The following is a 142,548-nucleotide window of genomic DNA, read 5'->3' on the forward strand; positions in this document are numbered from 1 at the left end:
ATTGTGAGAAATCTGGAGAAACAACTCTTTTCCTTACAGATTATGATAAGGCAAACGTTATTGTTCCCAAAACCATCCAATGGAGTGATATCACCCTTCCAGAGAAATGGTCTTTGGAAAAGGCTACTCCGGCCCAACCTGTTGAAACTCCTGAGTTTCGTGAAATTGTCCAACACCAATCTGGCCAAGTAGATCTCATCTTTGATAGAAGAAATTCTTTCTCCATCCCTAGATCTATTAGGACATCCTCTGATTTCCAATCTGCCATGTCCAGAAGATCTTTTTCTATGACTAGAAGGAACCAGCCTGAGTCTAGTGCTCGACCTTCCCTCTCTCATGACGGATCTACTATCCATCTGGCTGGATATGTCAATTCCACTCCGGTCAAGACTACCTATGACAAGGGTGAAGAAGATCGTCAATCTACTTTGTCTCCAACTTATTCTTCTCTAGAAACTCCTGGAGAAGCATCTGATTTCATTGGAGCAATCACTACTGAATTTGTCGTTGACAAAGAAAGTATCAAAGCAGATTTCTACTCTGACCGTTGGACTCAGCAAAGAAAATGGTTCTTTGCAAAGTATCAGGGTGAAAAGAGAAAAAAGATCCAAGAAAAATTCTATGGGTTCCTTGAGAAAACCCAGCAAAACGTCTTCTTTTTTGAATGGTTTCAAGATTATGCCAACAAGAATAGAAAATCTTACCCCTTCCATGTTGACATGATTAAGTGGCAGCATAAGGATGGAAAAGAAACCCTTTCTAATCTACCTCCTAAAACTCCTTTCCTTCTTAAAGGAGCTCAATCTACACCTGTCTTGGCTTCTCCCTTCAAGACTAGGGAAGAAGAAGGTGAGGTCACCAGTAAGGACATCAAAGACCTCATGGAACAGGCCAATTATACCAATAAGTATCTTCAAACTCTTGGAGAATCTCGGACTCATGATGATTCTGCTAGAAAAGGAAAAGGAAAGGTCAAGACTGAACCCTCTTCCTCAGATCTTGATATCCCTAAAGGATGTCAACTGGAGAAACCTTTATTCAAACCTTTCCAAATAAGTAACCGATCTAGGCACTCAGCTCAATCTCTTCGTGCCAAGAATGAATCTAATAATGAGCTTCTCCAGAAAGTTGTGGAGCAACTGAAAATCCTTGAGCAACTGAAGCTTCTCAATCAAGTGATCCCTGAAACTCCGACTCAGGAAACTCCAACTCCGGAAGCAGTTTCTAATCCTACAGTCTCTGCTCCTGCTCCTCCAAAAACTCGGACTTCTACTCGTAATGCCTCTTCTTCTTTAAACAATATTGAAGATGGTAAGGTTGAGTCTGATTCTGATATCCAATCTGTCAAGAGTATTCCTATCAACACTGTTAATCACAATTCTAGGAATCAGTGGAGAAAAGAGACCAAACTCTATTATCCTAGAGCTACTGCTCCTGATCTTCTTTTAGAAGAATCCTCAAACTTCAAAAGCTTCAGCGCCAACAGTGTCTATGAATGGAATATTGATGGTGAAAATGAGTATGGTATCACCAAAATCCTCCAAAATATGACTAGGTAGCCACAGCCTATGTTACTGCCAATAGTTGTCCTGAATCTCTTATTGTCGAAGTCTTGGTTGCTGGTTTCTGTGGCCAGCTCAAAGGTTGGTGGGATAATTATCTCACTGAAGACGAGAAGAATCAGATCTTGACGGCTATCAAGACTGATGAAGAAGATAATCCTATCATCGAAGATGGAAAATTCATTCCTGATGCTGTCAACTCCTTAATCTTTACCATAGCCCAACACTTTGTTGGAGATCCTTCCCTCATCAAGGATAGATCTGGTGATCTTTTGTCCAATCTTAAGTGTAAATCTTTGGGTGATTTTAGATGGTATAAGGATACCTTCTTGACCAGAGTCTACACCCGTGAAGACAGCCAACAAGCCTTCTGGAAAGAGAAATTCCTGGCAGGTCTTCCTAAATCGTTTGGCGACAAAGTTCGGGAAAAACTTAGAAGCCAAAATCCGGGGGGAGAAATCCCGTATCATACCCTTAGTTATGGACAGCTCATAGCTATCATTCAAAGAGTTGCTCTCAAAATCTGTCAGGATGACAAAATCCAACAGCAACTCACTAAGGAGAAGTCTCAGAATCGCAGGGATTTGGGTACTTTCTGCGAACAATTTGGTATTCAAGGTTGTCCCAAGAAACCTAAACCCAGAAAGCAAGATCCTCCTCCCAAACAACAATGGAGAAAGAGATCTAGCAGGAATGATCATAGGAAACCCAAGCCTAGATCAAAACCCCAATCTTCGCAAATTCCAAAGAACCCTCCTGAGACTAGGCCCTCTCAAGGAAAAGATGTTACCTGCTACAACTGCGGCAATCCAGGCCATATTAGCAGGTATTGCAGACTCAAAAGGAGAATCTCTGAGCTTCATCTTGAACCTGAGATCGAAGACAAGATCAACAATCTTCTCATTCAAACTTCTGATGAAGAAGAATCTAATCCTTCGGATTATGAGGTCTCTGAAGACCTAAATCAAATTCAGAATGATGATTCTCAATCATCATCCTCCGTCAATACCTTGTCTATCAACACTTTGACCAATGAACAAGATCTACTCTTCAGGGCCATTAATTCTATCCCTGATCCTGAGGAAAAGAAAATCTATTTGGAACGCCTCAGATCTACTCTTGAAGATAGGCCTCCCAAAAGTCCTATAACCACTAATAAATTCAATCTTAGAGATACTTTCAAGCGTCTTGAGAAATCTACGGTCAAGCCCGTCACTATTCAAGACCTCCAATCTGAAGTCAATTCCCTTAAGACTGAGGTTAAAAGCCTCAAACAAATCCAAAGCAGTCAGCAGCTTATTTTAGAGAAACTGACTAGAAATTATGAGGAAGATGATTCTTCTGTACCTGATTCCAATCCAGCTCCTAACGACAACTACGAGGACTTTCTGGAAAATATTAACCAGGTCACCATTCAGAAATTCTTCATCCATGTCAAAATCCTCATAGGTGATTTTATTCTCGAAATCCCTGCCCTCTTTGACACAGGGGCAGATTCCAGTTGTATTTCGGAAGGACTCATTCCCACCAGATATTTTGAGAAAACAACTGAGAAGCTCAGCGCTGCCGAAGGATCTAGACTAAAAATCAAGTATAAAATCCCCTCAGCTATCATAAAAAATGGTAGTCTTGAAATCGAAACTCCATTTCTGTTAGTCAGAAATTTGAGTCAAAAAATCATTATAGGGACCCCTTTCATTAAGAAGCTCTTCCCCTATAATACTGACGTAAATGGCATTACTGTCCAGCACCTTGGACAGCCAATTTTATTCAAATTCTCTGAACCCCCCATTGAAAAGACTTTGAATGTCATATCCTACAAGGAGAAGCAGATTAACTTCCTCAAGGAAGAAATCTCTTACAAAACCATTGAGGTTCAATTGCAACAACCTTCTGTCAAATCTAGGATTGAGAATATTTTGGAAGATATTCAATCCAGCATCTGTTCTGATCTACCCAACGCCTTTTGGGAAAGGAAGAGCCATATGGTGGAACTTCCTTATGAAAAAGATTTTTCAGACAAACAGATTCCAACCAAGGCTAGGCCTATTCAAATGAATGAAGAACTTCTTCATTTCTGCCAAAAGGAAATTAATGATCTTCTTGAAAAGAAACTTATTCGCAGGAGTAAGAGCCCTTGGTCCTGTGCAGCCTTCTATGTCAACAAGCAAGCTGAGATAGAACGGGGAACCCCTAGGTTGGTCATCAACTACAAACCTCTCAATCAAGCCCTTTGTTGGATTAGATATCCTATCCCCAACAAGAAAGATCTCTTAGCCAGACTGCATGATGCTAAGATCTTTTCAAAATTCGACATGAAATCTGGATTCTAGCAAATCCAATTGCAAGAGAAGGATAGGTATAAAACTGCTTTTACTGTTCCTTTTGGGCAGTATGAGTGGAACGTTATGCCTTTTGGGCTAAAGAACGCCCCATCTGAATTCCAAAGGATTATGAACGAAATCTTCAATCCTTATTCTAAGTTCACTATTGTCTACATTGACGATGTTTTAATCTTTTCCCAAACTTTAGATCAACATTTCAAACATCTCAATACGTTCATCTCTGTAATCAAAAGGAATGGCTTGGCTGTATCCAAGACAAAGGTCAGTTTGTTCCAAACCAAAATCAGATTCCTTGGTCACAATATCCACCAAGGAACCATCATTCCTATCAATAGAGCCATCGAGTTCACTGATAAATTCCCTGATCAAATCATTGACAAAACCCAACTACAAAGATTCCTGGGTTGTCTCAATTATGTTGCGGACTTCTGTCCTCAACTCAGTACCATAATCAAACCCCTTCATGATAGACTCAAGAAGGATCCTCCACCTTGGTCCGATATTCATACCAATGTGGTCAAACAAATCAAACTTCGTGTCAAGAATCTCCCTTGTCTTTACCTCCCTAACCCTCAAGCTTTCAAAATTATTGAAACTGATGCCTCTGATATTGGCTTTGGTGGTATTTTGAAACAAAAGGTTTTTGACAAGGAACAAATTATTGCTTTTACTTCAAAACATTGGAATCCTGCTCAGCAGAATTATTCTACTGTCAAGAAAGAAGTTTTAGCAATCGTTTTATCTATTTCAAAATTTCAATCTGATTTGATTAATCAAAAATTCTTGGTCCGTGTGGACTGCAAATCTGCGAAAGAAATCTTACAAAAAGATGTCAAAAACTTAGCTTCAAAACATATCTTTGCCAGATGGCAAGCTATATTAAGTGTTTTTGACTTTGATATTGAATATATAAAAGGATCTACCAATTCTCTCCCTGATTTTCTTACTCGTGAGTATTTGCAGGGAAGGTCTTAAGATGTCCTCCAGAGGAGGATCCTCCTCACGAGGAAAAGGAAGAGGCAGAGAAAAAGGCAAAGGTATTATAATCTCTGACTATATATATATATATATATATATATATATATATATATATATATATATATATATATATATATATATATCACTTATACTTGCTCGAAGTGTTCTTAATTCACATTTTTAGAATAACAATATATCATCCCTATTTTTTTTCTCTCAGCTCTGTGAGCTAGATCCTACACTATCCAAATTAATACTAACACTTTACTTCATCCGAAAAGTCTAACCATTTTGTATGCAATTTTGTTTTAGTATTATTTTACGATTCTTTTGCCAGAATTCTCGTGGCCTATTGGGGGAGTACCACGTGCCCAACTCCCCACTCAATTGACACAACACACACTACAACCCATGACTATTCAACACCTAGACCAAGGACAACAACTCACCCTCTCGTAAACATCTAGCTAACAATTTCTTCACCGTGAAGCTTCATTTAATTATTATATTTTGAAGCCTACAAAAAGGCGAACCTTGAAATGAGGATTCAGAAGTGTATTTTTGCTATCTTGATGTTGTCCTTTTTCCGTTGGGGTTAAATCTTGATCATTAGTAGATCAAATAGAAAACACACTTTAGAAAAAAACAACTCAGGTTACATTAGCTTCATCCAAGTGCGATGAGCGAATTTGTGCTTAATTCGAGTAGCAGAAATTGGTAAGGGAAACTCACCTAGTTACCTAGCTATATGCTAAACGCCGACTTACCGATGATGTTGATTGAATGTTGATTGATTACTAATATAATATGTTTTCTGAACATGATAATTGTGATGCTGATATGACTTAAATATTGAGATAAAATACATATATTTACTGTGACCGTTGAGCATATGTTTTGAATGGTTAATATGGACTATGATCAGAGCGATGTGATAAGCATTGAGTAGAATTAGACAGAGGGTCTGAAGTACTGCTGCTGCTACGGATTGAGACCTTGGTTACCTTGGGGTGATAGGAATCTTTTGGAAATGGTAGCCTTTTGGAAAATAATATAAGATTTAAAGCTTCAAACAAGACTTCATAATGTATCTAGATCAAAGCGAAAACACTTTCATAATCTAAAGAGAACCTTTTTTATGAAAAGATTTAGGATGCACGATATGTTTTTTGGAAATGGGAGCGGTCGGCGATCCAAGAACTGTTAAGCATGTGATTTATGAAATACAGACATTTGGTAGGATGGACCGTCGTGACAGGCGGGTAAGGAAAGTACAAATGACACTTGTTGCTCATGAGAGTAACTGAATCATGTTACCTTCAGGTGTGGTTAGAGACTGAGACTGTTAGTTAGAGACGTATCGTGGGAGGACGATTCATTGTATGACTAATCATAATGCATCCATGAATTCATAGTTGAAGAAGTGCTGAATGTACTTCTAGGCATAACAAGAAGAAATGGTTAAACCGGGAGGGTTAGGACCATCTTGACTATGGCCGAGGAGAGTAAGCGACACCCGAGCATAAATGGTTAAACATAAGACCTGTGTTAGGATCGCTCGAGCTGCCCAGCCTAAGTGGCAAAACAACATGCGACAGAGTGTTGGCCAACCCAGGTTGTGGAGTTGAGTACAGCAGTGCGTTGACACTGGGTCAACCCCAATCGAGGAGTCGCATTTTGTCTCGTCAATCCCGAGTGGATTTGGCGTTTTCCGGATGTGTCGCATGTATTGCACAAGCACACCATGCATTGACTTGCACATCTCTGTGATGATAAATGTGATTAATAACGTGACCTTCTATAAGACATGATATGATATACACTGCCATAAATTATTATTCACACGTTGTATATATATTGTTTTTGTTGTCATGTATTATATGTAAACCCTAGGAAGTTTAGGAAGTTGATCCTTTCATGCCTTGTTTGTTTTGTTTGTGTTTGGACAACCGACAAATCGCCAGTGAACAATGGATCTGTGGGCAAGGATACGCCAGGCGAGACGAATCCATTGTAAGCTAGTGGGCCGTGATGTGAAAGCCTCTTGGGCAGTCAACCACGCCGCCCGGAGAGCTACCTCTACTGGTAGAGTGGTTTAGGACGTGTTTGATGAGCATGGACTCATTGTTAGGGGCGCTATTGTCATACTTCACTTAGTTTCGACCTACCTCCGAGAGGACCTGGTTTGAGACGACCACCTCCACCGATGTCATCAAGTTCTTCTGAGAGTGATCCGCCTGAGGAGACGTCTACTTTTCCTGAGGCGCACCCGGCAACGTTGCACATGACTGTACATGACCCCACCTCTATCCCTTCCACTTCCCGAGGACCCGTGCTGAAGGAGGAGCCTTCTTCACCTTACTACACCCTTTCTTCACCACTTAGCTACCAGGTTGCCCGTTTGGTATGCATTGAGGAGACTAAAGTGGCGGTGCTAGTAGTAGACCTCGAGTCAGGTACCACCCTCGTGGAGGATAGGGTACAGATGAGGGAGGTGACCGATGTGGATGCTGAGTTTATCGTGTTGGATGACTCCGACGACGAGTCTGTCTACTAGAGCGACTTGGAGGTGTTTGACTAGAGCGGTTCTCTACTTGTATATATGGGTGTGTAGTGCCTACTTCGTGGTAAGGCGATAGTTTTTTACCAGAAGGGGTGTAGTAAGGTGAAGAAGGCTCCTCCTTCAGCACGAGTCCTCGGGAAGTAGAAGGGATAGAGGTGAGGTCATGTGTAGTCATGTGCACTGCTGCTGGGTGCGCCTCAGGAAAAGTAGACGTCTCCTCAGACAGATCACTCTCAAAAGAACTTGATGACATCGGTGGAGGTGGTCGTCTCAAACCAAGTCCTCTCGGCGGTAGGTCGAAACTAAGCGAAGTACGACAATAGCGCCCCTAACAACGAGTCCATGCTCATCAAACATGTCTTGGACCACTCTACCAGTACAAGTAGCTCTCTGGGTGGCGTGGTCGATTTGACTGATAAAGAAGAGAGAAATAGATAGAAATTAAGGTGGAAAAGGGGTGGAGATGTGTGTATATATCATAACTCGAAAAAACCCTCTCAATGTGAGAGGTAAAAAACACGGGCGCTCACGAGCAAAGTTCCACTATATGAAATGGAGAGTACAACAAATCCTCTTAAAAAAAGAGGACAAAGAGCAATATTTTGCACTAAACTACTCTCTCAAATGGAACAAAAATTCTCACCAAAATTACTAATGACAATTGACAACTGGTGTTATTGTGAGTAATGTATGAGAATGAAACTTTGTGTGTGTTGCATTAAAGCAATATTCATTGCTGCCTTATATAGGCAAGAATTACTCAATACTTCAGAATGAAGGAAAGTAACTTATTGTGCACAAGCAGGACGTGTTGTGAACAAGCAGGAGGTGTCGAGCTTGTAAGCAATCTTGCCTTTCCTAAGTCCCAAAGCCGGTGGTGTGCATGCAATAAGTTGGAGGTGTCTTGCTTGGAAACAATCACCTATTGCTTAGTCACTAAATGGTGGTCACCCAAGAACAACAAACTGGAGGTGGAGCTTGGAGACAATCATGCAAGAAGCATGAGGTGCAACATGCAAGAAGAAGGAGGTGTCATGCTAAGAAGTGTGGGAGAATTTAAAACCACAAATCTAACACCTAGCTTTGATCATCACCAGGAGTGTGGCATCAGCCAACTTGCAATTTGTCACGCATTTCAATAATCATATACACGTTGTGATACACAGCATGATTACACAAATTATAGATATAATTATTTTAAGGGCATGTGGTGGTTAGGATAAGATATGATATGTGAACAGGATATCAACAGGATAGGATAAGAGCAGGATAGACTCTTATCATATCCTGTATTTGAGGTGCACATGATAAGGACATGATATGATAAAGAAAAATGTATCAGATTTATATTTGAATAAAAAATACATTTAAAATTGATCATTCAATTAAATTTAATTTCTTTACATTTTCATGAATGAGTCTATATTTTAAAATAAATAAAATTAATTTAAATTTTATTAATTAGCCTATTTTATTGTTTTGAAGATGCCCTATATTTTAAATAAAATTATACAGTTAACCGATTGGTTTTCACTTAGTTGTGACACTTGATAATTAACAATAAAAGTTAACTAAATTAAGAATATTATTATTTCAAAAATACTTTATATTTGAATTATAAATTATTATATAAGTAGATAAGTAGTTTTAAATAATAGGAGATGAAAATAAAAAATTAATCTATTACTATTAAAAAATAAATATTTGTAATCAATGTTTTTCACTTAATTGTGACACGTGATAAACAATAAAAATTAACTAAATTAAAAATATTATTATTTAAAATACTTTATATTTAAATTATTATATAAGTAGATAAATAATTTTTAAATAATAGGATATGAAAATATTAAATTAGTCTATTATTATTATTAATAAATCAATATTTGTAAGTGAGTAGTCTATTTTACTATTTATGAATAATAATTTTATTTATTTTTTATTTTAGTTAAATTAATATTTTTATATTTATTAATTAATATTATTATAAATTATAAATTATATAATATTAAAATAAATTAATTTGGAGTTAGGATACTGAAAGAAAATATATAACTGGTATCCTATCCTGCTCTATCATAGCTCCCTTCTCATGATAACTTTTACACATGATTGACAGGATATGATAGGAGACAGGATAGTGTTATCATATCCTGCTGCGCAATAAACAACAGATAACAACATGATATGATTATTATCCTGTCCTATCCTATCCTGTCCTGGTCACCAAAACGGACCCTAAAAATGTAATAAATATCTAATATAACATGCAATATAGACATGAAATATAGTAGTTCCAAAATATGCACTTAAAGGGTGATAGTGTTGCGTTGGCAATAACAAAAAGTGGCTGGTGCATGTTCCCCATCTGTCAAAAGTGGCTCTTATATAGACATAAAATCTAATTCCAAGAATCTGAAACATTTATTAGCTCTTACAACCATGCCTTGTTAAGAGTTGGGCGAGTTTGGGGCAGGTTTGATATGAAACCCAACCTCTTCCCTGTGGAGTTTAGGAAAACCCGTGCAGAACTCATGTCCTCTTAAATTATTAAATTAATTATTTAATCTTTTTTTTGGGTAAATCATATTCAATTGTATATATTCAAAAAAATCATATAAAGAAGAAGTTTTAATTTAACAAATTTATAATATTAGACATCAAGAATTTTAAAAATATAAGAAATTTAAGAATAATTGAACAATATTTTTAAAATATTAATCATATTTTAAATAAATTATGTTAATTATTTTTACTCCTTCCATTCCTAATTATAAGAACCCTTCGAGAAATTTTGTGTCTCTTTATATAACGTCTCGTAGTATATTTAAATGAAAATCATTACTATTTTCCATATATAGCTTTGCATTTTTAAACTTTTATTATTGTGATTACTACTACTAGCTTGTAGTTAATTCTCTTCAACACGACTCAATAATTAAATAAAAGTAAATGTGAAAGATTAAATCAAATTTTTAAAAATTAATAAATTAACTAATCTCATTACATGTTTTTTAATATGTGTAAGTCTCAAGGAACTAGGAGCAGAGGGAGAATGTAGTAATTATATTGGACAAGTCCAAAATCGTCCATGTTCCCGCTTTCTACTCATTTTGACCGACTCCCGGGAGGTGTTTGTAAGAGAGGTATCTCAAAACATTTTCGAGAATGTGAGATTGAGACCGTTACATTTCCATGTTTGATACAAATTTTAAATTTCTTATTCCTATGTATGAAAGATTCCTAGGCATGTCAGCTACACATAATTTAATAAATTTATATTCTCATGAGAATTGAAGTTATTTTCAACTAACCTTCATTCCTCTAGATATTTTCTATTTTTATATTTTTTTATTAAACATTTTCAATAAGTTTCTGGGAATAATTTTCAATTTGTTTCCGATATAAAAAAAAAACCAAACATATTTTTCATTTTACCCGGAATAACTTTATTAGTAATGAGATTTAAAAAAAAAAACATTTATGAGACTATTTTTATAAACTTGTAAACATTGGGGTAATCCACTACAAGTTATATTTAATTTTCTTAATTTAAATTTAAAATTGAGTTTAATTTTAATATACTGACAGACAATGCAAAGATTTTACAATATCAACCAATCAGATTTTAATAATGTGTCATATTAATTTTAATTAAATTAAATAAAAAACATTTTCCCAAATATGATTAGTTTACAGTGTAATACAGTGCACTTTTTTCTCTTGATTGTAACAAACTTCTGCTTTTGCTGATAAATATACCAAACATTTCCTCTGATATGTCATCATTAAAATGTACATAAGATTCACATATTTTCTGCTATGGCTTTTTTACATTAAAGAAGTGAAAGTTGTTTGCAATTAATCCAAAACAGAATCCGCTTTTATTTTCCTATGTAACTAAAAACAAAAAATCCAAAACAGAATGGGATGCACAGTTAATCCTTCTCTATTTTTAATGAAAATTCTAGATTTAGATGTAGCCAAAATAATACATTTCATTGTTAACCATTTATGTTTAAGGAAAACAGTAAACAATTTCAATTTTCAAGTCAAATAGAGAAAGAGAAAGGTTTGGTAACAAATATCTCAATAGAGACAAAAGAAGTTTCATTTCCCTGTCAAAGCTGGGGAAGACTGGTAGAATATGAAACAACATGAACGGTGGTTCAGTTCTAACTCAAATTTCATAAACTTGCCAAATTCAAGAGGACCAGAGCAGTTACCACTTCTCATACCATATATAAATATAAATTAATATATAAAACAAAATACCCATTTTTCCACTCTTTTGTCCAAACTGGTTCATAAATGCAGCAAAGAGGGAATTGAAAAGGAAGGATTAACCATTAAGCAAAAGAGATTGAAGAGAGGATATATATAGTGTGTGATATATCCTCTCTTGAGAACAGAGAAGATTATATTTTGATTTGTTGAGAAGAAAAAAAAGGTGAAGATGGTGGTGGGTGTGGTGAATGGAAGAATGATGGAAGATATAGCAATAATTGGAGGGTTGATAGGGGTACAGGTTTTGTATGCAGGGAGTGCTATGCTTCTAGGTTATCTCATGTCTTTAGGCATCAAGTCTCTCACCATTGTCATTTTCACTTCCTTTGCTACATTCCTTCTTCTTCTTCCCTTTGCATTTTATTATGAAAGGTACTTTTTTTTTGTGCTACCTATTTTCTGTTCTGGGAATTTTGTTAAGATGAATTTCATGATGGTGTGGTTCTTTAATTTGCAGGAGCAAGTGGCCTAAGCAATTCAGCCTCAAGTTGCTTATACAGTTTATTGTCATTGCGCTTGCAAGGTGAGGAAACCTTTTTTTATGACCATGTTCTTAATCCTTTTATTTCAAATCGTTTGCAAGATCATGAAATTAGATAAATTCAATTCCGTTGTTTCAAATCCCTAATTTGTGTTTAATGCTTTCAATTACCAAAATTTGTTCTTTTTGGGTGCAAGTAGTTTATGTATTTGTAGAATATTGAGTTGAGTTCATCCCAGGAAATCATGCATGCAATCACCAGGGGGATAAGAGACTAATTTTAGGGAATTGTTGTTGAAGATGGATCATTTATTATGGATTTTAGGGAATGTTTGATCCCTATGATCTCTCTGAAGGTGAAGCGCCAAAATTACCCTTAATTACTCCTTATTAATACCGTCCTTTGTGCTAATCCCCTTATTAAAAGGAACGCTTATCTTATCATTTCTTTTTTCCGCTGCAATGGCTTTCCTTTTGGTGGGTACTACTATTGTAGGCATTTTAAGAGCAAAAAGACACATTGTTAGGAATTATTATTCGAACCACGTTTTAGCTCCCTGTCCCAACCTACATGCTTCTGGAAACTAATTTCTGGAAGTTTCTAGAAGTCAGGAAGCATGTGGCCGGGGCAGGGAGAGTTTCATGTGGTTCCAATAGTAATTTTCCACCTTTTTTATATAGAAACTATGTGGATCGTGGACTCATTTATGTTCTTAACAAAATGACAGAATCCAAACCCAATAAGTCAAACTGCTTACTGTCTTCAGGGAAGAAGTAGAAAAAGGTTCAAGAGAAAAGGATATATTTGGATTTGGAGTAACTTCATCCTAGTGGGCTTTAACATATATTTTTTAATTCTTCTGCTTTTCTTTTCTATTGCTTAGTTCAAATGCAGGTTATGGTTTCAGTCAAGTGAAATCTTGTGCAGTCAATAATTTATCCATAATCAATGTTTGTGGAGAAGAAACTAAAAAAGTTAAATTACACAACAATTCAACCTATAACTTTAATAGTCCTCACTATTAGTTATTCTGATACTTGCAAATATTTTTTGTTTCATGGTATGCAGTGTTGTGTTCCAGTCTTTATTCCTCAAAGGAATCAATCTAACCTCTCCAGCAATGGGAACTGCCATGCCAAACCTTGCCCCCGGCCTCATCTTCATCATCGCGTGGATTTTTAGGTAATATTATATATCTATGGCTTGAAAGTTTCAACATTTCTCTTCACACCAGGGCATAAAGGGTTTATTGCATAGGAAGATGAGCCTGTTATATATAATGAGACACTACTAGCATGTTTGGATGTAATTCTCTTTTACCAGAATCAATTCTTTCTTATCAATTGAAGAAGAGTTTCCAAACATGCACTACGTGACAATAGTGTATCTAAATTTAATTTAATTGTATGAAAATAGGTGCAAGGTTTTATATGTATGAAGTACTGTTATGCATAGCATTTTCCATGGTAATGAAAACTTTTATGCTAGGCAGGATGGAAAAAGTGGACTTAAGGTGCACATATAGCAGAGTGAAAATCATTGGCACATTGCTTTGTGTGGTGGGGGCTGTTGCAATGAGCATGATGCAGAGCCTCTCCACTTCTGTACCCATTAAAGAGGGAACAGTTACAGTTCAATTGGCATCTCCACCACCAGTTCTAACGTTTGACAGAGACAAGATTTTCGGTTGCATCTATCTCTTGGTTGCGATCATCATATTGTCAAGCAGCATTGTTCTGCAGGTAAAGTGGTAAACTACTTATATAATAGGAAAGAAGACACATATGTTATGTTAATTTTCATTGCTCAACAAGAATTGTGATTCTTTCAGGCTTTTACTCTTGGAGATTTTCCTGCTCCAATGTCCTTGTGTGTTATAACATCCTTTTTAGCGGGGTCACTGGCAGCAGTTGCTCAGCTCGTTGAAGATCATCAATTCAGTACTGGTTGGCCAATAGTGAGTGTTGGTGACATGGTTGGCTATGGTTTTCTGGTAATTTCAACTAGTATCCTTTTACCTATTGATTGTGTTTATTTGTTTTGACTGTCATATGATATGTACACTTCTAAGGAGCTACAATTTGTGTTTAATAGTATGTTTGGATCAATTCCTCTTTATTCCAGAATCAATTCTTAAAACCATGAGCTACTCACTCACACAAGTTTCTCCTCAGAATTAATTTTGGCTTTAGAATCAATTGTTCCAAACATGCACTAAACCTTATGTATGCAAATCTTTTATATTCTCATTGCATGGGACACACATTCAAAATTAGCAAATAAACTACCAGCATGTTTGGATCAGTCTCTCTTTCTTCAGAATCAATTATGACACCCAGAAGCTAGAGACAAAATCAATTCTATGAAGAAGCTTCCTTGAGTAGCATTGGAGTGCTAAAATTGATTTTGAGGAAAGACAAGCTGATCAAAACATGCAGGACTTCTCCTCATAATTATTTTAAAGTTAATAATCAATTCTAGAAGGATTTCCAAACATGCATTACATATTGTGGCTTATGAACAAACGTGATTTTGGTTCTAAACGCGGGGGACTGGGGGAGGCAGAGGTGCATCCAAATATGCACTATGTGCTAATTGTCATATAATGTGCACACTTTGGGACTTGGTTTAACATGTGCATTGTGTAATTTGGGTTTAAACCTTGTGTATGCAAATATTTTATATTCTCATTGGCACGTGTTGTTGGGAAATAAATGCACATATTCTGACAGTCAGGTGCAGTGTCTGGAATATGCTTAAGCTTCAATGGTTGGGCACTTGAGAAGAGAGGGCCAGTCTTGGTCTCCATGTTCAGCCCCATTGGCACAGTTTGCTCTGTTGTTTTCTCTGCTTTTACTATAGGAGACACCATTAACATTGGAAGGTAAGATTCTTAGCTATTGGTTTTTGAGTAAATAGTCATTTGGCCCTGATGGATTCGGTCAACTTAGTCCCAAAAAGATAAAAATAGCAAAATAGTCCACAAAAGATGAAATAACGATTAACTTAATTCTTAAAAAGTGAAAAATGATGATCAGTTTTAGTTTCTGAAAGACTAGATTGAAATTTAGTTTCATCAAGCAGTAACTATTTTGCCTATTTCCTTAGTAGGGGGATGAAAGTGACCGACCCTATATTTTATCAAGGACTATCCACTCATTCATTTTTCAAATCATATTCTAAAATGAAGTTTTTTTTACAACAAATAAAGCATCTAATTTGTTACCACAATACTACATTGCAGCTTTGCTGGTATGGTCCTCATGTTCACTGGGCTCTACTTTGTGCTTTGGGCCAAAGGGAAAGAAGGCTACTCAGACAGTGAGTTTGATGCAGAGAAACCTCTCTTAAGTTGATGTGTATTCTAATGTCCAAACTAGGAGTGTGTAATTAATATTAGCCATGAAGTAGATAGAATAGGAGAAGTTTATTACTTTAATACTTTAATTAATTAGGTTTCGGAACAAGGTACTTTGGTGTAAATATATAGTTTATGTGTTGTATTATATGTATGACTAGCCACTTATAGTTGCGTTTGATGCACATTCAGGTACTGCCATAACAAGAATTAAGCGTTGAGAAATCCAATCACAAACAAGACAATTATTCAATAGAATCACCAATTATATGAGGGAAAAATAGAATTGGAGCTACATTGTAACTAATCCTCCTGAAAGGTTATATAAATACATTATAATTATAATAATAAAATCAAAGAAAGAGATTAACTATTAAACTTCTACTAATCATACAATATATTTTTATAGTGGCAACTAGTCTTTTTGTTCATGCTTTTTAAGATTATATATATCTATACTAGATTTTACGTGAAGAATAAATAAATATATCTAGAAGATCAATCTGGAGACTTGAATAAATGCTCTCTTAGATTCTTTAGTTCACTGGTTTGAAATCTATGTTATTCTTCTATGCGTTTATAAGAGCTAAAACACACTGTTTTTGTCATTTAGTGTTCAGGATGAATCAAAGCAGGGTTGAGTTGTGTTTTTTGTCACTAAGTGTTAGAGCTGTTCAACAACCTGAATGAGATCCAAGCTGAAGAATGATGAACTCAAGTCACCCAGTGATAATTTAAATGCTGATTTTAACATGTGAACAAGAAGAAAAGAACAAGTTGTTTGTGGACAACCTGAGCGTTCCACACTCCGACGAGTATTGGTTCAAGTAAGAACAAGTAACAAATTGAGTAAAAAGTGAGAACAATGGAGATAAATTGCATAAAAACAAGTAAAAGAGTCTGTTTACTTGATACTATTAATAGCCATTGTCATATGCTCTAGACTTGAGCGTTTTCGAGTGTTTAAGTAAGTAGATGTCCAACATTAATTTTAAATTGAAAATTACTATATAGTGCTTAAAGAAAATAACTGCAACTAGATTCTATAGACGAAATTACAACTTAAAAGAAACTTTCTAATCTAATGTCAGGCCATACTTAACAATAGCACTGGAAAGTGGTAACTGCTCTTGGAACTGCCTTTGAACGTGGGCTGATGCCTTTTCAATCAGGTGCTTTGAAACTCTTCCAACATACCTTGATTTCGGATTAACTTGGAGCTTAACTTGGTCTTGAGGACTTTTATTTATTTGAACTGGTTCTATAGGCTTCCCTTTGATTTCATCAAAAAACTTATATCTTGAGTTAGTCTTCGAACTAGTCATGAAGGTTTGCATTTGAGCTCGTCATAGCCAGTGACATTTTGAGAGATATTTAGAGCTTGTGTTTCGAGTTAACTATGCAAGTTTATACCTGAGAGGAGCATGATCATGAATTTTTTTTTTAACCACATTAGATGAGGAGAGTGAAATGAAACCACATCTTTCACCAAAAACTCTAAGACAGTGAGTGTATGGATCATTTCACTTATAAACTATTCATTAATCTCCTCTTTTTTAATGCGGGACTTATTTATTTGTTTTTTTCTTATTAATCACACTTGAAGAATCCCAACATTGAGCTAATCTGGATGGTCAATATTTCAAGATGATCATAAGAATTCTCATTTGAATTGACACATTTGCAAGATTTTCTCCTATTTTGACCATTCATATCAAGTTTTTCACAATACTTAGCTTATTTTGAAACTTTAGTATTTAACATGTAGTCTATGTGAGACTCTTAGAGCTAACAAACACTACTCTCCTAAGTCCTAAAATGATTATGAAGTTTTTCAAAGGGGTAGTTTAGCTAGCAACGCAGGCTGAGTTTGTAAGAATAACTCTTGGGTTCAATAATTGCACAATACATTTAAAGGGAAAAGTCTTAACTAAATAGTCAGTATATGAAGAGTGACCCGTTACCCGGTGGTTTAAAAAAAGGACCGTGTGAGAAAGAATTGGCAAAAATTTTAAGTGTTGAATCAATATTATTTCAAAGCTCATAACAAAAGTCTCTTCAAAGTCTAATTGTCTCAATTATCAAAAGGAAGAAATGTCAATGGGTAATTATGACCCTATCCAATTTTTTTGCATTGAGGTATAGGGTATTACCCATTTACCCCCACTCCCCTCGGCCCACCCCTAAAAAAAGATAAAAGATGGCAGAAGTTCAGCCACTCTTCATGAATTGTTTTGTGTTGAATGCTGCCTAACTTTGTAATTAACGCCACCTCCTTGTCATTTACAAACTCACCTGTCACCAACAATTTGTTCACCAGTCTTAGAAAAACTAGCAATTCTGGTACAAGTTGCATTTTATCTGCTGTGCTGAATGCATTTGACCAAAATCTCATACCTCACTTTGTAGTTTGTAGTTAATTAATTTATTTTATATATTTCTATGCAACATCAAATTCTCTCTTACCCACCAACTTTCCATATCGTTTTCTATCTGTTTACATAACTTTTCAGAAGAAAAAGGATTACATAAAATAGGCTTAATTGCAACTTTGGTCCTTGACGTTTACCAATTTCACGATTTTAGTCTCCCACCTAATTTAATTACACATATGGTCCCTGACTTTGCTGGTTGTCTGTAACGTTGGTCCTGCCGTTTATTTGTTAACGGAGGAGGCTTACGTGGATGTCCAATTGGAGAGAGAAAGAAGGATTGAAGAGAGAGGGAAGCATGTGAGTTGCACGTGAGACCTGCAACGGTCATCTTCTACCCTCTTCCTCCTTAAAAAACAGAGCACCATGAGGAAGATGTTTCGAAGCTTCAGATTGAGCATAAAGGGAAGAGATAAAGAACGAACGAGTCCCTGGAGGCGAGGAAGAAGGTTGAATCAGTTGCTGGTCTCTTTCTCTCTCAAATTCGACTTCCACATCAGCTAAGTGACCATCCACATAAACCTTCTTCATTAACAAATAAACGGTAGGACCAACGTTGTAGACGACCAGCAAAGTCAGGGACCATCCGCATAATTAAATTAGGTGGGGGACTAAAATCATGAAATTAGTAAACGTCAGGGACCAAAGTTGCAATTAAGCCTATAAAATAAACACAATGATGGATCATTACATGCTTTGCTTCTTTCTATTTGGAGACAACTGTTCTTCTAAGTTCTAACCAGTAAATGTATGGTGAGCAATTTATTTTTCTAAAGAATTTTATTGTTGTTTACTTTTTGGGTTGTGTTTCCAAGCTAGTACGGTGCTAGGTGCTTATTTAGGTTGGTTACAGTTTCCAGCAGACAAGGGGAGCAAAAGGGAACGATCGACCCGTCTTGCATTGTAGGCCATTCTACAACCTTGACACATGTCTCTCAAGATTGGTCAATTGCACCAAAAGGGTGGTCCCTCATGATTATTCAGATGCAATGGCAAAAAGCAACCCCTCATCATGTCTTTCATAATATACTTGACTTGGAAGCCAAAAACAAGCATCTGATTATGGTGGTTAACATTTAAAGGTTAGTTGGGTCTTTTTCTGGACCAGACCAAGTTTCAGTTGCAGATATTTTCATTTTTCTAAACATGTCTTACCCGTGTAAACGGACGTTAGGATTCACTTTGAAACAAAATGTAAATGAAATTCTTCCTGATTTAGAGCAGAGAGATTCTCTATTCAATCGTGGTGGTGCACAATGATATAAAGGCCTAAAAGCACGGTGATTAATGAGATGAGAATCCACGGCAGGTGAGGTACGTGCAAAAGACACTCCAACCCTCAAATAAATCATAAATAAGAGAGAATTTTCTACAAGTCTTGCAGAGCAATATGAGAGCAATTACGATTAAAATGTCTAGCTTACAATGTTATCAAACTGTGTATATAAAGGACAGAGTGAAAAGTAATAGGAGTATTTACTCTTACCGGGTTGTTGTGTAGCTAACATTTGATGTATCAACCTTGCTTAGGCAATTTTTACCATAAATTCTATCAACATAGTGTTATATAAGCAAGTTGGTTTAGAAAGTGGGAGTTTTATTTTGCTCGTCTTGGCCAACCAGCTTAACGATCATTCTGTCGTGTAGTAATTTGGGCCAACATGACAGTGGGCTATATGGTCATTTTGGTTGACCACAAGAGAACTCTTTACATCAACTTTTCCTTAAAATAAAATTTGACATCCATAAACTACTCAAAGATGCTTCTTCTCATAATTGATTTTGGCTTTACAATCAATAATATAAATTAAAATGAAAGTTCGTTCACATTGCACTCAACCGATATCAACACGCATAGCCTCATAGCCGCATAACCATATAATGCCGTGCATTCATTTCGTCCCTCAAGTGTAGTCAAAGTTCTCAAGAATGTGCAAAATGGAAGAGCTGAAGTGCGAGAAAAGCTTAGTCAGGCCACCTCCTTTTAATTTTCAGTCACAGGCTCACAGCTACTACTCTGCCCTCAGAAGCCAGTAATAGTACTCTGCTTGCCAAAAGCAAAATCAACAATGGAGAAAAGAACAAAAGTTTTACTACTTTATGTTTGTTGTTGGGACAGCAATTACTATTTGTTATTCAATCTGGTTGCAGGAGTAATTTACCTAATTATTTATTTTCTGTCACAAGGCATGAATGATTTGGAGTACCATTTTGAAATTTGAACCTCTTTGTGGTTAACTCATATGGTAAAACTGGGATGCTATTTATCACTCTCACAGAATCTATAATGTGGTAAACCAACCACTCAGGAATGGATGTAGAATTTAATTGATGTGGTAACCTATATATAGTTTTTTCTTTGTGAAATTTTGTGCAAAAAGTTTTATATACACAACTAAATATGTGGTTATCATTTTACCACATCCATGCACACTTGAATTGCTTTATACATTAGTTACATTCTTGCTCTATCTTATATTGCAGTACTTTCCTTCATTCAGGAAGAGATTTTGTCAAGTTGAAGCTAATATTGAAGATTTTGTAAGAAAGAGTGATCCATTTATTTGAATTAGCCTTTAGGTTTGCTTAGTTAATGATCATTGCTTTAGTTAAAAGTTATGATCCTTATGTTAAGTACATTAACTTTTTGCTTTTGGCGTATGCAGGGATCCAATTATATCTTCTCCCGTATCGTTACATGCTTTGTTGAACTCAGAGAAAACATTTGACAAGTAAAACAAGTCATAGTGCATGTAAAGAGGCATGTCATAGCCATATATTTTAAGAATTGTCCTGCCCCATGGAGATGAGAATATGTTCCTAGAACTTTTTTCTTGATCTCTAAAAATGTGACTATTCTAGATTTAGACACGCCAAAGAATTTTTGTTGTTTAGAACTTTTCCATGGAGACAAAAATTTGTCTTCAAACCTTAGAAAACAGTTTAGTTTACTGTTAGAAAGTATATTAAAAAAAATTACATCCTAAAAAGTATCAAATATAAGGTTGAATAGCACTTTTAATTTGATCCTTATATCAGGCTCTTTGAGGAACCACATATATTTAGTTTTTACGATGGCATTGTTCTTTCAAAATTTGAACTACTTGATACTCTTGATTTTCTGTAGTGGTGCGTGGTTTTGATGAATCTTTTGACACGGTGGTGTGATGTAGTCACAACTAGAGACGGATTGAGCGCCTGATCACCTAGGGCAAATGCCCAAGCTCTAGCCAAAAAAAATTTTTTTTCTTTGGACCACATCATCTTTTGGGCCCAAAAAAAAATAAAAAAGGGCAAAATTTAAAGGTTGGGGTAAAATTGAGGGACTATTTTATAACAACAAATTTCCTACTCAAATTTTGCCCAGGTTTCACAAAATTTCTGGGTCCGCCTCTGGTCACAACAACAATGAGAGGTTCTTGTAAAGGCACTCCGACACTCAAATTAGTATGAGAGCGTTGAAGAGAAGCTTAATGTCGTAGAAGAGCAATGAAATAGCAAAATGAGTAATGTTTGTGTAAATGAACAACAAACATGTATTTAAAAGCATGGTGAGAGTAATACTTGAAGTGTTGAGCCTTAGTGAAAATGTTACATTTGACTTCCAAGACGATGACTGCTTGTAGGAAACCTTGTGATTAACTTATTAACTTGCCAGCTTGAATATGTCTGGCGGCTTGTTGGATGAGATAAACTCGCTTTTGGTCATCTCGATTGGCCAACATGGAGTCCACTCAACTGTGGATCCTTCGGATCGGACGCCTTGGACGGTATTGGGCTCAATATTCTTTTGACCCGAATGAAATATGAGTCCTCCAGTTTGACATGTAATGTCGAGTTTAACAAGTTTATGCTTTCCGAAATTTTCAAGATGCAATCAATATATGAACATTCCAAGATGAGAATCTTATTTAAAGTACTTAACAAACATGTACTATGGGTCAGTTGTTGGTTGAGATAAAATTCATTACTCTCTCCGTTCCTTTTTATAAGAACTAAACCAACATTGCACCCTCTTTAAGAAATATAGTTAAAGTAGTTGGTAACATTATATCAACTTTCCAAAATTACCCAAACCAACTTTCTTAATATTTATTCTTTATTTATGAGTTGCATAGTGGAAAGATAGAGAAAATTCAAGTAAATGAGGGTACGTTGCTATCAAAAAATAATTAATGCACTATAAAGTTTAAGTTGGTTCTTATAAAAAGGACCAAGCTTCACCCCTCATTTGGTTCTTATAAAAATGAACAGGGGGAGTAATTTTACTTGTTACTACTCGGTTCTTTTAAGCGTTTTGGAACTTGAAACATCACGATTAATGAACAATCATATGTTGTTATTATAATTTAATCAATCATAAAAGCATGTAATACAGTCGTGACTTTTCAACCTATACTCACTGAACTTACACCATCTACTTTGTCTGAGATGAAAGATTGCATTTCTTATATAAATCGTTTTCATACCTTCGTCTCTTCATTCCTTCGCTGAGATGAAAGACTATGTTCCTTAAGTGGATCGCTAATTATATGTCTTTCTTTCCAAGATGAAAGTCTATGTTCTAATGAATTGTTTATATATCTTTTTTGTTTAGATGAAAGACTGTTTCTTTAAAGGATCGCTTATATGTCTTTCTTACCGAAATGAAAAATTGTGTTTCTTAAATTAATTGCTTATATGTCTATCTCTCTTCGGGAAGTCGCCTGGACAAGGTTAAAACTGATCCTTGAAGTCGATTCTTTACAAGTCATCATGGGCAAAAGCTCAAATCGAGTCCTTTGAGATTTGAAACGAGATCACTTATCATATTGTCTTTGGAAAGTCATTACGAGGAGGCTAAAGTAAAGTAATCTTGATTGATCCCAATTCTTTGCTAATTACCCCGAACAAGGCTTAATATTAGTCCTTCTAATCTTTATTAGAACTTGAAAGATTCTCAAAATATAAAGTGCATAGAAATTTGAATGCTAGAAAGTAAAATTGACATATCAATGACTATAATTCCTAAGAGAAGCACTAACTACTACTTCCTCGCTCAGCTATTCTTCCTTTCTCTTTGAATTCGCTCGGCCGTGCATTTTTCCTTGTCACATCTTGTTCAACCACCAGACTAATATACATTATAGCACATTTGCTTCCCTATGATAGTATTTGGTCATATAAGAGAGAGTATTCTTTATAGAGATTAATTTCTATGCACCGACGGTGTAAAAAGTTTTACATCATCATTCAATCACAACCTTCTATTTTCTATTTTAGATATTATTAAATTCAAAATTAATTGTGAGAAAACAAAATGGAGGGATGTGATTGAATGATGGTGTAAAACTTATTTACACCGTCGGTGCATAGAAATTAATCTCTTCTTTATAATATTTAAAGTGAAAAACCATTGAAAGTTTTGAATTATAGAAACTCATAGAAAATTATATTGTTAATGATAGTATATCTCATGTTTTTAAGACAATGAACCTCTATATGTATTACAAAACCCATAAGTACATTCCCTCATTTGATCAATATAGGATCCTAGGCCTCATACCATATATATCTACTTATCTAGTGTTAGATCTAATATTCATGCATATATATTTTCAATGCGTAACAAACAAATTAAGTTTTTAGCATTAAGTACAGCTATACTCCTAGCATTAAATCAAACATTCAAGCACATGGTGTTTAATGTGCACCAAACATTTTGTTTATGTGATTGGACGGTTGATTTTTTTGCTTAATTCTCAAATTAGTCTCTCTTTTTGTCTTGCCGTTTGATCTAAGTTCCTCCCCAGAAAAACTTGTGCAAAAGGTCTTCATCAATGCAAAACGTATGAGTCAATCCTCGTCGGAGGGCGAGCTTTCTGAGTGGCAAATGAATGCTAATTTGACTTATCCACACCATTTTTAATTAATTTTAAATGATACATTAATTATTAATTTAATTAAATTAAATTTATTAATTAAAAAATCCTTAATTTCTAAAATATTAATCCTAAATAAACACTAAAAAAAATTTACATGAGGATCATCAACCAACAATCTCTAAATTCCTAGCAACCTTCCTGAATCTCACCCCAAACCCAACTTCTTCACGTCTCCAAACCCAGCTCCAGATTCAGGAACAAACCCATAAACCCATCCGTAGCTAGTGAGCCAAAAGCAAGAACTTCAAATCATAATTTCTCTTGATGAAAAGAATCTGAATACCAAAAGAACACATTAAAAGAACTGAAATCAAAACCATAATTCATTCCAAAGCCAAATTTCATTTCAAAACCATATATGAATACAAAAAAAACTTTACAGAACTCAATTAACCAACAAATAAAAAAAGATGAAATGGAAATACAATCACATCTAGGAGGAGGAGGACATCCCTTCTAAAAAAATTCAATATTTTCTTGGATATTGTGCAATAAACACCTTCGATTGTGCCATGTTGTGTTGCCTTTATTCTTCTTCCTCACCCTCTTCTCCTTCTCCTTCTCCCATGAACTCAAATCCACACCCAGAACGACCTCTTGAAGCCATGTCAGCAACAAACAAGCCACAACAACCACCCGAGCCCAAACTGAAGCAAGACCCAGTCGTAATCGAACCCAAAACAGGCCAGATCAAGCCGAATCGGTTGTAGGTGGTGGTGGAGTTGAGGTTGTAAGACCAAGATTTGGTTCTGTGTATATCTCTAGGTTTTTATGATAACAAGTATATATTTTGAGTATGAATAACTTTGGTACTCTAACGCTTGTATTTTATGTACTTGAAAAACAGGTTCTGATTCTGATTGAATTTGGTATTCATCAGAAGTCAAAGACCAAAGTGTTGACCAACAAATCGCTTCTGCACTTACTACGTTCTGATGAACGGTAGTTTACTGCTTCAGATGTTTTGAAGATAAAAGCTCTGATGTGGATTCTGAAGAATCAAGTGCTGAAGACCAGAAGTTCTGAAGTGAACGGTCAAAGACTCTAAAGACTTGAAGATTCTGAGGACCCAAAGAAAACTGGCTCTGAAGACCAAGTGCTTCTATTCTGAAGACTAGAAGTTCTGAAAGGAACGGTCCAGAAGCTGAAGACTTGAAGTTCTGAAGATCCAAGCATCCTCGTGACTCTGACTAGAAGCTTCACAAGTTCACATTTAAAGTGCACCTCTAAAGATCATAAGCCAACAGTAAAGGACAAAGGGTCACTATCAATTAGTACAATCGCAGTGTACTATCCTGACTAGTCTACCTACGAGGATCAGCCATTGTACGTTCTGGAAATTCTAGAAGTACCCTCCAACGGATAGAATTTCACAACGAAAATATCACTTTGTGCTTGGAGTATTTAAAGGCTGAAGAAAGGAAGAAAAAGCCAAGACACTGAATTGCAATACAACTCTCATTCAAGCGATAAACCTTAGCAATCTTTTTCTTCATTGTTCTTACTTTGTTTACACTCTTGATTGTATTTATTTAAGTGACCGGTTAAGTCAGTAGCCTTGAGAAGACTAAGAATTGTGTGTCTTAGTGTTTGCTAGTTCTTAGGATTATTAGTCACTGAGCAAGGTGTGCTAGTGCAGTTGTAACATTCTTTGATTAGTGGATTACCTTCATTCGATGAAGGAAGAAATCACCTTAACGAAGAAATCACATTATTTGTTCAAGTGAACCAGAATAAAATCCTTGTGTGTTTCTCTCTTTACTCTTTACTCTTTTCTCTTCTACCTTTGAAATCGAGATACTTTAGTGAACTTAAAAAGAAACCATTTTTACTGCAAAACCCTATTCAAACCCCCTTTTCTAGTGTTTTTCGTACCTTCAGGGGTTCCGGTTGCAAGTTTTCATGGGGTTTTGGTTGGAGGTAGGAGTGGGGGTTGCAGGTGGTGGTGGGGTTTTCATGGGTCCTTTGATGATGATGAAGAAGAAGAGTAAGAAAATGAAGGAGGAGATGAATTTCTGAATTCTACAAGAATTGAGAAATTAGGTTTTGAGAAGATGAAAGGAGGAGAAGTGGAGAACGACCGGAGGAGGAGATGAATTTTCATGTTTTCCATCGACCCTAATTATTTGGGAAATTAGGTTAAATAATTAATTCTGGGTTTTTAATTTATTAATTTTCCTAATGTGTAATTTTTTTTATTTCACGTAGGACTCATTAATACAGTTATCATGCCATTTCATCACTCGCCAGAGCTCCGGGCTCCGGTGAGGACTGGCTCCATACGTTTTGTATTGATGAGAACCTTTTGCACAAATTTTTCCGAAGAAAGACTTAGATCAGACGGCGAGACAAAGACAAAGACATTATAAGAACCAAATGAGAGGTGCACCTTGATCCTTTTTATAAGAATTAAATTGGAATTTGTGGTGCATTAATTATTTTTGTACAAGAATGCCTTTATTTAATTGAATTTTCTATCTCTTTCCACTTCTCATAGCATTAATGAAGCATAGAAAGTAAGAATAATGAGTGAAGGACAACTTTGTTAAATTGATATAAATTGAGAACAAATTGAATGCAATCACCTAAATTAATTAAATTTCTTAAAGTGTGTGAAGTGATTGCTTGATTCTTAAGAGCATCTCCAATGAGAGTGTCTCACACTAAAGAGACTCTCCCACTAGTGTCTCACACCATTGGAGAGAAACTGTTCTTCCACCATGTCTAATTTGAGTATGGTAGTGTAGACACTTCTCTCTCATGTGTCTCTCATAAATATGTTCATATAAAATATTTTATATTTGCTTATCATTTAATCACTCAAAGTATGTAGTTGATTGTGGGGTCTAACTTTTAAGAGTTTTTGGGTTGGAGTAAAAAATTAGTAAGTGGTTTAGATGATGTGATACTATGAAAAATTTTAAAGAATGAAGTGTAAACACTCTAGTGAATGTGATGGATAAAGATGCTCTTAAGAAACGGATGTTTTTATATTAAGAAATTGATGGAGTAATAATTAAGAATTCCTGCCGTAATTGACATAATCCTATATATTCATTGTTATTGTATTTTTTTCTATGAACATTGTTAATGTATTTAAGGGTAAGAGAGTTTTAAACTGAGTTCAGGTCTCAAAAAAACAAAAGACTTGGAAAAACAGAGCATGATAAACCGTTAATGTATCAGAATTCAGTTTAAATGGAGCACAATTTTTTTCTTGATAGATACTCTCCATTAAACTCTTAATTTTGAAATATGTAGGTGACAAAACTAAAATGTTAATCAATGAAACATTTAATGTGATAACTTTTTAAAGACTAGCTAGCTTCATATCTATCTTCTATATATATAAGTAAAGCACACTTGAACCATTACATTAAATACATTAGTAAAGATTGCATGTATTATAATGCATTAAGTAATAACAAATTATCTTTGTAATAAATATATTAAATAATAAGATTAAAAACTGAAAAAATAATTGTATTGTTCAACTACCTACATTAAATATTCACAAAAATATCTATATTAAATAATAATAGTTATAGTTTTAAAAAATAACTTGAGTTGACAAATATTAAGAATTAAAATTAATTAATTATAAATAATATTTATAATTAATTAATTTAGATAAAATAGATTTAAAATTAAGAAATATTTGTTATTAAATAATTATTGATAGTTAAAATTATCATAGAGTAATTTTTCTATTTAACTATGATGATAAATAAATAAATTAAATATATTAAAAACTAAGTTAATTAAATTAGGAGATATATATTAAATTAATATGCTATGCATGTCATGTTAGTTATAAAAAATAAAAGAATAATTTAATTAAATTTATTTGTCAAAATATTTTAATTTTAAAATTTTTGGTGTTATAATTTTGATTTAAAATATGTTTTCTAATAATATTTAATATGAGTTTATAACCTCCTATGAGGTTTATCATTGTTGCACTCATATACAATAGACAAAATGTAGTATGCAATGAAGTATTTAATATAGTTCCTAAATGAAATCATATTTGATATATCTACAATATTTCTTCATTGATAAAAAATAACAATCATTCTTAACTAACTTTCACTTTTGCATATTATTATGCTACACGGGTTTAAGAATCTTTTTTAACTAAGTCCTTATAATTTATTTGTGATAACCACATGTATCCTCTACTGAGAGAATCATGTTCAACTCAAGTGTAGTGAAAGTAAAAGGTCTATCATAAAGTGCATTCCTTAAGAACGGAATCTCAGGGATCCAAAGAGTTAATTTTAACCATTGTGATAGACATTCATTAGGTTGAACGATTTGTGTTTTCAAATTGTCTTATGAGGTTTTATAATTTTTTACTTTCTATAAAACTATAAAAATTTATCGAATAAGATAAATTATTATCTTAATTCATAATTAAGTTAAAAATTATATGCTCTTACAAACTGCTTATTAACTAATTAAATACTCATTATGCAATAAAGAGTATAAATTTTATATGGGTCACTAAGAATATGTTTCGACATTAAACTTTCATTAGCACACTTTCCATAAAGTTTCAACTGAAAACACTAATTTCATGGTCAAAACATGAAAGTAAGAGATAAATACCACTAAAAGTCTTTTTACTTTTATAGATGATTTTACACAAACACTGTATTCAGCTCTAATTATATATTTTCATCCATTTACTTAATATTGAGAGTGCATTACTATTTAAACATATAATCACCAAATAAATTGAAAATAATTTTTATTAAAGAAACATAAAATATAAAATATGTGCTTTAATATACTAAAAAATTAGGTCAAGAGGGGTAGCTCAGTTGGCAACGCAGACTGAGTGTGTGTGAAGAGCTCTCGGATTCGATCCCCACACAATACACTCTGCACGAGGGATGATGAGTCTTAATTGTGACTAAATCTCGAATCTGTCGGTATATCCAAAGGGTGACCGGTACCAAATGTTTATACAAAAAATAACTAAAAAATTAGTGTACAATAATTTTTTATTGAGCTTCATTAATGTAATTACATTACATATATGTTTATCATATTCTTAATTATCTACTATACAATAATTTTTCATATTACATAAATTATTTTTACAAATAATAGACACATAACTTAAAAATAAACCCGTGCAACGCACGGGTTTAATTTCTAGTTACGGAAATATTTTAGAAGTTTAACTTTGTAAGAGTCTTTTAGGTAGAGTTTTTGTGTGTGAAAAGATAAATGATTTTGATATGAGACAAATTTCGTTTCTGCCACATGTTTTGCACTTTTGCTTAGTGAAATTTAAAACAACTAAACATGTGTTGCCCAACCTTTTCATGGTAAAACTAGAGTTAGCATTCATTGGATTCGTCTCGTGCCATATATCATGGCTCTTGTGAAAATTACACATTTTTTAGAGCTTCAGAATGTAGCATTTAAATGAACTTAACAAAATTAAACGGATAATGTAGAGATAGATTATAACGTGTCCTATATTGAATAGTTGAAAATATTGTAGATTAAGAGTGTGGCACCTTTGGTTATGGAATCTCACCAATATTGAAGAGCAACCGTGAAGAGAGCAAAGGAGAATCAGAGAATGTGTGAGAGTAACTACCCTCTTTTTTTGATAAGTATATAAAATATGAAAAAATGTGTAATAGGGCATGCTAGAATGTGAAAAAATTATCATTTCTTAGAGTATTTTATCATATTTTGATCTTATTTAGATTGTCACTTTAATTTGTTACCTTATTTAATTAGTATTAGGAGTCTACCCTACTATAAATACGGGTAAGTATTTTATATTTTAATAAGTCAATCATTCATAATGTAAACTCTAGCGCACATATGTTTTCTCTTCTTTTCAATCTTCTTTCTCTTTTTCTTCACATTGCTTCTCTCTACAGGTATCATTTTTACAACTGATTAGATGAGGGTAGAGTTCTCTCAATGAACTAAAAGTGAATGACACAACCAATCATAAGTCATTTATAAGAAAGACCTAATTGCAATATTCATCAAATGATTAAGCACTATAATTTATATATTAATTTTCCTTAATTAATATATTAATATTTCAAAAATCATACATTCTAATTAATTGATTAATATTAATATAAATAAAATATCTAACACAAAAATCTATTGTTCAACTTAGATGCTACCAAATGATTATTGTGCTAGTTTCATAGAGTGGGTGCTAGCTAGGCCTTATCAAATATAAAGAGTCTTTGAAAGTTTACTAAATCTAAGAAATCTCTAAAAGTGATCACTCCTCCATCCTGATAATTCATTTCCTGTTTAGCTCCTAAACACCTTATCAAAATCAAATCAACAGTACATTTGTTTTGCTCCGCGGTGATCCAGATATGGCAAGGTTATGGCATAAAGCGTTGGTGCTTTTGATGTGATCTTGTTAGGAATGGTGGAAAGAAATTGTATGTTTACTACAAAGAAAAATGTAATACCAAATAGCTAGGTACTCTATTTGTTGATTTTGACAATGTGGAGATTTTGGAAAACATGAAAATCACCACCAAGAGATTGCTACTCAAGCAATCTAGTTTGTTGAGGAGTATCATTAGTGCCGTGAAATTGCTGCTTTTTTAGCGGCGGTGGTTAGATTTAATTCTAATGAGTGGTGCTATTTGTTATAGTCTCCTCATCGATGGAATGCAAGAAATAATTTTAAACCAATCAAAACAAGAGAAAATGGGATAGTATATATCAAGAGTTTGAGAGTTTTGCATTTTATTTCGTAATTATCAACAATATCCAATTTTGATTCTTTCAAATTTTATAAAATTTCAAGTTGTTATATAATCAAAGTTTTTTTTTGTTTTTGAAATTATATAATCAAAGTTAAGATCAAAATTAATTGATATAAAATTGTTCCAACTTAAAAAAGAAACTTTAAGTTTGAGTCCATGCAAATGCAGTTGCATACTCGCTTTGATTGGGTTTTTTGAAAAACCGAACCCGAGCTCAAAGAAGCGAAGACAACGTGAGGATGAGACGGGTCTGAGATTGTTAATACCCACCCCAAACCTGTCCCGACATACTAATTACATAGTTCAAATTATAATAGTAGCCACATGATAATATTTAAGTTATTTTACGAAAAGTGTAATTTAATTCTTAAACTTCTTTCATTTTTAAGATTCTTGACAACTATTTTCATAAATTATTTGAATTATGAACTATTTAAATATATATAACTTAATAAGATCAAATTATAATATCTAAAACTAAGGAGGACTCGAGTTCCTCGTGGATAATCCATGGATTTCCCTTAATCCAATGGGGATGAGTTTGTGTTTTGTATTTTCATACCCGACATTTTCAAACTTGAACCCAAAGTGCTCTAAATGAGGTTGGAAAGAGCTAAACCCGACCTGAACCACCTCGTTGCTATCCATATGGCTATAGAGGTTCTATCAAACTTAGAAGAATTGTCACATTAAAGTATACTTAGTGATTAAAAAAATTATTGGGATAGTAATCCTTCTAAAAAGCCTATCAGAAAAAAAAAATCCTTCTAAAAAATGAAAAGTCACTTCAGATGAAAGTTATAATATCTTGACATTTTTATCTTTTTTTAATCAACCTTGATTTATTCATAGCATAATGTTTTGTTCACACTTTAGTTTGAGTGGAAAAGAGGTGGAGGGAGTAGAGAAATAAGAAGAGAGAGATAAAGTATGAGATGTGATATATGATATGATAGGAAATAAGGAGATAGGTAGAAATGAAATTAAAGTGGAAATGAACTCGAAAAAGTTTAAAGTATGAATAAATTTAGTAATAATTCATTCACACTTCTATTTCTCTTCCATCTCATTTCCACTTTATCTTCTTCTTATCTCTCCCTGCAATTTCTGTCACATCACTTATCATATCATTCATTTCTCTCTTCCTTCTTCATATATCACAAAGGTGAAATTATAAAAGAGGTGTGAAAGAAACATTATTGGTGAAGTATTGAGAAATTCGCAAGTCTCACCAACTTCTTTCTAAGAAATGTTTAGTACTTTTATAGTGCATACACCCTCACAAAATAACTATTTATAGATTTTAATGAAATATTCTTTACTTTTTCTAAACAAATTTTAAATAAGAGAACAATCACCCATGTGTCATAATTTCAATTAAAATAAAATGAGTAGTACCTATTACTAACATTATTGGTGAAGTATTGAGAAATTCGCAAGTCTCAGCAACTTCTTTTTAGAAAATGTTTAGTACTTTTATAGTGCATACACCCTCACAAAATAACTATTTATAGATTTTAATGAAATATTCTTTCCTTTTTCTAAATAAATTTTAAATAAGAGAATAATCACCCCATGTGTCGTAATTTCAATTAAAATAAAATGAGTAGTACCTATTACTATTAGGGTGCCACCTAATATGCACCACTATACCAATTATCCATTTTACCCCTGTTAAAAAAAATTATTTTATAAAAAGAAAAAAATATTGGTATTACCGGGTGGATTTTGATGGGATTAATTTTTTGAACAGGGATAAAATGGACAATTAACATAATGGTGCAAGGTTACACCACTAAAAAGTAGTGCATATTAGGTGTACCCTACTATTAGTAGAAGACTTAAGACTTTTCTGCATACATAGATATTTATAAAATGAGCACCTATTATATACAATTTGCAATCAGAACTTAATAGGGTTCCAATCACTCACAATTAGTGAGTTGCACATCACATACCAAATAATTACCTATAATTATCACTGCTTCTATTCAAACTAATATATTTCAGGGACCCATATTTTGCTTCTTAGGTGATTATACTCCATCAAGCAACATGCATATACTGAATTTGCCAGTAGGTGACAGGAATCACAAGAATTAAAAGACTACTTAGACCTTCGAAGAGAGAGATATTTATGCCGATTTCAAACAAGTAGAAACTCATTCCCAAAAAATATTTTTCTAATGCTACTATGGAGGCCCCAGAAAGCAATAAATAGATAAAGGTTATTATTCCATTTGGGCAGCAAGTTTTGCATGTTACTTGTAGCTCTTTTTCTGTTCACGATCACACTTTCTTAGTTTTTGCCGCGGAACAATTAATGACACTGTTACAATGTGTTTTGACATTTTAGTAGCTATGCACCACCACCACACGAATTCTGATTTGTTGCACTTAAAGAGATCCTACATTCACTAAGGTCAAATATTTGTAATTGTCTTGTCTTAACTAAATGACTCAAATTTAAAGAGGCTACTTGGCCCTTAAAATTATCTTGTTGAATTAAGATCAAACGGCATTTCCTTTGGTACAAGCAAAAAAAATTGTGGGTTAATTACAGGAGTGACATGTACCAGTAGGATAATTACACATAGATTTATTGCTAAATTAAACTGTGGACTTTTTAAAACTCCGAATCAACCCAATAAATTTATTGTAATTATAAACCAACCCCAAAACTTACTTTTGTTAGGAATTTAGTCCTTCTATCAGGTGAAAAAATATAAACATGTTAATTTTTTCAGACATTCTTTCACATCTGTTCATTACGACGATATCAGCTTCTTTGGGGCGACTTCTCCGCCGTCACCATCGAGTGCATTGGCGGTGGTGGTGTTGTTGATGAGATGGGAAGAGAAATTCTGAGCCACTTCCTCTCTCCACACTTGTGCCAAAAATCTGGGCTGTGACCGGATCTGGTATCATATCTGGGTTGGGAGAGGGTGAGGGACGAGATCGAGGGGAAACCGAAGGAGGACTGGTATCTCACAATGGTAACAACGGTGGACCCAGAAACCTCTCTCTCTCGATCTCGCCTCTTCTTTGGTTCAGAGGAGAGAATCGGGGTGGTGGCTGATGATACTCGCCAAAATTGTTTTGATTTGTTTCTCTGAATATGTTAGGAATAAATGGGCTTCGAACAAGGATCAGATTGTTTTGATTTGTTTCTCTAATATTATGAATCCGATTTGTTTTTTATCTTCTACAATGCCCAAACAATGACCATTATAACAATATTCGATTATGTTAAAAGGACATTACAACGAGGATTTAGTGACAATGTAGCATAGAAATTTAAGAATCGAGTGTTCCATGCTTTTATTTTGAATATATATAATTTGTGTTTTGTTTCCACAATCTGAAAAATATTTCCAGTTAAATGAGTCTTTTTTCTGAGTTAAGATGATGAAGATGATAGAGGTAGAAGATGAAGATCATAAGTTTTTTGGGTTTGATTTGTTTAGGTTGGGTTAGAGAAGATGATGTTCCTGGGTAATGGGTAGTGGTGTAGAAGAGGAAGTATGTGCAGCTCACATAAGTCTTATGGGTTTGATTTGTTTAGGTTTGTATTTTCTTTGACATTTGTGTATATGTATGGGTGGCACCTTGGCTTATCTAAAAAAATTGTGGTTAAAAACTTAATTTATGGAGGTAATTATTAAGAATGTGGGGCATATTTAGTAAACTAAAATTCAACTAGGGTGATAACGTAAATAGTGTAAAAAAGAATCTAGTCAGCTTTTACTTATCCATGTCATATTAAATGGAAAAAGATTATTGGTACACTTCACTCCTGTAGCCTACACTCATTTGAATTTGTGGGCACCCAAGTATGCACCTCCTTTTTTTTATAATTCTACAATGAATCAGGTTAAAAACCAGTCCACTCAATAACCATAGTTCAACTAGGATTTAGTGCATATTATTTAGTGTATGTCCACTCTTTCTACCCTAAAATTAATTTGTTTTAAACCAGATATTTCTTAGTCCAACACCTAGATGACACAACACACATGTTTTTATATATGTGCACAAAAAATCATAATTTTTGGGTTGTGTGTGTCTTTTTGGTGGAGGAATGCTTGTCACCTACTCCTTTTAACTTCCCAATTCCCCTTAAACTCGTTTTGTGTCTCATTGAGAGAAAAGAAGAAGAAGAAAACACTCAAACATTTTTGTGTTACATATAGGAGTAGGAAGAGTGAGTAAGCAAGTAAAAGCCTTCAACTTGAGTTGTTGCTTTGCTTTTGCTCATGGAAAAGCACAAATGCAAGCTTTGCTCAAGGTCCTTTGCTAATGGCAGAGCCCTTGGTGGACACATGAAGGCTCACCTTGCTGCTCTGCCTCTTCCACCAAAACCAGAACAAAAACAATCCTTCACTTCACTGTCATTTTCTTCTTCTGCATCAGAATCACAACAAGAAGAAGATGATGATGAAGTACTGGCACTCAGAGAATCAGAGGAAAAGGCTATGATTTATGGTTTGAGGGAGAATCCCAAGAAAAGTTGCAGAGTTGCAGATCCTAAATTCTCTTTTGCACCAGATACTGGTTTTCTGGTCCAAGACAGAGAGAGCGAGACTGAGTCAAAGAACCCAACTCGCCAACGATCCAAGCGGAACCGCCGCAACCAGAACCAGAATTCTGAAGAACCCAGAAAGGTGAAGATGAGTTTCACGGTGCCAGCTTCACCTGAACCACCGTTGAGCTCTGTTTCCGACACTTCCCCTGAAGAAGATGTTGCTATGTGTCTCATGATGCTGTCTAGGGACAATTGGACGAGGAACAACAACAACAATCACAGTGTTGGATGCAGCAGCAGCAAAGAGAAGATCAAGTTCAAGCGTGTTCGAGGGAAGCACGGTTGTGAGAATTGTGGGAAAGCGTTTCGATCTTCACGAGCATTGGGTAGTCACAGAAGTGTGTGCTGCGTTGATGCCAAAGGTGAAGGAAATGGTAGTGATGAAAAGATTTTTGAATGCCCATTTTGTTATAAGGTTTTTGGGTCTGGTCAAGCACTTGGTGGACACAAGAGATCTCATCTCATTGCATCTTCATCATCAAATGCTAACAATGTTGGTTGTGGTAGATTGAAGCAGAGCCTCATAGATCTTAACTTGCCAGCTCCACCTGAAGAAGATGATCTCAGTGTTGTTTCTGATGCCTAACTCAGCTTCTTTGATCTGGTTATGTTTAGTTGTTTTCTTCTGCTGATGGGGAAAAGTGTTTTTTTCTTCTTTTAAAGTAGGTAAGAACATTTCATTATGTTTATTGATAGATCAAATGCTTTTTGATTCTATAAGTTAGCTGGGTATAAGTTATGTATTCACCAACTGTCTCCTATGTTCAATTGTCCTAAGATACATGGTGAATTACTGAATTCTAGTAAAAAAGTTGAATTGATTTTCTTCATCGGACTCAACTTGGTTCATGCTTCTAAAAGTCTCTTGGTACGTCCTTTGGTTTTCAGTTCAAAACAATATTTAGTAACTCGTAAATTGGAAGCGTGATTTTCAATGCATATTCACTCGAAAGAATACGTTTGTTGAATTAGGTGATTTCACATTCACATTCAAGGTTGCAATGCAAATTCTGGATTAGGTTGTGGACCAACAACTTTGGACTTAAAAAGCACAAAAGTGCTTGCAATTCTGTTTTAATGCTTTGGTTTGGTTCTGTTCTGCTCCAGAAGGTAGATACTGCTAACATGTCCTTCCAGCTTGCACTTTTGATTAAATAAAATAAATAAATAAATCGGTTCTTTTTAGTATTATTATTTCCTCTCTCTCTCTCTCTCCATTCATTGTTGCCTTCTTTTCTGCTTGTGTTGTTTGCTAGTTGAATTCTTAGTGTGAAGCATGATAGCAATGATTCCTAAGTGGGAGTCAGAAACTGTAAAAATGATGAAGCCAATAGTACTACTGCACAATTGTTTGTTTTCTATGTTCTGATGCTCTTGGTCTTGGGGTTTCAGAGGTAACAAAGGAAAATTCAGAAACCAAAGTTCAGAATGTGCTTCTTGTTTGGTTGGGTTAGGAATTATAAGTAAAATTTGTTTTATTATAGCTTCCTTTATCTTCCTTTAAAGGAACGAAGTCTCCTGGTAAAAGGAAAGGTCCCATGCCATTCTTGTCAAAGAATCAGTCAGATTTATTGTCATGTGATAAAGTATATGCTTTGATCAAATGCTGATTAATTGATTAATCAACTAAAATGTATCTAACAGCAAGAACTTTTGACTATTGTTATAGTAAATAGTGATACATCTAAACTACAAATTAAAAAAAAAAAAGGTGACAGGCTTTTTTTTGGGTGCATGTGATATCTTGCTTCACAAGAATTTTGCTTGGAACAGGGAAATATTCATGAGAGCATCTTGTAAGTTGTCACCAGCCAAGTAACGTGAACCTCAACATGAAACTTATAATATGTTTGAATGGGTTTTTTTTTTTTTTCAAAATCAATTGTCACACATAGAAACTACTACCCATAGAATCTATTCCTTGAAATTAACTTTAATTTTTAAATTAATTATAGAAGAATTACTAAAAATATAATTAACATGATTCATTGGTATGAACTTCTAAGATGGGCATTCTTTAAAAATTAGACAAATCAGAAGCCAGCCTGCTATCCAGGTTGAGGTTACCCTATTGGGTTGGAGGGTGAAATTTGGAAATTAAAAAGAAAAAAGGATAAGATTAATAAAACGACGAAAAATATGCTTGAAAATTGTCGTCTATGTCCAAGCTTTCAGCTGTAATTTTCTACTTGTCGTCTGTGATCCGCTGCTTTCTCCGTGTTCTGAAATGCAACATAGCATATTTCCTAATCAACACCATTTTGGAATTATTAATTATATTGTTAGATTGGCCAGCATTTTATTTGCTTTGTTGTGAAAATAACAACTACATTTATTCGAAAAATATATAAGAATTTGATACATCAGTAAATTCGTCAGAGGAAAGCAGCTATACAGATTGAAGTTAATGGCCAGCAATTATGAGATTTTTTTTTGTCACTAGACTATTGTTGGATGAAGACCACAAACAAGGTATTTATAAGGGAAAAGTTGAGAAATAAGGTAGTGGAGAGTTAAATGATGGGTTGTAATTCTCTATTTGCACAACATCGGGCCTATGAAGTTCAATCTCCTGTCGTGTGGGTTAACTCTTTACTAAGCTCTTTACCACCCCAATGCGAAGTTTGATATATAAACTATTGAAAGGTTCATCACTTACACTTTGGTATGTGCAAGAGATCTTACCAATCATTACACCTCTATAATTTCTCGACGTTATCGCTATTGTGCGTGCTAGAATTCATGAGTTCTTGAGAGATTAGCCAAATCTCATACAAGCGGCTTCTCTTAACACTCAAATATGTGATTCCATCAAGTATATGTTCCATTTCACATACCACTCATAAGGGCTACGAAAACATTAAAATCTCTTAAGTTTATCCTCCAAAAATGTAGCACGACACTGCACCATAGGAAGGGACAACAAAATAAATAGTATTGCCAGATCAATAAATAACTTGTTATTACCCATATGAACCTTCTTTGTGAGGTCTCTAATCACAAAAGTTGAATTACCATTATAGATAACAAATTGGCTCAAGTCTCATTCTCCTTCATATATCATAAATCAATTTTCTATCCAAGGGTTTAGTTAGAGGATCTACCAAATTAACATTTGATCTCACATAATCAACGGAAATAATTCCACCTTTCAGCAGTTGTTTTATCATATTGTGTCTTAACCAAATATGTCAGTTCTTCCCATTGAACGTTTTATTCTTAGCAATTTCAATTGCAAACTAGTTATCATAATGCATTGACACATATAGGGTGAGTTTCATTCCGAACAAAACATATAGTAAAAATTTTCTCAATCATTCAGCTTCACTACCAGCCAACTCTAGAGCTACAAATTCTTATTCCATTGCAGATCTTGCAATAATAGATTGCTTGATTGATTTTCAAGTAACTGTGTCACCACCAAGTGTAAATATAAAACTACTTGTGGATTTCGTCTCACCTGAATCTAAGATTAACATCGTTGTATTCTTCAAGAACAGCGGAAAATCCACTATATTTGATACCATAATTGATGGTGCCTCTCAAATATTTCATAAATCTTGCAAGCACTTCTCAATGATCCTCATTTGGGCTTTGAGTATACTTTCTCAATATCTGCTCACAACATAAGCTATATCTGGTCGACAAAAGTTCATAGATGAAGAAAGCTCCCAATAATTTGAGCATACTTGGATTGAGAAACATGATCTCCTTTATTTTTCTTCAATGGAGTGTTAGAATCATAAGGGTTACTCATAGGTTTAGCGTCACAATGACCAAACTTCCTAAGAAGTTTCTCCACATTGTGTTCTTGGGATAGTATGATATTATCTCCATTCCATATGATTTTAAGACCCAACGTCATGCTTGCTTCACCCATATCTTTCATATCAAAATTTGATGAAAGAAAGCTCTTAGTTTCAATAACATCATTGCATGTACAAAAAATAAGCAAGTCATCCACATAAAATAATGTAATAACATACTCACCATTTAATGTTTTTGCATACACACATTTGTCAACACCAAAGGATGAGAATCCATCACAAATTAAAGTTTTATCATATTTCTCATATCATTGTTTTAGGAGCCAGGTTTAAACTATATAAGGATTTGAGAAGTTTGCAAACTTTACGTTCTTGAACCTTAACTTCACGACCTCCAGGTTGTGTCATAAAAAATTCTTCTTCTAAATCACCATTATAAATGCAGTTTTAACATCCATTTGAATAATCACTAATTTATAAATAGAACCTAAGACAATTAAAACGTGAATAGAAGAAACTCTTGCGACATGAGTAAAGGTATCAAAATAGTTGATTTTTTTCTTTTGTGTAAACCCTTTTGCAACTAGCCTTGCTTCATATTTATCAATAGAACTATCAGGGTGATATTTTCTTTTGAAAATCCATTTGCATCCAATTGGTTCTGCCCCGGAGGTAAATCAACTAAAGTCCATGTATTATTTTTCGTAATTGGATCAGTTTTAATAGTATATTTCCAAAACAAATGTGATTCAGAAGAAGAAATAGCTTCAAAAAACGTTAGAGGGTCATTATAAATTAAATAAGTATAGAAATCATTTCCAAAAGATGTTGGTTTCCTTTGCCTCTTACTCCTTCCCAAATCCATATATTCATCCTCCTTATTATTGTCATTATCATCAACATTATTATCAACAAACTCATGAAAAGAATCAGTACAATTTTTCAATTCACAATGAGAAATATGATCAGACTTCAAAGAAAATACGTGCTCAAAAGTTCACCATTCTTAGTTTCTATGATAGTCTTGTGATCATGACATCACTCTTCAAAACAAGAAATCTATATGCAACATTCTTCTTAGCATAACCAATGAGCATACAATCAGAAGTTTTAGATCATATTTTCCGTTTCTTAAGGTCCGGAAACATTACCTTAGCTAGACACCCCACCCTTTTAAATATTTCAGATTTGGTGGATAACCTTTCCAAAGCTCATACAGCATTTTTCCAATTTTCTTATGGGGTATCCTATTTTGAAGTAAGTGTGCATTTAAAATTGCTCCAGACTATAGATTATCAAGTGCAGATGCACTAACTAACATTGATTCCATCATAGTTTTCGTTGTAGGAAAAGTCCTTGATAATACTCAGTTTAGGAGAAGTCCTTGATAATACTTGTAAAGGAGAAGCCCTTGAAACTTGGTGGATAGTGAAATCTTGGTAAAGACAAGGACTGGATGTAGCCTAATCATTTAATGGGTGAACCCGGATAAATCTTTGTGTCTATATATTGTTTACATGCACTGTTTATTTGTCTGTTGCACTAAACGATTGCGAAAATATTTTGAAACTATAATCTTTTGAAAAACTAAGTTTTATAACAAGACAATTCAAACCCCTCATTTCTTGTGCTATTTCACTACATCTCATTTCTTTTATTAGTTCAACAACATTAAGTACAAAGAGACCGTGGTCACAATATACATTTCCCACAAACATATTATCCTTAGTAATTATAACTTTTCCAGACTCAAAGGACACCTTCAACCCAACCTTCCCGGAAAGGTCAACCGAAATCAACATAACACCTTTCAAAGCTAGGGTTTTTCTGGATGCGAGCTTGAGAAGAAATTTCCCTTCTCCATAGATTGGAGCAACTCGAGAGTCACCAAAATATATCTATTTTTCTCCTTTCCCCACAGAAGAGTAGAAGGTAAAAGCATCTTTGTTTCCACAAATATGCTTCATAACACCTGAGTTTATCACCCAGTTCCATAAACCGGACACCATGTTCACTTGATAAATTACAGTTGCAGTAACATCATCTCTTTCAACCCAATTTACATTCGGTTTAAGAGGATTTTCATTTTTCGGGCGGTGTAACATTGACTTGCGAAATGACCCGACTTTCCATAGACAAAGCAATTCCCTTTCTTTTTGAAGGTAGGGTTGCATTTGGAAATATTGTGAATAGGTTTCTTATTTGCATACCTCTTGTGATTGTTGACATATTTGTTTTGTATCATATTTGCTTGAGAGTAGGGATGACAACGGGTCGGGTTGGGCTCGGGTTTTGCCTATCCCAAACCCAAACTCTCATATTAAACTCAAACCCGTCGGGTTTTGGGTTTACCCAAACCCGTTGTAGCCTCAAATTCATGTCCTAACCTAATTTTATGTATATATTTTTTTTTCAAGATAAAATGCAACTTGTATTATTTTGTTGTGAAAAAACATTTTATATCTTTTTTCTCAAAAAATATGATACCTTATTGTTCAAATATGATCAAATTTTGAACAAATTAAGTTGTTAACATGATATGTAAGAGTAGTTTTGCAATTTCATATATATTGTTCGGGTTCGGGTGCGGGTGCGGGTTTCACCAATACCAAACTCAAACCCAAACCCAATCATATCGGGTTTTACCCGTAAAATCGGGTTCGGGTTCGGGTTCTGTTGTCATCCCTACTCGAGAGACAAGAGCCTTGGTTCTAGCTTCCTCGATCTCCTTTTGACTAGTCTACTCAATAACGATATGAGTGATAAGATCATCAAATTACATTTTTTTTTTGTGCTTCATTTATTGCTTGTATTCATCCCATGATTCAAGTAACTTTTCAATCTGAATTTCATCGACAAATTCGTTTGCAAAGTTATGTTTTCCCTTTTCAGTTCTTCAAGCGGTTTATGATACTCATTGATTTGAGTTCTAATTCTTTTTCTTCTGTCATTTCTCACCTGTAATAGTTTCCTATAATAAACTGTTATCTTCCAGCCATTACTTTTGAGTTAGAGTGTCAAATACCATTTGCTTGCTTGTATGAACAGTACACATCAAACAACTCGCTAGCTAAGGTACTTAATAGTATGACGACATACCTCGTTTGCATGAGTCCATGCTTCGAGCTGCTTCGGGTCAGCAGAGGAATCTAGTTTTGCGTCAGTGAGAGCATTGGCAACACCGTGCATGTTCAAAGTTGAATGAATCTTTTCCGGCCATCTACGAAAGTTGTGTCCTTAGAACATCACAATTTTGGAGATATCATGGAATGACTTTGCATAGAGTGGAACAAGCGCAACGACCATAGCAGAAATAGGGATGAAACCAGCTTCATCAGAGTTGTTGTTCTAATTAGTGTTTTTGTTGTTGTTAATGTTTTCTTTAGTAAATAAAACTCTCGAAATTAACCGGACACCATGTTCACTTGAGAAATTACAGTTGCAGTAACATCATCTCTTTCAACCAAATTTACAATCGGTTTAAGAGGATTTCCATTTTTCGGGCGGTGTAACATTGACTTGTGAAATGACCCGATTTTCCATAGACAAAGCAGTTCCTTTCTTTTTGAAGGTAGGGTTGCATTTAGGGATATTGTGAATAGGTTTCATACTTGCATACCTCTTGCGATTGTTAGCAGATTTGTTTCGTATCATATTTGCTTGAGTGGCAAGAGCCTTGTTTCTAGCTTCCTCGATCTCCTTTTAAATAGTCTCCTCAATAACGATATGAGTGATATGATTATCAAATGACATTTTTTTTTGTGTGCATTAGTTATTGCTTGTATTCATCCCATGATTCAGGTAACTTTTCAATCTAAATTTCATCGACAAATTTGTTTGACAAAGTTTTATTTTCCTTTTTTTCAGATCTTCAAGGGGTTTGTGATACTCATTGATTTGAGTTCTAATTCTTTTCTTCGGTCATTTCCCACATGTAATAGTTTCCTATAATAAACTTTTGTCTTCCATCCATGTATTTAAAGCTAGAGTCTCAAATACAATTTTCTTGCTTGTACGAACAATACACATCAAACAACTCGCTTGCTAAGGTACTTAATAGTATGACGACGTAACTCGTTTGCATGAGTCCATGCTTCAAGCTGCTTCGGGTCAGCAGAGGAATCTAGTTTTGGGTTAGTGAGAGCATTGGCGACATCGTGCATGTTCAAAGTTGAATTAATCTTTTCTTGCCATCTACGAAAGTTGCGTCCTTAGAACATCACAATTTTGGAGATATTAGGGAATGACTTAGCGTAGTGTGTGCAACGACCATATGAGAAACAGGGATGAAACCATCTCCATCAGAGTTGTTGTTGTTTTAATTAGTGTTTTTGTTGTAGTTGTTAGTGTTTTCTTTGGTAAATAAAACTCTCGAAATTATTGGATGTAAACCACGAACTACAACAAATTGTAGCAACAACACGAACATAAGAATGAGATCAACGAGCTGAGACGTGAATTAGATTCATTATCCTCACGAGTTTTATTCGAGTATTATCTGAAACATTCTCCCAGAATGTAACAGCTTGTTCTGGTATAAACCAGAATACAAGAATTAGCGACATTAAATTCAATAATTGGCCAGAAACAGAAGGAAGGAAGATAAGATGAATCTGGTTGTGTGTATTTTCTGGTACGTGAATTAAGGGATTTATCAGGGAAATTTTGTGAGAAATAAAGTAATGGGGAATTAAATGATGGTTGGCATAAATTAAGTGTTAGGAGATAGAGCTTTAATGAGTAGACAACATTGCACATGTGAAAATTAAGGTTATCATGTATGCGCCAGAAAGGAAAAAATGACGAAGCAAAAAGCCAATATGACCCATATACTGTGACGTTGCATGAATGAATTTTTTTTTTAATTATCATCTAATAAGGATTAAAATTCCAGATGTTCAAGTGTAATTGCACCTAAGTTTTCCCCATTGTCAAAACCAAGATGAACTAAAATGAAAGCATATGTAACCAATAAATGAAAGAAATCTGCTACCTACCCAGATCGTTGAAAAGATTAAGAACGTACTCCTCCTCCTCCACGACATGATATTTGGCGGTGGCTTGTTAACGGGGATCACAACGACAAGCTTGAGCTTCTACTACGATTATAAATCGTTGTCCGCATTCATTGCATTCATAGGGATAAGGGCGAGGCTGGTGCTCATGGTTGTACTTACACAGTCGAGCGTTTGCTAAGGTGTTAAATCTCCTCCCGCATTCACGACATTCAAACCTTCGGGTTCACTGCGTACTGGGTGTAGATATGGGTGCTTGAAAGGGTCCCTGCGGTCCCTCATGGCCGCCGTATCAATGTTCGCACACATTCTAGCACTTGAAAAGTTATCATACCTCCTCCCGCATCTGGGCAATCATACCCTTCTAGAGGGTGATTGTCAGCTGGGTTCCAATCAGACATTGTTAGAGAAAAAAAGAGAAATAGCAGAAGAGGGAAGATAAGGAAAAGTAATACTGAAATTTAGAATTTTATTTCTTACTCTACTGAATACAAAGTTATTTGTGTGGATGGTGGGGATGTCTTGAATTTTATTGGGCATTGTCATGTGTTGTAAATCGGTTTTGTTGGTTAGTTTTTTGTTTTGGCTCATGTTCTTCTTCTGCTATAGTGGGTGGTCATTGACCATGTTATTTGCGTTTTATTTGAACTTCTAGATTTGTTTGCCTTTTTCTTTTAGGGTGGATTTTGTTTCTACTCCCTCGTTTTTCTCTCTTGTATTTGGATTTAGCACTACTTGTGCTTTTTTCTTTTAGGGTGGATTTTTTCTTTCTTGTTTCCTCATATATGCTTCATAGCACCTGAGTCTACCACCCAGTTCCACAAATCGGACACCGTGGTCACTTGAGAAATTACAGTTACAATAACATCATATCTTTCAACCTAATTTACATTCGGTTTAAGATGATTTCCATTTTTCGGGCGGTGTAACATTGACTTGCGAAATGACCCGACTTTCCATAGACAAAACGGTTCCCTTTCTTTTTGAAGGTAGGGTTGCATTTAGGGATATTGTGAATAGGTTTCTTATTTGCATACCTCTTGTGATTGTTGGCAGATTTGTTTTGTATCATATTTGCTCGAGACGCAAGAGTCTTGTTTCTAGCTTCCTCGACCTCCTTTCGACAAGTTTCCTCAATAATGATATGAGTGATAAGATCATCAAATGAATTTGTTTTTTTTTTCGCATCAGTTATTCCTTGTATTCGTCCAATGATTCGGGTAACATTTCAATCTGAATTTCATCGACAAATTGGTTTGGCAAAGCCATGTTTTCCCTTTTCAGATCTTCAAGGAGTTTGTGATACTCATTGATTTGAGTTCTAATTCTTTTTCTTCCGTCATTTCCCACCTGTAATAGTTTCTTATAATAAACTTTTGTCTTCCAACCATGTATTTTAGAGCTAGAGTCCCAAATACCATTTGCTTGAATCTATATCACTCATATCGTTATTTGCTTGAATAGTACACATCAAACAACTCGCTAGCTAATGTACTTAATAGTATGACGACATACCTCGTTTGCATGAGTCCATACTTCAAGCTGCTTCGGGGTAGCATAGGAATCTAGTTTTGCGTCAGTGAGAACATTGGCGACACAGTGCATGTTTAAAGTTGAATGAATCTTTTCCTGCCATCTACGAAAGTTGCGTCCTTAGAACATCACAATTTTGGAGATATTAGGGAAGGACTTTGCGTAGTGTGGAACAGGTGTAATGACCATAGCAGAAACTGGGATGAAACCAGCTCCATATGAGTTGTTGATGTTGTTATTGTTTTTGTTGTTGTTGTTGTTTATGTTCTAATTAGTGTTGTTGTTGTTAGTGTTTTGTATGGTAAATAAAACTCTCGAAATTATTGGATGTAGACGACGAACAACAACAAATTGTAGCAACAACACAAATAGAGGAATGAGATCAGCGAGCTAAGACGTGAATTAGATTCACTATTCTCAAGAGTTTTATTCGAGTGTTATCTGAAACATTCTCCCATAATGTAACAGCCCCTTCTGGTATAGACCAGAATACAAGAACTAGCGAGATTAAATTCAATAATTGGCCAGGAACAGAAGGGAGGAAGATAAAATAAATATGGTTGTGTGTATTTTCTTGTACGTGAAAATAGGTATTTATCAGGGAAAATTTGTAAGAAATAAAGTGATGTTGAGTTAAACTATGGGTGCCATAAATTAAGTGTTGGGCGACAGAGCTTTAATGAGTAAACAACATTGCACATGTGAAAAATAAGTTTTTCATGTAAGCTCCAAAACGAAAAAATTACAAAGCAAAAAGCCAATAAGACCCATACTATGCGAGTAGGGGGTTTGGAATTCATTGGACCAACGAAGCCCAACATTATCCGTGCGAGAGCCTACTTCTTACTAAGCTCTTTATCATCCCCAAAGTGAAGTTTGATATTTAAACTATTAAAAGGTTCATCACATAAGCAACGTGTGGCACTGAACTTTTGAAATAAACACAACTTTCAAACATTCCACACTAGTCATTATGGCATGGAAGGCCAAAGCAAAACTATCCACCTTAGCCTCAACTTCAAGGTGTCTTGGAACAAAGGAATCAAGATACCTCATAGTGTCAACAATTAAACTGAAACTGCTCATATTAATGTGTTGGTGGATATTAGCAACATAAATTAAGAAGTTGTCAATTGGTTTGATAACATTACACAACTGAATAACATACATTATGAGTTTTGATTGGAATTCATGATTGTTTCCTATTCGGTTAAGGGAAAACCGAAATCGACTGTACATAGGATGCAAGAAAGATGGGAAGGTTGCTTCAATGGATTGTTCCTCGGTGGAAGAGCCTCCTTATTCTTGTACATGACAATCTAGTGTGATCCAAAGGTAGGTCCCACAAGCAGGGCACTCTGATGCTTAAATCAACAAATTAAAGTTGAGAAGAAATAAAGGTTAGGGTTTGACAGTGTAGCGAGTCCCTTAAGTCTGTCCTTTTATGTGTATATATAAGTACATTTATAACAAAACTGAGGAGAATAAAGTATGAATACATATCCTTGTGTAATAGATAATTTATGAGAATAGTAGATATTACCTTAATATCTTCATTCTCATAAGGTATGACTTAGTTAATATTGGGCCAAAGTATTGGTTCTATCATCATATTCCGTAACATTTTTTAGGCTAACGTTCAAGCTAAAGAGCTCTCTCTATGGTCGATGTAGAGACCGAAATCTTAAAATCATATTTTTTTTGGTAGATTGGAATGCGAAAAACAACAGACAAAAGAAGCAAAAAGAAGCTAAAAATTAGCTATTCTCCAATAGTTGGAGTGTTGGGCCCTAAGAGGATAAAACGTCGTTGAGCTAGCAAGAGAAAACCACAAGTGGATTGGTCACCACATCTCTCACCAAAACCTTAGAGCATTAGGTGCATGGGTCCTCACACTTATAAGTGCTCAACACTCCCTAAGGGGGTTAAATTTGGCACCCTACTCACCCAATTTAACACCCCACTTTAATGTGGGGGTTGTCTACAATGCCCCTGAAAATAATGCTTTCCAGGATTACAAATCTCGAAAACCATGTTGAGCTTCATTCCGGGAATTTAAATCCTGGAAACCATTCTGGAGTCTCCCGAGTTTTAAATCCTTGAAGCCTCAGGGTGAACCCGGAAGCACATTAAATGTTGATTCCGGGTTAATGTGCTTCCGGGATTTAAAACCTGGAAATCAAATATAGTGTTCCGGGTTATAAAACCCTAACCCGAAAAGAAGAAAATACTCAAAAGAAATTTTAAAAACACTGCAAAATCAACATAAATATAACATAAAATCACCAAAGCATGAACAAAGCATCCAATCATGAACTAGGTCCCGAGGAGGAGGTGGATCCATCTCCACTATGCCTCCTACGGTACACGAATGAGGAGATGTTGCGCTGCCTAACATAATCTAAGGCCCTTTGGATGACCCCTCGGCAAGGACCCCCAACTGGAGGTGCGTCCTCTGCATCCAACGCCTCTGTGAGCCAGTTCTTATTTATGTCTTCCGGGTTCTAAAACATAGAAATCTCAAAATTACAACATTAAAAGATTTCGAGATCTAATTCCCGAAACCTATTCATGGCTTATGGGTTCTAAAACGCGGAAAAACTAAATCTCGAAACAAAATGGCAGATTAACGAAAATGGATGAGAAGAGGGTGAAGACATACCTGGTTGTTGCGAGGGTGACAAAGATGAAGTTGAGGGGGAGAGGGAGTGTGAGAGGGAGAAGGAGTGTGACAGGGAGAAGGAAGAAGATGAAAGGTTGAGTATAAAGGAAAAGGAGAAGGAGAGCGTGAGTGAAGAAGATGAAGTTGAGAGGGAGAGTGAGTAGGGAGTGATTGTGAAGGAGATGAAGGGTGGTGGGAAGTTTAGAATGGGAAAACGTGTTTTTTTAAGATGGGGTATTTTGGGGTTTAAATTCTTTAGGTGGGGTGGGAAATTTATTGGTTTGGATATTAAATTTAACCCCCCTCACCTAATCATCCAATGAGTGACTTGTTACTCACATTTGTGATCCTAGGAGTAGAGGACCATGTCTTCAACACTTAATGTTCCTAGGCCCAAATATAATTTAACTAAAGAGCCACACACTCTATTAAACTTTCTGGAGATATGTTGGAAGACAACTTCTCAATCTTGTTGTACTATTCTCGCTTTAGCTAGATACGTTGCATAGGAGTGGAGCTTTAGAGGACCATTATAGTTGATGTCATTAACGATATCTAAAAATCAAGCTCACAAATAAGTTTCTGAGTAGCCAAGTCAATGTAAGACCCCGAATCACGGTCAAAAGCTCAACTAAATAAAATATCACTTCCATCTTCAAAGCTAGCAAAATAAAAAATCTAAGTTTTTTATTGTGGTGTCAAATCCACTACTCCTTTAAATATGAATGAAATAAATTCATTATCCTTCTATAAAATGTGGGGGCGAAAAAAATCATTAGGTTAAAAGTCACAATTAAGGTATCTAAAAGATGAAACTGAATATATATCCAAATTTGATTGCTACTTATAGATTTTTATTGTTCTTATAACTGGCGGCAACTAAGTCCACATGCAAGCCACCTAGTAATATTATTGAATCTAACTCCACATTCAATGGATTTCATTCCACGTAATGAATTATGAACTAGTATCTCACAAGTTCATTTACTGAAGTCTTAGTAATGGTATTTTTTAGTAAAAGATTTGACCCAAACCTCCTATCAACTGTATATCATGAAATGAAATCAGGGAAATTTTTTATTTGCCGTCGAATATAGTTGCATTTATTCAAAAAAAAAGTTAAATTATTCACAAATTCAATAGTTATGAGATTAATTATTCGAAACTCTGAAATTTACTGGTTGCATTTATTAATTTGATTAAGAAGAAACTTCAAAATTTCTTCCACATTATGAATTTTTAGTTTCCGGTTTACTTTCATGGAGTGATACCAGTACCAGATGAGTTTGACCTTAGTACATACATGTACATGGCGGTAAAATACTGATAATGATTAAACACTCGAACGAACATGAAGGGAAAATAATAATAAAAAAATATAAATAGAAGAACAATTATTAGTAGTAAGGAAATAAATAAATAAATAAATAATCTAAAATTGAAAGAAAAAAAACGTCGTCGTTGTGTGTAGGTGCGAAATGAAGGGCTTTCCCTCTGTTTACTCTCTCTCTCTCTCTCTGCTAATTCTGATAATGGATCTCTAACCAAGCTTCATCTCTTTCACTTTTTTCCTTCTCTTTCTGGGTTCCACGCCACAAAACGCTGCGTTTCATTCCGACCTAAACTTCCCACTTTCCGGGTAGATTGCGTCAATTTCAGAATTCCCAGATCTTCTTTCTGCCATTAACACGAGGTAGCTTTCAGTGATTTTTGTTTTTTATTTGATTTAATTTGGATCTCGAGGGTTGGAACTGTAGGAAGTGAAATCTGGAATTTGGGGGAAAATAATTGAATTATTCCGGTGAATTGATTTGGGGGGTTTTGTTGTGATGGCTTCGAATCCTCCATTTCATGTGGAGGATCAGACGGATGAGGATTTTTTTGATAAATTGGTTGAGGAGGATATGAGTCCTGTCAAATCTGGAAGCAATGACTCTGATGATGTCAAGGCTTTCGCCAATTTGGGTATCGGGAATGATGCTGATGCTGATGCTGATGCTGATGCTGATGCTGGTGCCGATGCGGCATTTGATCATTCGGGTGGTGGAGGAAGTGGGGTGGAGTTGAAAGGGGAGGAGGAGGAAGATGGTGCTGTGAAATTGGATGGTGGGAATTCACAAGAGGGGGGGAGTTTTTTGGTGTCGTCTAGTGAATCAGGATGTGATAGTGTGATGGATCGCGGTGGTGATAATGCGGTGGGGTCGGAGGTCGGGCCAGATTTGAGCGTGGGCAAGAGCAATGGAATGCATAATTCGGGGATTAAGGTGGTTGATTGGAATGCGTTTAATGCTGCTGATTCAAATGGTGGTACTGGGTTTGGATCGTATTCTGACTTTTTCACCGAGTTTGAAGATCAATCTGGGAAAGGATTTCATGATTCTAATAAGACTGAGGTGAAACCTGGAAATGAAATTGCAAACGATAGCTTAGATGCTTCAGCTAATTATGTGCAATATCAAGATGGTCAAGGTTATGATGCATCTACAGGAAATGGGATTAGTGAGCAACAAGATCCGAATAGCAGTCAGTATTGGGAGAGTCTATATCCTGGTTGGAAGTATGACCACAACACGGGGCAATGGTATCAAGTAGATGACCCTAATGCAACAGCCACTACTCAGGGTGGCTCTGATGCCAGTACAGGTGTCGGTTGGACTGCTTCTGCTGATGCCAGTACAGGTGTCGGTTGGACTGCGGCTGCTGATGCTAAAGCGGAGGTCTCCTATCTGCAGCAAACTCCTCAGTCTGTTGCGGGAACTTTAGCTGAAACTGGCACAACTGAAAGTGTATCTAGCTGGAATCAGGTTTCACAAGGGAATAATGGGTATCCTGAGCATATGGTTTTCGATCCTCAGTATCCGGGTTGGTATTATGACACAATTGCCCAAGAATGGCGCTCGTTAGAGACTTACAATTCATCAATTCAATCTGCTACTCAGGGACTTCAAAATGGTAATGCTTCTACCAGTTCTTTTGCACATAATGGTAACAATTTCTATGGAGAGTATGGCCAAGCCGGAAATTATGAGCCACAGGGCATTAGTAGTCAAGCTGCAAATGATAGCTGGGGTGGTTCTTATGGTATTAGTCATCAGCAGGGTTTGGAAACATCCACAACTCAGTCTGCTATTAGAAGTGGGGACAGTGCAACTTCGGGTGGAAACCAGCAATATGATCATCCTTTTGGTTCAAGTATTTCTTTCAACAGGGATCAACAAAATACTTCAAGCTCCTTTGGGTCAGTTCCATCGTACAATAAAGCAAACCCCGACCATGGGTTGGCTAATGGAACTCTTGAAGTGCAAAACTTTGCTCCGAGTGGGAACTATGGTCAACATTTTAATTATTCGAACACACAGTTTGATGAACAAAAAAAATTCTCAAATGATTATGCTGATAGTCAGAAGCCTCTCAGTTACTCCCGGCAATCATTCCAGGGTGGGCATCAGCAATCATACGCCCCTAATGTTGGAAGATCATCAGCTGGACGTCCTCCTCATGCCTTAGTAACCTTTGGCTTTGGTGGAAAACTCATTGTAATGAAAGATTCTAATCTGTTGAGCTCACCATATGAAAGTCAGGTTAGTTCTTGACTCCTGTTTCCGGTTTCAATCTATGCCTCATTTGGTTTCTGCAATGATTAACGCTGTGTGTTTGTTTTTATGTGAAGAGTTCTGTACAAGGCTCTGTTTCTGTGTTAAACTTGATGGAAGTTGTTGCTGGAAGCATTGATTCTTCCAGCATTGGAAATGGCGCTTGTGATTATTTTCGGGCTCTCAGCCAGCAATCTTTCCCAGGTCCATTGGTTGGTGGGAGTGTTGGAAGTAAAGAGTTGCACAAATGGATAGATGAGAGGATTACGCACTGCGGATCGCCTGACATGGATTATAAGAAAGGCGAAAAGTTGAGACTCCTTCTGTCCTTGCTTAAAATAGCCTGTCAACATTATGGAAAACTACGTTCTCCTTTTGGTACGGACAACATACTAAAAGTAAGTTAAATTGATTGTTCATTGAATCTTCTGTACTTTGCAAGATTGATAGAATTATTTGTAAGAGTGTGCATTAGATCAATTGGAACATTGCTAAATGTTAATTTTTAGAGTTTTCTTTTTGTCAATGCATATATTGGTTCTACTACTCTACCTTTTAGGTTGATGTAAATGACCTTAGTCCCCCTTGCATCTGCATTTTTCAAATCACCCCTTTTTGATGGATGTCATGAACTAACTATGCCTAAAGTTTTTAAGTTTGGGTGATGCTATGTATATTATATTTATAACGTGCCCCCTCATGAAAGAGCCGGTTGGGATTGAGTGTCAACAATGCACAACCCACCTACCTTGTGCTGAATTTCAACTTTTTTTAGTAGATCAATGGGGGCAGCTAGTCAACAAGGATTGAACTTCAGACCACTTGGTCATAGAGACTTTGATACCATGTCATGAACCATCTATTTCAATTCCTGATAGCTTAAGTTGTTAGGTGAAGACACATAAATGAATTTATATTATATTTCTGACAAAGTGGTTTATAAAATTAAAGTTGTTCTTCAAATTTGCTGCCATGCCTTATTCTCTTTCCTTGGTTCAGAAGGTCATTCTTGTGAACATCTACGGGAAGTAAAATTCTCATTCATATTGCTTTAGGTTAGCAAGAAAACAGATGTTAGTACATAGTATCTTCTGTACCTTCTTTAGCACCAGAAGGAGAACTTTATGGATTTAAGGGATCCAAAATTGGTCATTGAATGTATTTTCAGACAAACTGCAGAATTTGTTATCAAATAGCTATTCGGCTGCCGTATCTTCATGGAATTATTTAGGCTGATTTGTAAAAATTACATTTCACCTACTTTGCTCCTCTGGTAGTTTTGATTTAGTCATATTACTGTGTTAATACTATTCCTCATGGGATCACTTCCAGATTTGGTAACCTACTAGGTTTGTATTTTATACAGGAAAATGATAATCCTGGGTCAGCAGTTGCAAAGCTTTTTGCATCTGCCAAAATGAGTGGCAAGGAGTTCACTCAGTATGGTGTGCTGAGCCACTGCCTGCAAAATTTGCCTTCTGAAGCACAAATGCGGGTGTGTATTAAGTTAACCCCTGCTGAAACCCCTGTCAGATTTTTGAATTTGTAGTCTCTACTGATAAATTTTGTTATATCTAGGCAACGGCTTCTGAGGTACAGAATCTTCTTGTCTCTGGCAAAAAGAAGGAGGCTTTGCAATATGCACAAGAAGGTCAGTTATGGGGACCTGCTCTTGTTCTTGCTTCACAACTCGGTGAACAGGTAAGCTTTCAGATTTTCACCTGTTGAATACTATTCTGAGCTACTAATCCTGAAATGTCTGAGCTAGACAGTCCCTTGTTTATTTTTTTGGTGATTTTAAGATTTTTTTTGGTGAATTGGTAGACATTCCCTTAGTTTCTGTAGTCTTACAGTCCTTTTTCATCCTTCTTTATTGGTAATGGATTTGGTACTTGTTTGCACTTCAGTTCTATGTGGATACTGTGAAACAAATGTCACTTCGTCAACTGGTTGCTGGGTCTCCTCTGCGCACATTATGCCTTCTAATTGCTGGGCAACCAGCTGAAGTTTTCTCTTCTGACAGCTCAACAAGTGGGGACCCTAGTGCTTTTGATATGCCTCAGCAGCATGTGCAGGTGATTTTAGTGGATAAACTAATAAGACACACAATTATTCAAGGGCTATGCAACAGATATTTTCTTACTTTCAAGCTTAAATAGTTGAGTTATTGGTTTTCATTTGACTTGGAAGCTCATGCCTTTGTTGTTGTTTTACTATTACAGTTTGGATCTAATGGCATGCTTGAAGATTGGGAGGAGAATCTGGCTGTAATAACCGCAAACAGAACTAAAGATGATGAGCTTGTAATTATTCATCTTGGTGATTGCTTGTGGAAGGAAAGAAGTGAGGTATAGTTGTTCTCAATCAATATTATCACTTTCTTCTATTTAATGATTTTTGTAGATTTCTGTTCTGCTTCTGATTTGAGACTCATTTTAGATTACTGCTGCACACATCTGCTATTTAATTGCTGAAGCAAATTTTGAGTCATACTCAGATAGTGCAAGGATGTGTCTGATAGGAGCAGATCACTGGAAATTTCCTCGAACTTATGCTAGTCCAGATGCTATCCAGGTTCATTAAAATTTCTTGTTTTTTTCCACAAAATGTGGTTGATCTAAGCATGTGCATGTTTTTAGTCCTTCTCTCACACAATGTAATGGACACTCTATGTGTTCACCTCTCTCTCTCTCTGGATTTTTTCTGGTTCCAAAATTCTTAACTTTCTAGGGTTTTACCGGTTCAAATTTGGATTTTTCATATCTAGACTATATCTGTATACTTTATTAAGAATATGGCATGTACTCTCTTAATTAACCTCCAAACCTAGGTTTATAAACAAATGAATATGAGATTTTCAAAACCAAGTTCCTTAAAGTTTTTAATTAACCTGCCTCTTATGTGACATGCTATTTCCACTCAGCATCTCTTCTTATCTGCAAAAAAGATATTATGTTCAATCTGATTTAAGTTGTTAATGCTCTTTTGGAAGCACTCCACTTATCTTACCTGATAACTTCTTGGACAGAGGACGGAGTTATACGAATATTCAAAGGTGCTTGGAAACTCTCAATTCATTTTGCTTCCATTTCAGCCATATAAGATTATATATGCATGTATGCTAGCTGAAGTGGGAAAGTTGTCAGACTCGTTGAAGTAAGTTTGTTGAATATTATTTGTGATATTATGCTCTATGTAATCTGCCTTATTGTTTTTATGTGACTTCAGGTACTGCCAAGCAGTACTGAAATCCTTAAAAACTGGCCGTGCACCAGAAGCTGAAACATGGAAACAATTGATATCATCTCTTGAGGAGAGGATTAGAGCCCACCAACAGGTACTTCCTTGTCCTTTATTGTGTCTTCATTATTTTGATAGTCTTGTTACTTATCCTCTTCAAAAATTTATATTCAGGGTGGGTATGCTGCAAATCTGGCTCCTGCAAAATTAGTGGGCAAATTACTCAACTTTTTTGATAGTACTGCTCATAGAGTTGTTGGTGGTTTACCACCACCTGCTCCATCATCATCACAAGGAACTGCTCAGGGAAATGAACAAACTTTCCAAACTACTGCGCACAGAGTATCCAATAGCCAATCAACAATGGCCATGTCATCTTTAGTCCCGTCTGCTTCGATGGAGTGGACAGCTGACAATAATAGAACGACAAAACCTAATAGAAGCGCTTCAGAGCCAGACTTTGGTAGAACTCCCCGTCAGGTTTGTGATTACCACTAAGGGTATACTTTGAAAAGCTTATGCTTCATATGTTTGGTAAAGTTTTAGTATATTGTAATTGTTGAAAAAAAAAAGAATTGGTTGATTCATCTCTTGAAACTTTACCTCATCCACAGGGAAAATCACCCGATTCAGGGGCCACTTCTCGCTTTTCTCGTTTTGGTTTTGGCTCACAACTTTTGCAAAAGACGGTGGGGCTAGTCTTGAGACCTCGCCCTGGCAAACAGGTATTATTAATTGTTTTATATTCCTTTTTTTTTCCTTTCAGCTGTGCCATTTTAAATTGTTCTTACTCTTCCCTCTATGAAGGCTAAATTGGGGGAAAAGAACAAGTTCTATTATGATGAAAACCTGAAAAGATGGGTAGAGGAAGGTGCTGAACTTCCAGCTGAAGAAACTGCATTACCACCACCTCCAACCACTACTGTTTTCCAGAATGGTTCAACTGACTACAACTTGAAATCTGCATTGAAGACAGAAGTGTCACCTTCAAATGAGGGTTCTGATTTGAAAACTTCGAGTCCTGAACTGACTCCAGGGATCCCACCAATACCACCTAGCACAAATCAATTCTCTGCCCGTGGTCGCCTTGGTGTTCGATCAAGGTACGAAGATACTTTAACTCTTGTTATGATCCTGTTGTAGTTGGAACTCTTGTTTTCTCTAGTACATTATAATTTGAAATTGAAGACTCTTCAAGAAATGTTAGAATAGCAGTGCTTACAAAATTGAACTTGCATAATAGCTAAGTCTCTTAATGCAATTTACCTTTATCAGTACTGAAAAAAGAGTTATTAAATTGGAAAGTCTTGTTTCTAGGCCTAATTAAAATTTGTATTCTAGAATAATCCAATATGAAGGGGAAGTAAATTAGGATGAACAAATGGGTCTATGCAGCCAGAACAGTTTCCAGAAACAAGAGTAAAAGTTTCTTATTGATAGTTCATTCTCTCAATCATCAACAACATTTGAAAAGCTGATCACATTGATAAAAATTTAATGGACTATACAGGTATGTTGACACCTTCAACCAAGGTGGTGGAAGCTCTGCAAACTTGTTTCAGACACCACCTGTTCCATCTGTCAAACCTGCTGTCACTGCCAATGCAAAGTTTTTTATTCCTGCTCCAGCACCATCATCAAGTGAGCAGACAATGGAAGCTATAGCAGAAAATAATCAAGAAGATAGTTCAGCTCTTGAAAATCCGTCAACATCTTCTAGGAATGATTGGGCATACCTATCCCCCAAAACACCATCACCAATGGCCAGGCAAAGGTTTCCAAGTATGGGTAACATCCCAAGCCCGGGAGCAATGATTAATGGCAGTAACTCTCATCATACTCATACGTCCCCTCATTCACGGCGAACAGCTTCATGGAGCGGTGGGAGTTATGGTGATTCATTCTATCCCACCACAAAAATGAATGAAGCTAAGCCTCTAGGGGAAGCTTTGGGAATGCCACCATCAACATTTATGCCAGATGATGCTTCTTTAATGCACACTCCTGTGAAGAGTGGGAGTTTTGGAGATCTTCATGAGGTTGAACTTTGAGCAGATAATTTAAGTTGTAAATATCAAATTTTGTTTATGGTCATCACATGAGGTGAAGTTCATGAAGAAGCAAAAGATATCTTACCCCCACACCCCTTGTTTTGCTTGCTTTAAATGCAAAGGGAGTTGATACATGCCACCATCTAAGGTTGAAGGGCAAGGAACTTGTGTCTTCTTCTAGCTAAGGATAGACCATGTAGGTGAGTAGTACCACTCATTTGTTCATTTTATTAAACAGTAAAACACAAGATGTCCCTCAATGAATAGAGGTGACAACAGATCAAGGACAAAAGAATAGTCTGTGGATTTGTGAAATGTAAGTTTTGCCCCCTTCTGTAATTGTTTTAGTCATGAAATGGAATTTAATTTACAAATTAGAGCCTCAGTCTTGATGTGAAATGTTTAGTTTGCATATAAACTCGTTGTCTTACTTCTCTGCACAGTTCTTTTATTTCATTGAAAATTATTATGCTTTTATTTTGGATAAGTTGAGTTTATATAATATTTTGAAGTAAAATTTCTCTAGGAATGTTGAAAACTGAGTCCATTTTTGTCATGTTGTTTCTTCTTTTTTTCATCTTAACACAACATTTTTGGAAAACTAATACCATGGATACTTGTTGGCAGCTTTGGCACTCACTTCGCGATAAAAAGTGAATGAGGTCGTCTTATGAATTGGAATAAAAGTCCATTCGCTCAACTATAAGAATTGGAATAAAAGTTCTTTTCAAAAAAAAAAAAAGAATTGGAATAAAAGTTTATTCACTCAAGTAATATCCAAATAAAGTGCAGCCTGTGTGATGCAGTCATAGCAACAGAAAAAAAAAACAATTGAATGTCTACATGTCAAGCTTTAGGAATAGAATCCACTTTCGTGAAATTCATTCATGTTAAAATTTTATTTTATAAATATTTAAGCAATAGATATAGTAGAGATGGTCTTCTTATTTATTTAAATACCTCAATTTAGTAAAATTTTAAAGGCTTAAATACTCTGGAGATCCCTGAAATTGTATGGCGTACAAAAATAAGTTCCTACCCGTATTATGTGCTTATGTGGCTCTATTTTTCCACAGTCATCGATTCCACGTGACTTTTTTATTTTTCTTTTATTACACCAAGCCATTTTGATCTGTAATAGCAGGTTTTGCAGGTAATTCCTATTTTTTAAAAATAAAAATATTTATTATATTAGGGTATAATTAGGAAAATAGTTAGTGAATGATTTTTTTTAACAGAGTTAGTGAATGATTAATAACCTCCAATAAATCACCAAATCCATAAATTAAAAACTCAAACCTCCCAACCCTAAAGCCCGATTCAGAACCCCTGACCCACCATCATCATCTTCCCCAACCTCCATGTCAAGATCTAGTTGGAACCCCTCAACCAAAACTTGTTCTTCGCCCTCTATGCCCAGTGTCAACAAAAACGAACATGAAGAACGAACACCCAGATCAAGCCTTTCACCACCTGCGACCCAACCCAGATCTACAAACGAACTCAGGAAACCAACCACCAGCTCCCAAGGTCGCTCCAATCTCCCCCTCGAACCTTCACCCAGCGTCACAGCGACAACCAAGTTCGAAGCTTTTGCCCACCCGATGTTGAATCTGATGGATGGCAGTGCTTGTGGGGGGCATGACCGTCGCTATCACACACGACGGAGCAGAAAGAGGTTCCGTGGTGATTATGGCGGATTCCAGTGATAGAGCTCGAGGCCGGAGAGGAGGAGGCGATGCAATAGATTTGGCGAGGTGCGTGGTGTGGTAGTGGCGATTTAGAAGGGAGGAAGGGAGGTGGTTGTGGTCACGATGGAGACGGATGGAGGGATTTGGATTTTTTGCATTTGCGATGAAATATCAGAATCCATATGAATAATACAGACATAATTAGTGACAATTTTTATCAATGAGTGTTACTTGTTGCAAAAGTCGTCATTAAGTTAAATTCGTCAACTTTAGTGACGAATTACATTTTCATCTCTAAAATATGTTGATAATTTAGAATACTTGTTGAACTTTGCATGTATTAGTGACAAATTTTAAGATGAAAAAATTTACATCACCAAAAAATAGACAAATTTAAAATAGTGAATTTTTTTGCGATGAAAAACATTTCTTCACTAATTATGTCTCTATTATTCATTATCTAAGTTTTTTTGTGATGAATTAAGATATTCCGTTGCAAAATATAAAAGTGGGTGAAGTGCATATTTTAGACAGAAATTGGATAAGTTTCATTTTGACAAATCTTGAGAGGTGAATATATTTTAGTCTATATTTTGAAAAAGGCTCAATCCAACATATTTTCATCGACAACAATATATTTTTTGACCATATTGCAAGAAATATATAAAAGCATATATATAATATAACATTATTTTTGTTCAAAAAAGCATGATGTTAAGCAAGATGGCTTATAATATAAGCCCATGCAAGCATGGGCCAAATGGTCCATTAAAAGCCCAGAACCTTCAACCCTACCAATACAAATACATCATCTCTTCCACCTTCTAGGGTTCTGCCATTAGCCGCTGCAACTGCACCAAGCGAAGAGCAAAACAGAGAGAACAAGAAACAGCGATTCACTACAATGGGTGAGTTACTGAACGATTTCAATGCTTTTCAGTGTTTGTGTTCATCAATTTCCGTACATGGTGTGATTCAATTTTCGTTTGTGTTTGGAATGCAGGTAAGGTTCACGGATCTCTTGCTCGTGCTGGGAAGGTGAGAGGCCAAACTCCCAAGGTGGCCAAGCAGGACAAGAAGAAGAAGCCCCGCGGCCGCGCTCACAAGCGCATGCAATACAACCGCCGATTCGTCACCGCCGGTAACCATTTTGAACCCACTTTCACATAATCTTCTGTTTTTCTTGTTTCATTTTGCTGCACGAAAAAAATATGATTTTGTTGTGTTGGAACAAAAGGGTGTGTGAATTTTGTGGTTTCATGATTTGGGTGTTTTTTTAATTTTGATTTGTTTTTGTTTTTTTGCTTTGTGTGATTGTAGTTGTGGGATTCGGAAAGAAGCGTGGACCTAACTCATCTGAGAAGTGATGAAGATGCTTGGAGGATAGTTTTTATTTACTTGTGCTATGTATTACTTGTTTTGATTTGGTTGTTGAACTGAAAGTAAGATGCTTCTTATTATGGTTGAATGAACCAGTTTTTGCTAGTTAATATTGATAATATGATTGTGTAAGAGATTCGTTTTCACTCATAAGTATGGTATTTTTTCTTTGAAATTTAGTTGCCGATAGGCTAGATTGATTTAACTCACCACAGCTATATCGTAGTTGTTTGTGTTTTACCTTGCGGAGCAAATATTTACTATGCTTAGTGCTGTGTCATTTCAATTCTTTTCCCCTCTTAAAGACCACAAGCTGTTTCCTAACTTTGTACATGACGGATTAATCCTTGTTTGACTCTGCTGCAAAATGCCTCTTGAAAGCTTAAAACTTCAGCATTTTGCATTGTAGGTAATATTGGTTTTTATGCTTTTCGTAGATGATGTTTCTTTAGTTTTAAGGAATAGGTTTACATCATAATCTTTTCTTTTTGATAGAATAAATATGAGCAGCTGTTGGTTAGTGATGGACTTTCTGATGGAGACTTACGTTAGGATCATAGTTCATCATATATGTTACCAATGAACTTGGACAATTGATACTTCCAATTTGCCCTACTGGTTGCAAGGATCCTCTAACAATAGGCTCCTCAATTTAGTTCTTGCATATCACATTATTCATGTCCTTTGTTTTTCTGTCAAATAAGCCTTTTATCAAACTAGGCTTCAACTAGGGATTAAGGATCCTTCTAAAAATAGTTTTAAGATTTGTTTTTTTCTTAAGTCTAGGGATTAATTTGATTAAGGAATGAATTTAGGTATCCGCTCCTTTTTGTCCATTTGGATGATTGATGCTTGTAACCCTAGTTGGTCCTATTACATTCTGCTTGACATATGTCCTGCAAAAAATAGATTGATAGCCGTTCTGCTATTATGTTCTAGGATTCACTCTTCTTTTCTAGTGATGCTTGTAACCCTACTTGGACTACTACATTCCTCTTAATTCTAACGCCAACTTCTCATGGGCTTTGCCCAGTTTACCTGTTTTGAAAGAAATGTTGCTGATGGTTCTGGATGATTGAATCCTTTCCTTAGTGTGTTTTTGGATTTGCACTGATTGTTGCGCGTCTGTACTAGAAAGAGTTTGTGCTGATGCAAATATGAAATGAGTTGTTCGGAGCAATAACAGTTTCTGTGATGAAATGAAACAAAAGCACAATCCTAGTAATTGTACTTGTTCCCTACAAAAGTACAATCGTAGTAATTGTAATTGATCCCTACATAAGCACAATCATAGTAATTGTAATTGATCCCTATCCAATGTTTATTTTATTTGATTTATCTGTGAAATATGCTATCCATTTACCTAAAAATAATATCCATTATTGTTTTATTAAACTAATCAAACATTAGGCATATGCTTGGCATCAAGGAACGAGAGTGAGTGGTCCATCAACAGTGAGTTTGATTTTTTTAGAAAAAAACTTGCTGAATTGCAAAACTTCTTCCAAATTTGCATGTTTTTTAAGCAGCATGAATTAAACACTAGATTTGTTAAAAAAAAACACTTGATTATATTAACATTAATCATTCTATCCGATTCACCTTAATTAGGTTCTTTTATTCAATCTACCATAAAAGGTATGTACCAAAAAAAAAATCTACCATAAAAGGTACCTTTATTTTGGTTTTTTTTTGAACATCTTTTATTTTGAATTTTATGTAAACTATGGTGTAGTTGTATCTATCGAAGTCTCACTATATTTAAAATTTTAAAACGAATACCTTAATACCAATTCTTTTTAAAATTTTACTCATCTATTTGAAGTCTCAGTATGTATAAGAATTCAATTATAGTCTTTCTAATAAATGCGTAACTCATGTCTTTAGTGAGGGCTTATGTTAAAATAAATTTTATTTTCAAAGTTTAGAATATGAACACACATCTCTAAGAATATAGACACACACTATATCATTTACTATAGAAATTCAAATCATGTCTTTTTTACAGCACAATATCACAGCTGTGTTCACTAAAAAAACACAATTTTGGTCCACTTGATTTTTTAATGGGTTCATGATATGGTATGCCTATAATTTTAATAACATTTTTTCAACAATGGGAAAGACTTTATCTTTGAATTGAATTACTTCTTTCGACAAAAAAAAAAAAGTGAATTACTCCAGAGTTTGTTTACAACTTCTGCAAAGACTACAATTAGATGTCAACAACAGTACTATTTTTTGGCCAAAGTCAAAAGCTACTATTTGTTTGACGTATTTTTACACTTCCGCGTAGGGATGGCAATGGGTCTCAGACCCATAGGATACCCGTAAAAATACCCACGATGAGTAGGGTAAAAACCCGCTAGATGGGTATGTGGTTGGGTATGGGTAATTACCCGCAAAAGGTAGCTGGTATGGGTACTATAGTACCCAACTCGCCCCATACCTGCACACATATTATTATTATTATTATTTAGTAATATATGAACAAATTAACTTAAGCTATAGCTTTCAAACTTACTTATTTTAAAAAATATGTGAGTATTTAAGGTATTCATAATCATTGCTAATTTACTCCCACTTATTTTTAAAATTAGTAAGTAATAACCTACAACTTTAGGACTATATTATAATTCAAAATTAAAAATTTAAATTATATCTTTCTTACTTATTTGTTCTAAAAAGAAATATTCTTATAGTTGAATGATTTTATTTGTTAAGTATTTGGATAATCTTTTATATTTATATTAGTGTTTTTTATTTAAAAAGTTAGTTGTATTTTTGTGTTTTCTATTAACAAAAATGAAAAATATATTTTGGGGCTAAATTGCGAGTAATGGGTACGGATACGGGCATATAGGTTCCCAGAGGATCCGGGGATGGGCATTCAAGTTGCTACCCACGCGAGTATGGGGACGAGTACGGGTAATTTTTTAAAATGCTGGTATGAGGATGGGTACTATAGTACCCTACCCATTGCCATCCCTAGTTCCGCGTGGAATTATTTTGTTTAGCTACATCTTTGGGTCCAATTTTACATCTACTTGCGATCTAATTTCTTTTGGGGCGTGCATTACTGAAAATTGCAACTATTGATTAATTTACATTTAAAAGAGCTTATTTAAGTTCATCTTATAATATATAAGCACTTATGCAAATCTTTGTTCAAACTTGTGGAAATAATTCATCACCTGCTTTTATTTTTAACTTATTTTCAAAAGTATGTCAAATTAGCTTACAAATAAACACTAGTACTGATTGTTATAAGTATTCAATCACGCTTTTCACCCAAACATATTCTTTTATTTGGGCCCAAACTAACATTGTTTAATATCTCATATATCATGAACTTCCGATAAAGTTTAATGCGTAATTTCGCACACTGAAGTCTTTACACATGCTGTACATAACGTGGGAGAATTCACCATGTTGCCTCAATCATTTCGACCTAAGCGTAATTTTAAAAAAGAAATTAACAAAACAAAAGGAAACTTGATTGCCCAAAATTGACATTTTGAATAGTAAAAAAGAATGTGGATCAATCCATATTTCTTCAAGATCTAAAACTCAGCTGAACCAGGTGCTCGAGGAAAAGGACTCACGTCCCTTATATTGTCCATTCCTGTTGCGAACTGAACGAGTCTTTCAAACCCCAAACCAAAGCCCGCATGAGGTACTGCATTCAACAATAGACCAGTACAAAGGAGAGTAAATCACCAATCTCTCATATATTAAATAAAGAGTTTAACATTGCAAATTACGGCGCCAAACAAACAATCGCACGAAGCTAGTAATTAAGTGAGCGTTTGGTTTAACTCCAAAACTCAGTTACCATACATTGGAAAGACAAATCCCACTTTCCAATGAAAAAAACGTTAAAAGGGAGAAATGAGTGTGTTCCGTTAACCAAGTTTGATAAAAACAGCAAATTTTATTTAGGCTTTTCACTGTGGACGTGTGGCTAACTATCCTTGATGGTTGTGTTTCCTCTTTCCTTAAAAATAAAACTGTGTTTTATAACCCGAAAAAAAAAATACACGAAGATTTATTGAGTAGAGAGGTAGCATATGCCATATGCACATGATCTGTTTTCTTCAGTAAAGTCAATAATACTTCAAATTTGCCTCCACAAGAGATCAGTTTCGTTGCATGAGTTCAGCATATATGCAGAAATCATGCAAAAAGTTATGACATGACAATGGGGGGATCTATTATTTTAAAAATGTTTAACTTTAACTCCTTAACAGTTAGGTTAATAATATGACTATGGGTAACTTGAGGAAAGAGGGTAAAGAGAGAGAGACATCTGACCTGTACCATAACGACGCAAATCAAGATACCACCAATATGCATCCTTATTCAGCTTTAAATCATCTAAACGAGCTTCTAGATGTTCAAGCCTTTCTTCTCTTTGGCTTCCGCCAATAAGTTCACCAATCTAACACAGACAATAAATCATTAGGACACATGCATAGTTTTGTGTTGTCCAAAAACATAGTACAGTACATGTATATAATCACAAAGCTTCACCAGCCGAGGATATTAGGCTATATATTTTAGAAGATATCCCATGTTATCCACCAGAATATCATCCCAGGCCCCAGCTGAATAACATTATAAGACACAAGGCAGGCTCTCTTCTTTTTTTCAGGTATTACCAAAACTAAACCACTACCCTTTTGGATAGGAGTACTGAGAATATGCTACTCATTCTCACAAACACTAATTGAAGGCAATAATGAATAAAAAGTGATATCCCATAAATTACCTTTGGAACCAACATGTCCATAGCTGCAACTGTTTTTCCATCATCATTCTGTCGCATATAGAATGCCTTAATATCCTGAAATGGTTAAAACTTAAAACAACTTCAGTATATTTGGTTCATCTCTCTCTGCAGTGTGTATGTGAACAGTGAGTGAGTGAAATGCATAAGGGAGAGAGAGAGAGAGTCTGTGGCATAATTAAATCTTGACCATTGAATAATACCATGTGACTTTTTTAAGTAATCACTGGTGTGGTGACCTTTACGTAACTTTTATTCCTTAGACATGAAAATATGACAAAACAGAGAACGAATTTTCAGTTTTTTTTTTTTTAGATTTTTTAAAGAGGGAGGGGAAAACAGAGATTTTAATGGAGAGGGGCATAAATGTAAGCAGAAGAAAATAAGTTCAAAAGAATGCTAGTATGTTACCACTGCTCTATTTCTCAGCCATTTCTCTCAAACTTGGGAAGGTTTTACAGCTTGCTACCAAGGTCGAGTGTTCTTATTCTTTCATTGAAATTGTCATCCATTTAAAAGATTTTTACAAAGCCATCCTCTATTGTTTTCCAGTAAATATATGGTGTACAACTTTGTGAGGCTGAAGCACCCCTTGTGCTTCTTTAATAATATTCTTGGCTTTTCAAAAAAAATCCTCTATTGTTTTCCATATGTTGTCGTGAACTGGATTACTGAACATTAGTGATGACTTGAAAATGAGGGGAAAAAGTAGCATACCTTTGGATAGTCTCTGATTATAACAGGGCATCCATCAAATGCCTCCTCAGTTATATAACGCTCATGCTCACTCTGCAGGTCACAACCCCATTTCACCTATGGCACCAAGTAGAATAATATGTCAAATACAAACAATTTGGAAGCAACCTTAAAATATAAATTATAAAGTTAATATAATAATGACAACCTGTTGTTATTAGATTGGGGGGGGGGGGGGGCTGTTACATGGATTAATGAATAGCATTGGAAAAATTAAAAATAATGTAGCAGATGACAGACTAGAATAAATGCCAACTAGAACTGGACAGGGAAAAGCCTCTGTTTCAATGGAACAAGCTAGCTTATGCACATAATGTTCAATGTTCAACTAAAGCAAAATGTAATTAACATCATGTGCCACAAGGTGCTAAAGGCCACCAAGCATATCGAAAGCATAAATAGTAATAGCAGATGCACTAACTGATCAGAAATATTTAAAATTTATCACAAGATTTATCTTTATGATGATAAGCAATATTTAGGTTGTGGACAATCTTCATGACAAACTACTCCAGATGATTACCCTTTCATTTGCTATTTATCTTTATTACTTGTGATCTAGAGTGGACTATCCTCAAGCAGTTAAGGAACTTGGTGGCAATAAGCAAATGCAAAACAAAGCTAAAAAACCTATTATACAAAACTAAGTGCAGGATGAATAGGATTATTGTTAATAGAAATATAATAGAAAACTATTCATGTGTTTCACCCAACAATTTAGGATAGTTTATTCGTCTATGACCAAGTGGAATAGAGTTCAATTCTTATTGCCTCATTATTCTAATAAAAAAAGGGTTGAAATTCAACAAAAGACAGGTCACATTGTCCACACAATAGCCAATTTGGCATCTGGTGAAGAACTGACAATGCTTGCAACATGGTTGCCCAACAAATTAAGGCCAATATGCTCTTATGTGAAGAAGCATGTTAGAAATATAATATAAAAATATTTATGTGTCTTCACATAATAGTTTAAACTTTTAGGATAGTTGATTCATAACAATTGCAAAACGAAAAAAAAAAAAGAGAAAAAAGTTGTTGAGTTACCGGGAATTCGAACTTCTTCTTTGCTTGAGATAGTAGATCTATTGCTTCGGTGTACGTTATTTGCAAAACATCTTTATCTGCTACATCCTTTTCATATATTGACAACAAAATAATAGACACAAAAAAGAGCACACCAGTAATTAGAATCAACATTTATAGGTATTAAAGGACAGTAAGATGATGGTTACACTGAGAGCTCATACACTCAAGCGATCAATGATTCCTTTATCAGTCCATGTATTGAAAAACTCCATGTCTTCCTTGCAGTTATCGAGAATATATCTTATCTTCAAGAAACAAATACAGCATAGGCTTTTTAACATGAAGAAATAATATAAAATAGAGTTTTGGAAAATAATCAGAAGACCATGGCAACTTTATAGTAGTTGTAGAGGTAACATACTACAAACTGGAGATAGGCAGTCGCACAAGCCATGTCATCATTTAGATCAGCAAATGCAAGCTCTGGTTCAATCATCTGAAGTAAAATAAGATACCTCTCTTTTGATTCTTGTTTCATTATACATTCATAATAATGACAACTAAGAAATACTCAGAAGCTTAGAAACAAAAAATAATATATACTCTGACTTCCTATTTAATCAAATTGAACACTACAAACAGTAACCACTGACCCAAAATTCAGCCAAGTGCCTAGAGGTGTTGGAATTTTCGGCTCGGAATGTGGGACCAAATGTATAGACCTGCAAGGGTGTAGGATTCAAAGTTTATTTTAATTGCCATATCTGAAATTTTAGATTGGATAAAGTATGTTTTTAGTCTTAGTGAAATTGTTATGTTTTTAGTCCTTGACTTTTTAAAAAATGCCCCATTTTGGTCCCTTATTTTATGAAATAGTTTCACCTTAGTCCTTGGCATTAACAGCTATCCAACACATCAATTTGTACTAAACCCAAAAAATGAATAAAAAAAGTATACGCCGATGACTAGAGTGAAACTTCCAATTCAAAAAACAAGGGATCAAAATGTGGCGTTTTAAAAATCAGGGACTAAAACCAAATATTGACCATTTTATAGAGACTAAAAATATACTTTACCGTGCAAGATATTAAAGAAGACAGAAACAATCACAAAAAGTAAAAAATAGAGAGAGAGAGAGAGAGAGAGAAGATGATGTATGTACATCAGAAAGAGCAGTAGCATAAGTTTCTGCATTGAGTTGACCTGAAACAGTCAAGAATGCTGGTTTTCCAAAAAAGTCCTGATGCAAAGAATGGTTCAAGTTAGTAACTTAGTATATGTAGTAATAAACAACAATGCACCCTTATTGAAGCACATAAAACTGATATCAAGAGTAAGACATGAATTGACTCACTTGTGACCAGTCAATTAATTTGTCATTTATTTTTGGAATAGCATCAATAGGAGAATCAGCAGATTCGTGAGAACTTGGTATCTGCAAATCGAAGGGATAAAAACCTAAAATGGAATGCATAATAAGACCGAAAAAAGCAGAGTGAAGAGTGAATACTAAGACGAACTTATAGCACTGTCCTTGCACCAATTCTTAATTATGGAAGCTAGCTTCTTTTGTTGAGGGACGAAATTCGTCAAAAAGTTACAGTTCACAGAAAGTATATGAATAAAGAATTCAATAAATGACGTCTGCATAAGATTTGTTGATCTTTAATTCTTAGAACTATTAACAATATTTTTCAGACAAGGCTGATTACATCAAAGAAATAGGAAAAAATAAGAAAGGCTTTGGTAGCTGGTACAAATAGTCTTACTAAAAAATTGTTTTCAATAGAGTTCAATGACATTTGATTGATCCATTTACTTGATACCAGTTCACGAGATAAGACTTGGTTGTTGTTATTTTTGTTATAAATTAACAATAATTAAACACTGTATCTCAAAAATCCAAAGAGCAACATCCGCAGAGGTCCTCTTCTGCTTCACAGCCTAATGATGTAACATCTTTACCTAATTTTTAGGTTGCTCTACTTTTTTTGCATGGGTCTTTTCTGGTCTATTCCATAGTACTTCTAACAAGCAGGGTTCTGTAACAAGAATCCTATTACGAGATTTTCTTGGTGGGGCATGAATAAAGAGTGGGAGAATCATGCCCTTCAGTATTCAAAGTGCATCAATAACATAGGATTTGATAAAAATATTCATAAAATATGAAGTATCTATGGGAATGTAATACCAATGTAGTAACGCAAAACTGTTCACCCGCTCCCTCACAATCTGAAGCTGTTATAATAGGACTTGAGACCCATACAAACCCATTTTCTTGGAAGAACTTGTGCGTAGCATAGGCCAATGCATTCCTTACTCTTGCAACCTGAAAGCAGTTTGCACCATTAAAAGAAAAGGCAAATAGTGAACAAATATTATTTCCGACTAGAAGATAGTAACGGAAATCAACTAATCCACATGTTAGAATTTTAGCAAAAAAAGTACATCAAAACATTTTAGCAAAAAAAGCAAACCAAAACATCATATTTAATCAGGAAGGAATTCGCAGAAGTAACAAAAAAAGTTCATTCCAAAGCATTCCTATATGAATATGCTGCATGCTTAGAAAATTAATTGGAATAGGAAGTTATTCAGCCTATAAGGATTAAGTATAACAGGAATAAAGAGACATGTAAACAATAGGATTCAAGCAAAGGGAAAATTTTGCAAAATAGTAACGGAAATGAACTAATCCACATGTTAGAATTTTAGCAAAAACAAGTACATCAAAACATTTTAGCAAAAAAAGTAAACCAAAACATCATATTTAATCAGGAAGGAATTCGCAGAAGTAACAAAAAAAGTTCATTCCAAAGCATTCCTATATGAATATGCTGCATGCTTAGAAAATTAATTGGAATAGGAAGTTATTCAGCCTATAAGGATTAAGTATAACAGGAATAAAGAGACATGTAAACAATAGGATTCAAGCAAAGGGAAAATTTTGCCACACAACTACAAGACCAGTCATGAGGTATAGGAACGACTATTGGGTTGCAAAGAGTCAGCAAGAAAAAAAAAATCAATGTTGATGAGAACATTACGATGGATGAGTGAAACACACAAGGCAAGATAGGATTAATGGATTAGGATGAATGCATGAGAGGGAGAGAGTTAGGATAGGACCAATAGTAGAAAATATGGTACAATTTCATCTTAGGTTGTTTGAGCATATGCTAGAGAAGACCTATTGAGACCCCAATAAGAAGAGTAGATAAGATAGAGGATAGTTGAATTATTGAGGTAGAAAGAGACCAAGAAAAACGATAAGTCAAACTATTAAGAAGAATTTAGATTCAAATGATCTATCTTTAAACATTATTCACAATGGCACATTGTGCCATCTCTTGTTTATGAAACCAACTATATATACCGGAAAAAGGTTGTTGTGGATCCTCAACCTATGACGAAGCTATAAACTGGTTGAGTGTCTAGTGTCTACTAGGTTGATCAAATGCAAAAGCCACAAAGTAGCTACGCTGGATTTAATTGATACACTGGTCTTTCAGAATTTATTAACCAATCTATAGACCTCCTACTAGTTCAAGAGACGCTTACAGCAGAACAAAAATAACATCCATGGGAGTAACCGAACCTGTTTTTACTAATTGTTTGTTCAGATTACTAAGCCATAATATGTTATGTCCATACAAAATTTTAAATACTGTTCATTTAAATGAAGAAATTTCTTTATTTAATCTGTGACAGTAATTTGGGGTAACAAGACCAAACAAAACGCTAAAGTTAATTAGGTCAGACTCAGATTTTCTCACATGAAGCATGCAATTAACACAGCCAAATCCCAACAGTAACTGAATGCATCAAATTATGGAGATATCTCCATACTTGCTTGTAAATAAAATGTTAAACAATGAATGAGAAGAAAGCAGCTGCACATTTAATCATCTAGAATTGGCATCAGATGATAGTGGTAGGAATGATGAAAAACAAAAATATTATAAGAATATCAAGACAGATAAAATATTTACGGTATAGCAGATTAACGAATCGTTCCTTTCACATAATGAAGTAAAGGTGTAAGCAGGAATGTATAAATATGCTAATAAAGGAAACCATACTGCACCAAAAGTATTTGTCCTCGGACGAAGATGTGCTTTTGTTCTCAGGAATTCATTGCTAACTCTTTTCTTTTGGATGGGAAAGGAAGGATCACTCTTGCCAACCTGAACATGTCGGACCAGATTTTAGAGGCTATGAGATCTAATGACAGGACCATAAAAGAAGAAAAATAAAATCAAGTACACTTATTTGCTGCAATACAGCTACTTTCAATCATGAGGCATTTTCCCTTCATTGATCAAACCAAAAACCAAGCAAAGCATAAGGGATGAAAAAAAGGAAGTTAGAGGTCTAAATGACATTTTACACTAACGACTCAGGTTCAATGATAAATCAAACAATGTATGTATAATGAATGATTGAACTGATTTAATATATACCCTTACAGCGTATATTTTCATAAGCAGCAATGAAAGACAAGAGCAAGCTCTTTCTTATGCATGTAGCCAAGTGAGACTGCCGGCACTTTTACTTACAATCATGCACATCATCAAGGTTTGAAATGTGAAGACATCAAATGGAAGCTACAATACCATATAAGTGCCTATACAAATTTATGAAGTAACCAACCAGCTAGGCAAACCGAACAAAGTGCTCATATCTTATAAGAGTACAAAGTGATGAAACTTTGTATAGAGAACTAACCAGCACGATCTTTTTAACCTTCAATTCCACTTTCTGTTTCGCTCCCTGGCTCTCCACGACAACTCCTTGCACCCATACAGAGGCACCAGTGGTAATCAAGCCTACCTAAACAATAAGCTCCAGAAGTTAAACACAGACACAGAATCAATAATTTCTTCCCATATAACAACAATAAGAAAGCCAACAAAACAAAAAGCACACCTGATCATAACCTTCAACCTCAGGGTCCAACACGCATTGCATGTTAGAAAGGCACGATCCATCGTTAATCTAAACAAACAAACACATAGCTCAATCAGAAACACAAATTCATTTCCATATAAGCACGAATCGAATTCAAAATTCAAATTCAAATGCAATGCACATTAGGTTAACTATAAACAAAATCTGAGAGAGAGAGAGAGAGGGGGTTGAATTGACCTCAAGGAATGTGACGGTGGCTTGAGGACGAAGAGTGCGGACCCAGCCGGTGAGGACGAGGGTTTGGCCGAGCAAGGTGAGGTCATCGTCGGCTTTTACGTCGGCGATTTTGAGCTTCTTGCGGAATTTGGAAACCTTGTGGTCGGCGGAGGGGAGAGTTGCGGCGCAGAAGAGGCGGCGGCGGGAGGAGAAGGGGGGAGGTGGATTGGGGCGGAGAGAGGGAGGTTTGGATGTGGTGTGTAGTGAGAGATAAGCGAGTGCTGCTGTGTAAGGTTTGATTAGACGGAACGGCCTTGTTGCTATGGCAACGCCACCCATTTGCGTCGCTCTGAACTGTCTCTCACTCTACCACAGGACAACTCCTATATCCGTTGAGGTAGTAGTATGACTCACATGAGTATATGCTAAAATTAAAAGGGTTAAATATGTTTTTCCGTCCCTAGACTTTCATCGAGGGCTGGTTTTCGTCCCTCGCCGGAGTAAAAGCCGACTTTAGCCCTTGAACATAAGGAAAATAGCTGGTTTTCGTCTCTGCCGGGGTGGTGGCGCTGACCACCGTCTCCACATATACCGGCCATCCTACGTGGCACGTCCACGTCAATTAATGAGGCTGAATCACAATTTTTTTCTTTTTTCATTTAAAATATATAATTTTCTAAAATCTAAATTAAACACCTAAAAATCCACTTATTACTCTAACCTAACCCAACCCCTCAATCTAAACCCAAAACACACTAAGTTACTCCTAAATTAGAATATGAACTATCATTTCACCAGTAAACACTCTCATCGTCGAACACCAACATTGAATGTTCATCTTCTTCATGATCTTCATTTTCTTCATAGACAAAATCCCATAAATATGAGAAACATGAAGAACCCCAAAAAAAATTAAAATCTATAAACTTAACGAAATGAAATTTTTCTTAAACTCATCAGAATCAATTAACCAATTACATGATATGGTCTCAAAATTAAAGCATAGACTCGCACAAAAGCACATGAATTTAATACTGTATCTGATACCAACCCAGAAAATGAGTGGACCATTGAGTTTTTCTAAAACACCTTCATTTCTTGTGTATATGAAAGCAGGTACAATTTGAATCAAAGCCCTTAATCAATTCTTTTCAAAGAGAATCAAGCAAAAAAACTAACTTTACAGCCAAACGGTCTCATACTTTTCAATGAGAATCATTGAGTTATGGAATGAAACTCATATAGCCAAACCCTCCACCCCACCCCCACCCCCACCTCAGCCACACCCAAGATCGAGCCGCCCGCAACACATAGCCACCACCGCCAACCCCAACCCTCCCAGATCGAGCCACCCCAACACCATCAAACACAACAACCCAGTTGAAGAAGAAGAAGGGAAAAAACCAGAAGAAACAAAAAATTTCTTTGACTTTGAATCGAAGAAGGAACATGGATCGACCATCGCTTCCTCGTTCTAGATCTTCTCTTCTCCCTTCTTCTTTCCTTTCTCCTTGCAATGCACCAACCTCCCAAGAACTCATTTCGTACATTATCCAACAAACCCAGATCAGGAGTTGACTTCTTCCAAACCCAAAATAAGAGGTGTTGGTGGTGGCTCAGTATGGGCCAGGGATGGGGGAGGCGGTACGTTTTTGGGAGTAGAGGTCGTAGATCTGGCCGATTAGGGTTTCGATTCAAGGGTCGTGGAAGTCATAGATCTGGCAGTTTTCATGGAAAGAGCTTGGGGATTTTATTAATTTTTGGGTTTAAATGATTTTTGGTGTGAGTTTAAGAATTGTGAGTGATGGAGATGAAGATGAAGAGATGGATGATGAAGATGAATAGATGATGGAGAAAAAAAAGGCTAAAAAGCATTTTTGACCCCTGATGTTTTAAGTTTGTGCAAATTCTGCCCCTACTCTATTTTTGTCGACGTTTCTACTCCTCATGTTTTCAAACAGTGCACCGTCTACCCCTCCGTCAGTCAGGCTTTCTCAGGAGAGGTTCCTGAGTGGATTAGAGAGATGAAGAGGAGTATATGAAGTTGATGATGATCAAGGAAATGATATAAATTAAATTTGCTTGATGTATATATCAATTATGTATGTAACTGAACTGGTTAAATGCATGTTTTGCTACTTACAGGTCTTGAGTTTGAATCTCCCATGCCCATTTTTTCTAATTTCACTTGTAATTTCCATGTGGTAGGTCCAAAAAATATTTTAAAAAAAGCCAAATCAGCTTATTCCGTTATTTTTTAACGTCTGACTGACGGAGGGGTAGACGGTGCACTGTTTGAAAACATGAGGGTAGAAACATCGACAAAAATAAAGCACGGGCATAATTTGCACAAACTTGAAACATTAGGGACCAAAAGTGTTTTTAGCCAAAAAAAAAAAAAAAAAAAGAGATTCTGATGAATGGTTGACAGATTTTGTTTTTTGTTTTAATTTAATTAAAAAAAGAAAAAAATATATTTATGACCAAGAATTAAAATAAATAAAAAATAAAATGAAAATCCATATCAGATGTGGCAGTGCCACCTAGGCTTCCCGTGACATGTGGCCACGGTGTTCAACGCCACCACTCTGGCAGGGACCATTTCCAGCTATTTCCCTTATGTTCAGGGGCAAATTTCGGCTTTTACTCCGACGAGGGACGAAAACCAGCACTCGATGAAAGTCCAGGGATGGAAAACATATTTAACCCAAATTAAAATGTTTTCCTCCTTAGTCCTTGCCTCATTTTTATTATTAATTAATGATAATTATTTTAGACAGTTTAAGATTACAATTTTTTTTTAAATACTTGTGATCACACTTGTAAAAGATATTCTTAAGCTCAAGTTAGATCAAGATCAATAGACGAATTTCTTAATCTAAAAAGAACAATATGAGTTGTGGTCTGAACTCTGAATAGCTTATACTGCAAGTTGACTTTATATACATGGTCTTCTTGTTTGCCCAACTATGTAGTTAGTTAAGCGTTGGCCAAGGTGCTAGTCAGATGATATAAAAGTTTTAACTCTGGTTGAGTTAGTTTGACCACGATTCTAACAACTTAGCTTCTATACTTAAACTGGACGGTTAGAACAATGAAAGTTTTGTTTTTCTTAAACTCACTTGAGACTTGGTCTTGGATCGTTTAGGAATCTTGTTGGGATTTGGACAATGTGGTCGCTCATTAACCGAGAACACGATACAACCACATTCTTTATATTTGACCATTTTAAGCTTTTATTAATAAGGTGTTGATAAGAAAAGTTATAGGCATTTTTTTGGTTAAAAAGGAAAATTAAAGTTATAGGCATTAATTAAAAATAATTGATATTCCACAAAAATGAAAATAAAAAAAAAATTGGCATGTGAATAATTGGAATTGGATGAGAAGAGTCATTGTGGGTTGTTCATTCCACTGTGACAACCTAGGAAGGAGTCTGGACTAGCGGTGACAACAACCATGGCTGAACCATCTCACTCCGATGACCTCAACCAACTCCTCGACAGTAAGCATCTCTCTCTCTCTCTGTGTGTTCCTCTTCTCTCAATCTGAATTCACCTCACTCATTCATTCAATCGTTTCGTTTCAGGTGCTTTGGATGATTTCCAGAACTTCAACCTTTCTTCTTCTTCTTCTTCTTCTTCCAAACCAAGGTGACTCACTATCCCTCTCTTCCCTTCATGCAATGTTTCATTTTGACTGAAAAACGAACTTCTCTTAGGACTGGGCAACCGAAGGATGAGGAGACTTCTCCTCTGCCCTCGGAGGTTCAAGGACTGGGCATGGGTCTACCCGATTTGAGAATCAAGAAAAAGGGTAAACAGAAGGTTTCTAAAGATACCCATGTCTCTGAAGCCCTCAACAAGCTCAGGGAGCAGACTAGAGAGGCTGTTAAGGGCCTCGAATCCATGGCGCAACCTGCTGATGATTTGGGTAAGGATGCTATGATGGAGGATTGGGTTAAACAGTTTGAGGACCTTGCTGGCTCTCAGGTAATTAATCATTCTGGTCTTGTAGTAATCAATTTGTGTGCTGCTTGATCGGGTTTGGTGTTCATGATTCATGAGATATAGCTTGGCTGTTGACGAATTTGGGTTTTACCCATTCATGCCAATGACTTAGAGGGGGACAGTTACTAAACACCTATGAGAGAAAATACAAAAGACTTAAAACAGGGGCTGTTACTAAATGCCAATGACAGTTAATAGTGTTTTCTATTGGAAAGTGGGGTTACTCATCTCATGCTGGTGTATGATGACTCGCTGCATTTGCGGTTTTCTAAGTTTGGTTGTCTTGTAAATTCAGTTCACATGAGACTTTGGTTATAGTTTGCACTTTGCAGACTATTAAGTATTTTCTTTACAGAATGAAGTGATCTTAATTTATTTTGTGTAACACCTCAGGTTCATATATTTTGTTCAGATGGGAGTCTATCAAAATGAAAATGGTGCCTGTGTTGTGAAAGAAACTAATTATTTCCCAATCATGAATGTACTATTTATTTTCAGTGATTTGAAGTACATCATATTTTGCAGTCATCTGTGGATGCACAAAGTTCCTGCCTCAGAACATAAATAGATTGCTAACTTCTTCTGCAAATACCTCTCACAATTTTTGCTTCAGAGCTCAAGTAGATTAATATCTTACTTCCTCACATGAATTTTGCTTCAGAGCTCAAGTAGATTAATATCTAGCTATGATAGGCTTGAGGTGGAATAACAGAAGCAGTTAGATTATGACAACCGCTAAAGCTTTTTCCTATTAGGTGGGATTGGTTTCATACATAAAATGGAATCATTATGTTCTATCATAATTTCATAAATCATATCTAAATGAGAGGCCTTTTAAATCCAATTATTTCTTAATGGTTTGACCTATATTTTTCCTTGGTCTTTCCTTATTCATAACTATTGGACTATCTCCTGTCTTATCTAGTCCACCTAACTGAGGTTTCTACAATTCTTCCCCCCACGTTTTTAAACCTCATAAGCAATTAGTTGGACTTTTTGTTTCTACAAAAAAGGGAGTTGAATTATCACAGATTGAAATTTAAAAATGACGGATGACCTTTTGCTTTCCTCTATTCTTTCTTTTTGACTTAATTTAGGTTCCAATGTGCTGATTCTGTTAGTCAAATTATATGAAGTCAATGTAGTCACTAGATTTGATCCTTTGTTTTTTAGACGCTTTCTATTTCTTTAGCCATGACATGTTGAGGAGCTATAAATTTTTTTTTAAATCAGGTGTCTTTAATAATACCTTTTGATGGGGAAAAAGTATACTTTCTATGCATGTGTAGATGTAGTTATGATTGCTGATTATTTAATTTGAGGTTTTTTTAATTTAATTAATAACTTCTGGTTTTCTTGGCTGGCGATTTCTTTGCTTAAAGTTGTCCAATAATAATGAAGAATCCAAGTTAGAATCTAAATTTTCTGGAGAATAAAAATTAATAGAAACTTGGACTTTAGGATCTTTGGTGTATTTTCGGAAAGGGTGGTGCGACCACCATCGAGAGGAGGGTTGCTTCCTAGCAGGTGTTTTTAACTGAGATCCACATGGTAAAATGACTAGGGGAAGATTGTAGCTGAGCAAAGAAACCGTTGAAGTCTGAAAATAATGCCTTCACGTATGAAGTTAGCCCTATTGCGTATGTTCTGTTAAATATGGGAATGAGGGTGAAGTTAGCCAAACATAAGTTCATTGGCAAAACTTGGCTATAAACTTTTTGTATGAGTAAGCCTGTAATTTAAGACCATGGAGGATACTCTAACTGTGTATTCTGCTCTTTTGTAATTTTTTACTTTAAAGATACTGTATCTTGACTTCCTTTGCTGGAATTTATCCTAAAAGATATATTAATTTGTCCAGGACATGGAATCTATTGTGGAGACCATGATGCAGCAACTTCTGTCCAAGGAGATTCTTCATGAACCGATGAAGGAAATAGAAGAAAAATATCCAAAGTGGTTGGAAGAGCATAAAACCAGCCTAAGCAATGAAGATTATGACCGGTATATGCACCAGTACAAACTGATACAAAATCTTAATGAAGTTTATGAAAAGGATTCTGGAAACTTCAAAAAGATTGTTGAGCTCATGCAGAAAATGCAAGAATGTGGACAACCACCAAATGATATTGTCCAGGAGCTTGCGCCTGATCTTGATTTAGCCAGCCTTGGCCAGTTGTAAGTTCACGTTGAATCTTGACAAAGAAATCTTAGGTCATATGCTGGTGTTTATCACACTATGTTCTTGTAGTAATAATCTCTATTTAGTTATTTCAAAATAAAACCCTCATGCATGAACATGCATTGATAAATCTTTAGCTTCGTATATACTAAATAAATGAATGAATGACTTGTCATGAAATTTTAATTACTAGGTGGGGGGGTAAGGGTTGTTATAGTTGCTTTGCATGTAAAACTAAATGTTGTAGGAATTCTGTGATCTAACTTGCAAGGAATTACAGCTGATTAGATCGGTATTGAATGGGGACAATAAAGACCATGGTTTTATCTTGAAGTTATTAGACATTTAGACCTTGTTCTCTTTGACCCTAGATAAGGATGGAACATCCTACTTAAGGTTTGATCTTCCAATGGACCACCATGGGTGCATTTGTTTAAACAACTTAATTAAGCGCTTATTCATAAGCTAATTTGAGAAGCTTATTGAAAGAAGTTTGAAATAGGTTATAGATAGGTTTAAGTGTTTATCCATAAATTAATCTTAGCAGCTTATAAAATTAAGCTTAAAACAGCATGTAGGTATGTCATAAGCTATTTACATAAGTTCTATTGAACACTTGCCTAAGTGCTTATGCTATAAACATAAACTCAAAGAAGCTCTTCCAAACGGGCCTAAATCATTTGAAGTATTATTCTTTTTAAGATTTTATCCTTTTTTTTTATTTTCTGGAATAGTGGTAACCATATTCATCTTTATCTTGCAGTTGTCAAACTACAATCAACTGATCTTAACATTTTTTTCCTGCAGATCTCCAGATATGCTGGACTCTCAAACAAAATGTTGTATAATGTGAAGCTATTTCTTCCCTCTTACTATGTGGCAGCTGCTGGTTTGAAGATTCATAGGAACATTTGTTTTTTACTTGTCAGAATAAATTATTTTTACGAGCTCTTATTGTTCTTTTCCTACTTACTAGTTACTATAAGGTTGTTAATGATGAACCCACACTTCAAGGCTCCCTTTAAGGTTGTATATGATGTGAGGGTTAGTTTATTGACTTTATTTAGATTTTCTGAGAGCTATGATAGTACCAGTTGCAAACGAAATTTGCTCTCTGATTATTTGACAGTCATTTCCCATTTATTCTCGAAATCCTTGAATTTGATGCCCATCATGAGTCATGTTGAGCTATTGCAAGACTAAAGCACCAATTGATTATCACAAGGCGTATGAAATAACTTACTCTGTTACAAATGTGAATTATGAATTTATTATTACATTTGAATGAATGAGAAATATAATGACAGTACTGATCTTTGGATAAACTACAGATATGTAACATTATCCTTTTTTTTTGGGAGGGGGGGTAGTATTTTTATTATATAATTTTATTTAAATATACTTTCATATCATATCACAATAATGTTTTTGTTGTAGTAAAAATAGTTTTTCCATATTAATGAGTATACATATAATGTTATAAAACAATTAAGCATGTTTTACTAGTTCCAAAACTTGGCATAATTCCTTGTAATTCACAATGTCAGAATAAATTAAAAACACATGATACGATACATGATACGTTTTAAGACCAAGCACAAAGTCTAATCATATTTATAAAATAATTAACGCATCTTTTACTAGTTCCAAAACTTAGCATAATTCATTAATTCTTTATAATACACAAAGTCGGAATAAAAATTCATTACACATTTCAAGACCAAGCACAAAGTCTAATCATATATGAATGTTTGGTTTTCTATTGATGCCAACATAGCTCCTTTCTTCCTTTCACATTAAGCACCTTGTAACGTGCAATTTTTGTTCCAATGCACCAAACGTGGATTTCAATAGAAAACCAAACATGAAATCATAACAAAAATGCTAAATAGCTCAAAGATTCGACATACGAAACCAGACGAACAAATGTAATTGGTTATATCAATTGAACTATATGGTAGGATCCTCTTCTTTCATTCTCACTATTTTTTATGTACCGTTATTAAAGGGTCAAAATCTGTTAGTTGGTTATAGAGGCTGTTGTATCTGATGACTCCACTTTCATCAATTCATGTATACGAATAAGAACATTGAAGTATGAAAAAGTGAAACAAAAATATGATCATTGAAGCCTTAAAAAATATCAATACAGCAGAGATTCAGAGATGTTAAATGGTGCAATTTTTCCCAACCTCTCAAGTCTCATCCTATCTCCCTGCCTAACAAGCCTACAATGTTTAGCACAGAAACAGATCAGGCACACAGTGCAGATGTGTGAACAATAGCAAAACAGTCTTTATATACACACTAACTCCCTCATATTCCTCAAGAATGAACTATCACAACCATAACATCTCAATGGTGCTAAACCAATGGCACTTCCTCCCTCAAAAACAAGTGTTCGTGTACAGCACTTGGGGTATTAGGCCTTTCTCTGTCCCTGCTATTGCATCAGGCCAAATTAGACAACTCAATATAACTTGTTCAACCAAGAAGGTGGTGAAGATTCTCCAAGTCTTAGCAAAAAAAAACTTCCCTTTCAAGCTTAAATCTGACCTAGAGAACTATACAGCTTAAATCTAACCTTTCAAACAGAAGTACCATACAGCTACAAGTTGTCATTAAGAAGTATAAAATTTGACCTAGAGAACGTTAATCTTCACAGTCACTAGCATCTTCAGAAAACGCGACATCAAAAGGAGCTGAGGGATGGGAAAGAGCTCCAGAGCTATGCTGCAATTCAATAAAAAGACGCCGAACAAACTCCTCAGCTTGATCACATGCTACTTTAAACAAAATTAACTTCTGCTTGAAGTTTTCTGGAGCCGTATCTGTGGCTGTTGTTTCAAGGGCACCAACATTTTCTTTGGCTTCTAATACATTTGCTGCCGCATCAACCAAATCTTGATAGGCATTATTTAGAGAATCAACTACGCTATCCATTGTACCTGCTTATGTTATAAAGGAAAAAGAAAGATTAAGATTCTTGAAATTACATAGACTGGGAGAACATCTAATCCTAGATTAAATATAAAGATTTCGTAATTACAATTTCAGCAGAAAGTGAGAGAAAGGGGATATTATACAGTTCTAAACAAAGCTAACGCTTATACCAATGAATCCTAACTTAAATTACTAATTTGAGCACATCAGTTACTAACCCTCCAATACTGTGCCAATGTAGCTATGAGATGCAAATTATAGGGGAAAAACATAGTACAACTCAGATGCCTAGTTCCCAACTCTCTGTTAAAATGTTAGTTACATGTTTAATCAGTTCAGGCATAGCATGTGGGAATAACAAGAGTTTATTAAAAGCGTGAAACACACTGATTTAATTTTATAAGATTTTATAATTAGCACACTAGACTAGAGTTCATATCTTCATTTTGAATTGACCTTTTTTCCATGGAAATTATTTACTAACTATTTTATTACACTTTATAATGTATCAGAAGAAAACCTTCATTCTCTCCAAAAACAGAAAAACCTGTCCTTGTGCATGCTTGTAGTTTGACTGCGTTTTCAAGGATGGCAGACATGGAAGGATTGCATCCAATAACTAGAGTCTTAGGGTTTGAGAACCCATTTGAAGCTAATGTCAACAACTTGGTTCCAATCAAAGAATATCCATTTTTGGCAAAAAAGCTTCATATAGTACTGACAGCTCATGGGGAGCTACTATTATGTGTGAATGTGTCACTCACTATTTCTGCAAAGATTAAAGAACCAATGCTCTGCTCTGTACCCAAAAGTTTTGGAAAAGCAAGAAAAAATCATGGTTGCGAAATCAAGGGTAGAAGCTGAATATTGAGTAATGAGAACTCTGTGCACTGATCTGCTTAAAGGGTGGCTCAAGGAGTTGAAGGTTTATGAATTATGAATCACAACCAATGAAACTCATGTGACAATATATTCACACTACATATATCTTCAATTCTTATGTTTCACAAAAGAACTAAGTTCATTGAGATTGATTTCAGTTTTGATTGGAGAAAATTCATTCTGGAGATATCGAAACAGCATTTTTCAATTCTTATGATCAACAAACAGAAATTTTCACCTAGGCCCTTAGAGATCCAAGAGTCAACTAGATATGACGGAAATGTGGAAGATATCATTTATACATACTGGCTTGAAAATAAGAATTAGAATATCTTAGATATTTATAGTGACATATCATGGACTTATGATGGAATCAATAAGGAGCAGTCTTAGGAACTAATGTAGGATTTATCTCTATACACTATAATTAGGATTGAATCGTTCTAATTAATACTAACACCAACAAATAAAGCTCTCAACACGCAATTCAGCCCTAACCATATTTACTTCTTACTTCTTAGTACTTGTAAGTCTCATTTCAAAATCTTGTTTTTTCAATGAAGCATGGGTATAGATACACTGAGAAACCAATACAACATGATACACCAATTCAATATTATTTTCACAATAAAAAAATGGATAAGACAATAAGTACTATGTAATTATGTATAACATGTAAATTTATTTGAAAATGAAAATTTTAATTTAACCATGTGACTAAACCTAAGAAATCAGGTTTATCTTTGTTTACATCAAACGGCTTTCTTGAGACCATTTCACATAGACACTATTATGGACACAATTCCCATCTCATGGAGAGTTGGAGAATGGAGACATGGATGAGTTAGCATTTAATTTGATAATCATGATTCATGCTAAAGTATCTATCTATCAGTGAAAGAAAGGTCTACAATTTCTGAATCTTGAGGAAGAGGTTCAAAATCAAAATGAATGGAAGAACTCACTCACCTCTCGAAGGCCAAAGTACAACGGCGCGCGGCGGAGACGAAGGTGCGTAGTGAGAAAAGAGAGCGCGCGGGGTTGGAGAATATTGGAATCTGTTACAACGGTTAACCTAACAACCCCGCGGTATTATCTATATTTATCTATAAAAAATTGCTCAATTCAACTTTTTATTTATTTATTTTGTTTTAGTCATTTACTACTAATTCAAGTATCTAAGAAAATAGAAATTAGAAATTAAGGTACAAGTCATGCAACCATGTGACAACTGTTTATTATGTTTATACGATCTTCTCCATTCTGGCATGTTGAATACCAAAATCGCATAATCGAACAAAATGAGGGACCATAAGTACAGTTAAGCCAAAGAAGAAATTGAAAACTTGACTCATAATAGAAAAAAAAAAATATATAGGACTAGCTATAAGGAGCATAATAGGATTGCAACGGATTGTTATACACCACCACCGCACCACGTACAATACAACAACTTTTCAGTTTCATTCATTCTCCACAGATAAAAAAAAAAAAAAACTCTCTCCATGCGCCACCCATCATAAACACCACATCACATAAAACAGACGGTCTTAATTTCTCATTTTATTTGAGGTTTTTTATTTTTCTTTTTAGAGTATTGATTCATTCACATTTTTATTTTTCTTTCATCTCATTTTTTCACATTTCTCTTTCTATTTCTATCACATACATTATGTATCAAATATATCTCTCATCTCTCTCATTGCTACCTTATATCCATATGAGATGAAGGTGAAATTGATTTCTCAACCAAATATATATATTTTAATATAGATATGGGAAAAAATGACGGAAAGGTTGATATATAAGTTTGTTTTACCGGTTATTATAGGTTTTCTAGGTTTAAATATTATTTAATTGGAGTTTTAATTAATTTTAAAAATAAATAAAATGTAATTTACTTTTTATTTATCTAGTTTTGCTTTCTACAACCCTTCCTTCCCCTCTAGACACATCTTTACTATCATTATTGTCGTTCGTTCGGGTCCCTCCGACGAACCTCCTAAAATGATGGTGCGAGAACATCTGCACTTGACCTACTTCTTCCTCCACCAACGGTCAATGTCAGGGGAAGGCCTGTCATCGAGCCATGTCACATGAGCCATCAGTACAACTTGGTGCGGACAAGCTTTGTCACGCGGTTGCGCTTCTACCTTGAAGATGAAGGTGACGAAGATGAAAAGAAGATCCTCTAGCACACAAACTCACCTGAAAACTGGAATTCATAAGCTCTTTAGGTTATTGGTAGACGAATCTTGACCACTTTTATAAAACTCCCTAGCCAAAAACAAGTAAACAAACTTACCTTTGAGTCAATTTTTTTTTTACTTACGTACACACTTTAACTAAAAGGAAGCAAAACGTAATTAATGTTGAAGTATAATAGATAAGTCACCCTTCCCACTTTTACAACTCTTAACAATGAAAAAAAGCAATTCTTCTTTCATTTTGTTGATTTGATCCATTTGATATAAATAATTAAAAGGGCCCAAAAGTTTTAATAGAGTATATACAAAATTTGATGTATAACTATATTGAGTAAAATTGAATTGTAAGATATTCTATTCATATATAGTCTCCAATGCTAAACCACTCATAAGAGTCTTATTTAAGTATTCATTCATTCACACTTCTACTTTTACTATAATATTTATTATATCTTTTTTTTTTCTTCCTTATCTCATAAAATAGAGGTGTATTTAGTGTGTAAAAGAAAAATTGTTCATTTCATTTTGAGCCAAGTTGTTCTAATTGGGCTTGAGCCATTTTGAGCCAAGCTACCATTTTCAACATCTAAGTCGTTTCCTCTCATCCGCCGACTCTCCTCCCTCTGAAGCCAAAGTTGAACCACATTTCACCAACTCTCAGTACTGACGAATTAATGAGAGCATGGGCGGATTGGGCAACACAACAACGTTTTCTGTCCAAAACGCAAACCCTCTACACTATATTCCTAATCATAGCTAGTGCTCCACATGAGAAAAAAGAAATTTTCTTATCCTAGAAAAGGTGAGAGGGAGAGAGAGAGAGGAGAGTTAAGACCTGAGAAGGATAAAGTGCTAGTTATAAGCCAACATGGGTTTATCTTCCTTAATGCACTAACATTAATTATGTACGATTTATCAAGCTAAAAGAAGCAAAAATACAACACCACATTTTAATTAGCTATATTAATGATATATTCTTAGAGTGGTTGGTTTGTAAACACCGGAGAGAAATCACCTTAGAGGTTAGAAAATGCACTTTTTGTATGTCACACACTGGCTCTGCAATTCGCTTCTGCTATGCTCACTCCGTACATAAATATTTTGCTGAAACAATTTTCTCTTTACTAGCACAGCACCCACTACTCTCTTTTTGTTTGTTTCTGGTCTTGCTCTGCTGCTCACACTGCCACTGTTACTCTCCCCCTTCGATTCCTTGTACCCATGGCCTTTGTGACTCGTGGTGCTTGGCTTTATAGAAAGCCTCTTACATGATTAAGCTACCATTTTCAACACCTGAGTCGTTCCCTCTCATCCACCGACTCTTCTCCCTCTAAAGTCAGAGTTGAACCAGATTTCACCAACTCCTAGTACCGACGAATTAATGAGAGCATGGGCGGATTGGGCAACACAATGTTTTCTGTCCAAAACGCAGACCTTCTACGCTATATTCCTAATCATAGCTAGTGTTCCACATGAGACAAACTTTTTTTTCTTATCTTACAAAAAGTGAGTGAGAGAGAGAGAGAGAGAGAGAGAGAGAGAGAGAGAGAGAGAGAGAGGAGTTAAGAGTTAAGACCTGAGAAGGATTAAGTGCAAGTTATCAGACAACATGGGTTTATCTTCCTTAATGCACTAACATTAATTATGTACTATCTATCAAGCTAAAAGAAGCAAAAATACAACACCACATTTTAATTAGTTATATTAATGATATATTCTTAGAGTGGTTGATTTGTAAACACCGGAGAAAAATCACCTTAGAGGTTAGAAAATCCACTTTTTGCATGCCACACACTGGCTTTGCAATTCGCTTCTCCTATGCTCACTCTGTATATAAATATTCTGCTGAAACAGTTTTCTCTCTACTAGCACATCACCTACTACTCTCATTTTGTTTGTTTCTGCTCTTGCCCTGCTTCTCACACTTTTCACACTGCCACCATTACTCTCCCCATTCGATTCCTTGAACCCATGACCTTTGTGACTCACGGTGCTTGGCTTTAGAGAAAGCCTCTTACAGTATTAAGCTACCATTTTCAACATTTGAGTCGTTCCCTCTCATCCACCGAATCTCCTCCCTCTGAAGACAAAGTTGAACCAGATTTCACCAACTCCCACCCCTCCGACCCGGAACAACTTGTAGTCACTGACGAATTAATGAGAGCGCGGGCGGATTGGGCTTTGGGGGATAATCCAGATGAGTTGAACAAGTTGATTGATAAAATGAAAAATAAATTCTATGTTAGTTTTCATATTTCACCACTTTGATGAGCCCGTGGTGGACGACAAGGACGGAGGAGAATTTCGACCAAGTGGTAAGAAATAACCGCTATATCATGGTGATGTTCTACAAGTATGGGTGCAATCGCTGCGACGACCTGGCGCAGGAGCACGCCACTGCCGCCACTGAACTGAAGGGTGATATGATTTTGGCAAAGGTTAATGCCTGGGACGAGGTGGACTTTGCTTTGGAGTTCGACATTCCGTGTTACCCTACTCTTTTCTTCTTCGTGGATGGCATTTACGAGTCTAAAGTAATGATAGCCTTACAAGTGGCTAAATCCTCTTAACTAGAACATTCTAGAATATTAACTAATACATCAAACAAAATACTAATTCCACTAAACTTCATCAGCATATGTTTGGGCTTGTGGTGGTAGAAGAGGCTGGCCCAATAGTGCTATCAATACCTTCCCCTCAAAATTAGCCTTGTCCTCAAGGCTAGAGAAAAAAAAAAACTAATAAGTTGTTGTCCTGGCCCAAAAATTGTGTTGCTACCAAACCAAGCAATGAGGAAGATCCAAGTGATAAGAGTATAATCAATGGCCGCAGAATTGACCAAACAGATTATCACCATGAATTGGTTAAGCCCAGATGATATAAAACCCAAGTGTCGCACATGTTCCATTAAAATTGGGTAATCAATCATCAAGGCTTGAAGTCGAATGCTTGGCCCCAAAAATTTGATAAAACGTGTTGGCTTCCTTGAAGGGTGGACACTAATACTAGTGAATCCCATTGGATTATGCAATGGAGTTGCAGAGCCTTTTCTTTGTGAGGCTTTGACTGAAGAATTTGCTAGCTCGCGTGGGTCACGCATAGAAAGTGCTTGTTTTGTATTGATTAGTGGGATTTGTGGAGAGAGAGTGTTATTCTTATCTTCATCTTGTTGCTCTCGTGAGGAGAAGACTGAATTGTTATTGGCTGGCCAAATTTGAAGAGAGAGAGGACGTTATCTGTAGTACTATCCTTTGAAAGGACTTTGGTTTGTAACTCAGTGTTGCCTTTCGACCCTACTTCTCCCTCCGGTAAACTCATATTAGTTTCCTTTTCTAAAAATCCTTTTTCTGCTTCACTAACTTGTCTTGCCTAAGTTGACTGCCTTCCTTGTTGAGCCAGAGTCTCTCGTGTCTGAGTGTGAGATCTATGTGTCTGAACTAGAGGCAGTCCCAGTGAGCGATGTCTTAGCCAGCCCCTCTAGCGGAATGTCTTCTCCTTTTCTCATATCAGATCAACCGAAGGTAACCCAACCTATTTGATACACAGCTACTTGTCCCCAACGCAATGGTCGCGACAAAGAAACACGATCTGTGAATGTGGCCCATCACTTAACTGAGCATTCCAGGCTAACTATGGAGGAAGGAGCTCGAGGGTCTGTAGGTGAATTAGAAGGTAACGTTCGAATTCTACCCTCCTTTGAGGCCATAAGACATTTTCTGTGGAGAATAGCCTGTCGGAGAAACAATCATATGCGAACAGTGTTGTAGAGAATTTTTTCGATGGTCAACCTTGAGGCTGCAGGTAGGATAAGTTTTGTAGGATGGCAGTGTTATGCCCTGAATCTCATGGAGCCTTGAGAGAAGTGTAGAATGCCCTGACCCAACAAGATGAGTTTCTAACAAACTCCCTCTACAATATGAAAAGTCTTGTAGTGATGTAGCTGTTGAATCGATTATGATGTGTCTGAATTGTGTCATTGCTAATGACGCACACAAAATGCAAATTGGAACAAGGACTGTTCGGGAAAGAACGCCATCTTCCTGTGCAGATGCTTGAGTCTCAAGAAGAGACCCATCAATAGTTGTAGAACAAGTGGGAATCAATGAGGGTGAACACATATGTTCCAGCCATAACGACACCAAGTTGAGTTCTGATAAGGTGACACCACTGTTGTACTGGTCATTGGATATTTGGTAGTTAAGATGCAGACCCGGCAACGTGAAGAATATAGGTGTGATTGCCCATGGTGGTTTCCAATCAGATCGATCCTAGGCAAATAACAAGTCACACTTAGCTAGCACTGGATATTTGAAATAATAAAGGTTAGTTCCAATCATAATAAGCAAGCTCAGCAATCTTGTATAGTTAAATTCAAGTTGTACTTATCTGAATAGAATGCCTTTGTAAGATAACCAGCCTTGTTGTAGTGTAGAGTCTGCAAAATTACTGTTGTTTCTAACCAATGCTTGTTTTTCTGTTGAGGCCCTGTACTGGGGAAACATAGAAGAGTTCGCAACAGATACTATACAAGCAGAGACTTCATGTGTGAATTCAAATGCTTGCTTGTAACCACTTGAGGCCGCATCAATAGCCATAGTAGGATGGTTGTTCAACTTTTCACACGCAATATCACTAAAAGCATGATGAAGTTGGAAGACAACGAGACATAAATTCTCTATGTTAATGATGCCAGAGTCAAATGTCATGGAACTGAAAACATGTACAACATGTATTCTAGTAACAGTTTGACCAAATTTAAGCAATATGAAATCAAGAGAGTCTAGGAGTGGTCCAACATAGAACTGGACACCCTTGAGCTTATTTATATCTACCAATTTGTTTAACCCATGCCTTTTGTCAAACAGGTTGTGTGCAGACTTAGAAACAATGTCAGATGATGTGAAAATGAGAACATGGAATATGCTGGGGAAAATGAGCAGGAGGAGGTTGTGGGTAATACGATTGATGAAGTGGGTAGTAGTTGTACTGTGGAGATGGAGTGCCCATGGGTGGATCATGGTGGAGGTATGAGAACATGGCAATGAAAGCACCAATTGATAGGAAGCTAGTTCCTATCAAGTAAGAACATAAGAACCCTAAAATATAAACTAAGAAAAATATAGAAAATAAAGCCTTGATCAATTTTCTTGTTACCATAAAGGGAAATACATACTTATATTAGGAGAGTAATTTCTAAAGTAACGATAACCTTACAAGTGGCTAAATGCTCTTAATTGGAACATTCTAGAATATTAACTAATACATCAAACAAAATACTAATTCCACTAAACTTCATCAGTATACGTTTGGGCTTGTGGTGGTAGAAGAGGATGGCCCAATAGTGCTATCAATTTTCCTTGTGTGTGGTTTGGAAACAGAAACTAATTTTCATGCCTTGTTCTCGTGTGCTGAAGCTAGAGGAATTTGGTTTGCATACCAACTTTCAATTCGTGTTCCCATGTCTCCTCCTGATTCTTTTCGTTCTTGGATGGAATGAAAGACCTGTTGTGTTGTGATGACCCTTGAGTAATTAGCAACGTTGCTGCCACTGTTTGGGCAATATGGATGAGAAGAAATAGAAAGCATTTTTAGGGATATTTGCTCTCTGTCTAGCATACTCTAAATCTAGCTTTATCAATGAAGGATGCTGATCACACTGTATCTCTTACTAGTTCTGCAGCAGATATGAGGACGAATATGTAAATAATCACTTTTCTTTTTCTTAATTAAAATTCAATAATAAATCTATACAATGAATAATAAATATTTTCTTGGGGTGAAATGAGTATTTTGAAAGCTAATATATTTTACACAATTAGTTAGAGGTAACAGTTTTATTAACGAACGTCGTAGGGTGCTAGTACCTTCCCTATGCGTAATCAACTCTCGGATCCGACTCTGATTGCGAAGATCATATCCTTACGGGTTTTCTAATGTTTTCCTGCTTTAAAAACGTTGGTGGCGACTCTTTTGAATTCTAAATTTTTTAGCATCGTCTTGCTGCAATCCTGGTTGCGACAGTTGACGACTCTGCTGGGACCCTTCGAGAGTCAAGTCTACATAGTTAACTGTGTTTAATTTTTTTAGTTTTCTCTTTATTTGTTTCACCCATTTTTTTATCTCTTATTTGTTTTAGCTTATGTACATAACTAATATTTATCTTGTAAATTTTTTTTGTGCGATGTGAACCTTAGGACAGATGACCATGTTGTTGTTATTTGTTCATATTGTTTGTTAGGGTTAGGGATAAATGTTGATATGCTCCGTGCACACACTGTACATATCACTTACTTCACACACATTTTGGGCTTTATACTCGATCCTTGGAACAACCATAGGAAGAGAAGGGACCCTGGTGTTGGCATGTGAGCTATGTCTCCCTGACATTCACCGGATACCCGCCCAGATTTCTACTGCCATTACAGACTTACCATATGTGATCTTTGGCCCCTTGTGGCTAAGGTCATGATGATAGGTTCAATTTGGGGACCTTTTCAGTTGAGAGAACTTTAGACCTTTCCTTGAGGTAGCACACAAATAGTATAACCATAATGACCTTTCCTAAATGGATTTGTAGACATGTAAGGGATGACAATGGTTCTCAGACCCATAAGGTACCCGTAAAAAATACCCACTATGCGTAGGGTAAAAATCCGCTAGATGGGTATGGAGTTAGATATGGGTAATTACCCGCAAAAAATAGTGGGTATGGGTACGGGTATGGGCACTATAGTACCCAACCCGCCCTATACCCGCATACATATATTATTATTATTATTTGGTAATATATTAAGTTATTAACAAATTAACTTAAGCTATAGCTTTCAAACTTACTTTTTTTTAAAAAAAAAAGTGAGTATTTAAGGTAGTGATAATTATTGCTAATTTACTTCAACTTATTTTTAAAATTAGTAATTTAATAACCTACAATTTATGACTGTATTATAAAACTAAAATTATAAATTTGAGTTATATCTTTCTCGCTTATTTTAAAGTTTTATTTTTATTTTCTATTAACAAAAATAGTGAAAATTTATATTTTGGTTAGCAAAATTGCGGGTAATGGGTTCGGGTACGGGCATACATATAGGTATCCAGAGGGTGCAGGAACGAGCATTCAAGTTGCTACCCACGCAGGTATGGGGAAGGGTACGAGTAATTTTTGAAAACGCGGGTATCGAGATGGGTACTATAGTACCCTACTCATACCCTACCCATTGTCATCCCTACATATAACCCTTAGGGACCACCTTATTAGGACACAAATGAGCATACTTCTCATCCTATCTCTTTTACCTCTTTTTTTATTACATCATATCTTATTAATTTTCCTTTTGTGTAAATATAGTTATTTTTTTTCTCTTCTAATTAATACTTGAATATTTTATTTTAATTAAATCAAATTTTGTTCAATCTGCATCATACAAAAAAGAAAATAATTGCTAAAAAACATATTCATTTAACACTGGTATTTCTTGCTTTTGTATTGCAGGTGATTTTAATGTTGTTGCAAGATCAGAGGAAAGAATGGGAATCTCAGATTCTATATATGGCAGAAGTGATATGGCTGATTTTAAGGCATTTCTCTCCAATTTATCACTAATTGAACCTCCTGCTGTGGGTAAAAAATACACTTGGTTCCGCCCCAACGGACAGGCAGCAAGCAGATTAGATAGATTCCTGCTATCTAGTGACTGGTGCTCTTGTTGGCCTCATGGTGTTCAAACTGTTATGGCTAGAAGTTTGTCAGATCACTGCCCTGTTATGTTTCGAAGCACTGATATGAATTGGGGGCCGAGACCCTTCCGTGTGCTGAACTGCTGGTTCTCTGATCCAGGTTTCAAGGCTTTTGTTGAAAAGGAGTGGCAAGGATTCCAAGTTCAAGGTTCAGGAGGATTCCAAGTTCAAGGTTCAGGGGGGTGACACCTTGATATGTATTGTGTATGCTTGTCTTTTTTTACTTGTTTTGTGATTTTTGCTTTTTTCTCTCCTCACATAGTGTTTGATACCTGCAGCCAAAAATCTTCTGATATCATTTTTCTCATAAAAAAGGATAATATTTCCCGGCTGTCCAACACTCTTTTCTGCAAGGTGTAAGAGTAATAAGACTAATTCAGATCCCGTTACTAAAGAGCCATAATCTGTTAGTTGGTTATAGAAGCTGTTGTATCTTATGACTTCTTACTTTTATCAATTTATGCATATGAATATGATCATTGAAGAAGCCTTTAAAAATATCAAAATAGCAAAGAGATTCAGAGTTGTTAAATGGTCCAATGTGCCCAACTATGTTGCCCAATGTTACAAAATATCAATACAAATCAGGCACAGAGTGCAGATATGTGAACAATATAGCAAAACAGTCTTATATATACAGACTAACTCCCTCATATTCCTCATCCTAGTGGATGCATGTGACTCTTGGTTCAAAAAGAATGAATAATCTCAACCAGTAACATCTCAAATGGTGCTGAATCCATGGCACTACCTCCCCCACAAACAAGTGCTCTGTACAAACAACACTTGGGGTATTGGGACTTTCTCTGTAGTCAAATTAGATAGCTCAATATAACTTGTTAAACCAAGAAGGTGGTGAAGATTCTCCCAATCTTGGCAAAAAAGCTTCCCTTTCAAGAGAAAGCTGAAGCCCCACCATTATCCTCGTCATAGATGCCCAAACAATTGGTGCAGCACAGAATGCATAAGCAAAGACACACAAAGCTCTCACTACCCCATCTGGATACCAGGGAAACGCCATGACCAGCAAGGTCCCGATAAACCCGAGCCACGGCATCAAAACCGGTAACGTGGGCAGCAGAAAGGTGTTGGTTGCAATCAAGCACAGCGCAAAGACACCGAGCAAGTACAGAGGCCAGCCCAGCAGAGGGTGAACCGTGTGAGGAATGAGAAAGAATGGTGTTGTGTAAGCAGCAAGGATACTCCACAAGGCTACTAATTTGAGAATGTTCTGCATGAAGGTGATGCTCTTGTCAGTGCGACGATAGCACAGCTTTGAGAGGCTTGGCTTTGCCAAACGCGTCATTGCTATTATCCCCAGATATATTGCAGATTGAATAAGTATCACAGCCATCTCTGTACCATACCTGCAAAAAATAATGGCCAATTTTTAAAATGTTACATATTTGTTGGAAAAATGATGTAATGAGAAAAGTTATAGTCAGAAATCAGCAAAATGATTACAAAAATCAAAGTTATGTTAAAAAACCAAACATATAATAGTTGGTTATCTTCATTGTTGTGTTTGGGTAAACATCGTAATTAAACGCATACAACAGTAAACGTTATCACATAAGCTCAAATTCATAAACTAATTTGAGAACCTTATTCAAATAAGCCCAAAATAGCTTAAAGGTAGGTATAAGGGCTTATTCATATGCTGATCTGTGCAACTTATGAATATAAGCTCAAAACAACTTATAGGTAGGTCAAAAACTATTTTCATATGCTGCTAGATCAGAAGCACTTATATCTCTTTTAAGCAATTTTGAGCTTATTTCAATAAGGTTCTTAGATTAGCTCATGAATTAGCGCTTATTTGATAAGTGTTATTGCCATAAGATTATAAGCACTTTGTGCTTACATGTCACCAAATGCTTGCATAAGCACTTATGTTATAAGATATACTCAAATAAGCTCTTCCAAACACTGAGGCAAAACGTATGACACTAATCCAACGTTTTCAGTTTAACATGCACCATCAATATTTGCCATTAGAATCAAAGTAAATTTTATAGACACAATATTAATGCACCCAGTAAGGACCTTACCCCAAAGTTTGACGACGTTGTTCATGCCACTGCAGGCCTAATGGCAGGACAGGCCAAGACCACCAATACCATGGCTTCAACCACGGTGCACCGGGGAATGTAATGACACTATTTGGTCCACAGGGTATACTCCAGCGAAGTTTAAGATCTGATGTCAGAATCAAAACATTAGCACCAATTCAGATTGCACTAATCCATTTAGAGATGAATGTTTCCTTTTGTAATATACTCACAGTAGTATGAAGCATCCATTTGATAACCTAAAGGAAGCCTATAAGTTCCATCAAGCTTGGTGCCATTTGGAGTTGGATGAAACATTGGCTTATCAAGCAAGTCAGGGAAGTAGCTAGCTATGAAACCCTGGTCTGCACCATCTGGATTCTCTCTCCCATTCATTAGCTCATGAACCATGTCCTTGAACACCACCTCTGATGGCTGCAAAAATTGGTCTTATCCATTAGAAAGTTGGTCACTGTTTTTACTTTCACAAAACGAATAACCTTGTTTAGGGATCAAGATCTCCTATCTCTAAATGGTGCCTAATGTTTCTATTCCACAAATGAAATTATGCCATGTTAAAGAAAAATCACCCCGTAAGTTTGCAACTGCCATAACCGCGTTTTTTTTTTAATTAGCATGACAAAATTTCATAGGTAGGATGGTAAATGAGACACCATTTGGAACTGAAGATCTTTATCCGTCAGGTGTAGTTACTGTTCTAACCTGATTTTAAACTTACATTAATATATGACATTTAGAACAAGATCTTCAAAACCGTGGGGTGAAATGTTAAATAGTTAAATAGTTGATTTGTAATCTAATCTAGAGTAATAGTCAATTTTTAATCACAACCATTCAATTCTTTTAATATTATATTTAATGGTAAAAATTGATTTCTTATAGCGCTACACCTATTCTACTTCACTGCCTAAGGTAGAGAACGAAACTATTTAACAATTTATGATATGTTTGGATTCTCGTTGAAAGTTTATTTGTGTTATACTCAACTGGTATCCTAACACATTTAAAGACATGAGCAATTATGCAAAAGTTTGGAGTTATATTGCAGTTTCGCACCTGCAAGACGAAAAGGCCTGTGTGGAAAACGCAAGGATTGATAAAGACTGCACAGAATTGTCCACACTGAAACAACTCATCCGTGTTTTGAAGGAAAAGGTTGTCAGCATCCAACATGACCACTCTCTCATAGTCCACTAAGCTCCATGCGTATAGTTTGTTCAGTGATAGCTTGAATCTCTTGTCAAAGTTATCTTGGTGCTTGTAAGGATTGTCCAGATTATTCACTCTTACCACTTTGGCACCATCTTCCTTTTCACTGCATAATCCAATAAAAAGAAGATAAAGTTAAAAAACCAGTGGTCAATTACCAAACTCAATTATCAATTCCTACGTGCTTCCTACACGCAAGTGAATTTGTCCAAGCACTGAAAAAGGCAACAATACTTCTTTAAGTGTTATGCTGTCAGGGCTACTCAACCAAATTGGTTATCTACTTATCTTGGTAACTTGATGCATAAAAGGTTGATGCCTTTACGTATAACGCCAAGCCTTCTTATCTTCTACTTTTTCATATTTGATTGATTAACTTTACTTTTATAGTATACTAAGTCTTCTTGAAAAGAAAAACATGTAAAATTGTTTCAGTGGCTAATTGCTCTAATTAGAAATACTTGATTTGATAACTAAGCAAGTGAAATACTAAATGTAGGGAGCTCATTTAGCGTGGTATAAAACTTTTGTGGTTATTTTTGTTTCAAAATTTACTGCATATATTTATTAAAGCAGTAAATAAAATAAACATTTTCATAAAAAGAACATAAAAGATATTCTCTCAAATTAAGTGGAACCTAAAATTGAAAGGCACATGGAAGGTCTCAGTACCCCCAACAAAAATTAACTTCACCCGAGGAGTGGGTGCAGATATCCCCACAAGTTTCCTTTATCTACTACTACTAGTAAGTCATATGGACCACTTCACTACACTGTCTAAGACAAAACCCCTGCCATTAATTTCACTGCCCCTGCCACAACTCATCATGAAAGCTGTTCTACATTGTATGTATATTATTGGTTCGCATATGCTTGAAGTGGAAATTATAATAGCCACCCTCATATAACAACTCACTCAGGAAAATCATCTTATTCAATTTAATTATTACTTACTGTATTAATATTGCACAAATGAATTACTGTAGCATAATTTGACAGAACAAACTAATTTATAAATGACTTTATAATTTGCACTACCAGAGTGTGGAATATGCGGCAATGAAATGCTATAGTGAGTTGACTCAACTAAAAGACAGATGAGTGCCTATAAAAAAAAGACAGATGAGTAATGATAAAGAAGTCTTGAGTTCAATAATAGCTGCTGGAATTTTATTAATAAATCATATCTAGATGTATACTCCTATCAAAGACAATTAAAATATGGTTAGAACCCCAAAAAAATCTAGTCCATTACAAATGATGTGGCAATGTGGCAGTACCCATAAAACGCAAAACGTTTTGCATTCAACCGAAAGCGAAAGATATGAGTTTCGTGTGGCTGTTTCCTATTAAAAATTTGTAAGGTGCTTTTCTTCAGTATGCATTTGTATTTAAGTCAAAAGCATTTTCATTTAGCTCCTGTCACGTTTTCGAATACGTGTTTCTTCATTTTATGTAATTCAAGACGTGAGAAAAGTTAACACGTTCTAGTCTTCCAAACATGCTTTTAATAATGGAACTGGAAGACATTTGATAAGCCATTTTTTAAAACCCTAGTTATCCTCTGCAGAGACACATGATTGCATATATGTGGTTTTAGATTAAGAAAAAAGTGATTCTTTGAGAAACAGAATATTCGAATAATACAATCAATGATTCTCTAATTCAGTGCAATTTTTTAATACCTCTCTATTTCAAAATAATTGTTTAAAAAAAGAAACACATATTAAGAAATATAATTAATATTATTAATTTTTTAAAAATTTATTATTTGATTTCCTATTTTATCATGTGTAGTGTATTATTATATCTCCTCATTTGTTTTTTTTTTCATTTAGACATTATAAGAAAAAATATCAATTAATACTTTATTGGAATTCAAAATGAACAATTATTATTATAAAACAAATTATTTTCTTTTACGTGGACAATTAGTTTAAAACGAAGGGAGTATATGCATAACTAAATTTATTTCGTCGACATAAAAAAAATTAGTATTTCATCCAAATCTATTTATCTACGTAAAAATAATTATTTATTTATTGAGATTAATGATTGTGCAGTATAAAATATATTTGCATAGCTATGTTTTATTTTATTTTATTTAAATTAAAAACTTATATTTTGATTTGGCAATAGAAAAATGTACAAACATTAAATCTTTATCTATTTGTCCGTTTATTTATAATCATGTTCATATACTAATTCTCAAATATAATAAATATCAAGCAAGCCAAGCAAAACAAATACACTCTCAAACACCAAACAATTCTTTAGATGCTAATACAACATAACAAACAAGCAGCAATTGCTTACAGATCATGGAATATTTTATAGGTATAATGGTAAAACACATAAAGAAAATCAACAAGATGCCAAAAGACTATCAATATATCATTACCAATATTTTAAAATGAAAAGGAAAATCTTTTACTCTTATAAGTATCATTATAAAAAATACTAGAAAGCAAAAACAATACTAATTTTCCTATTTAGGTATATTTGTCTATGGAGTATAACATTTTCCTAAAAAGAATCAAATAGTGTTTGTTTGTGTGAGTCCAAAGTCCAAACAAAAGACTGAAAAAGCAAAAAACACATAAGGACAAGATAGTACTAAGAAGGAAGGAACCGGAACGACCATTCCATTTCTTTCTGAGGCGGGTTGTTGATTGAAATTGAAAACATCGTCAAACAGTCTTGAACTCCACGCGCAATCCCAAAGCTACTCACAACACACACGTGACAACTTACAACCTACAACTGGTTCTATATCTTAAAAAAATAGAAACAAAACAAAATATCCATTCATCCTTTAATTAAATAATTCATTATTTATTTTTAGGGTGAACCCGGTGTATCCATCACCGACAACAATGAATAATCTCTCATCACAACTGCCGCAATATGCGCTTATGACTAATGGGCAACAATTGAACATTTTTAGAGTGAGTCAAACATCTAATTACGGACAGCAATAACTAATTATTCAATGTGGGTGCTAGAACTATGTGTTTTTAATATGCGGTTCAGGAGAATCGAACTTCTAACCTAATAGTTAAAAGATGAAATGAGCTAACCGCTGCGCCGCCACGATTAAAATATTACTAATAAATAAATCAATTTTTCAATCCGATTAGGAGAAGGTGAATGTGGACCCAGCTTAACAGGACCTAGCTTCACCAGGACGGTGGCCACCCATGTCCAACTCCATTCCCACAGACCCATTCACAGCACGATTCACAGTGACTAGACACAATCAAACAACAAGCATTGGTCCCGATTCACAACCCTCAAGAAATTTCCCCCCATTTTGATTTTCAATTACTAACCTAGATTTTCAATTTACCAGCGGAAATCGAGGAAGAACTAGCTAGATTAATGGAACAATAAAGCAACCGAGAAAAGCGAGGAAATCGAGAGAAAAAGGCAGAAATTGTGACTTACAGTGTTTGAATCCATCGAATGGGGACATCGATGGAAGCAATGACAACGAGATCGGCATCGACGTTGAGGTTCGCCAGCGACCGGAACAGGACGCGTATGGCGATGTAGAACTCGTAGTCCCTCGGGGTTCCGACGTACATCATGGTGGCGTACGCATTCTTGTGGTGGTTGCTGCTGCCTCCTTTCACGGCGGAGAAACACCATGTTAGTAGTAACAACACCACCGTCGCCCACACGAGTTTGTTCTGCTTTGCCCAGGCCATAGGCAGAAGATAGTGAGGGTAGAAATGGAAGAGGATGTGTATTTATAGGGACTGAAAAGTAATTAGTGTGTGTGTGTGTGTTTTTCTGGTTCTCTCAGTGTGAAGTTGAAAGGGTGGAGTCAGGTTTGGGGGAAATTGGAAGGAGGGAAAGATGAGAGAGAGAAATGGAGTTGAAAATGAGATGAAGGAAAATGAAGGGGGAGTAGTTTATTTATGTAAGAAAATAATCAAATGAATACAACAAGTGGAGAAAAAGAGAGGAAGAGGAAGGGAAACAGAGGTTTTACTTGGAGGCAGCTAGGTCAGGAGGACTCAGTTGACACACACAAGCTCAGATGGAAACTATCAAATATGTATTTCAAAATCAAGGGAAAATAGATTGATTTTTTATTTGTCCGTGTCTGAATTGATCGTGTCAATCATCATGGCAGTGAATAAACTTAATTTAATTTTATTAAAATTAAGAATAATGTTACCGTCACGCTCTTTTCAACACATATTTTATGTGATTTGTAAATTTATAACAATATTTTGGAGTTTTTTTTTGTTATATTTCAAAAGAAATGAATGCTTGTTAAAAAGTCTCTCAAAATAAAATCATTTTTATTCAAGGGGAAATCATTTTTTAACCAAGAAACAATCGATTTCTATAATAAAAGTGAGTTGTTTAAAAATAAAGTGATTATGATTTTTTTTCTTCAGAAAAGTGATTTTGTAAGTAATGCTATGATGACATACAATTTTAAAAGAGTTTAATTTTGATGCACCGACGGTGTAAAGTTTTTTTACACCGTCAACCAATCAGATTTCAAGGATGTGACATGTCAATTAAAGAAATTAAATGAAAAGAGAGATTTTCTCACATCCTTGAAATCTGATTGGTTGACGGTGTAAAAAAACTTTACACCGTCGGTGCATCAAACTTTTTCTCATTTTAAAATGTCACTATTGATTTGTTTGTTAATCTATCTTTTCAATATATATATACCAAAAAAATTAAAGGTATATCACAACTAATAATTATGAGAGTAATATATTGCCTCACACTATTAATTATATCTACCAAATAATATGTACCAAAAAAGATCTACCGAATAAATTAAATATATAGCTTCATTCTATAATTAGATGTGGTGTAAGAATCAATTATAAAAGAAAAGATCGAAACATTTAAAAATCAAATCTGATAGTACAAAATTCATTCCAACACTTGTTGTTTAATTATCAAAATTCAAAATCAATCCATGTGGAGAAATTGAGGAAGAAGTCAACAGGTTTTAATTGTAGCTAAAGCCGGGAATCAGAGGACACTGGCTCAGATGGACCCTCCTTCAGAGCCAAAGAGAAAAAAAATTAAGAATGTACGGTCTTAGAGTTTTTGTGGTCAATTTAGTCATGAGTTTAATGGATATGCACTGACAGTGTAAAATAGTTTTACACAGTCATCCAATTAAAGCATGTCACATAGGAGAGATAATTACATTTGACTTTAATTTTAATTAAAATAATAAGATATTTTCTGATTTGGCGGAATTCAAAATCAATCCATGTGGAGAAATTGAGGAAGAAGTCAACAGGTTTTAATTGTAGCTAAAGCCGGGAATCAGAGGACACTGGCTCAGATGGACCCTCCTTCAGAGCCAAAGAGAAAAAAAATTAAGAATGTACGGTCTTAGAGTTTTTGTGGTCAATTTAGTCATGAGTTTAATGGATATGCACTGACAGTGTAAAATAGTTTTACACAGTCATCCAATTAAAGCATGTCACATAGGAGAGATAATTACATTTGACTTTAATTTTAATTAAAATAATAAGATATTTTCTGATTTGGCGGAATTCAATTGGATGTCTGTGTAAAACTATTTTACACTGTCAGTGCATATCCATTCAACTCTTTAGTCATACCCATACCCATTGTTTATGAATTCAATATCTTTAGTCGGGAATGCTTATTATACAACACTAAAAAACTTGGGTACCATGTCCAAGTAACTGTGGAGAGTTAAATATATAATAAAATAATAAGCGGTTAAGATGAAAATATGTATATCATAGCTTGTGTATTTTCGTTTGCAATGGGGACTTTTTCTTTTTCTATAAAACCTTCACCCTCTATTAAACATAAATCTAATACTTCATCATTTTCAATCTCGGTTGTAAACAACATTTAAACCCAGAATCCACCGTCAACCCCTCATATGTTGCTCACTACTAATGAACTATTAATACACACATAAGGTGTGGGTGTATATGAGGCGAGTTAAAATATGAAGCTCCTATGAGACTCTTTTGTGATAATAAGTAGGGTTAAAAACTATAACCGTCCCTGAACTTTGAGTAGTTTTGAAAACCGTCCCTCGCCGGAAAATTATCTGAAAACCGTCCTCAGACTATTGAAAACTAAATTGACCCGTCCCTCCGGCAGCCCCAGGTCCGGCCAGCGCTTACGTGGCTGTCCACGTCAATTAATGAGAGTCCGACGTGGATTTTTTTTTATAATTTAAAATTAAAAAAATCCTAATTAGCAATTAATTCTTTTTTTATAATTTTTCAAAATATTCATTCATCACACCTCCTTCCCTTCCATAAAAAAAAACCCTAAATCTCATTTCATCTCCCTGAATCAAAATATTCATTCATCTTCATTTTCAAAATATTCATTCATCTTCTTCTTGCTTCTTATTGCAGCCCCATGTTCTTGCTGCTCTGTTAGTTTCTTCTTCTTCTCTTTTTTTTTCTGGTTTTCTTGACAGATCTGTGGGGTTGGGTTTGGGTTTCTGGGTGGTGGGGGTTGTTCGATGGGGGTGAGGGTGGTGGGAGTAAGGGTGGTCGGAGTAAGGGTGGTCGGTTTTTGCTCTGGAGGTGGGTATGGGTTTCTGGGTTGGTGAGGTTGGGGGTGGTGGGTATGGGTTTCTGGGTTGGTGAGGTTGGGGGTGATGGGTTTGTGCTGTGGTGGTGGGTGAGCGTGGTGGTGTGTGGGCGTGGTGGTGCGTGAGGTTGGGGGTGATGGGTTTGTGCCGTGGTGGTGGGTGGGCGTGGTGGTGTGTGGTGGTGCGTGAGATTGGGGGTGATGGGTTTGTGCCGTGGTGGTGGGTGGGCGTGGTGGTGTGTGGTGGTGCGTGAGGTTGGGGGCGGTGGCAGTGGTTTTTGGTTCTCTTCCCTCTCCAGCCCCCACCCAACAATCTGCATTGTACGTTCCACAATCTGCTTCTGATGCAGTGTTTTCCTTCTCTTCTTCAACATTGTTCTTGAACTGAACTGAGCTCTGTTTTTACTCTGTTTCTACAATACTAGTAGTGTTGTTCCCCAGTTGAAAGGAACCATTTTTCTGATTTTTTCCCTTGTTATGATCCACCCCTTTTTCTTTTCTTGCTGTGTTGGTGAGGCACGAACCCGTTGTTCTCCAGCTCTATTTTTACTCTGTTTCAAGAACGATGTTCAATGCAGAATGTACAAAGATGGAACCTTGCAAGATTTCTGGGTTCAAAGGGGGTTTAGGGTTAGTTTGGGGATTTATGGTTAATTTAGGATAATTGGGTTAAATAAAATAATTAGGAATTTTTTTAATTTTAAATAATAATAAAAAATACACGTCATCTCATTAAATGATGTGGCGTGCCACATAAGGGCCTCGCCGGAGGGATGGTGGCCGGAGGGACGGGTCAATTTAGTTTTCAATAGTCTGAGGACGGTTTTCAGATAATTTTCCGGCGAGGGACGGTTTTCAAAACTCGCTCAAAGTACAGGGACGGTTATAGTTTTTAACCCTAATAAGTATGCTATTAATATTGCTCACAAAGCACATAGAAATAGACCAACGCTTCATCAAGAAGAAATTGGATCCCCGAAAGTTAGCTCAAGTGTTTAGAGCTAGGTGACATAAGGGTTGGGAGAATGAGGGTGAAGAGTGCATGGTTCGAACTGTAAATTTTAAATACAGTTGCAAAGTTTGCATAGGTAATCAGTTGAGTTTAAGCAAATTGCCTTCAATTGTTGATGCTTTGTTCTCCAATGTCCATTGACAAAGGACTTGGATTTTGAATGGAAACGTTAGAGCCGTCCAAGATTCAGCTACCGTTTATGTTGAGCTTTTCAAATTTCCATTAAATTTGTTTCATGTTTTGTTCAGAAAAATTGTGTCAGCACATCTTCAACCTTTTCCTTATTTTTTTCTTCTTTTGCTCACTTTAAAAAGACATTGCTTTATCAGAGCAAGGATGTTAAACTAGCCCTGATAAGAAAATGGCTTTACAAGTTTTTGTTGTAAGACTGATAATGAATTTGAACAAACGATCCCATACAAGCTACACAAGCCTTCACTACCCAACCTGATACTAGGGATTAGGATTTGCGAAACAGCTTTAGTAGCTAACAAAAAATAGTGTTTGAACAGGGAAGAGGTTTAGACACAAAAAAAACAGAAAAGGTAAGAGGTGAGCTAGATTCTTAAATTCAGGTGGCACTAACAAGCAAGCATAATCGATGTTACAAAGTTGCATGTTATCGATATATCCATCAACAGTGAATCATACATATAGATACAAACAAACTGCAAATTAATAAGTTTCTTCAACTGGGGTTTCAGAGACAAGGTTCATTTCATGTATTTGTGCAAGAATTTCCTGTGGAAATCATTCCTGATGGTATCATTAATGAATCGCTTCAGTGCCTTGGCTTCACCACGGGCTTGGTTCTTAAACACAACATCATCATCCCACCTAAGCCAAACAGGTGCATACAAAAACCCCAAAAAAATGAGATCATGACAAAAACCAATAGGGTTAACAGCAAAAGTAGTCATTTTGGTTTAGAGGGGAAATATTGGGATTCAAACCTTCTTTTCACATTGAAAGATGCTGGATTATTTAGCAATGGGTTCCCACGCAGAAGCTCTGCCTCCTTTACTTTAAGCTCTTCCTCTTGCTCTAGTCGTTCCTGCACAAAACAATTCACATTTCATTTTTTGTTAGAGATACTCTATGTATTGAGTACAATGTGTTGTAATTACTAGTTAGTTAGAATTCTTTAATACTTGCTAACGAGTCTGTTAGGCTTACTCTTGCAAGAGTTAGTTAGAAATTAGAATTAGTTTCTTTTCAGTTCCCTTCTGTTAGAAGCTAAAACAGTCTATACATAATAGAACTGTAAACAGTTTCAAGCTTTAGTAGAGTTGCAACTCAACAAGAAATTGATAGCCCTTTACAAAACATTTAGTGAAGGAAGGGGAGTCAGGCTATTTACTAAAACATCTAGCTGAGCAAGGAATGGTTCATCATATTAATGTCCTCATACACACCATTTTGATGGTGTGATTGAAAGAAAACAGACATATAGGTGATATGGGGCTTACACTTACATCTCAAGCTGGCCTTGCCATATATTTTTTTGGGATTATGTTTTTCAAACTGCAAAACATATCATAAATAGTCTTCCCTCACTCCATCTCATCAAAACAAAATACCATTTCAAATGATTTTTGGACTTCTTTCAGATTACTCATACTTAAGGGTCTTTTGGGTGTGCTTGCTATCCTCTTCTTCATCCCTTAGTAAACACAAACTATCATAAAGATGTCTTTTGTATCTGTGTGGGTTATTCTCTATCACATAACAGGTACAAATGTCTCACACAAGAGGGAAAAATTATAGTGTCTAGAGATGTCAGGTTTGATGAGTCCGAATTTCCTCAATATGCTGCATCTGTCTAATTATTTACTTCAGCCTCTCCTATTCAAGTGCCTTCTCTTCCATAACTTAATATACCTAATTCAGGTTCTGTTGAGTCTGTCCCAAACTCTATATCATCTGACTTTTCCTTGCCATCTCCTTCACTAACAGTATCAAGTCATTCAGTTTCTGTTCCACACTGTTCTAACCAAGGTTGTTAAAATCGCGATCCGGATCGTGGAATCGCACGATTCTGCGATGTTAGTCGCCTACACGAGCCGGATCGCGCATAACATCGCTGCTTGCAAGGCTCGCGTGGAATCGCCGGAGAAGATCGCAGAAGCGTGGAATCGCGGTTCGTGCCCGATTCTGCAATTTACCCGTTTGCTGCAGTCGACCCGGTTTTGCAATTTCGACCCAGTTTCGACCCGTTTTGATCAAAACGCTGCGTTTTGTTAAAACCCTAATATTATAACCAAAACCACTACTCTCTCCTCTCGCAAAACCTATTCTCTGCTTCTCCGCCTCTTCTCGTTTCTTCTCACAAAGCAGCTCCGTCTCCGCCGCTCGATCCTTCTCTGTCGCCGCCGCTGGGTGCGACTTGCATCCTTGCGGTTGCGGTTTCGTTTCTTTTCTCTGAGCGTGTTTTGTTTCTCATTTCGTTTCATGGCTGGAAGGGAAGGTTTTGTTCGAGGTGTTGGAAGGGGCTCTGGATTCGAAGGTTCTGTGCGTGGAGTGGGAAGGGGTTCTGGAGCTTTTGGTGAAGGTTCTGGTTCACCTGTTGGACGAGGCTCTAGTTCTCCTGCTGTTGATCTGGCTTCTGGTTCAAGGAGGAGAGTAGTGCCGAAGCCCAAGAATGCTCCTGGAAACCGAAGTAAAGGTTTCTTGTAGTACATTAGGATGTAAAGCTTTCTTTTGGTATGTTGGGCAAAGCTTTCTTTTTGTATGTTGGAATGTAAAGCTTTAAGTACTGTAAAGCTTTTGGTACTTTTGTATTTATTATGACAAATGACAATGACAATATTATGGTACTTTAAGTTTTTGATATTGAGTTGGTATTTATGCATGTATATAATATATGTATTAATGTGCACACACATATACGAATTGTAGAATCGTAGCGAGCGAGTTACGTTTCTACGATTTACGATTTTACATCCCCTCTCCGATCCTACGTAGGATCACGATTTTGTCAACATTGGTTCTAACATGCCTAATAACATTTCTTCACCTGTCAGTCATAATTTGTCTCATTCTAGCACTTCTTTAATTTGTGCTTCTCCATCAACTTCAAGTTCACCAACACAGCTCATCTCCAATCAGTTCATCCTATGCTAACTATATCTAAGTCTGGTATCTTCAAACCTAAATTGCATCCAACATTGCTCTTTACTACTACTGTTGAACCATCCTCTATCAAACAGGCCTTGACATTACCTCATTAGAAAGCTGCCATGGAATCTGAATATGATGCCAGGAGGATGAAAATTGTCTAAATCTATTGGTGATCCAATGCATGATCCTTCTTTATATCGTTCTATGGGTGGGTGCTCTTCGGTACACTACCATTGCTCGACCAGGATTATGTTTTAGTGTTAACGAAGTGTGTCAAAGCCTTCACCATTAGAACATCATTGGAAAATAGTCAAATGAATTTTGAGATACTCGAAAGGCTTTATTGACTTTGGACTCCTTATTCTGTTATTCAGCCAGCTTGCCAGCATGTTCCCTTTGAGCTACATTCATTTTGTGATGAAGATTGAGCTCCAATCCAGATGATCAAAAGTCCACATCAGGGTCAACAATCTATTTTCGTCCAAATTTGTTTTCATGGTGGTCAACGAAATAGAATATTGTTGAAAGATCTAGCGCTGAAGCACAATATAGATGTTTAGAACTAACTACCACAGAACTTGTGTGCATTCAGTCACCTATAGAAGAGCTTATAGTTTCAAACTCCAGTCTCCACTAGTACTGTTTATTGTGATAGTCAAAGCACTGTGGCTGTGTGTCATAATCCTGCACTTCATAACACGACCGAACACATGGAATTGGATGTGTATCTTTGCAAAAGATAAGGTTCTAGCAGTCACTTGTGTTCCAGCTCATGAACAACTAGCAGATGTTTTTACAAAAGCACTTTCTAAGTACTCAGGGTTGTGTCATTTACTTCACCACCCTAAGTTTAGAGGTGGAATGTTAGAGATATTTATATGTAACAAGTATCAATCTGGGGTAATTACTTTCAGGCTGATAGAATTCTGTTATACTTGTTAATGAGTTTGCTAGTCTTACAGAATAATATTGAGTTGATCAGTTTATCTTTCTCTCTAAGTTTTGAAACAAAAAAATTTGCCCACCAGGAAAAACTACATTTGTTTACAACTTATAACTCGAATCATCTGATCAAATTAGCAAAAGGTAAGCAGCTAAAAATAAGGAGTATTATTTTATGTGCTCAGCCACCTGTTCATCAACATCCCAATGAATTTGTTAGGGCCCAACCCACTGAGTGGGGCTTCGAAGGTAAAGGAGTAAAGTTAGTTGGGTAGCGTTAACACTGGTAGAAATCAGGGATGACAAAGAGTAGAAACTGAAATGCTAACCCAGAATCAATGAGATTCTAAGCTAGAGAAAATGTTTGTATTGCAATTTGGGGAAGAACACATAGTTAGGGTTACAACTGATTCCCAATGATCAGCTCCTGGTTCCTCAACCAGTTCCAGAATCTAATTCCCAAAAGATGACTTCCTCTACAAGCTTTAGCTATTTATAGTCTAACAAACACTAACTGCGAGCTGTAACTGCCAGCTGTATCCTAACAGACTTATTTGTTTTATTACACATTAGTCCCTGAACTATGCTATTACACAGCCCTAGTCCTTTTCCTAACATACACATGTTTAAGGGTTGGCTTAACCCTAGACCTATCAATACCCCCCCTAAAAGTTTAACCTTGTCCTCAAGGGGAAACAAAGGAAACTTGTCTTGAATAACAGCAGCCAACTCCCAAGTGTTGTCACAAGTGGGAAGTTGTTCCCACTTAATGAGCACTTCCAGATTGCCCTGAGCATCTTCCCTATGGTCAATCACATCTTCTGGAACAACCTCCAATTCAAGCTCTTCATTCAGCATTGGGGGTAGAGGTTGAGGTTGCTGAGTAGGCTTCAAGGCTTGCTTCAATAGAGAGACATGGAAAACTGGATGGATCTTAGAATGAGCAGGCAATTCCAGTTTGTATGCTACCGGTCCCACCCTATCCAATATTTTGTAAGGGCCATAAAACCTAGGAGCCAGTTTAGCACAAGGCCGAGTTGCTATGGACTTCAACTTGTATGGTTGAAGCTTGAGGTATACCCAATCCCCCTCATTAAACTCCACCAGCCTCCTATGCTTATCAGCTTGAACCTTCATCTGATGTTGAGCCTTTAACAAATTCTGCTTGAGTTCACCCAAGACTCCATCTCTCTGCTGAAAAAGCTGGTTGACCTCCTCAACTCTTGATGGAATAGCTCCAGCCTTCAAAAGAAGTGGGGGATCCCTGCCATATAAGGCCTTGAAAGGAGACATTCCGGCTGAACTGTTGTAGTTTGTATTAAACCAAAATTCTGCCCAAGGGAGCCAATCCAACCATTGCTTGGGTTTAGGACCTACAAAGCATCTGAGATAGGTCTCAAGGCATCTGTTAGTAACTTCTGTTTGCCCATCTGTCTGGGGGTGGTAAGAAGTACTCAGCTTGAGCTGTGTTCCTGCCATTTTGAAAAGCTCCTTCCAGAAATTGCTCAAAAACAAAGGGTCTCTATCAGAAACTATAGTAGTAGGAAAACCATGTAGTTTAACTAATTCTTTGATAAAGAGCACTGCTACATCCTTAGCTGAATAGGGGTGTCCTAGAGCATAAAAATGAGCAAATTTGGTGAGCCTATCCACAACTACCAGAACTGTATCCTTGCCTCTCACTTTAGGTAACCCCCCAACAAAATCCATAGATATATCCATCCAAACCTGTGTGGGAATGGGAAGAGGTTGTAGCAAACCCCCAGGAGCTAGAGTAGAATATTTACTCCTTTGGCATATCTCACAATCCTCCACAAAGTTCTTGATATCAGTTTTCATCCCCTCCCAATAGAGGAAGCTAGCTATCCTCTTATAGGTTCTAAAATGTCCAGAATGGCCTCCCGTGGGAGTGTCATGACATTCTGAAATGATCATGGGAATCCTATTAGATGCCTTGGAAAGAACCAACCTGTTCTTATAATACAGCAACCCTTTCTTAAATTCAAAACCAGGGTGAGAAGTAGGTGAAATTAGCAGGTCTTGAATGACCTTGACCAACTTAGAATCTTGTTGTAGTTCAGAATTCCAGTCCTCTTTTTCTGCTGAAGTCAGTATGGAAAGTGCAGAATACATCATCTTCCTAGACAGTGCATCAGCCACAGTGTTCTCACTCCCAGGCTTATACTGAATCTCAAAATCCAAGCCTACAAGCTTGACAGCCCATTTGAACTGATCCTATGAGAATAGCCTCTGATCAGTGAGGAATTTTAAACTCTTCTGGTCAGTTCTGACAATAAAGTGTCTCCCCATCAGATAATGTCTCCACTTTTGAATGGCTTGCACTAAAGCCATGAGCTCTCTCTCATAAACAGACTTATGTTGGGCTCTTGGGGAAAGTCCTTGACTCCAAAAGGCAAGGGTCTGCCCTCTTGCATCAAGACAGCTCCAAGCCCTTTGCTGGAGGCATCAGTCTCAACCACAAATTGTTTTGTAAAATCTGGCACAGCTAACAGAGGCAAGTTAACCATGGCTGTTTTTAAATGCTCAAAAGCTGCAGTTGCTGATTCTGTCCAACTGAACCCATCTTTCTTCAGAAGGTCAGTCAAGGGTTTTGCAATTTTCCCATAATCCTTGACAAAGCGTCTATAGTAGCCAGTCAAACCTAGGAACCCCCTCATTCCCTTGATATCTTTAGGGATTGGCCAATCCCTCATAGCTTCCACCTTTGATTGGTCAGCAGCCACCCCCTTCCCCTGAAACAATGTGGCCCAAGTATTCTAAACTAGTTTGGCCAAAACTGCATTTTTTTCTATTAGCCTTGAGAGCATGATCTGCTAAGAGGGTCAACACTTGTTGCAAGTGGGTGGTATGAGTAAGCAAATCAGGGCTATATACCAAAATATCATCGAAGAATACCAAGGCAAATTTCCTTAAGTAGGGTTTTAACACCTCATTCATTAAGGATTGGAAAGTAGAAGGTGCATTTGTGAGCCCAAAAGGCATCACAAGGAACTCATAATGCCCTTCATGAGTGCGAAAAGCTGTCTTCTCAATATCTGCATCCTTCATCCGTATTTGATGGTAACCAGACTTGAGATCCAGCTTAGAGAACACCTTAGCCCCACCCAATTCATCTAGCAATTCTTCTATAATAGGAATAGGGAATTTGTTGGGGATTGTAACCTTATTAAGGGCGCGGTAATCAACACATAATCGCCACCCTCCATCCTTCTTTTTTACTAGGATAATGGGACTTGAAAAAGGACTTATGCTTGGTCTTATCACCCCTGCTTCCAGCATTTCTGCTACCAGCTTTTCCACCTCATTTTTCTGATAGTGAGGACATTTATAGGGTCTTAAATTGGGAACTTGAGCTCCCTCCTTCAAGTGAATTGCATGATCATGCCTCCTCCTAGGTGGTAGCCCTTGAGGATCTTGAAAAACTGTGTCAAATTGCAACAGAACTCCTGTGATAATTTCTGGTATCTCACATTCTTTTTTGTTCACTTTCTCCCCTGTATCACAATGCACCAGCAAACCTTCCCCTTCTTCCAGTAAAATCTGCATTAAGGCTCCATATGACAACTCAGATTTTGTTAATGAAGGATCCCCTTTCAAAGTGTATACCTCCTTTCCTCTCTTCAAGGTTAGCTCCATCTTGCCAAAATTAGCTTTGATGTCTCCTAAACTAGCCAACCACTCAATTCCAAGCACCACATCCATTCCATTGAGGCCAAAGAGATAAAAGTTCTGGACTATCTCCAATGCTTGTATCATAATTCCCAGCTGAGAACACTTTCCCTTGCATCTGATTTTGTATCCATCCCCAACCTCAACTGTGTAAGTCTGAGTTTCAGCCACAGTCAAGTTCAGTTGCTCTACTAACTTGTGAGAAATAAAATTGTGAGAGGCTCCACAATCAATGAGCACCACAATTGACTGGTTGCCAATCTGCCCCACCATTTTCCAAGACTTGGTAGAAGTCAATCCAGCCATAGAGCATAGTGACAGTTGTAGGGAATTAAACTCCCCTGAAAGAGCATCCTCAAACTCTCCACAATCAGCATCATCATCATCCTCCATGATAATCATTCTAAGCTGTTTGTTTCTACACTTGTGTTCTCTACTATAAGGCTCATCACATCTGAAACATAAGTTCTTGTCCCTTTTTTCCCTCATTTGAGCCCCAGTTAAATGCTTGAACTCTCCTCCTCTATTCCTGGAACTATCAATTCCTGCATTATTTCTGGAAGGCATAGCAACACTTCCCACGGAAGAGCTATCCTGCTTCTGGTCAGTGTTGTTCTGAGGTTCAACAGTGACTACTTTACTGTAGTTATTATTCCTGAAAGCACTTGATGGCCTTGTAAACCCTACCCCTTTCTTGGTAACAATTTGGTTCTTTTGCTCAATGAGCAAAGACTTCTGAATCAATCTGACCTCAGCTTTGATTTCTTCCTTTAATCCATTCAAGAAAATTCCTCTCACAAAATCATGGTCAATTTCTTTCAAGGCACCCGCATATTTCTCAAATTCTTCTACATATTCATCTACTGTTCCTACTTGTTTCAAAGACAATAACAGTTCAAACGGGTTCTGAATCATAGAAGGTTGGAAACGCCTTACCACAGCCAATTTGAAAGCTTCCCAGGTTGGTGAAGGGTTGCACCGCTCCCACCACTGGAACCAACTAAGGGCGCGTCCTTCCAAAGCCACCATCGTAGCTTGCATCCTTTCGTCCTCTGTGACTTCTCTCATGGCGAAGTATCGTTCAAGCTTCTGCGTCCAACCCACTGCATCGTCTCCTGAAAAAATTGGGATTTCCAATTTCCTCCATCGATTCTTGGTCGGAAATCGCTGGTGAAGCTCCCTTCCATTCTCGCTGCCCACCTCTTCCAAGGGTTCCCGTCTGCGATTCTCCAATCGAGCTTCAAGAGCTGCGATGAGCTCTTCAGATTTCTTGGTACGCGCCTCATTCAATACCAGCCTGATGCGCAATTCCTCCCTCTCCTGTCGCAGTTCTTCACGTTCCTGATTCCAACTGGTTTCGCTCCTTGCCATTTGTCGTGTTTGGACCATGCAGAGTCGCACTTCGCGTGGGTTTTCTCAGGCACCAAGATGGTGCTCTGATACCAATGTTAACACTGGAAGAAATCAGGGATGAGAAAGAGTAGAAACTGAAATGCTAACCCAGAATCAACGAGATTCTAAGCTAGAGAAAATGTTTGTATTGCAATTTGGGGAAGAACACACAGTTAGGGTTACAGCTGATTCCCAATGATCAGCTCCTGGTTCCTCAACCAGTTCCAGAATCTAATTCCCAAAAGATGACTTCCTCTACAAGCTTTAGCTATTTATAGTATAACAAACACTAACTGCCAGCTGTAACTGCCAGCTGTATCCTAACAGACTTATTTGTTTTATTACACATTAGTCCCTGAACTATGCTATTACACAGCCCTAGTCCTTTTCCTAACATACACATGTTTAAGGGTTGGCTTAACCCTAGACCTATCAGGTAGTTATATATCAGTTTGGGAGCCGATCTAGAAAAATGAATAACAGAATCTATTTTTGTTATAAGGGAAAACCCCTGGGGATGATGATGCTATTCATTCTCTATCAGCACAATTCCTTCTTTCTGCTAACTAATTCCTGGGAATAGGAATCCAGGCGTCTAACAGAATTACAGAAAGGTGGAGGAAAGGCCAATGTATCTACCCACCCTCCCTCACTCAGCCAGTAGCTACCCTTCTTCCAAAAATACTTGGAAGTATTTAAAATGTAGAGAGCAATCCAAGATCGTCTAGAAGTTCAATGCCATGACTCGAATTATGCTAAGGACAAAAAAAGAAGAAATAATTTTACCTTCCGTAGCTTTTCCTCTGCTCTTTCCTTCTTTATTTGTTCAAGCTCAGCCAGCAAAGCTTCAGTGTCATCCTCATCATCGTCATCATCATCACTGACAGAGATAGTGAAACTTTTAATATATACTACTATTAGCAAGACATATGATTGATACCAAAAGTTTATGTAAGAAATTTGACTTCAAATACTTATAATAAAAAAAATTCCAAATATTGATCCAAGAAATTTGTCTTCAAATACTCACAACAAGATCATTAAATTCACCCAGAGACAATAGAGAACAAGGTATAATGTGAAGGCACTAGTTTGTAACCAAAATATCAGCTTAAATGTCTAAATTCACCATGAGTTATAACAATGAAGAAGTCAAAACAGATCCCCCCCCCTCCAATTTGCTGACAAAACATCATCACATGCAAAAACAAGGCATTAGCTAAATAGATGCAGCATGAGAACATTTGCATAATAAAAATATAGCTTTTAAACATTGAAAGGAAGGCACAACTTAACCCAACCCAACTGACCCAAAAAGAATTTGAAAACAAAGAAAAGCATAGGCGAGCACAAACAAGATCAACTGCAAACAAAGGCAGTATTGAAAAAACTCAATCATATTTGATTGTTCATCCAGTATAACTTAAATGCTGAAAGTTGTGCCATACTTACAGCTAAATGTCTATATGTGATAAAATACCATTCGTATTAAAAAAAGAATGACTAAGCTGATAAAAACAGTCTACATATTGATGCACATGCGCTCATGAATGCATACTGAAAGGTCTATGTATTATAAAATGTCTAAAAAATAATAACCCAAGATTGTTTTACAAATATTAAATGATCCATATGTATAAGCAATAACTTCAAGTGTATTACATATAAGGATGTATTACACTATTACTACAAGTCTCTATTGTGTGAGACATGCCTGTGCACTTGTCATGTGCATATAAACTAGCTGGGTTCAGTTTTATACAATTGCGTCTATAGACACCAAAAATACATTGAACAAGCATTTCTTACTGATAACATGAAGTTTGTGCTAAATTACCAACCTCTCTTCATCACTTTTGACTTCAACATCAGAATCATCTGCATCAACACTTCGTGCAACAATATGGTCTTCAACATCTCTCTTTGTTCCTGTGTATGTTAAAGACCTACCAAATTAGGAGACAGAATAGAAAATACCATAATTGCTTTTTTCCCCTTTCCACCTTCTTTTATGGATGGTTTTATGGATGGTAGACCAAGTGCAAAGTATTTAAGTGAGTAAGTTTATACTAATTAGTGTATTTAGTACCTTCCAAAAACAGATGGCTACTCTTTCCATGATCCCTGTCATCTGTCAGAACATAGATTAGATAGAATAGTTACAAGTTGCAATGAAAATGAAAACTCATATGACTGGAAGAATGATAAAATTCAATCCCACAAACAGAAATTTAGAAAACCATTACAAACCGATATATTACCACTATAAGATTTATTTTTTGATGAGAAATGCCTTCGCTCACGCTCTTCCAGTTCATCACGCAGGTTCCTTCTCTTTAACTCATCCTGTGTGTCCTGTCCGTCTCTCCTGGCAAGGTAGAAGATACAGTTATTAGGGAGGAAAAGCACAGCACATGCATCACCAAAACTTCATGCTAACATAATAACATGCAACATTGAACGCATAGACAGAGAAAATACTGATTAGACAAAAGGAAACATCAGGATGCAGAAATAATTCAAAGTTTCAGCATCAGGCAAACACCATTTTTTTCCAAAAGCAAAAGAGACAATTTTATTAATATCATCAAAATAGGATCTAGAGAACTGAAAATAATCTCAACATCGTGGCACAACCAAGCAACAAAATAAACCCCCTCTAACAGCAAGCTTAGAGACTTCAAACCCTAGCAAACAGCATATCTGAACATAACGATCATAAAGACCCCCAATAGAAAAACAATCCCGCCTTTTAACCTTTCCAGTAAAATAGATTACCTATCATGTTTCAACACCCACTTCATTCAACTATCCATACATATAAAAGAAAATTGAACGATGCGTGATTTAACAGAGACACAACCCTAGGTCAAGTTGAAAAGGGGGTTAGTTACCTTGGCTTGAGAGTGGTGTGAGATGCGATGTCCCTGGAGGAGTATTTCTGAGAGGGGCCGAAAATTCGAGTACCGCCTTGTTCGTTGCCACCTTTAGCCGGTGCCCATGTGGGTCGAGCAGCGGTTGTCATCTTCAATCGCCGCCGGTAATGGAGGAGGAGGAAGGGTTTCGTCGAAAGGAGGTGCGATGCGATGAGGGATCCGGATCGTCTCCTGCACGGTACCCTCTCCAGCAATCCTGCGATGAGTTGAATTGAATCTGATTTTACCTCACGGGCCTGGGTTTTACATGTTGGGCTCGGGTCGTATTTTCCACGCGTACGATATGTTTACACATATTTTAACCAAAAATTCATTAACTTATGGAGGGATCTCTCCATTCATAAGGAAATCATGAACAACTCTGCACACATCTATTTTGATAATATCCATGCTCCTTTGATAGAACAACTCATTAAGGTCATCAACTCCTGGGCCTTTAGATTTCCTAAAGAAACAAAAAAATTGCACACTCTTAATTTCCTCCTCTAGCACAAGTTCATAAGTGTTGAATTCAGCTCAGGGACACCTTTGGAGGGGTTGCAGTCAAACATTCCTCCATAAATTGAAGCGCTAACTCAGTATACACTTTTTTAAAGTAATATGGAACTATCCTATTGACTCCATCTTGTCGTTTCATCCATCCCTCTTTGTTTGTATGTAATTTATCGACAGCCACTAACCATTACAAATAACTAGGTTGTTAGTAATTTGAAAGATCATTAAATGCATCTCGCAGTTTCCGACAATTATGACAAAACATCAACCATGTTTCAATGACTATTATATATGTTTGGATGACTATTAGATATGTTCGGATGTACATTGACACTTATGCTATTAGACGTTAACATTCACTTTGAGACAAATAGACGAATGAAACTCTTATATTGTAATGAATGTGTTTTTTATTAACTCAACAGGTAAAAGTTAACCATATATTAATTAATAATTTGAATTTGTTACCGATTATTCACACCTGGTGAAATCGGTACTTTATGCGGCGGGGTATTGGTATGACAAGGAGTATTGGTGTCGCGTTAGTGCGTGTTCATGTGGATGGCAGTTAGATTCAAAACGACAACATAATGGGTGCGGGTGGAGCGCTCTGAGACCATGATGGTAAGTGGATTTCTTGCTTCTCTAAGAGCTTTTGAGGAGGGTGATGCTTTCCAGGCATAGTTGATTGTCGTTGATCTTGGTCTAACTCTAGCGTGGGATCTGCAACATCATGATGTTTTTTGTTCGTCTGACTGCAAGGATGCGGTGCATGTTCTATTAAGCATGGCAAATGTTCAAAAGTACTGGTAATGTGATCAATCTGTAATGTTAGAAGCATGATATCTTAGGAATGAAGGATTTCTATCATTCGTGTTCCTCATGAGAACAATTTGGTCACTAATGCCTTGGCAAGACAAGCGAGTCGAGCTACGAGTTCATTGCGATTTTAAGAAATATTCATTCAATGTTAAAAATTTGTTGTTGTTTCAACGTTAACATTTGAGTTAGAAGCCGGGGACATATGGGTTGGGTAGGAGGGGTCCAGGGATCGATTTCTGGCGGGTGCAATTTATCTTTCCGATGTACCAAAAAAAAATTTGAGTTAGAAAAAGTTAACATTTAGAGAAAAATAACAAAATTGAGAAAACATAAAAAGTTGTACTAAATTTTAAATTATTTTTAAAATTTTAAAGTATGTAACATTGCAATATAAAAAATTATGCAAAGTATAAAGATTATTGGAATTAGCTGTCGGTAGTTTTACTCCCCAGCAGCACATGATAAAGTGTGCCCATTTATTTGATGACTTAAGATCAATCCAACGGTTAAAGTATCTCTGCTGGAGAGGCTGCAGACAGATCTAGCGGGAGAGGATCCCAATCCTGCGAGGAGTTGAATTGAATCTGATTTTAACTCACGGGCCTGGGTTTTACGTTTATATAACATGTTGGGCTCGGGTTGTATTTTATAGTTTACAAAAGACCTTAAAATCACACTGCCGACAAATTGTACTTAAATCACCATACTTCACAACATCAACTTGGCCAAGATTAACCTCTTTTTTTTTTTGACAAACAACTCAATATTTTTTTAGATTTAATTTAACATATTAGGATTATTCACTGCAACCAAGACAAAATAAAACAACTTTGATAAAATACATAAAATTTACAAAACAATTAAAGAATAAACTACACCATTTTTTTAAAAAGCAATGAAACTTACATATAATTTTCAATTCCCCGTGCAAGGCACGGGTCATATACTAGTATACCAAAACCGCAGGTTCTGCCATGGAAGCATGCCATCATGTCCCAAATAGAAAGGTTCAGCTATTAACAGATCAACCTACAGATAAAAGTATAAAGCACATAAGCATAGATATTCAGAGGAATTAAAAAAAAGAAGGAAAATCTGTCCAACCATTCAAGGAAAATGAATTCATGTCACATATACACCTTCGATAAAATTTACTATGCATCCAACATTCTGTTGAACATGATGCATTATTAAAATGCAGTGCATACCTTGTAAGCACAAAAAATATTAAAGAGATAAGAAAGGTTTTGAGGTAGGACAACTCAAGAGTACTCCTATTGCAGGGTATTCCCCCTGTAAGCAAACCAAAATTACTCCTCTTGACAAGGCACATCATTGATAAACCTAAAGTACTCCTTTGTGGCAAAGTACTCCTATTGCAGCATACTCTCACTGTCATCTACATTTTGCATTTATGCTTTCAAGGTATAAACAAAGTGATCTATGCTATAGGCTTCTATGTAAACTTGATATTCAAATACATATCCATACAAAATATGTCGCACCAAGCAAGTGGAGTCAGGAAAGTTCAACCTTTTTCTGGTGTGTATCCTGCGTGGTTAACTGTTTCACCCTTTTTCCAAGAACTTCTATGCAATTAGGAGGCAAATGATTTGCATTGGCAGCAGCTTGCAAATATTGGAGGCCTCTTTCCTTCAACCCCAGAAGTAACGATATTATATGTGGGGCTTCTGAAAGCTGTGCCACAAGAAGTGGTAAAAACACACTATCATCTGCAACCATGCATAATGAGTCACCTCTTCCCTGCAACTGTAAAAAATTATTAGTTCTGTAAACAAACAGGATAGTTAAAATTGAATGAAGAGAGCAAAAAAGGGTTTTCTTTTTATAATTTGTTCATTAAACAAGTGAAAGATCATATTTGATGCCATGGGGAGGAAAGAGGAATTGCTTACCACACTTTCCACTGCTTTCAACATTGAAAGCCTCCATTCTCTGTCTCCATAGATTGCAGCTCTTTCTGGTGACAGTACAAGCTGCATATCTCCAGCAGTCAATCCATGATGCAAAACCTCAGTTGTTGGCACTTTGGAATCTAAATCGTATGAGATTTTAGTATCATCATGAGTAGCATGTAATCGAATTTCTTCCCCTTTGATGCAAAACTTCAGTTCATTGCGATTTTGGAAGTTTCCTCCTTCCAATTGATTTAGTTGTTGTATCGGTTTTTTCTAGTTTGCTAAATGAAGAAAAAAAAAAGTCTAATAACTCACTAAAAAGAATATAAACCTCAACTATGATTTTTTTTCAGCAACCTCTCCTATAACTTATGTCAACTTCCAGTAATTTAATTCAAATTATCAAAAGATACCGACAAAAAATGATAAATATCTAAAGGACAAGCAATCATCACTATCTTCTTTTGTAAATCAAATCATCACTTTGTGCTTTCTAGTTTTTACGCCACTCTCAAAACTTCAATATCTAGTGGTAGTAGACTAGTAGTACATTTTAATGTGGTTGTAGGCACAGCAACAATCAAGGTTGTGAAATTGACACAACAACATTGATAAATAAATGGCATCCAATTGTAAAATGTAAATAAAGACATTTCATCCCCAAAATCTTCATATATATACGACAAAGTTTCTAACCCCAGATACCAAATTAAACACGCAACCTATACAAAATCACAAAATAATCAATTAACCCTGCAATCATAGATTCTAACCCCAACCGAACAATAATCGATTTGAGACATTCAAATATACACAACAAACTCATAATCGATTTCAAAGTGAGAGCAATGAAAGCGCATGGAAAGTTTCCTGTTCCATCTGCGAGTCCTCCATCGACGTCGATGCGGTTGCGGTGACTGATCCGAAGATTAATCGCAGAGCTCGTTCCATTCTGGCGACGTTGGAAAGCGGAAGCTCGCTGCTGAAGGCGATGTGGCTCAATCGGAAGAGGAACAGCCTCGATTGGTAGAGGGCTTCGTCTCGGAACACTCTGAAACCCATTAACAGCTTGAGTAGAAGTGGAGAAGCGAGTACTCCGGCCACCGCGGGTCGTAGTGCGTGGCCGGTGAGTTGCCAGTGCAGCTTAACCAGAGGAGCCACCATGTGAAGCCCCATTTAGAGAGAGAAAGAGTGAGAGAGAGGCAAGGCAATTACTCAAAGTAGGGACTGACTGAGGAAGGGTTTATAATCCATTTTTTTGTGATACACTCCACTGTTAGCATGTGACGGAGAAATTGAGAAAAGAGTGTGGATTTTTAGATGTTAACGTGTCCATCGTGATTAATTTTGTTTTGATTCGCGCACTATCTACGGCCTTATCTACCGCCTACAATACTGACTAATCCTCGTCTTAGACGTTTGCAGTAAAGCCTAATCCATAAATAATAATATGATTTTCATTCTCATGAGTAATAATTGAATCTCCAAATTTATATTTAAGAGATGACTGAACTAACCAATACGATACACTTTGTGGTTTTCCATCGTGATTACTTTTATGCCTACTGGACCAATCCCCTCTACTATAATAAGTAATAACCCTTGTGATTTGAACGTGTCTATTTTTATTATCATTAATTCATTACTGTAATATTTTATTTTGGTAATGTTTGAATGGAAAATGTCTATTTAATTCCCACCTTCATATCATGATATTATCTTTTCCGATGAATCAGATAAGCATAGATTTTAAAGTAAAGGCCAAACGGGATTCCGCATTTGGGAAGCAAACACTCAAAGCACGATTGATATTATTCTTTTTCTATTTTTATCGTGGGAAGAAAACAAATAGAATAAACAAAGAATAGAAAAAAAAAACAAATATATTTTTTGTACCACTAGTTTTATTTTTTGAACATGTTTGTACCACTAGTTAATAAAAGATAGATTTGTGTTGAAAAATTAATTGAATTCAATGTGTATGGTAGAAATAGTTGTTAGAATTGGCAAAACAGTACTTCTTCCGTTCCAAAATGTAACTTGTTTTAGAATTTGTACTATATTCTAAAATATATTATCTATGTTTCTTTTTATCTGTCAACTTTAGGCGGTGACACATAAATTAAGAGTATAATTAATTTTGTTGAATGTTAGAAAAGTTGAGCATGTTTTTACTATTATATCCTTTAAACTGTGTTTTATCTCTCTTTATTTATTGTTCTGATAAGAGTATTAGTTGTAAAACACCATTTAATGCTCTCTTGAAATGCTAAATGGACAGTTAAATATGAACAAATTATTTTTCTCAAAGTAGACAGATAAATAGGAACGGAGGGAGTAAGTTGTTTTGCAAAACCAATGCATTTTTTTCTCTTTCTTCCTTATATACCATCATTTAATATTATATCTCTTAATTATCACCTTCAATTTTCACCTATCACAACTCTTACTATCCACTTAACCAATAATCTCTCTCCTTAATATAACACAACTTTAAATAGGAGTATTTCAATTAAAATATTTATCAAATGATGACTTCTTAAACAATGTGCACAACCTAAAACAACCAATATTTTAGAACGGAGGAAGTATAAATTGACATAAGATTAGAGGATATGTATATGGTGTTACGGTGTTAGTAATCTTAATCTAAAAATATTTAAATAACTTTCTTGCATTTAATGATATTTAAATAACTTTCTTGCATTTAATGTGTATCCATTATGAACGCATAATTTTTTTGGAAAATGCTGTGGGGCACGACCTTGGGGCTCGTGCACCACGCACGAAGCATTTTCTGGCGGTTAGAAACCGCCAGAAACCGTAGCTTTTCTTTTTATTTTGACAGTTGTAATTTTGTGGCGGTTTTGAACCGCCAGAAATAGTAGGTTTGCTTTTTTTTTTGGCAGTTGTAATTTTGTGGCGGTTTAAAACCGCCACAAAATTACTCTCGTGCATTCTTCGTACGTGCACTCTCGTACTATATAGCATTGCTCAAATTTTTTACATATATATTCAATGATGATTTGTTTTTTTTTTCTAGATTACGAATTAAATAACAAAGACAAAGAACAAAACAAACACAAGAAACAAGCCTAACTCCCACAACTAAATAACCTCAGTTCGATGGGGGGAGGGGGAAGAATTCCAATAAGTCAAGCTCCATCACTTCTCAACCCCAAGCTTGGCCAAGCAATCCGCAACCTTATTATTCTCCCTGGGCACATGTTGGAATCTAACTTCTCAGTCTTCCTGCATCTGATCTCAGTGAGCAGGGAAACACAAGAATGGAGGTTCATCGTCTTTTTTGAGTTTAAGGTCTCTATCAAACTAAGGCAATCTGGCTTGCAAATGGTTTTTATAAATCCTTTTTCCTAAGCTTGTTGTAATCCTTGAATCACCCTCGAAAGCTCAGCCATATATGCATCTCCCGAGCCTTCAAAGCTGGAAGAAGCCCCAAAGCCACTTCTCATTATGATCTCAAATTACACCTCCACACTCAATATTAGCCTGACGCCTATTGTAGCTTCCATCAATGTTCAGTTTATGCCACCCAACATCTGGAGACAGCCACGATGTTATTGAGGGCGTGGTGACATGCACCGCCGTTGAGGCGAGGCTTAAGTCATTCCAGTCCCTTGTAATAAGCTTCAACACATCCTCAATCCTCCAAACCTCTGCGGCAAAACCATGTTGTTACGCCAACGCCAAATCCACCACAAAATGTAGATCAACTTCTTGACCTCAGGATGCTTCAAAATATTCGACAGCCATGTCCAAAGATCAGGGGAGAAAAAACCAACGAAATTGCCACAACCCAAACGATTCCAAACTTCTTTTGAATGGGAACAATCACAAAAACAATGGAGAATATCTTCTACTGAAGAAGAACATCGATCACACGCTGCAGTTGGCGCCATAGAACAAGCATGGCGACGAGCATTCACAGGTAATGCTTGATGAAGGCTCAGCTAGATCATGAATTTACACTTTTCTGCTACACTAAGGCGCCACAGAAGTTTCCAAGTCTGCTGACCATGGGTCGCATTCTCCCTCCAATTAAGCTAAGAGTACGCAGACCGCGAAGTAAAATGACCATGGGGCTCTTGATTCCATCTCCACGCATCATCAAAACCCATCCCGTTTGGACCACACACAACTCCAATCACATTCCTTACTTGTGGAGAGATACATGTGTATAACATATTGAACTTCCACCCATTATCTCAAACATCTCCCACTGTTAGTTCTGTATCGCTTATATGAACGTAAGGAACCATATGGCATAAAGGTCCCAAACTCGACCAGTCTGTATACCAAAAAGAAGAACTGCCTCGTTGAAGGAAGAAAGAAAAACAAGGCTTGAGGCAATCCCGAGCACGGATAATACTCCTCCAAGAGTAAGAAACATTTCCCCTCATCTTATAGTCAAAAAAACCCCTTGTCTCTTAAATATATGCTTGACAGAAGCTGGACCCATAGGCTATTTGGTTCAGCTAACATCTTCCATGCTAGTTTCCCTAAGTGCGCTGTGTTAGCCTTTCTGGAATCCCTTATACCCAGACTGCCATCATCACGATCCGCAGTGATAGTATTCCAGCCAACTAAGTTCCGCCCTTTCCTATCCAAAGTGGAACTCCATAAAACCCGTATGCAAGCTTGATCAACACGGTTGTAGATGCTACTAGAGATCCAAGTGACTTGCATATCATAAACAGGGATATAGGTGATACCGACTTGATCAAGCAAAGTTTCCCAGCCCTATTTAGCAATCTCATTTTCCATGAAGATAAGCGTTGATCAATCTTCTCTAGCACCGCATGAAACTCTTCAGACTTGGTTCGAGTGTAGCCGAGCTTGACACCCAAGTACTTCCCGAGATTCGATGCACTCTTAATTTGAGCGATAGCAGTGAATTGATCTTTCCTCGTGTATGAGACTTTTTTGGAGCACAACATCCTTGACTTGTCAAGGTTCACTTTGAGGCCCGACGCTGCAGAGAAATAATGAAGAGCATCATAAATAACTTGGACTTGGGTAGAGCTTGCGTGGGCAAACAACAAGATATCATCGGCAAATAACAAATGCGATATGCCCGGGCTATTGTGAGCAAGATGAATTGGCTTCCAATGCCCCGCTTCGACCAAGTCATGGATGTGTAAAGAGAGTTTTTCCATACATAACAAGAACAAGTAAGGGGACATTGGATCGCCTTGACGCAACCCTCTAGAAGGGGAAAAATTAGGTAGCAGATTCCCATTCTAAAGGATACTCAAGCTGGAATTAGACACACACCACATGATAAGGTTGGCAATTTTCATGGGAAAACCAAACTGCTCTGAAGTACAACGAAGGAAGTCCTAGGTAACATTATCGTAGGCTTTCTCCAGGTCGATTTTCATTTCCAATACACCTTTCTTTAATGTGGTTCTCTTTATAAAATGCATCATCTCCTGCGCTACCAAGATGTTATATGCTGAACTTCTGTCAGGAATAAAGCTACCTTGCAGAGGTACAATGATTCTATCCAGGAAAGGTCGCATTCTGCCCACCAAAACCTTTGTCCATCTTGTAAATGATGGAACACAAGCTGGTCGGGCGGAATTCCTTGAACCTAGTAGGAGTGTCCACTTTAGGGATGAGCACAATGAGGGTTTCCACTGTACCTGGATCAGAGGTCCCTGTTTGTAACACATCAGCCACCAACTTCCACACCTCCTAACCAACTAAACACCAATATTTCTGAAAGAAGAAAGGTTGAAAGCCATCTAGGCAGGGGCTTTGAATGACTTCATGCTGAAGGGAGAAAGGAGATTAGCAACATCCTCTATAGTGAGTCGTGGCATATTATTAGTGACGACTGCATCTGGGTTCGCATTGCTGGGTGAAAGCGAACAAGTATTTATAGAACCTTCGAGCTTCTTCACTTAGGACGTTTTGATCAGTGCACCAGGTCCCGTTGTCAAGAAAAATGCCATGAACTTTATTGTGCTTCCTTCGGACTATTGTTTGGGAATGAAAGTACCGCGTGTTTCTACCACCAAACCGTACACGTTAATCTCGGGATTTTTGATACCATAGAAATTTCTCTTGGTAAAGTATGGTACCATATTCAGTCCGTAACTCCCTTTCCAGCTGAAGCAAGCTACTAGTTTTCCCTATTTCAAGCGTTCTCTGAACGCCCCTTAACCTACTTTCACAAATGTTCTTACGGTGGGTGATACTACCAAAGACATTTTTATTGAAATCAAGTGCCCCTTGACGTACCTGGTCCAATCGCGTAAGGACCTTACCATCCCTTTTAAGCCAACCCGCGCGCACTACCTCCTCAAAATCAGGGTGTGTTGCCCAGGAGGACATGAACCTGAATGGTCTATTCTTCTTATTCATCGCAACCCCCCCCCCCACAGTGTAGTAGGAGTGGTGAGTGATCTAAGTGTACTCTAGGTAACACCTCCACCACCGCTTCCTGTAATAGACACCGCCACTCCACAATGCTCAGCGCTCAGTCCAGCCTCTTCGAGATGGACTGGCCCCCTTGAGTTCTTCTAAACCATGTGAATTTGCTTCCAAAGGCCCCAAGATGATTTGTAGCTACATCTAGATATATTTGAAAATAAGCTTTTGTTTAATTAAAATAGAAAAAAAATGCAACCACTTTTAAGAATGTTTTTTATAAAGAAAACTGAAAAAAATCAAATAAAAGATAGGAAGCTAATTCCTATTAAAGAAGAAATCTAAGAACCCTAAAAGCTAAAGCTAAGAAAATAAAGAGAAAGATAAAATGCTTTAATTTTCTTGTTAATCTCCTTCTGAAAATGGAAATACAAACTTATATTATCATGCTACCATAAGATGGGCCTAACAGGTGGCCTAATCATAAGGAAATGAACATTCTAGAATTAAAATAAGAGAAATAACATAATAACATTCTAAAATCAGCAACTAAATATGGATGTATTAAAAGGGTCTTATGTATCAAATTGGCATGCTACGACGAAGCTCTTGCGTGCAATGCCAAACGCCACCATAATCATCTCTGTGCCTTCCCCTCGTGTTCTTGTTGTCCTACGGAGGTGGAGGATTTGTACTACTTGTTTCAACCGTGCCCGGACTCAGTGATGCTTTTGAACAGATTCATGACCTTGCTCCATGCGCTTGCTGTCAACGAACTGTTCCAAGTTTGGTTCGTGAGAGTTATCAGATGCAGACAACAAATGTGTATCCGTTATGAACGAATAATTTATTTACATATATATAGTTAGTGAGGATTTATAGCTACATCTACATTTGAAAATAAGCTTTTATTTAACTAAAATAGAAAAAATATGTAACCACTTTTAAGAATGTTTTTTTATAAAGAAAGCTGAAAAAATAAAATAAAAGAGGACTACTCTTCAATTTCTTTTCTTCCTCGTTTCAATAACATTGTGTTTGATCTGCTGGTCAAGAACTCTTCTTCTTTACTCAATCTTGTTCGGGTTGAAGAGGTTACGCTGAATCTTTTTTCTCTTGTTCAAAATGATGTCATTGCCTCTATGCCTCTCTAAGTTAAGGTAAAATTTTCCTATGAAGTGAAATTTTCCTTTCAGTTAATATAAGGTAATTTTTTTTAATAAGTATGTGCCATTAAATGTATAGATGTTAGTGTAAAAAAGTTTTACAATTGAGAGTGCATCTAAGTTAAACTTAATTTTCTTATTCTTCCTCTTGTAACAAAAAAAAAACTTAATTTTCTTAGTTATTTTTAATGAGAAAATGGTATGGGCACTAGGTCAAGACCAAAAAAAGTATAAATAATTTTTTCCTCTTGTGACAAAAAAAGAGTATAAAGATTTTTTATATTGTCAACTAATCAAAATTTAAAGGTGTTGAAAAAGAAAATTTTAATTTAATTTAATTGACTAATATGTTACATCTTTAAAATATATTTAGTTTACGGTGTAAAAAATATTCAATCAATATTAAACTATTATTAGCGACTAAAACAACATACATGTTATAGTTTTATACAAAGGTCTAATGTTGCAAGCTCTCCTTCCTCTTTGTCGCAACTTTCTTTGTCGGCCAAAACTTGGAAGCGAATCTGGGAGGCCAAGGTGTTGCGGCAGTGTAAGGAGCTTTCCTGAACTGTGTGCTTAGATGTGTGGTTCATGCTTGTGACAATTTGTTGAGCTTGTTTGCCCAATTTGTCATGAGACCGCAAAAAATACTGCTCACGAATGATGATTGTCGACCAGGATCAGGAAGGCCAAGTTCTAGCGGCAGACGCCTTCGTTCCCGCATGAAATTTGTCACCTGTTACTACAAAAGCTCTATGTTTTCGATGGACTATATTTTTGGCTAAGGACCTTTGCTTTCGTGACGTTTGCTTTGAGACCAATTGCTTACAATTATTCTAGCTTTGGAAGAAGGCTTCTCTTGAGCGTTCCTATTTTGACTTAATTGTTAATGAGTGTCTTTCTTTTTCGTCTAATTTTGATCATGTTATTTTATATCTTGTCCCTAGAAGCAGTAATAGTGTCGCAGATTATTGAGCTATGAAAGCGTTTTATTTTGTAAATGCTCTATGGATTGATTAAAAAAAAAGTATGGGCTAATGAAGCCCAATCCAAGCCCATCAGATCACATTATAAGGTTTTCCTTCTACACTGTTGAGAGAGACTTTGGGCAAAGCAGAGCAGAGATGGTGAAGTTTCTGAAGCCAAACAAGGCCGTGATCCTGCTACAGGGTCGCTACGCCGGCAAGAAGGCGGTGATCGTGAAAACCTTCGACGACGGAACGCACGGCCGCCCCTACGGCCACTGTCTCGTCGCCGGAATCAAGAAGTACCCGAGCAAGGTGATCAAGAAGGACTCGGCGAAGAAGACGGGGAAGAAATCGCGCGTGAAGGCGTTCATGAAGCTCGTGAACTACCAGCATCTCATGCCCACGCGCTACACCCTCGATGTCGACCTCAAGGACGCAGTCTCCACTAACGCCCTCGTTTCCAAGGACCAGAAGGTTACTGCTCTCAAGGAGACTAAGAAGCGATTTGAGGAGAGATTCAAAACTGGTAAGAATAGGTGGTTCTTCACCAAGCTCAGGTTCTGAATGATGAGAATGAGTTAGGCTGTTACTTTGTAATGCTACATTGGAGATTTTTTTGTTACAAGTTTTATGTTATCAAATTAATTTGATACATGGTTAAGAAACAGATTGCTGACTGGTTTTGTTGAATTGATCAGTTTATTAAAGTGCATCAATCGTTCATTTCAGAATGAGATTAGTGACAATTATTTTGTTATTTGGTTATAGTTAGTGAATTGTGATGGTTGTTGTAGTTTTGGGATTTCAGGGCTTGCTTTTCTTATTAATCTGCTTACTGGGAAAATGCTAGTAGATTTTTTTTTATAGGCAGGGGAAAATGCTAGTAGATGTTTCATGCTTTGAAATTATTCATTCCAAGGTTTATTGCAATTGGTTGAGATTGTCAGACTAAGTTTTGGTTTTTTTTGAACTGCAACATTTTGATGTTTAGGCTTTTCTGTTGCTGTGGTTTTATTCCTTTTATTCAATTTGATGTTCATGAAGTGAAATATGTACCGGTGCATAGCTAACTTTAATATGTTATTTTTTATGGCAAGTGAAATTCCTGGTCTGAGTGATAGGCAAGTCATAGATTTTGATGGCTATTCATCCTTCCAAAACTTGGATTTGACATTTTGGATTGAATTAGTATTTACTCCACAAAGGAACTAAATTAAAAAGGACCTTTTTGATGTATCATTTTTCGATAAACATTGGATTAGAATTTTCTTTCTTTTGTCTAATTATTATAGTGAAAACTCGGACTATATATTGATTTCAAATTTGATTTTAAGTTCAAGTCCAAAGCCAAATTACGAATTATGCATGGATATTTTTATTTTATTTTATTTGAGTAGTTACGAAGTGTAGATACATTTCACACTTCTCTTTATCTTTGTTCTTTTTTCTAAAACATATTCCTAATTTCTCTTTTTTTACGTTCCATTGATTAAGTATTACATACATTTGTATTAATCCTGCTAAGCAAGAATCCAAATGAAATACTGTGTCAGAAGGAAAGCTAAGTTTGCAAAGTGCATTAAGAATCAGATCATCCCTGGACAATAAGTGCGACATTGAAAATAGTATCCGCTAAAATAAAACTCTATTGGAATGGAGATTCCAAATCTTGGCGTCTAAAAAAGTTGGATGGAAAGAATGACTTATTACATGTTTGTTTTGACGTTATTGGAATTGAGATTCCAAATCTTGGTGTCTAAAAAAGTTGGATGAAAAGAATGACTAATTACATGTTTGTTTTGACGTTAGAGGCTTAGAAAAAACGCAAACGCAATATACGTATCTTAAAGCACCAGCGAAGAAGCCCTACTTGTCCTGTTCCCCTGCCTCACAAGCTGGACTTATGACCCGCTTGCTATAAAAAGCTTCCCGTACATTGCCACTTTTCTGACATCCTAGTGAGTGACAAAAGCGTCTCCGAACGGTTGCAAAATTCATGTGCCCGTCAAGGCACCTCACATTTCTGTTAGGTGCTGTTGGACAGTTAGGACAGACATACCTCTAATTGTTGGATCTGGTTTGACACGTTGGCTTCAATGCCGTTCCTCATTGAGTTCAACAAAAATCAAACCCATACAAGAGAGCTTCTACTTCTAAAGCTCCTCAATCATTAAGGTTTCTGTCAAAATTAAAATTGCAGGCAACAGAATACTTTGGAGCGTATATACACTGTAACTCTGTAAGTGTGATGAGATGGAGAAGGGTCCCTCCCTAACCCACAAGTTCACCACAGCAACTATTTTCCCATGCTACCCATGACACAAGTAATAAATACGCACAAACTAAGATTATAGTTTGACAACTACACCCTCCGGTCACTATTATAAGCAAAAGTTAGCTTTGTAGGTTCATTCAATAAATGATGTATGTGACCATTTTAATGACCACATGCATCATTTATTGGAAGAACCAAAAAAGTCAACTTTTGCTTATAATAGTGACCGGAGGGTGTATTTTGTATGCTTCCAATCATGAGTACAACACGTTTTGGGACTTGCCACAAAATTCATATGAAATATCTCAAAATTACACCATAATACATGGGAAGTTATAAGTTAGAATTCTTGACCACCAAATACATCCGCTTGTGCTTTTGTCAGGTTTAAGCATAAAGGACCCTGTAGATAAATTTGTCAGCAGGCATTTTGAAGTTGAAGCGAAGCAGTTGTCTCCTTTTTAACTTCTGGTGCGAGTGCCCATGCTTTTAGAAATGTCAATTCTCATATGAAGCGCATATTAGAAGAACCCATCGTGTACAGTGTATGGATGTCACAGTTGTCAGTGAAATTAGTTCCTCTGAACAGAGCAGAATTCACCAAGAATGCAAACCACGAACTCAATAAAAAAACCTTCACTGATGTTAGCTGGCCATCTATTTTGTCTGCCACTGTTGCAAAAAGATCTGTCAAGCAAGGGCATTAAATAACAGCTTGAGGGGCAAAGCATCATCTGAAATCGGTTGTAATTTTGAGCTCCCCCTTTAATGGATCAAAAAGTGCTTCAAGAACTGCAGAACAACTTGCTTGGACATTTCTCGATTCTTGGGGTCCTACTGTTCTAGGCGATGCCAGAAGCTTTACTCCCTGCTTCCAATATCTCTTATCTGCAATCTTAAAATGGAGAGGATAAGCAATAGCTCACAGTGTTGTTCTAGATCTTTATGTCTTACGTCTTGATTTACTTAATCAATAATATTGTTTGTGGTTGCAAGCAGTCTGAAACAGGGTAAGGGCTAAGGTAGGTGGAAGAGCAGGGCTTCAGGTGATTAGTTAAAACTAAAAAGATAATTGAGCATGACCTGGACCAGTTGATATCACAACAGAGTTCTGCAAATCCATCACCCAGTCAATCCATAGGACAAACCCATGACATACCCCAGTCTTGGTGAATTGAACCTGCAACAGACAATTTTCAATATTCATAATGTAGTCCTATGGTGAAATGCATTTATGCACTAATTTTCAGCTCTCCATAAATATAGCATTCTACGAAGTGAATTGCATTTTCAAATCACTGTTCTGGATGGCACAAAGGAAGATGCAATGAAAGATAACTGCTTATGCAATCTCCTCTTAATAATATAGTTAGGTCAAGCTTTTTCCATGTATTGCTGTTCTCTAATAGCTAATAGTATATTAATTCAGATAGTAGGCAACACCAGAAACAACATGTTGGACAAAATAATAATTTGACATCAAGTCTTTGACTATGCTTGGTATCAAACCTGCTGAGCATACACAGATGCATCCAAAACTTATATGATGATACATCACAGTACCTGGGATTTTCCTTGGCAATGACAGATAGGCTTTGAAAAATCAAACTCCATTACATCAAATGTCTCACTAAGCACCTGAAATATCATACATATATAAGGCTGCAATGATACTAGTGCAAGATTGTTATTTAAATTAAAGGAACAAAGAAAGAACCAGCTTATTACAAATCGTGAATTGTAAGATTCATTACTTCAAATTCACCACACTGCCAAACAAAGAAAGGAAGACAAGGACCCTCTTCCATTTCAGGTAGATGACCGCAAGCCCCTAATGTGTCATTCACAACTGAATGGTCAAAACCTTCTATCTTACTCAAGCAACATCGGCTCTTCCAAAGATCCTGAAAATTATTTGCCTAATTAATCCACATATACAGCCCCACTACCAACCAATTAAACATAAGTTATAATCTCTTGATCCATTGCATAAAACAAATGCTTTCCCAAGATACAGAAAATATGTTCCTTAATCCGGAGTTTATGTTAGTGTTTAACTTACAGGAAGATAGATAGCACAAGCCCTCAATATTCCTTTACTAGGCATTATCAGAGCATCTTCAGAGAGGATATAATCAAGTGTAGTACGATCCTCCCTAAACCACAATCAAATAAAAGACTCAAATGATCATTTCAGTGTCAAATTTAAACATATATCACTGATAATTTATATTTATTAAAGCACAACAGATATAACACAGCAAATCAAGTTGATCATTGCAAGCGTAGCTATTGAAAAATATACCAAAACCGTAGGTTCTGCCATGGAAGCATGCCATCATGTCCCAAATAGAAAGGTTCAGCTATTAACAGATCAACCTATAGATAAGAGTATAAAACACATAAGCATAGATATTCAGAGGAATTAAAAAAAAAGGAAAATCTGGCCAAACATTCAAGGAAAAAGAATTCATGTCACATATACACCTTAGATATTATTTACTATGCATCCACATTCTGTTGAACATGATGCATTATTAAAATGCAGTGCATACATTGTAAGCACAAATAATATTAAAGAGATAAGAAAGGTTTTGAGGTAGGACAACTCAAGAGTACTCCTATTGCAGGGTATTCCCCCCTGTAAACAAACCAAAAGTACTCTTGACAAGGCACATCATTGATAAACCTAAAGTACTTCAATTGCAGCATATTCTCACTGTCATCTACATTTTGCATTTATGCTTCCAAGGTATAAACAAAAGGGATCTATGCTATAGGTTTCTATGAAAACTTGATATTCATATACATATCCATACAAAATATGTTGCACCAAGCAAGTGGAGTCAGGAAAGTTCAACCTTTTTCTGGTGTGTATCCTGCGTGGTTAACTGTTTCACCCTTTTCCCAAGAATTTCTATGCAATTAGGAGGCAAATGATTTGCATTGGCAGCAGCTTGCAAATATTGGAGGCCTCTTTCCTTCAACCCCGGAAGTAACGATATTATATGTGGTGCTTCTGAAAGCTGTGCCACAAGAAGTGGTAAAAACACACTATCATCTGCAACCATGCATAATGAGTCACCTCTTCCCTGCAACTGTAAATATTATTAGTTCTGTAAACAAACAGGATAGTTAAAATTGAATGAAGAGAAAAAAAAAAAAAAGGTGTTTCCTTTTATAATTTGTTTATTATACAAGTGAAAGATCATATTTGATGCCATGGGGAGGAAAGAGGAATTGCTTACCACACTTTCTACTGTTTTCAACATTGAAAGCCTCCATTCTCTGTCTCCATAGATTGCAGCTCTTTCTGGTGACAGTACAAGCTGCATATCTCCAGTAGTCAATCCATGATGCAAAACATCAGTTGTTGGCACTTTGGAATCTAAATTGTATGAGATTTTAGTATCATCATGAGTAGCAAGTAATTGAATTTCTTCCCCTTTGAATATGGAAATACCACAGCCTGGAACAAACCAAACACACTGTTTCCAGTGGTCACACCAATCAACAGGACCTGCTGTAGCATCAGTGTAGCATCGTTAATGAAGATTCTAAAATACAAAATATGAAAATTCACAAAATATGCTATGGTTTATTTTAATATGAATGTATAATTCATATACTACATATACTAAACTGAAGACGGTACACCCTAACTACCAAATTTAAATCATGACAAACCCTCACTTTTATTTGTTGGTGAGCTTATCCACCTAGGAGCAGTAGAATAATAGATTGTCCCTTCACGATCAAGTTGAAGTACCCACCTAAAGAACGCACAGGACTTCTGTAAGCTGAACGGACATAAAATGCTTCGATAATGAAATTATAGTAGTAGTACTGAAAAATATATATGATTACCAAGATATGACGGCATGAACTCTACCATCATTAGTTGCCTTTATGCACAGGTCAGTTTCTCCATAACTTTCTGGCCGTTTCGAAAAATCAAATTCAAAAATTTTGAAGGGTTCTGAAAGCTGGATGGATCTGAATTTGAGTAGGAAGATACTACCAAAAATAATTTGATGAAGAGAGTTACAGAGTTCTTATTAAACATACTGGTTTTATTTCTCCTTCTATGGGATCACAATACATGGCATATTGCTGACGTTTGACACCTAAAACACTATCAAGTCCTGGAGGGTTAAGACGAATGCCATCACGTGCACCAGCTTCATTGTTAGGCAAATCATGCAACTGCCATAAGAATGTACTCTCCACCAGCTGAAGAACAGATATGGGGGAAGAGGCACAAACTTGTAAGATACTTAAAAGAAAAAGAAAGAATGCAATGAAAAAGATCTTCCTGTTAATGATAAACGCATGTACAAATATCATCTTTAACGGATATAGTTGCTCTGAATACCTGTCCATATGTAGTTGCTCGATACGGCACGGTCAGAGGATTTTCTACCAACAAATTGTCATGTGCATGCTGCAGGGTCGGTATGAGCCCCTCACCCAATAGTTCCGAATCTAGTATCTCGCTTACCTGCAACAATGATATAAAATTTCACATTGTTTGAAAATGGAACGAAGGCAATAGCTTGTGCTTAAAATTGCAACATCTTATGAATTTCCAGCACTTAGCTCTAACTAACTTTGGTTCTCATAACTTGCTGTCAATTTTTTTTTTTTTTGGCTCTCATAATCACCAATTCAACCATTAGTAAGTGTGAATTAAGGAACTACTAGTGCTATAACACAAGTACATTATGAACAAAACTGAACATGATTATGGAAATGAGTGAAATGCAACTACTTACAAGAACATCCGCACGTGAATTGATATCAAGCCCAACTTCGAGTTCATCAGAGCGCTTATTGATGACTTTGATTCTTCCTTCCATGCCATTAACGCGCAGCACCTTCTTCATCAGCTTCACCATCGGAAGATAAGACTCACACGCCGTCACAGTCCCTTTGCCACCCATAGCTCGTGAAGCCATCATCGAAAGCAACCCAGTTCCAGCACTGCACAGTTAAAGACAGCACCCCATTATACCAAAAACCGCAACAATTAAAAATACCAGATTTTGAAACAGAAAAGCGAGTTTTCTCCCAAGAGGATACCCGATATCGAGAACATGGCAAGGTTTGGTGATGGTTTTTTCAATGGCTTCACGATATGCTCTGTTTCGGGTGGAATCGTTGAGCATGTCCAGATACGACGTCGTGGCGAGAAGGGGTTGCCGGAACTTCTCGGTGAAGCTTTGGTCGTCGTGTTCGTCGATGATGACCCATTCGGAGTTGCCGGTTAGCGAGTCAAGCCTGAGCTGGAAGACGCGCTGGCCGGAGCCGGAGCTCATGGCTCGAATGGAGGTTAGCTTGGAAGGATGAGTTTGAGTTCGAATTCGAGGTCGAGTTCGGTGAAGGAAATGGATTGGAGTTAGGGTTTTGGGGAACAGAGAAGCCATGGAAGACAGAGAGATTTCAACGACATGGTGGAGGAAAGTAGCGGTAAACCCTAAACCTTTGGTTTGGATGAGTAGCGAAAAGGGGGGAAAGAAAATGGGGATAAAAGTAAAATTATTTAAAAAGTGAATTTTAAATTTTACTTTATTGTACGACCTTGATTGACTTGCTTATACGACTGAGCCGTAGAGTACACTTTGACGCTCAAGTTCATAAGAGAGCAAATAGAAGATCTCAAAGTCTAATATAATGATTATTATGTGATAAATAAACGACTACACCTGCATTTATAGGTTCGGTAACTCTCGTAGTTATCTCTTAAAGTACTTAGGAAGCCTTGTGACAGGTATTTCGAGATTTTAGCTGCCCTTGGGGGGTTTTGTGTGAATGCCAATAAATGAGTTGAGGTGCGCCATTCCGCTCGACCTTGATTGAAACGAGATGTTTCTTTTTTTTTTTTACAGCAAAATATATATATATATATATATATATATATATTATACTATCAATAATTGCTTTCTTACTCTTTGTGCCACAACCTTAAAACTACAAACTTTCTAGAACGGAGGGAGTATATTATTGGATAGGTAAATTTCATGAGAACAACCCTCTAACAAATATGACAAATCCACAAAACCCACCCAAACAAAACCACTTCAAAGACCACACTAGTGAATGTGCCTTGTTTTTTTGAACTTACTTTTACATATAATTTTAATACACATATTCAATCTTTTATTCTTCATTTTATCAAACTTCATTATATCAAACATAATTTTATCGAACAATAATCCAAATGACTCCACATGTGTAAATCAATTAATATAATTGATATTTTTATAAGAAGAAGAATTATATAATTAGTTTGAGTATAAAAGATACTAATCAACTCATAAATTTGTTAAAACTGAAAGTCCGAATAAATAAAAATCCAAAACATGTGTTTGTCTTTTTATGATGTAACTAGTATTTATACCAGTGCGATGCACGGGGATATTCATTTTTGTTCATCATGTGAAAATCTTCAAATTTGGGTTATTTTTGTTATATTTATTAGAAAACAAAAGTAAAAGAAAAAAAATTAATTTTAGATATTCAAAACATAAATTTATAAGTTTTTTCTTGGTGAATGTGTTAGTTATTAACCACAAAGAGTGGCATAAGTGGTGAATGTGCATTTCCTTAAGGGATTTCGCCTAGGTTTCTGGTCGGGTTCGATTTCCTCTGAGTTAAAAAATAATACCTTTGTGGCCAGGGACATCATTACTGTATTCCGAGCCAGATTAGTCATGTGGGGCCCCTTTCCCCGTGAAGAGTGGTGGTCAGGCCCCACGTGGAGACTGGTGGCCAAAGGACAAAAAAAAAAGAATGTGTTAGTTATTGTTTTATAGAAGCACAATTATTTTAGTTATTTGTGGTTTTTTACTTTGTTTATTTTTGTTGTTGGTACATCGAAAAGATAAATTACACCCGTAAAGAAAATTCATAATATGATGTAACAAAAAAATTTCAAAATATGTAATCATTAAAAATATGTAACAAAAAAACACTAAAAATAATTTGTGTTACGTTGGGTAAAATCTATATATATATGTAAAGCTCACTTGAGCTATAACTATTCAATGCATTAAAGAATGAAAGTTAAACAAATTTCTATTCAACTTTCAATACACATCCACTTATTATTAATTATTACTTAGTGATTTTTAAACTTTTCAATTTCTCATATTTTAAATTAAATATTAATATTATTTTAATTTTAATTATTAATTACTACATGAGGGAAATTTTAAGTAATAATAATAACTGAAATTGACTAACTTTACATTAATAAAAATATTGGATTTATTTATGCTTCCTAAATCTTCTATATATATATATATATATGAAGGTGCGAAAAACACTAGAAAGGGGGGGTTTGAATAGAGTTTTTGAATCTTGGATATACTTTTTTTGCTTTTTCAAAACTCAAAGATAAAAACTAAGTGCTGAAAGATAGGAAGTAAAGCACACGAGTATTTTATCCTGGTTCACTTGAGATAAAAGCTCAAGCTAATCCAGTCCACCTGTGAAGGTGATTTCTTCCTTCTTCTGATGAAGGCAATCCACTAAAATCAATGAGTGTTACAACTGCACTTTGCAACCTGCTAAGTGACTAACAATACACTGATTTTCTCACTAGTATCCTCTTAAGAAGCTGATCTATCGATCCTCTTAAGACTAGCTAAATACTGAATCAGCCTTGATTCAGTCCTCTCAAGATCCGACCAACCTTGGTCTCTTGATGAACTTTACAATATGATGTAAAAGGTTTCGGGTTTACAAAGAGTGCTTCTAACAAGCGAATAGTAAACTCAGAAGTTTAAGAACAGTGAAGAAATAATGCTAAGAGAATGGTTCGTATGTGTTGAATATTTTCAGCAAAGTTTTCTCGGCTTCTTTCTTCTTTCTTCAGCCTTTATATACTCCAAGACTTGTGATGTAGCCGTTGCTAGGGTTTTATCCGTTGGAGTGGCAATTATGTAATATCAGACTGCTAGGCTGTACAAGGTAGGTGGCGGACAGACTGAGATTTGTACGACGTTGTACTGTGATAATGACCTGTCTTTTCACCAGTTGACTGAGATGAAGGAGCTTCAGATGAACGTTGATGAAGCTTCTGATCATCGTCAGATTGGTGCTTGGATTCCTCTGACCGTGCAACTTCTGCTTCTGAACAAGTTCCTCAGAACTTCTGATCGTCAGAGCTAGAATAGCTTGGGTCTTCAGAACCAACTTCTTGTAAGTCTTCAGAACTTGAGTCTTCTGCATCTGGACCGTTCCACTGGAACATCTGGCCTTCAGAACTTCTGACTTGAGTTCTTCAGATCTTCTTGAGAGCTTCCATCTTCAGAGCTTCTGAAGCTTTTGCCACTGTTCAGAACGAACATGGTAGGATGAAGAGCTCTCTTTTTAGTAACCCTTGGTTCTTCTTCTTCTGAACGAATAGGCTTGGGTCAGATTCAGAACCTGTTTGTCACAACTTAAAAAGACAAACGTTAGGGTACCACAATTGTTCATCATCACAAACCTTAATTGTAATCATCAAAATATAGAGATGCAACCACTGATCAAACCTTGATCTTACAATCTCCCCCTTTTTGATGATGACAAAACAAGTATTTTGATGAACAATTTTTACACAGTAAACTGAATACACAAGAGAGAAAGGATCAGAGATTAAACTTATCCTTGTATAACGGTTTGCAATGCTCTTTCTGAATCTGGGTTAAAACCTGATTCTGAGCAAGGGTCTCCCCCTGACTCCCCCTGAATCTATGACTTGATGAATTTGTGAAGAAACTAGATTCGGAGTCTGGTTATGTGATCAGAATTTACGCTTGAAGAGATGTATACTCATCAGAAGTGATGGTTTCAGAACTTAGCGTATCTCACATAATGACATAGAGTCTTGTTCAGATATAATTGGAATAAAGCGTTAGAAGCAAGATTAGTTCAAAATGTATTCCTTATCTGAGACGCTTGACAATATCTATGTGCTATAAGTATTGATACTTGTTCTCCTCTACTGGTTTTATGTAATATAAAAATTTATCAAAACCAATTTATGTACTCCCCCTTTTTGTCATAATCAAAAAGAGTGAAAAACACAGACAACAATAACAATAACAGGAAATGATGCAACTAAATATGTTATTATTACTGAACGGAGAAGAAGTACAAGGGAGAGAGAGGAATGAAGAAGACTAATCCTAGATAAATAGGAACGCTCGAGAATTCTTCATGGAGAGAAGGTGAAGGTGGAGGGGACGAATGTCCTGATCAATTGAGGCTAACTGAGTAGCCAGTTCCTCCTTCAAGAGAACAGTCTCCTGGACCGCCTCTGGATCCGCTTCATCGTTAACTGCTTCATATTCCAGAAGCATGCAAATGCCCTGGAGTTGATCTTCAACGTCCTTCCGACGATTGGTCAGACGGAGGAGGTCAGTCAGAACTTCTTGAAGGTTATGAAGACAGAGAGTCTGATGAGAGGTGAGCCAACAGGTCAGAAGATGCTCAATCTTCTCAATAGCTTGAGAGATCTCAGAAGAGGAAAGATTAACACTCCATGGAAAGACTTGGTCAAATACCAAAGTCTTGAGTTCAGAAATCAAATCGACAGAAGTCATTCTTGAACAAGGAGTAATGAAACAGAATGATGAGGGAGTGAATTGCTTTGTGATGAAGAGGAAGGATGGCGAAGATTATAAGGAGAAAAGGTAGCAGAAAAACATGCAGAAAACTTATCAAATCATAAAGGCATGTAAGTTACTAAATGCACGGTGCATTGAATCAGATAAGAAATAATTAAACATAGTCAGCATAAAATAAATGCGGTCATAACAATTAAATGTATGCATGATAGAGATGAGGAATCATGGCTTGGAAGAGGAGGGAAGGTTTTCCATTAGATACTTCATGATGGCCTCCATTTTGCTTGATGATTCTGCAATCTGCTTGCTTTGCTCAGTCTGAACTTGTCCTTGTTGCTCAACCATCTGAAACAATCGCTGCTGATCATCTTGAATCCTGTCGATCCGGGCAGCTAAAACAGCAACTTCTGGAGCTGGAGCAGAGGGAGGAACATCTGATGCTTGTGGATGAGTGGCAGCTTCAGCTTCTGAAGTTATAACAGTATCAGCGTGAATCGGCCCTTGTTTCAGAACCTCATCAGCATCTGCATCTTCCAGAATGACTATGCCATCTGTGCTTTCTTCTTCTTCCTCTGCTGAGAGCATCACAACATCCTCTGAAGTACATTCAGAGACAACACATTGTCTTTCAGCCATAGCTCGTCTCATGGGCTCACACACCTTGTGCAGCACTCTCTGCCTCTGCTCATAGGCCCTCTCAGATGCATCATGAACTCTTAGTCTTTTCTCCCTGCTAAGCTGCTTCTGAAGTTCATGACTTTTATCTTCTGACCAACTCTCAAATGCAGACCATAGACTATCAACAAGAGAGGCATCAAACTGATTATCAGTTACCTGATACAGCCAGTTCAGCCTTCTGATGGCCTCTGCAGAAAACTCCTGAATGAGTTGAGGAAGATTCTGAGGAAGGATGGAGGTGGCCAGGGTCAGAACAGGCTGAGGAGTTCTGGCAGCATTGGAGCTTGAAGCATTTGATTCATCCATGTTCTCTGAGATAGTGAAACCAATCTCATGGACCTTCTCTACGCCTGAGTGATCTGATTCATCCATATACTCAGCTTCAGAATTAGTATCTGGCCTTTGCCTTGAGGTGACAGTCTTCTCAGGTGAGGTGAAACTCAGATCCTGTGAGTTGACTGCTGAGTAGTTAGACAAAGATACATAGGAGGTCTCAGCAGCATCTGGAATCCGATCTTCAAAATTGGAAGCAATTTGTTGAAGAGGCTTCACATTGAAAGGTGGCACAAGGATCTGGACATCATCATCTTCCTTTTCTTTCTCAGCAGGGATCTAACCAGTTTGGGTTATGAGAAAGGTGTGTGGAGGGGATGCTGGCTTGGGAGAGAACTGTTGAACTAAGGTTCTCAGAGTGGCCTCATGTTGAACAATACCTTGAATGAAGGAATTGAAAGGAGGTATTGGTTCAGTTGGGATGAATGTGGAAGAGGTGTAAATTGGAATGGAAGGGATGTCTGTGGTAGCTGTTTGGATGGTTGAAATAGGAGCTTGAGGTTCAGCTTGTGTGTGAGTTTGTGTTTCAGGTTGAGTGGGTGCTGTTTGGGTTAAGGTGGGCATGGAAGTAGATATAGGCAGGGGTTGTTCAGGTACAACTACTAAAGCAGAATCAGAATTAATGCTTTCAGTAATTACCTTAGCATGGCTTCTGATAGGTGAGGTTCTGGTGAGTTGGACAGCCCTTGCTGGATCAGAAGTTCTTTTAGATCTTCTTTCACGTTGTACTTCTGAAGCAGATTCAGAAGCTTGTTCTGCAATTGTCTCTTTCTGCTGAAGGGGACCTTTCAGAGGCAGCTTTCTTCTTCTTACCAAGTGTACCTCATCAGAATCTGTGGATTCTTCAGCCTCTGAGGAGTCTCTTATACCCTGAATTACATTCTGGATGATCTCATGGTCATCCTGCTCATCTTCCTCTTCCTCAAGAATGATTTTGCGTCTCTTAGCCAGAGGCCTGTCTTCATCTTCAGTTTCCTCACTTGAGAAGTCTTCCCATGTGTCTTCTGAGCTTTCAGAATCAGACATTTGTTGTTGTTGAGCTGAGGTTCTCTTCAGATGCCTTTCAGGAGATGGTTCCCTGATGATCACAGTCTTGGAAGCAGTCTTCTTCTTTGCAGGTTCCTCTATCAGAATCCCTTTGCCCTTAGGATCTGAGGGCTTGCTGCTTGTTGTTCTCCTGGATTTCCTGGTAGCCAGATTAGGAGGACTTTCAGGAAGAGTGTTAACAAATTCTGTAAGGGTGATAGGATCTCCTTGTCTTCTGAGCATCCTTACATATTCCAGAATGCATGCTGGATTGTCCTTCTTGGACCAAATGGGGAAGTCATCAATGGGGTAATTCCTCTGACGAACTTCATCAGAAGTGTCTTCTTTGGGAGCTACTTTGATCTTCTCAATGATCTGCATTTTCTTTAACTTTGTGCCATTGAGGGTATCACCAACTATCGTGGCCAGATCTTCATGAAGTTCAAGATCTGATAGAGTCTTAACAAGCTTGTTTTGGACGAAGATATCTGACAGTAGCCTTCCATACGGAATGTAGGAGATGAATCTCTTGTTCTCAGAACCAGTTGTGGTCCTTGATTTTTCCACACACTCCTTCAGATAATTGAAAAGAAGGAATGGCAGACATATAAGCTCACCAGTTGAAATGTAGTACATGATTACCTTCTGAGTTGCATTCAGGTAATCAGTTCCTCCAGTTCTAGGGTGAATGCAGTGCATGAAGATCTTTTGCCAAATCTTCATCTCAGACTTCAGGTCCTTAAAGCTGTACTTGGTTTTCTCGTAAGACCATTTATCATAGAGCGCCTTGTTGACAACGGTCCTCATTCCAGCGACATTTGCTTCAACATTCTTGATCCTTTTTCCCTCCTGGAACTTCATACCCAGCAGCTTTGCAATAGATTCTTCAGAGATCACAATTTTCTTGCCCAGTACATGGGAGACGACGTAGTAGTCATTGCACACTGCATTTTTCCAGAACTCGACAACCAATTTGTGATAGATTGGACCAACGAGCCTGTTGAAGTACCCAGACCATCCTTGCAACTCGACTTGGTTCCTGATATCAAACCCTTGTTGAGCCAGATTATCAAAATCAACTCTTGCTTCGCAGCACACATTCAGTTCTTCCACTTTCTTTGCACAGGTGACTACATTTGGTGCATTCAGAATCTTCTGAGCTTCCTCGAATCTTTGCTTCTCCTGATCTTTGGTAGTTTGTGTGGTAGCAGCAGAAACATTCGCCTTAGGTTTCCTTGATTTACCCATGATTCTTAGAGGATGAGGTTTTAGGGTTCAGAGAAAGGGGAAATGTTGGAGGGAGAAGTATGAATGAATGCAATGCACACGGGAGTTTCAAAACCGTAAGTGTAAGTGAGTGGGAGATCGTGTGTGACAGTGCATATAGTGGGTTTAATGGTAACCGTTGACAGTTTTTCTAAGAAATTAAAGGCAAAATCAACGGTTATAAAATATATAGTCTGAAAATAGCATAGTAGAGGAGAGTAGACGTCATCATTATAGCAGATATACCACGCGACTCAAGGAACTATGTCACAAATGAAGTGACACGTGTATTGTTGTCTACCACAGAAGTTTAACCAGTGGGTTAAGTGCTTCTGATCGAGTAACTTCTGAAGGAGGTAATATCTGATGACTTCAGAAGTACCAGGGTCAGAAGTTCTGAAGAAAACCTTACTCTGGACAAAAATCCATGTTCAGGTTTTCAAGAATAAATAAAAACCTATCTTCTGCCAAGGGCTTAGTAAAGATATCTGCCCACTGATGGTCAGTATCAACATACTCTAATGATAGAGTGCCCTTCTGAACATGATCACGAATATAATGATACTTTACTTCTATATGCTTTGCTCTTGAATGTAGAATAGGATTCTTGCTGAGTGAAATAGCAGCTGTGTTGTCACAGTAGATAGGAACCTTCTTCATAGACAATCCATAGTCCTCTAGATGGTTCTTCATCCATATGGTTTGTGTACAGCAAGTGGCAGCTGAGACATACTCTGCTTTAGCAGTTGATA

General features: G+C 36.3%; 13 protein-coding genes and 1 long non-coding RNA gene across 25 annotated transcripts; 8 read left to right on the forward strand and 6 right to left on the reverse strand.

The window, feature by feature from the left end:
- The first annotated feature begins 11,527 nt into the window (after window positions 1–11,527).
- LOC130716090 (WAT1-related protein At5g47470-like) lies at window positions 11,528–15,760 on the forward strand. The gene is made up of 7 exons (XM_057566280.1): window positions 11,528–12,107; window positions 12,193–12,258; window positions 13,286–13,399; window positions 13,710–13,959; window positions 14,049–14,210; window positions 14,950–15,101; window positions 15,462–15,760. The coding sequence occupies exons 1-7, from the start codon at window positions 11,905–11,907 to the stop codon at window positions 15,571–15,573; spliced, it is 1,059 nt and encodes a 352-aa protein (XP_057422263.1). The 5' UTR covers window positions 11,528–11,904; the 3' UTR covers window positions 15,574–15,760.
- Window positions 15,761–18,643: 2,883 nt separating this feature from the next.
- Window positions 18,644–21,074, forward strand: LOC130713845 (uncharacterized). Of its 4 annotated transcripts, XR_009011052.1 has the most exons (4): window positions 18,778–19,089; window positions 19,227–19,321; window positions 20,492–20,548; window positions 20,674–21,074. It is a non-coding gene; the product is annotated as an uncharacterized LOC130713845 (long non-coding RNA). The 4 variants fall into 4 exon arrangements; XR_009011050.1 differs by lacking the exons at window positions 20,492–20,548; window positions 20,674–21,074 and adding an exon at window positions 18,644–18,755 and having other exon boundaries at window positions 18,861–19,089; window positions 19,227–20,485; XR_009011051.1 differs by lacking the exons at window positions 20,492–20,548; window positions 20,674–21,074 and adding an exon at window positions 18,694–18,760 and having other exon boundaries at window positions 18,861–19,089; window positions 19,227–20,485.
- Window positions 21,075–34,954: 13,880 nt separating this feature from the next.
- LOC130711903 (zinc finger protein ZAT9-like) lies at window positions 34,955–36,271 on the forward strand. The gene has a single exon (XM_057561675.1). It carries the CDS (start codon window positions 34,961–34,963, stop codon window positions 35,873–35,875), a length of 915 nt encoding a protein of 304 aa, XP_057417658.1. The 5' UTR covers window positions 34,955–34,960; the 3' UTR covers window positions 35,876–36,271.
- A 13,449-nt stretch (window positions 36,272–49,720) lies between these two features.
- LOC130715955 (protein transport protein SEC16A homolog) lies at window positions 49,721–57,524 on the forward strand. Of its 2 annotated transcripts, XM_057566120.1 has the most exons (14): window positions 49,721–50,909; window positions 50,946–51,847; window positions 51,937–52,257; window positions 53,226–53,354; window positions 53,438–53,560; window positions 53,767–53,934; window positions 54,082–54,207; window positions 54,299–54,433; window positions 54,888–55,015; window positions 55,088–55,196; window positions 55,274–55,579; window positions 55,714–55,824; window positions 55,907–56,202; window positions 56,610–57,524. In XM_057566120.1, the coding sequence occupies exons 1-14, from the start codon at window positions 50,096–50,098 to the stop codon at window positions 57,148–57,150; spliced, it is 4,209 nt and encodes a 1,402-aa protein (XP_057422103.1). In that variant the 5' UTR covers window positions 49,721–50,095; the 3' UTR covers window positions 57,151–57,524. The 2 variants fall into 2 exon arrangements, with proteins under 2 accessions (XP_057422103.1, XP_057422102.1); XM_057566119.1 differs by having other exon boundaries at window positions 49,721–51,847.
- A 2,090-nt stretch (window positions 57,525–59,614) lies between these two features.
- Window positions 59,615–60,396, forward strand: LOC130716108 (40S ribosomal protein S30). The gene is made up of 3 exons (XM_057566299.1): window positions 59,615–59,749; window positions 59,845–59,982; window positions 60,162–60,396. Exons 1-3 carry the CDS (start codon window positions 59,746–59,748, stop codon window positions 60,206–60,208), a joined length of 189 nt encoding a protein of 62 aa, XP_057422282.1. The 5' UTR covers window positions 59,615–59,745; the 3' UTR covers window positions 60,209–60,396.
- A 3,151-nt stretch (window positions 60,397–63,547) lies between these two features.
- Window positions 63,548–72,335, reverse strand: LOC130713021 (asparagine--tRNA ligase, chloroplastic/mitochondrial). Its single transcript, XM_057562829.1, has 15 exons — window positions 71,944–72,335; window positions 71,725–71,793; window positions 71,524–71,628; window positions 70,878–70,982; window positions 68,987–69,124; window positions 68,150–68,230; window positions 67,958–68,035; window positions 67,449–67,517; window positions 67,217–67,291; window positions 67,017–67,100; window positions 66,814–66,900; window positions 65,728–65,823; window positions 64,993–65,067; window positions 64,536–64,662; window positions 63,548–63,900 (listed from the first exon to the last, which is right to left on the reverse strand). Exons 1-15 carry the CDS (start codon window positions 72,259–72,261, stop codon window positions 63,785–63,787), a joined length of 1,623 nt encoding a protein of 540 aa, XP_057418812.1. The 5' UTR covers window positions 72,262–72,335; the 3' UTR covers window positions 63,548–63,784.
- Window positions 72,336–75,276: 2,941 nt separating this feature from the next.
- LOC130714867 (peroxisome biogenesis protein 19-2-like) lies at window positions 75,277–79,283 on the forward strand. Its single transcript, XM_057564838.1, has 5 exons — window positions 75,277–75,427; window positions 75,512–75,575; window positions 75,644–75,914; window positions 77,794–78,110; window positions 78,922–79,283. The coding sequence occupies exons 1-5, from the start codon at window positions 75,382–75,384 to the stop codon at window positions 78,965–78,967; spliced, it is 744 nt and encodes a 247-aa protein (XP_057420821.1). The 5' UTR covers window positions 75,277–75,381; the 3' UTR covers window positions 78,968–79,283.
- Window positions 79,284–87,150: 7,867 nt separating this feature from the next.
- LOC130715790 (uncharacterized) lies at window positions 87,151–92,239 on the forward strand. 4 transcript variants are annotated; one of them, XR_009011779.1, is made up of 3 exons: window positions 87,151–88,468; window positions 89,012–89,845; window positions 91,639–92,239. XR_009011779.1 is itself a non-coding variant. In XM_057565914.1 (3 exons), the coding sequence occupies exons 2-3, from the start codon at window positions 89,060–89,062 to the stop codon at window positions 92,067–92,069; spliced, it is 543 nt and encodes a 180-aa protein (XP_057421897.1). In that variant the 5' UTR covers window positions 87,151–88,468; window positions 89,012–89,059; the 3' UTR covers window positions 92,070–92,239. The 4 variants fall into 4 exon arrangements, 1 of the variants encoding a protein (XP_057421897.1); XM_057565914.1 differs by having other exon boundaries at window positions 89,012–89,171; XR_009011780.1 differs by lacking the exon at window positions 89,012–89,845.
- Window positions 92,240–92,381: 142 nt separating this feature from the next.
- On the reverse strand, window positions 92,382–99,201 carry LOC130715789 (putative glucuronosyltransferase PGSIP8). Its single transcript, XM_057565913.1, has 5 exons — window positions 98,612–99,201; window positions 95,012–95,270; window positions 94,168–94,369; window positions 93,935–94,082; window positions 92,382–93,250 (listed from the first exon to the last, which is right to left on the reverse strand). Exons 1-5 carry the CDS (start codon window positions 98,872–98,874, stop codon window positions 92,710–92,712), a joined length of 1,413 nt encoding a protein of 470 aa, XP_057421896.1. The 5' UTR covers window positions 98,875–99,201; the 3' UTR covers window positions 92,382–92,709.
- Window positions 99,202–103,313: 4,112 nt separating this feature from the next.
- Window positions 103,314–115,197, reverse strand: LOC130711138 (uncharacterized). Its single transcript, XM_057560635.1, has 7 exons — window positions 114,794–115,197; window positions 114,161–114,267; window positions 113,989–114,030; window positions 113,741–113,828; window positions 112,686–112,779; window positions 103,709–103,809; window positions 103,314–103,592 (listed from the first exon to the last, which is right to left on the reverse strand). Exons 1-7 carry the CDS (start codon window positions 114,922–114,924, stop codon window positions 103,469–103,471), a joined length of 687 nt encoding a protein of 228 aa, XP_057416618.1. The 5' UTR covers window positions 114,925–115,197; the 3' UTR covers window positions 103,314–103,468.
- LOC130711137 (uncharacterized) lies at window positions 109,534–112,647 on the reverse strand. The gene has a single exon (XM_057560634.1). The coding sequence runs from the start codon at window positions 111,894–111,896 to the stop codon at window positions 109,551–109,553; it is 2,346 nt and encodes a 781-aa protein (XP_057416617.1). The 5' UTR covers window positions 111,897–112,647; the 3' UTR covers window positions 109,534–109,550.
- Window positions 115,198–116,969: 1,772 nt separating the features above from the next.
- LOC130710131 (protein arginine N-methyltransferase 7-like) lies at window positions 116,970–119,455 on the reverse strand. Of its 2 annotated transcripts, none has more exons than XM_057559285.1 (3): window positions 118,069–119,455; window positions 117,686–117,916; window positions 116,970–117,181 (listed from the first exon to the last, which is right to left on the reverse strand). In XM_057559285.1, the coding sequence occupies exons 1-3, from the start codon at window positions 118,153–118,155 to the stop codon at window positions 117,092–117,094; spliced, it is 408 nt and encodes a 135-aa protein (XP_057415268.1). In that variant the 5' UTR covers window positions 118,156–119,455; the 3' UTR covers window positions 116,970–117,091. The 2 variants fall into 2 exon arrangements, with proteins under 2 accessions (XP_057415268.1, XP_057415267.1); XM_057559284.1 differs by having other exon boundaries at window positions 117,686–117,922; window positions 118,069–119,454.
- Window positions 119,456–126,719: 7,264 nt separating this feature from the next.
- On the forward strand, window positions 126,720–127,332 carry LOC130710130 (60S ribosomal protein L27-like). Its single transcript, XM_057559283.1, has one exon. It carries the CDS (start codon window positions 126,758–126,760, stop codon window positions 127,163–127,165), a length of 408 nt encoding a protein of 135 aa, XP_057415266.1. The 5' UTR covers window positions 126,720–126,757; the 3' UTR covers window positions 127,166–127,332.
- A 1,624-nt stretch (window positions 127,333–128,956) lies between these two features.
- LOC130710129 (protein arginine N-methyltransferase 1.6) lies at window positions 128,957–134,380 on the reverse strand. 4 transcript variants are annotated; one of them, XM_057559282.1, is made up of 14 exons: window positions 133,959–134,379; window positions 133,652–133,859; window positions 133,252–133,377; window positions 132,945–133,109; window positions 132,744–132,862; window positions 132,570–132,649; window positions 132,125–132,399; window positions 131,738–131,968; window positions 131,182–131,255; window positions 130,939–131,032; window positions 130,631–130,780; window positions 130,440–130,514; window positions 129,960–130,056; window positions 128,957–129,764 (listed from the first exon to the last, which is right to left on the reverse strand). In XM_057559282.1, the coding sequence occupies exons 1-14, from the start codon at window positions 134,300–134,302 to the stop codon at window positions 129,607–129,609; spliced, it is 2,196 nt and encodes a 731-aa protein (XP_057415265.1). In that variant the 5' UTR covers window positions 134,303–134,379; the 3' UTR covers window positions 128,957–129,606. The 4 variants fall into 4 exon arrangements, 3 of the variants coding, with proteins under 3 accessions (XP_057415265.1, XP_057415264.1, XP_057415263.1); XM_057559281.1 differs by having other exon boundaries at window positions 131,738–131,974; window positions 132,125–132,396; window positions 133,959–134,378; XM_057559280.1 differs by having other exon boundaries at window positions 131,738–131,974; window positions 133,959–134,378.
- Between the last annotated feature and the right edge of the window lie 8,168 nt (window positions 134,381–142,548).

The sequence above is a fragment of the Lotus japonicus genome, chromosome 4, assembly GCF_012489685.1.
Source record: "Lotus japonicus ecotype B-129 chromosome 4, LjGifu_v1.2".
In the NCBI taxonomy this organism is placed as follows: Eukaryota; Viridiplantae; Streptophyta; class Magnoliopsida; order Fabales; family Fabaceae; genus Lotus; species Lotus japonicus.

Coding starts and splice junctions, on each gene's coding strand:
- LOC130711903 (XM_057561675.1), top strand. CDS start 34,961: ATGGAAAAGCACAAATGCAAGCTTTGCTCAAGGTCCTTTGCTAATGGC.
- LOC130710130 (XM_057559283.1), top strand. CDS start 126,758: ATGGTGAAGTTTCTGAAGCCAAACAAGGCCGTGATCCTGCTACAGGGT.
- LOC130716090 (XM_057566280.1), top strand. CDS start 11,905: ATGGTGGTGGGTGTGGTGAATGGAAGAATGATGGAAGATATAGCAATA. Junction 12,108..12,192: donor TTTGCATTTTATTATGAAAG/GTACTTTTTTTT, acceptor TTTAATTTGCAG/GAGCAAGTGGCCTAAGCAAT. Junction 15,102..15,461: donor GACACCATTAACATTGGAAG/GTAAGATTCTTA, acceptor ACTACATTGCAG/CTTTGCTGGTATGGTCCTCA.
- LOC130711137 (XM_057560634.1), bottom strand. CDS start 111,896: ATGGTCCAAACACGACAAATGGCAAGGAGCGAAACCAGTTGGAATCAG.
- LOC130710129 (XM_057559280.1), bottom strand. CDS start 134,302: ATGGCTTCTCTGTTCCCCAAAACCCTAACTCCAATCCATTTCCTTCAC. Junction 130,057..130,439: donor ATTGCCAAGGAAAATCCCAG/GTACTGTGATGT, acceptor TGTCTGTTGCAG/GTTCAATTCACCAAGACTGG. Junction 129,765..129,959: donor TGTGATATCAACTGGTCCAG/GTCATGCTCAAT, acceptor TTAAGATTGCAG/ATAAGAGATATTGGAAGCAG.
- LOC130716108 (XM_057566299.1), top strand. Junction 59,983..60,161: donor CCGCCGATTCGTCACCGCCG/GTAACCATTTTG, acceptor GTGTGATTGTAG/TTGTGGGATTCGGAAAGAAG.
- LOC130715955 (XM_057566119.1), top strand. CDS start 50,096: ATGGCTTCGAATCCTCCATTTCATGTGGAGGATCAGACGGATGAGGAT. Junction 51,848..51,936: donor GCTCACCATATGAAAGTCAG/GTTAGTTCTTGA, acceptor TTTTATGTGAAG/AGTTCTGTACAAGGCTCTGT. Junction 56,203..56,609: donor CGCCTTGGTGTTCGATCAAG/GTACGAAGATAC, acceptor TGGACTATACAG/GTATGTTGACACCTTCAACC.
- LOC130710131 (XM_057559284.1), bottom strand. CDS start 118,155: ATGCAGCTTGTACTGTCACCAGAAAGAGCTGCAATCTATGGAGACAGA. Junction 117,923..118,068: donor TGAAAGCAGTGGAAAGTGTG/GTAAGCAATTCC, acceptor AATTTTTTACAG/TTGCAGGGAAGAGGTGACTC. Junction 117,182..117,685: donor AGGATACACACCAGAAAAAG/GTTGAACTTTCC, acceptor TTTTATCTGTAG/GTTGATCTGTTAATAGCTGA.
- LOC130711138 (XM_057560635.1), bottom strand. CDS start 114,924: ATGACAACCGCTGCTCGACCCACATGGGCACCGGCTAAAGGTGGCAAC. Junction 114,268..114,793: donor CACACCACTCTCAAGCCAAG/GTAACTAACCCC, acceptor CTACCTTGCCAG/GAGAGACGGACAGGACACAC. Junction 112,780..113,740: donor GTCAAAAGTGATGAAGAGAG/GTTGGTAATTTA, acceptor TATCTCTGTCAG/TGATGATGATGACGATGATG.
- LOC130715790 (XM_057565914.1), top strand. CDS start 89,060: ATGGAATATGCTGGGGAAAATGAGCAGGAGGAGGTTGTGGGTAATACG. Junction 89,172..91,638: donor ATGGGTGGATCATGGTGGAG/GTATGAGAACAT, acceptor TTTGTATTGCAG/GTGATTTTAATGTTGTTGCA.
- LOC130713021 (XM_057562829.1), bottom strand. CDS start 72,261: ATGGGTGGCGTTGCCATAGCAACAAGGCCGTTCCGTCTAATCAAACCT. Junction 71,629..71,724: donor AGGTTGAAGGTTATGATCAG/GTGTGCTTTTTG, acceptor CTTATTGTTTAG/GTAGGCTTGATTACCACTGG. Junction 65,824..66,813: donor AGAAGAAGTTCGAATTCCCG/GTAACTCAACAA, acceptor TTGGTGCCATAG/GTGAAATGGGGTTGTGACCT.
- LOC130714867 (XM_057564838.1), top strand. CDS start 75,382: ATGGCTGAACCATCTCACTCCGATGACCTCAACCAACTCCTCGACA. Junction 75,915..77,793: donor AGGACCTTGCTGGCTCTCAG/GTAATTAATCAT, acceptor TAATTTGTCCAG/GACATGGAATCTATTGTGGA. Junction 78,111..78,921: donor TTAGCCAGCCTTGGCCAGTT/GTAAGTTCACGT, acceptor TTTTTCCTGCAG/ATCTCCAGATATGCTGGACT.
- LOC130715789 (XM_057565913.1), bottom strand. CDS start 98,874: ATGGCCTGGGCAAAGCAGAACAAACTCGTGTGGGCGACGGTGGTGTTG. Junction 95,271..98,611: donor ATTCGATGGATTCAAACACT/GTAAGTCACAAT, acceptor TGGATTATGCAG/TGAAAAGGAAGATGGTGCCA. Junction 94,083..94,167: donor AATGGATGCTTCATACTACT/GTGAGTATATTA, acceptor TTCTGACATCAG/ATCTTAAACTTCGCTGGAGT.